The sequence below is a fragment of the Leopardus geoffroyi genome, chromosome A1, assembly GCF_018350155.1.
Source record: "Leopardus geoffroyi isolate Oge1 chromosome A1, O.geoffroyi_Oge1_pat1.0, whole genome shotgun sequence".
Classification (NCBI taxonomy): domain Eukaryota; kingdom Metazoa; phylum Chordata; class Mammalia; order Carnivora; family Felidae; genus Leopardus; species Leopardus geoffroyi.
The window spans coordinates 173,781,132-173,925,310 of NC_059326.1; the positions used below are offsets into that span (position 1 = coordinate 173,781,132).

At 42.0% G+C, this 144,179-nt stretch overlaps 4 protein-coding genes across 7 annotated transcripts in view; 2 read left to right on the plus strand and 2 right to left on the minus strand.

Annotated features, from left to right (window-relative positions):
• Positions 1-14,399: 14,399 nt before the first annotated feature.
• Positions 14,400-93,580, minus strand: FAF2 (Fas associated factor family member 2). 3 transcript variants are annotated; one of them, XR_006718019.1, is made up of 12 exons: positions 93,456-93,580; positions 46,367-46,435; positions 33,589-33,723; positions 31,315-31,391; positions 28,653-28,791; positions 26,982-27,067; positions 26,787-26,878; positions 24,692-24,869; positions 23,541-23,712; positions 22,448-22,591; positions 19,215-19,399; positions 17,578-17,682 (listed from the first exon to the last, which is right to left on the minus strand). XR_006718019.1 is itself a non-coding variant. In XM_045500942.1 (11 exons), the coding sequence occupies exons 1-11, from the start codon at positions 93,516-93,518 to the stop codon at positions 17,500-17,502; spliced, it is 1,338 nt and encodes a 445-aa protein (XP_045356898.1). In that variant the 5' UTR covers positions 93,519-93,580; the 3' UTR covers positions 14,400-17,499. The 3 variants fall into 3 exon arrangements, 2 of the variants coding, with proteins under 2 accessions (XP_045356898.1, XP_045356902.1); XM_045500942.1 differs by lacking the exon at positions 19,215-19,399 and having other exon boundaries at positions 14,400-17,682; XM_045500946.1 differs by lacking the exons at positions 19,215-19,399; positions 93,456-93,580 and adding an exon at positions 92,931-93,028 and having other exon boundaries at positions 14,400-17,682.
• Positions 93,581-114,135: 20,555 nt separating this feature from the next.
• Positions 114,136-134,483, plus strand: CLTB (clathrin light chain B). Of its 2 annotated transcripts, XM_045500948.1 has the most exons (6): positions 114,155-114,547; positions 119,827-119,873; positions 128,202-128,319; positions 128,560-128,671; positions 131,022-131,075; positions 134,032-134,483. In XM_045500948.1, the coding sequence occupies exons 1-6, from the start codon at positions 114,361-114,363 to the stop codon at positions 134,201-134,203; spliced, it is 690 nt and encodes a 229-aa protein (XP_045356904.1). In that variant the 5' UTR covers positions 114,155-114,360; the 3' UTR covers positions 134,204-134,483. The 2 variants fall into 2 exon arrangements, with proteins under 2 accessions (XP_045356905.1, XP_045356904.1); XM_045500949.1 differs by lacking the exon at positions 131,022-131,075 and having other exon boundaries at positions 114,136-114,547.
• A 1,943-nt stretch (positions 134,484-136,426) lies between these two features.
• HIGD2A (HIG1 hypoxia inducible domain family member 2A) lies at positions 136,427-137,336 on the minus strand. Its single transcript, XM_045500951.1, has 2 exons — positions 137,183-137,336; positions 136,427-136,829 (listed from the first exon to the last, which is right to left on the minus strand). Exons 1-2 carry the CDS (start codon positions 137,334-137,336, stop codon positions 136,663-136,665), a joined length of 321 nt encoding a protein of 106 aa, XP_045356907.1. The 3' UTR covers positions 136,427-136,662.
• Positions 137,337-137,379: 43 nt separating this feature from the next.
• Positions 137,380-144,179, plus strand: part of NOP16 (NOP16 nucleolar protein) — a 6,893-nt gene continuing 93 nt past the window's right edge. Inside the window, exons 1-5 of the mRNA XM_045500950.1 lie at positions 137,380-137,727; positions 137,816-137,924; positions 140,834-140,903; positions 142,684-142,790; positions 143,846-144,179. The exon at positions 143,846-144,179 is cut by the window's right edge and continues 93 nt beyond it. Of these exons, the coding sequence (XP_045356906.1) occupies positions 137,621-137,727; positions 137,816-137,924; positions 140,834-140,903; positions 142,684-142,790; positions 143,846-143,989 (537 nt within the window). The 5' untranslated portion in view covers positions 137,380-137,620 and the 3' untranslated portion in view covers positions 143,990-144,179. The remainder of the gene's footprint in view (positions 137,728-137,815; positions 137,925-140,833; positions 140,904-142,683; positions 142,791-143,845) is intronic.

Sequence of the window (144,179 nt, forward strand, 5' to 3'; positions counted from 1 at the left end):
GTTGCTAGACTTTTTTCAATATTTCAAAAAACCTGTGGGGGAAAAAATAAAAATATGAACGTACCAGTTGATGCAAAAAAAATCAAAACAAAAAAACACACCAAAATTCAACAGTTATCATGATAAAAAAAAAAAAAAAAAACTCAGCAAGCTTGAAATAGAGGGTAACCTCAATGGGATAAATAGCATCTACAAAAAACCCAATAGCTAACCATATGTAATGGTGTGAAAGACTAGGTGCTTCCCCCTTGAGGTCAGGACTAGGCAAGGTTATCCACTCTTCACTACTTGTACTCAACATCATACAGAAAGTCCTAGCCAGCACACTGAGATATGGCAAGAAAAAGGAAATAATATTAAGCCTACAGATTGAAAAGAAAATTGTCCCTGTTTGAAGATTTGATAACCTATAAATTATCAAGATCTCATGGAGATTTTTTTTTTTTTATAATTTTTTTTTTTCAACGTTTATTTATTTTTGGGACAGAGAGAGACAGAGCATGAACGGGGGAGGGGCAGAGAGAGAGGGAGACACAGAATCAGAAACAGGCTCCAGGCTCTGAGCCATCAGCCCAGAGCCCGACGCGGGGCTCGAACTCACGGACCGCGAGATCGTGACCTGGCTGAAGTCGGACGCTTAACCGACTGCGCCACCCAGGCGCCCCGGGATCTCATGGAGATTTTAAAAATCCCAAGGAATATACAAAAAAACTAGAAATGAATTCATCAAGTCATAGATTACAAGATGAATATACAAAAATTATATTCTACATAGTAGCAATGAACACATGAAAATCAAAATTTGAAACACAATGGTACTATATAATCACTCAAGAGATATGAAACATATACATCTAACAAAACGTGTTATGAGATTTATATGTTGAAAATTACAAAACACTAGATGAAAGAAATCAAAGATCTACATAAATAGAGAAACATGTCATGTTCTTGGATTAGAAGACTTGGCAGTAGGAAGGATACTATTTCTTCCCATATTAACCTGTGAGTTTAATGTAATTCCTATCAAAATTCTGGCAGTTTGTTTTGAGATAGACATTCTTACTTCAACATGCATATGAAAAGGCAAAGAAATAAGTAGCAAAGACAACCTTGAAAAAACAAGAATAAAGTGAGAAGAATCACTCTACCTGATTTGAAGAGTTACTGAAGAGCCACATTAAAACAATATGGTAGAGGGATAAACAAGTAGATCAATGGGACAGAATAAAGATCCCTGGAACAGACCCTGTACAAGTATGACCAACTAATTTTTGAGCATTCAACGAAGGATAGTCTTTTCAACAAATATTACTGGAATAGCTGAACATCCATAAAAAATAAAAAAGAATCTTGCCTTAAGTCACAACACAAAAATGAACTGAAATGGATCATTGATATAAAGGTAAAACATAAAGCTAGAAAACTTTTAGAAGAAAACAAGTGAAAATCTTCACTACGACCTAGGGCTTGGTGAAGAGATCTTAGACATGACACCAAAAGCAATACATGAAAGGGGGAAAAAAATGATAAATTGGACTTTACCAGAAATTAAATGCTTAATTTACAAGTAACATATCTGAAAAATGACTCATGTCAGATATATAAAGAACTTTTAAAACTCAAGACAATCCAATTAGAACATGAGCAAAAGACATGAAAGGACACATTGAACAAAGAGGATATTTCATTTGTTCAACATCATAAGCTATTAGGGAAATGCAAATTCAACTACAATAAGATCATTACACACCTGTAAAAACAACAAAAATAATAAATCGTGACAATATCAAATTCTGGTAAGGATGCAGGGAAATTGGATTTCTCATACATTGCTCTCATACAGCCACTCTGGAATACAGTTTGGCAAGTTTTTTTTTTTTAATATTTATTTTGACACAATCTATCATAAGTAAATAGAGGTTCCACTCTGCCACAGATGCATCTGTGAAGAGCCCTGTGCCATTCAACTGATGATCATCTAAATAGTGTCCCATCTTTTTATCTCAGTCACAGCACATACCTTCCATGTTATTTCTGTCTATTAATTGCTTCCAAATCCAGATGACCAATCCCTTAAGAAAGCTCAACATGATTGGTTCAGGCATTCCAGGATTTGCACCCCCTTAAATTGCAGGTAAATCATAGGAATAACACTCCAGTGGGTGGCAAATTGGCTACCCTTGAAGAGCTATGCAGCCCCTGCTTGGCCTCTTTGCTCAGCTTCACCATGGCAACCGCCTGGCAGTTTCCTATAAAACTAAACTTACTTACTAAATGACCCAGCACTCCTAGGCATTTATCCCAGAAAAATGAAAACATGTCCACACAAAAGCACGTACACAAATGTTCACAGCTGCTTTCTTCGTAATAGGGGAACAACTTAAATGTCCTTCAATGAGCAAATGGTTGAATTATGACCCATCCAGATCATGGAATACTACTTAGCAATAAAAGAAAGAAACTCAGGGTGCCTGGCTGGCTCAGTTGGTGGAGCTTGTGACTCTTGATCTCAAGGTCATGAGTTCAAGCCCCACATTGGGCGTAGAGCTCACTTAACAAAAGAAACAAACTATTGATACATGCAACAACTTGGATGGATCTCAAGGGAATTATACTGAGTGAAAAAAAGCCAATCACTAAGGTGACATATCTATCCATTTTTATAACATTATCAAAATGACAGCATTAGAGAGATGGAGAATAGATTAGTGGTTGCCGGGGTTAGGGATGGTGGAATAAGGGTGTGTGTGTCTCACTTATAAAAGAGTAGCAGGGGTAAGATCTTTGTGGTAATGCAACAAAGATTGCTTCTTGATTATGGTGTGTTACATGAATTTATACAAATGATAAAACTGGCAACTGCCCCCCCACACACACACACACATACACAAATATGTATATGTAAAACTGGTGAAATCTGTGGATATTACCAATGTCAGTTTGCTGGTTTATATAAGAGGTTATCATTGAGGGAAACTAAGGGTTAAATAAGACCTTTTTGTAATAGTTTTACAACTTCCCATAAATCTATATTTATTTCAAAATAAAAAGTAAAAAAAAAGCCTGTGGGAAATGGATAAATTATGACATTATGAATCAGATTAAAATCCTATCATTTTTGTACTACACATAGAAAATCCTAAAGACTCTACCAAAAACTACTAAAAATAATAAAAGAATTAAGTGACAGGATACAAAATTAACACCCAGAAATTGGTGGCGTTCCTATACGCTAATAATGAAGTAGAAGAAAGAGAAATTATGAAAACAATGCTATTTACAATTGTACCAAAAAGAACAAAATACCTAGGAATAAACTTAACCAAAGAGGTGAAAGAACTATCTCTGAAAACTATAAAACACAAATGAAAGAAATTGAAGATGACAAAAACAAATGGATTGGAAGAATATTATTAAAATCCCCATATTACCCAAAGTAATTTACAGATTCAATGCAATCCCTATCAAAATACCAACAACAATTTTCTTTAACATTCTTTTTTTAATTTTTTAATTTTATTTTAATGTTTATTTATTTTTGAGAAAGAGAGGCAGAGAGAGATGGAGACACAGAATCCAAAACAGGCTCCAGGCTCTGAGCTGTCAGAACAGAGCCTGACGCGGGGCTCAAACTCACAAAACTGTGAGATCATGACCTGAGCCGAAGTCGGACGCCCAACTGAGCCACCCAGGTGCCCCTTCTTCTTCTTCTTCTTCTTTTTTTTTTTTTTTTTGTATTTTAAGAGAGTGAGAGAGTGAGCAGGGAGAGGGGAAGAGGGAGAGAGAAAGAATCTTAAACATGGGACTGGATCCCTCAACCCTGGGATCATGACCTGAGCTGAAATCAATAGTCAGACACTAAACCAACTGAGCCACCCAGGTGCCCCACCAACGGCACTTAAAAAAACAAAACAAAACAAAACAAAAAACTAGAATATTACTAAAATTTGTATGGAACCACAGAAGGCCCTGGATAGCCAAAGCAATCTTGAGAAGGAAGAACAAAGCTGGAGATATCACAAGTCCAGATTTCAAGATATAGTACAAAGCTATAGTAATGAAAACAGTATAGTGCTGGCACAAAAATAGACACATATTTTTCTCAGTGGAACAGAAGACCCCAGAAATAAACCCACAATTATATAGTCAATTAATCTATGACAAAGGAGGCAAGAACATACAATAGGGAAAAGACAGTCTCTTTAATAAATGGACAAACTGGACAGCTACATGCAAAAGAATGAAGTTAGACCACTTTCTAACACCATGTACAAAAATAAACTTGAAATGGATTCAAGAACTAAATATGAAACCTAAAACCACAGGGACACCTGGGTGTCTCAGTTGGTTGAGTGTCTGGCTTTGACTCAGGTCATGATCTCACAGCTTGTGGGTTCAAGACCCACATCGGGCTCTGTGCTGACAGCTCAGAGCCTGGAGCCTGTTCCAGATTCTGTGTCTCCGTCTTTTTCTGACCCTCCCCCCCCCCACCCCATGCTCTCTCTGTCTCTGTCTCTCTCTCCCTCTCAAAAATAAACATTAAAAAAGTTTTTTTTAAATACATAAAACAAAAGAAACCTAAAACCATAAAAAGCTAGAAGAGGAAACAGGCAGTAATTTTTCTGACATCAGCCATAGCAACAGTTTTTTAGATGTCTCCTGAGGCAAGGGAAACCAAAGCAAAAATAAACTATTGAGACCACATCAAAATAAAAAGCTTTTGTCCAGCAAAGGAAACCATCAACAAAATAAAAAGACAACCTACTGAATGGGAGAAGATATTTACAAATGATATATCTGATAAGGGGTTAATATCTAAAATATATAAACAACTTATACAACTCATCACAACAGCAACAACAATAAAACTGAGTAAAAAATGGGCAGAGGACCTGAATAGACATTTTTCCAAAGACGACCTACAGATGACCAACAAACACATGAAAAGATGCTTAACATCACTAATCATCAAGGAAATACGAATCAAAACTACAATGAAGGGGGCGCCTGGGTGGCGCAGTCGGTTAAGCGTCCGACTTCAGCCAGGTCACGATCTCGCGGTCCGTGAGTTCGAGCCCCGCGTCAGGCTGTGGGCTGATGGCTCAGAGCCTGGAGCCTGTTTCTGATTCTGTGTCTCCCTCTCTCTCTGCCCCTCCCCCGTTCATGCTCTGTCTCTCTCTGTCCCAAAAATAAAATAAACGTTGAAAAAAAAAAAAAAACTACAATGAAGTATCACCTTACACCAGTTAGAAAGGCTAAAATCAAAATGACAAGAAACTAGTGTTGGCAAGAATGTGGAGAGAAAGGAACTGTTGGTGGGAATGTAAACTGGTACAGCCACCGTGGGAAACAATATGGATGGACCTAGAGGGTATCAGACTGAGTGAAATAAGTCAGACTGAGAAAGACAAATACCATAGGATTCCGCTCATAAATAGAATCTAAAAAAATGTATTAAAAATTATTAAAAAGCAGACCTATAAATACAGAGAACAAATTGATGGTTGCCATAGGAGGAGGCGGGGCGGGGCGGGGCGGGGGGGTGGTTCAGCAAAATGGGTAAAGGGGAGAGGGAGATACAGTCTTCCAGTTATGCAATGAATAAGTCATAGGAATAACAGGCACAGCATACAGAATACAGTGAATGATATTGTAATAGCAATGTAATGGAACAAGTGGTAGCTACATTTGTAGTGAACATAGCATAATGTATAAACTTGTCAAATCACTAAGTTGTACACCTGAAACTAATGTAACATTATACTCAAACAAAAAAGAAATTTAAAAAATTACAAATCCTATTGTCTTGGAGCACCTGGTTGGTTCAGTTGGTAGAGCATTCGACTCATGATTTCAGGGTTGTGAGTTCAAGCCCCATGTTGGGCGTAGAGCTTAAAGAACAAATACATAAAATATTTTTAAAAATCCTATCCTCTTTGGGTTATAGTTTTGTTATTTGAAGGTGTGGCAGCAGGTGGCGGGGCAGTAGGGTGGTAGGAGGTCATTCTGGTTTCCTCCCTTGTATCAAAAGCTCTGCCTGCCAGCAACTACAGCTATGCCTGGCCCATGGTAGCCATTCTTTGAAGAGTGAATGAATTGGCAGTAAAATGCATCTTTACTTTAATAATAGTTGGTAAAACTGGCAACATCCCTCCAAGGGGTACATGCCACAAGTCCTTGGAGGGAAGAAGGTGGAGCTCCAGGACCAGATGCTTTCTCACCACTTTGGCCTTGGCCTCAGTCAGAATCCTTTGAGCTCAGCCTGTATACTGATGGGAAAAACGTCCTTCTCTGGGCACAGAGTGGGTAACAGCCTAGATACTGTATAAGGGAAGTTTAACTTCCACAGAGTCCTCAGCACCTTGTATGGTGCTTCCCATCTTGTTTGTGCTAAATAAAGTCATTCAACAAAACTGGCTGAGTGTTTCTGCCCAAAGCCACAAACTGTTCTAGGCAGTGACTGGGAACTCCAGTGAATGAGACCAAGTTCCTGCCTCCAGGAAGCTGGCATTCCAGAAGGAGAGCTAGACAATATACAAGTAAACAATAACTTCAAATTAGGGGTGCCTCGGTGGCTCAGTCAATTAAGTGTCTGATTTCAGGTTAGGTCATGATCTTGCAGTTCATGACTTCAAGCCCCACACTGGGCTCTGTGCTGACAGCTCAGAGCCTGGAGCCTGCTTCAGTTTCTGTGTCTCCCTCTCTGCCCCTCCCCTGCTTGCACTCTGTCTCTCTCTCGTTCTCTCACAAAAATTATTTTAAAATTTTAAATTCAAATTATCACAAGGGTCATGAAGAATACAGGGGCAGGGGCACCCTGACATAGGGGTGGTCTCCCAGGGGAGGTGATGTTGAGATGAGACCTGAATGATGAACAGGAGCTAGTCAGGAGAAAAGCATTCCAGAAGGAGGGAACAGAATGTGCAGAAGCTCAGAGGCAGGAAGGAGTTTGGGCAAGAACACAGGATGAAGCTGAGGAGATGAAGTTGAAGAGAAGGGCAGGGGCCAGGTCCCAGAGGGCCTTATAAACCACAGTGTTTCATTTGTTCCTCAGCTCCGAGTTGAGGTATATATTATTTTTGGTTTCCATATGAAGAAGCTGTGGCTCAGTGAGGCCCCAGTCTAAGTCCCAGGCCCAAGTAGAAAGTGGGAGAATCAGGATAGCCTGGTAGTCTTTCCACTCTGCATTCTCTAAGTCAGAGAACCCACTTCTGAAAAATCCTAACAGAGGCCTCCTTCAGCCTGTTTTCCCCTGCCACCTTACAACTTCCTGGATGCAACAGGAGATGGAAGCCCTCTGTCCCTCACACGGGTTCTTGGGAATGACAGCCGCAGAAGAGTCTTGGGTTTTTGTTTTATGAACGGGGAGACTGAAGTCAGACTGATTTCAGCCCTGAAGATAAACCTCCTTTGTCATTTCACTGGAAGATGGGTGATGACAAAGACGTTGAGGTTCCATGTTTGTCTTTCCCTCCCCTCACCTGTCTTCTCCAGTTTCCCTATGACACGGGTTGGAAGCAGTAGAACCATTATCCCAATCTAATCTCACTCTCATCAGCCTCTGCGTGTCCCTCCTTCCTTCTAGCCACCCCCAGGTTCTCATGGTTTACCCAACATGCCATTTTCACCCCTGTGTTGTGCATGCTGTTTCCTCTGCTTAGAAGACTATTCACATTTCATTAAGTGCCCACCATCCTGCCGAGTTATCCCTCATGGGATCCTTTTTCTGATTGATTTCTTTACTGTAAAACTGTTATTACTTCCCTCATAGTTCCTGCTGAAGAACCTGAGACTCAGATAGGGGAGAGGACTTTCCAGAGATTCCGGAGAGTTGGGATCAAGCCCAGGTCCATCTCCCCCTGCAGCCCTTGCCCTTGAGCCACACTATGTTGTCTCAAATGCTTGAACTCCTCTCCTCCTGGTAAGCATGCTCCTTTTCCAAAGCCCAGTTTGAATGTCCCATCCTCAAGTGAGCTTCCCCAGATCCCTCCCTCAAGCCAGAGAAGAACACACTTCTACTCTGCTTCCTCAGCACACCATGCAGACAGCTTTCCCCATATGCCTCACCTGTTACAATCAATCTGGTTGGCTGCCCATGTCTCTGCTTCACTAGACCAAAAGTCATCACATACACCAAATGCCCAGATCCTAGCAATAGGGCAAGGACACAGTAGGCATAAGTGAGGGTTATCTAAACAGGTGATTGAATAAGTGAACAAATGAGCTGCTTGGAGGGAAAGCATATGGGAAGTTGACCCCAGTCCCAGGGCCCAGATGATTACACAGGCCTTGCCCTCTCTTTCCAGTGTCCAGCATAGTGAATTAACTGTTATCTCTCCCATTTCCAATTATTTTTCTGCACGATGATACTTTGAACCACCACCACCCCGGCCTCCACAGTTCTGACAAGCTGGGGCAAACCTGTCGGCCTCCGCTGTTATTTCAACCTCAGATAAAGTCTCTGACAGAGAAGTGCATGCTGGGAAAGCCCTCCTAACAACAGAGGGCTCACTGCTGTTCAGTGCTCAACACAATGGCAGGTTGCTCAGCCAGAAATTAACCACATCTGCTGAGGGTGAATGGATTTATTTTAGCAAATGTATAAACATTTTATGTGATTTTAACCCAAGTATATCCAGGGAAAAAAAAAAAAAAAGCTGGAAGCAACTATGCCAAAATATTAATGTTAATAATTTTGGGTAATGGTACTACAAATAAGGGTTATTTTCTTCTTTATGCTTTTCTGCAATTTTTCAAAAGAAAAGGCTTCCCCCAATCTACTTGCCAATTATGTTTCTCCATCCCAAAGGTGGAAGTCCCAACATCCCATGGATGTCCTCTACCTCTAACAACACCTTTCCACCAACCCACCCTTTCTGAAACCTAGACCTCACCCTTTCTAAGATTTGGCTTTCAATTCTGGGACCTACCACATAGTCTTTCAACACATCAGTTTTTTTGTTTTTTCCCCCCCCTTAAATTAGCTACAGTGGGTTTCCTGTTTGTTACCTGCAAGTAAAGATCTCTAATATAGGCACCAAAAGATAAGAGCTATGTGAGAAGATCCAGGGGTGTGCAGTTTCTGTGTCTAAATTGATTTATATCTACACTCCTTGCCATGCCAGCACCTGTGTTATAATAAGCCAGAGTGTTATATGATTCTGGAAGACCAGAATCACGTGGCATAGGCACTTGGTAGGCTGGCAATCAGAGGAGTTTGAGAAATTGACAGCTTATCTTCTAAACCATTTATCTTGAGTGTTAGTTGTGTTAGTACAGCTTTAGGCAGGAAGTGCATTGGTGTGTTTAGGGAACAATCAAGAGATCTGTGTGGTTAATTAGTATGACCATGCAGGGGAACAGAAAAACAAAGCTGTAAAGAGGCCCCAGAGTTGAAGTCCCCAACTTCTAGGCTGAAGAGCTGGACTTTCATCTGGGACAAAGGGGGTGCAGAGAGATTCTGAATGCCTGCATGTGCCCTCTGTTTTCAGAAAGAAAACTGGCAGCAGTGAAGAAAATAGACTGGCGACAGGTCCTGGCTTTTCATATCTACTCCCACTGTATATTCTGGTCTCAATCTCATATGGACTCTCTGTTTTCCCAGAAAACCACCTAAGTCTTCCTATATTCTAGTCTGCACTCTTTAAAACAGCTATTTCAAATCAAAAGTCTTCTTAGACCTCTGACCCCACCATCTCCCCACAATCTGACAAAGAGTTACCGTCACATGTGGACATTTTCAACTTCTGCCTTCAAATCTACAAATGCACTTTCTGCTCCTATCCTTCTCTTAAGGCCAACCTTTCCACCATCCCAGGGACATCTTTCTCTGTTATCCTTTCCCTATGCACCTTCAACATTTTTCTCTAAAATCTCACTGCTTTTAACACTTACACATAATGAAGTCTCTCCTATGTTAAATAACCTTTCCTCATTCATAACGCTTCTCTGGCTTGTCCTGTTTCCTCCAATACCTTCCACTGACAAATTTCATGAGAGCTGCCTACATTCCATCTTTCCACTTCATTTCCCATTCATTACTTCTGCCTTCTGATACTGTACTCTACTGAAATAGCATCTGTGAAGGTCACCAGGGACTGTTTTGTTCCTAAAATGCTGTTGTCAGAAATCTGGACACCTTATCACCCTCCGTATCTAATCAGCCTTCAGGCCCTCCTTGGTTATTGTGCCTTCTACATACTTCTCATTCCCATCATTAACGCTTCTCTATCCCCACACCATTCCTAATCCAAGACTCCATCATATCACCTCTTAGTCTTGCCCCATCCCATCCAATCTCCCCACAGTGACAGAATCAGCTTTCTGAAACCCAAATCTGATGTGTCTCCCTTGCTTAAAGCCCCTCAATGGCCCTCAAGATAAAGTATGATTCCCTAACCTAATTCACATAATCTGACCCCCAGGTACCAGGTGGGGAACTTTTCTATTTACAAAGATCTTGTAAGACACCAATGAACATGGCAATTAGGAGGTTGCAGCTGACTGTAAGAGATGGTCAGTGGGGATGGAAGTTCAATCAACAGGAGGTTAAGGAAGTGGAGGCTGGTTGTGCAAGCTATCTTGGCAGGAAAGGAGATAGGACTGGGACCTGTGGGTAAGGTAAGATTAAGGTTTTGCAAGGGAGGAGATGCCAAACATTTTTAGATGGAACATGAAGAGAGATTCAAGCGAATGAAAAGAAGATAGTTGTAAAGGTTCTGACAATGATGACACAAATCAGAGACTGAGCCCACACTGCTGGCAGGAGTATAAATAACTTTTCTGGACAATAATTTGGAAATCACACAATCATTTAAAAAAGTAAAATTTCCAACCTTTGATTCAGTAACTTCACTTCTGGGATTCTTCTTCCCTGAGAAAACAAGCATGGGTGTGTACACTTAGCTACAGGGATGATGTTTATCAGTCTGTACTTAGAAAAGCAAAACAGGGGTGCCTGGGTGGCTCGGTCAGTTAAGCGTCCGACTTCGGCTCAGGTCATGATCTCACGGTCCTGCGTCGGGCTCTGTGCTGACCGCTCAGAGCCTGGAGCCTGTTTCGGATTCTGCATCTCCCTCTCTCTCTGCACCACCGCCCCCCCATTCATGCTCTCTTTCTCAAAAATAAATAAATGTTAAAAAAAATTTTTTTTTAAAGAAAAGCAAAACAAACAAAAAAACCAAACCAAAACAAAAAACAACCTAAAATGTCATAAGAGGATTTTGATCAGTTTATGGTACATCCATTCAGTGAAATGAATGCATAGTCATTAAAAATATACAGATAAGATATGAAATGGAGAGAATACAATATTTACAATGCCATCCCATTTTTGTAGAAAAAATGTTTTTATATGCAAAGTCTGGGAAGACATACACTGGAATATTAACAGTAGATACCTCCAGACAATGTGGTATTGTGAAGTTTTATTGTTTATTTGCACTTCCTAAAGTTTATCATGAATAGGAATACCTGAATAAAGAAAACAATTTATAAAATCACATACACACAGCGAGCCCATTTATAGGAGTTTAAGAACAAACAAAACTTCTATGGTGAAAGAAGTCAGAGTAGTGGTTATCTCAGAGATGCTACAGACTGGGAAGACACACGAGAACTTTCTGAGGTAATTAAACATCCTGCATCTCGTTTTTGGTGTACACATAGGCAAAATTTTATCAAGCTGTGGATTTAAGATTTGGGCATTTTACTGTATGCAAATTATATCTCCTTCAAAAGAAAATACACCCACAAGACAGAAGGGAAAGAGGAAGCAGTTAACATCACAGAGCAATTTTGGGGTGAAAAAGGAAGATGATGAAGTTCTGTGACAAGATCTCAATTTTCTCAGGAAGTAGGCTGCTTTGTAATGGGCTGTGAGTGAGGAAGATGCAGGTGGGCTTGTATTGAGAAAGGGGACACAGTGGAACAGTGCCTATGCAGTAGAAATGCGTGGGGAGTTTCCTAGGGCTGGATCATAGGAGTGGGCATCAATACCCAGGGCTCCTCAGTTTACTGTGGTATATGCCAGGACTCTGCAGCTTAAGGAACAAGAGGAGAGAAACCAAATGGTTCAGTTTCACTTCGTTAATTGTGACAGCGCTGGACTGTCATAGAGAGGGGGTAAAAAGCCAACAGAATTCTAGCAGGGAGAACTGGGAGGAGTGGAGAGAGACAGAAAGGCCTTGATGGCAGAGTAGAGATAGCGGAGTGGGAGCACTAAAGGCTGGGGTCAGAAAGGGTTTAGTTTTGAGGTCCTGAGGGTGAAACAGTTCAAAGTGGAAGCCATGCTCAAAGCACAGCACAGCTGGGAGGGACAGGAGCAAAGAAAGCAAACATTTACCAAGCATTCATCTTCCGCCACCAGGCACTTCACAGGTTATCAGGCCTTTTAAGCAGCACCTGAACTTTGCAAGGATGCACCACCATGATGTTTATAGATGAGGAAACGCCCTGAATCAGTCAGTCAGCAAGCAGCAGTTTCAAATCCAGATTGGACTCAAAGCCTCTACTACATTCAGCGGCTACACAAGTCAAATCATGAGCAATAGGACCAGAACTTTAGAGAATCCACATATGTAGATATAAGAGTCACCCAGGTTGCTGGTGGAGAGGAAAAGTATCAGTTGTCAACATCTGGGGGAATGTCCAGTAGCAACCAGAACAGGAAAAAGTAGCCCAAGCAGGTGGCCCATGCTTTGGGAGCATTGTCCTGGAAGACAGTGCATCAGAGTGGCAGAAGAGAAATAGAGATCCATATCCTGGTTCAAAGATTCGAGAGAAAATGAGCAGTATTTGCTTAAGGGTTGTTTGAAGTGGTGTCTTCAAGGGAAAATCAGGTTTCAGCTTAAAGAAACCCGGGAGTTTGGGGCAAGAGTTACCAAGAAGGGCACACAGAAGAGGGGAGGAGTAGGGTTGGGAGAGGGAGGATAGGCTCAGCAGTGTTGGCAGGACCCGAAGTCATGAGGAAAAGACTTTGAGGGCTGGAGGCTCCACTGGGGTAAAAGCACATGGAGTTAGAACTGCAACACCAGAAGCATGGCAAGGAAAAGTGTCAGGCATTACCTGACCATAGGCAAAACTTCAACTTAACCCCTCCGCTTTAACCTCTCCTCCCTTTATCTAGGGTGAATGGTTAGCAGTGGGCAAGCTACAGACTGTTTTGAAAACAGTAATAGGAGCTATTACTTACCAAACACCAATTGTATGCCAGGTTAACTCTGCAGTAGCAATTCACTTAATCATGACTGCAGGGCTACAACCTACCCCCTTTTTACAGATGATCAAACTGAAGCCTAGAGAGTTGAGGTTACTTGGCCAAAATCATGGCCACGGCCAGGATTTCGAACCAGGTGTATCTGGCATCAAAGTTCTAATCTTCCTTTACTCTGTTCGTTGATGGCAAAAATTTTATACATAAGCTTCACAATCGTGAAGTGTTCATTTTTAAAAGTGGATTGACCTAAGGTGAACAAACTCTTCTTGCAGACTTACTAGACTGAGCAGAAGACGTTCTAGTTCAGAGGTACATTAAAAATAAAATGGAAGCCACACATCTTTGGATAAGCAACAGGGCAGATTCTGAAGGTAACAAGAATTCGTAGCTCACAGGAATAAGTTCTTTGCATGAAGTCAGACAGTGGGGAAGAAAAAGGCAAATAATTGAACCTAAAATTTCCTCTCAGAAATTAAAATACAAGGGTGTCTGGCTGGCTAAGTTGGTAGAGTGTGCAGCTCTCGATCTCGGGGTTGTAGGTTCAAGCCCCAAGTTGGGTGTGAAGTTTACTCAAAAAGAAAATTAAAAAAAAAAAAAAAAGAAAGAAAGAAAGAAAGAAATGAGAATACAAGCAACAATACCTTAGGAGGGGAGCTCCAATAATAGTCCAGACTTTGTCAGATCAAAGGTGACTCTTCTTTAGGGACTCATTCACAAGGACGTAGATCTGTTCTAGCAGGAGATGTGACATCCCTTATGAAACTGACAGTTACAACTGCAAAAAAACATTCCTTCAAAACACACTGCCATGGAGAAAGGGAACAATGACACCTGTGTTGGGCCCTTCATATATATTTGATTTAATCTACAAACCCATTCCAAGATAGACAGTGTTAACTTCATTTACAGTTGGGGGAAACTAACGAACTTGTTTGAAGCCACAAAAGGCCAAATTTGAACCCATATCTTATCTGCCCCTCCTACCTATCCACACTAAGTTGCCTCTTTTCACTGGAATGCACTACTGATTTATTTTAACTCCTTGCTTCTCTTTGATTCTCCCTTGCCTCTCAGCAATGCACTATCCTGTTCCCACCCCCATGGTTTCCCAAACTTTCCTTCATGAACACAGAAAATATCTACCACGTCTCTCTTAAACAGAAAGACCCACAACTCATTATGAGATTTTGTTATAAAACATTTAATGTTAACCTACAATACAATGTAAACTTTTATGAAAAAAATTTAAAGTACACTAGATTTCTTCAGTAAATTATCACGTAACTATTCAGGCGCAGTACAAGTTGGGGCACTGCATCCTTTATGGATGGATTTCCTGTTGCTGCGTTCCTCACAAGTCCTAAAAAAGCCAGTTGTAAAGTGGAGCTCCTTGTTCAAGCACCAGATAATACTCCCCTGATTTTGCATTCTGGGGTTATCACTCCTTCCCACAGTCATTTTCTGAAACTTTTTCCTTGGCCTTGGCACCATTAGCAATTTTCATAAAGACTGCTCAGTTGAAGATTATAGGTTCTTCTTTTTTTTTTTTTTTTTTTAAAGAGATAAACATTCTCCTCTGGCCATTTTTTATCCATCATAGTGGAAGCAAGCAAGGACGAAGTATTTGCCGCAGGAAATTCTGCAGAAGTGGAAGGAAAGACCAGAGAGGCCCCACTGAGGCTGCAAAAATTCAACTGACTCCAATTGGAGGTCTTTGCTTGGTGATTTCCCATGGTTATTCAGCTGAATCTACTTCAGTTTGGGGCGTGCAGAACAAAACTTGAAACAGGGGTCTTCGTTAGGTTGACGACTTGCTGTTTGAACAGCTGAAATAACCAAAGGTGATTTGGAAATGAGCAACTGCTTGCAGATCATCAGCTTCTCAGTATTTTCTCCCTTGCAGGTCCCATTGAGTTCTCCGAGGTCCTTGGGAGTAACATACAGATTGTACTGACTTGAAGTGATAAAATGTGCATCCTTCATGGGGAAGGAAGGGAGATGGCACCAGGCAGCAGCCCTAGGGTCAGCAAGGAGACAGGAATGGGGTCTGAGCAAAGCAGGCCTGTTTCAACATGGACTAGGAAGGAACATGTGCTTCAGATAAAACTTCTTCAAACCTAAAGTAAATGAGTAGGCAATCCCAAGAGCTGTACCGACATAGACTTTTTCTTAATATTCTGGCATCTGACCTCCTTCACTGAACAAGTTTTGAAAGGGCAAGAGGCATAAAGTGCACACTGTAGAATAAGATGCAGACTGAATTAAGGAAAAAGATTTACAACTTTCCAAGGAAGCATAAGCAAGACAGTACACCCAACCTAGAGAAGGCCCGTAATACCCTCCTCTCCTGTGTAAGGCTAGGGAAACAGCTATGAATTTGACAGGGAGTGAGGCTCTGAGTTAAGTGGAAAAATTCCTCTTTGCATGGTTGTCAGCAGGAAGCAGACGTCACATAAAGCTAAGTGGAGAATATGGTTTATCCTGGTATTCACTCCAGAAACATTTTATACCAACAGTGATCTTCTACTCATCTGGCCCTGAGGCAGCTAGGAGCAGAATTAAGTTTTCCTATAGATGGTGTTCTAGACACCTGTGCCAAGGCCACTGGGAAATTCCCAGGCTCCCCACCCTGTCCCATGGTGTTTATCCCAACCACTGAGGGTTGCAGAAAATAGAAGCCACATCACTGCTACCTATAAGAGTGGCCCTTAGATTTTAGGTAAGCAAGAGAGAAAGCCTTTGGAGACTGCAAATCTACCAAGTTATGCTTTATTTTGATATGAACCCCCAGCCTCACAGCATGCTAGGAACTACAGTTACTTTGGTAGCTTGCTGTGTTACAAGTCTGCACCAGTCTAGCTGTAGAACACTTTGGAATATTTGCCAGCTCATGCTGGCATCTATTAATACATGGCCTAACCCATGTACCCATTACTAGAAACTCAACCACAGAAGAGACATCCAGAGGTTAAAAAACCCTATTACTTAAACAGAGCAATAGAGGGAGAGGATTAAAAACTGCCTCCAGCAAGTGGCTACATTAGAAACTAAAATGTGCCTTCCAACAACTTGGAAGTTCAGGAGTTTGGTCTTGGCTCCCCTCAAAGTCTCTAGTTCTAACCTTAAACCACCATCATCATCACCACCACCACCACCACCACCACCACCACCACCACCACCATGACCACCACACTCCCACTGAGACAGGCAGGGCACTCTCATGGGGTTCTGCTGGTTCTACCATAGGCCCTGCTAGTCCTTTGGGAAGGCACCAAGCTTGGCAATTCAGGAAAGCTCAGGGATGGGCACGAAGAGCATGCATGTGTCAGAAGAGGAATGAAGAGCTGCTATCCTTTGGTTCAGATCCCATAATAACCACCTGGTACAGATTCCAAGGGAAAGCTGCAGTCATGTGTATAGGTGAGTATACACGGGAGTTCACACCACACGTATGAGTATATCTGTCTATACATAGCCTTTGCAGGGCAATGAATCCAGATTTCCTCCCCAATACTCCAAGTGGGGCGCACAGGTGGCAAGAAAGGACAGCAAGAGTTGGACCAAAAAGAACAACCTCTCTGGGAATGTGAGAGGGACAATGGCAGAAATAAGCACAAACCAGCCCAGGGCACCTTTATTATACTCTTGTGGGCTAAGGAGCCCAGGGCATGAACTCATAGGCTTAAGAATTGGCTCTTTATCAAATAAAGTTAAGGAAAAAAAAAAACAACAACACCTATGTCAGCCTCATTCCTTTGGTCATTACAAAGCAACAGAAAACATTTAAAAGTTATTCATAAATGGTGGGAAGTTCAAGGAACATCTCTGTTCTGTGCCTTCTCTTCCCTCTCTTCTCCGGTGGTGGGAGAAGCAAGTCCTCAAGAGATGCTGCAGTAGCTGGTTGATGGGGAGATTTTTTCACTTTTATTTTCCATAAAAGCAAGAATGAATGAGAACTAGTGAGAATGTCCCCTTCCCCAGCTGGGACAATGACTGGGTTGGAGGTGAAGAGTCTCCTTTTGTTGGAAGGTGCGTGGTGCAGAGGCAGTAGGGAAGGGTGGGCTTGCCGGCGGGAACATTCATTGCTGACCTCGCGCACACACACAGGTGGTGACTCTTTTAGGCAGCATGGTTTCTGATCCTTCCTTAGGATGCAGCAGTCTTTTAAAAAAAATATTGTATTATAATAATAATAATATGAATTTCTCTCTCTTGTTTTTTTGTTTTTGTTTTTCCATTTCTTTTAGGGATTAGGGTAGGAGGGGAGAGGAAAAAAAATGTCATTCATCTGTAAGGTCCTGAACAAAGAGAACCTCTGTGTGGCTGAGTCCGGCCTCCTGCAGCGTGGGGGGGTTGGGCCACTCCTCTGAAGGGATGCAGGGCAGCACCCGCCGGGGAAAGTTGGCTTCAATCTGAAACTTTTCTGGGCTTTCTTTCAAGGAGAATAAGAAGTCGTGGATTACCTGCAGATCATACAGGAAAAGGGTGGTGAGAAAGACAAAGACAGACAACACAACTATGAAATCAAATATCCCTAGCTCTCTCCAGGATGACTCTGAGATATGAAGTAATCACATTACAGTGGAATTCTACTGTGAGGTCCTTCCATTTCACACAGCAAATACGTAGGGCAGTTCTTTGAAGAGATTACGCAGCCAATGCCAGTCCTACTTCTGAACTGATTCATGTTTTTTTTTTTTTGTTTTTTGACAACTTGTTTGCTATAAAGCTAAAAATTTTTTGCTTAGAAATAATCAGAGGGGTGCCTGGGTGACTCAGTCAGTTAAGCGTATGACTCGATTTCAGCTCAGGTCACGAGATCAAGCCCTGCATTGGGCTTTGTGCTGACAGCGTGGAGCCTGCTTGCGGTTCTCTCTCTCCCTCTCTCTCTCTGTCCCTCCCCTGAGCACGCTTCTTGCTCTCAGAATAAATAAATAAGCTTAAAAAAACATAGGCGCCTGGGTGGCTCAGTCGGTTAAAAGTCCAACATTGGCTCAGGTCACAATCTCACAGTTCGTGGGTTCGAGCCCTGCATCCGGCTCTGCGCTAACAGCACAGAGCCTGCTTCAGATCCTCTGTCTCCCTCTCTGCCCCCCGCTGCTGTGCGCACGCACACTCACGTGCTCTCTCTCAAAAATAAACATTAAGAAAAAAATCAGAGAGTTACAGAAACAGAAGTACAGAATTTTTTTCTTTGAACCAGTTGAGAGCGAACTGCCAACCTGACGTCCCATCACCCCCAAAATACTTGTGCATGTCTTATAAATAGGACAATCTCCTACATAACCATAATATAGCCCTCAAAAAAAAAAAAGCCAGGATATTAACTGGCACGTTATTGTTGTAACATAATATATATTTATTATTAAAGTTTTCAAGTTTTGCTAGTTGCCTTTAATAGCAAAATGCATCAAGTTTAGGATTATGTGTTCCATTTCATTGTCACATCTTCTAAGCCTCCTCCTCTAGTCTGGAACAAATCCTCAATCTTTCCTTGACTTTCATGACCTTTCACTTTTTAAAGATAACTGGTCACTTATTTTGCAGAATGTTTTCTCAATTTGTTTGCCTGATGTTTACTCATGATTAGATTCTAGATGTGTTCTTTGGAGGGCGTGTTACAGAAATGCTGCTGCGTTCTACTAAATGCATCCTACGCAGTTGGAGCACAATTCCAATCTGCCCCAGTGCCTATAATGTGCACTTTGATCACTTCATTAAGGTGGTGATTGCCTCTCCACTGTCCAAATTCTTCTTCTCTTTGTAATTAAAGAGATTCTGTGGGGAAGTACTTTGAAACTATAGACATAGTGTTCCTCAAACTTTCAACTTATTTATACTAACACAGAGTCATGATTTCCTACTTTAATAGGTTATAATGTTATAATATTCATTTTAATGTTCAAATTGTTCTAGATGGAGTCAGAATGAGTCCAATCAAGATGGCTTCTGTGTCTTTATGGCAAGTCTCATCATTTTTTGAATAATTCCTTGCCTTCTGGCACAGGGTATTCCAGGCTGATCTTGTGTTTTCCTGCCCCAGCTCTGGAATCAGACATTTCTCCAAGGAGCCCTGGTTCTTCTTAATGGACAATGGTACTTAAAAGCCACGATCCAGGTGTTAGGTATGTTCATTGCTATTGGGGTGTTTCTGCTCCCAAGCACTCTCTGTGTAAAAAACTAGAGAATATGTGAATATACATACATACATTGAAATCTATATTTCTCTCTCTATATGTACACAGAAAACCAGGAGTTTGCTTCCCCCTCCTCATCCAGTTCTGGCTTTAACACCCCACCCCACCACAGGCTACTCAGGCTCTGACTTCTGTGCACTCCTGTCCCCACATGTGGACACTCTCTTAATTTGGTCAAGATCCGACACACTCCATGTGGACCTGTCCTCTGTGAGAATGCCCTCCTCACCCTGCTCTGACTCTGATAAAACAAAAGTAAATTCTTAATGAGAAGTAAGGTGACATCAAGAAAACTCAAATTACTAAAACCTAAAATGTGAGGTACCTATGGAATAAGCCACCTTTATCATCCCCAGTCTCTGGATGCCACACATTAAGAACAGGCACACTGGATCCACTCTGTGGCCCACTTTATCTAGCATGCTACTTCTACCAAAAAAGTCTAAAGGATGTGTTGTGGAGGGCACTGCTAACCTCTTTCTTTCAGGTCAATCCCAAAGATCAGGAACACAACATTCAAGTTACCCTTACTATTTTGAGGGAAGTTACATCTCATAAGTTTGTTCCCTTCTGTGTGCAGCAGTCCTTTCTTCATGTGTTTTAAACTGACCTCTTTAGAGCTTTTAAGAGGCTGCATACTTCATACATAACATACATACTCTAGAATTTAAGGAGTAAATCCATGCTCTTCTCTAAATCCACTCATGATTTTATAAACTCCTCATATTTTAATCTATCAATCTCGATCATTTACAGTTCTTGTCTCTCTTTGCAATTTCCATTAACCCTCACTCTCTTTTTATCTTGAGGTGCATCAGACATGTACCAAATATTACTGTTATGAACCCAACATGGGCTTGAGAAGGGTGAAACAATATTTTGTTTCCTTTTCAATCTGGTTTGAAAATACTTAATCTGGTACAAAATGGGCATTTTCTGTTTACCACTAACAATGGACATCACCTCCAGAGGTCACTTTTAGTTCTAACAGATAGAAAAATGAATCCTGAGTATAATTTGGGTTCTAATAAGTATTTAACAGAAAGTCAGCTGCCACTTTTCTGCCCACTCATGAGACCTGGAGATTTTTCTATAGTTCATCCTTTTTTATCTTAGCATTTTACTATTATCAATAGCTGAGCTTCGTGCAAATGAAGTGTTTCACTGAGCATTCACTTTTTGAGATTATTTACAAAGGGCAAAGCTCGCAGGAAGACCAAAGTCTGCAAGAGCACAAAAACACTATAAATCATTACTCGGTTATATGTTAAAAACTCCATGAATGTTAAAGGCCCATACCACCACCACACTTCTCCTTTACACTTCTTTCCCATCTCTGAGTCTTGTCCCCACCTGTGACCAAGTATTTCTCTCAGTCTGAGGTTTTTGTTGTTTTTTTTAAAATAACTTTTACTGAGCACCTATTTAAGAGTCTTTAAGGATTCAATAGTTAACAAATGGGTTGGTTCCCCTTCTACCAGAAGCCTATTCTGTTCCACAATTCTAACAGATTTTCCTCCAAAACTCTCAAGAGAGTTAATTTTTGTTAGGTTTTTCACATACATAATGCGAGTTTGAGGAGTAGAAGCTCCACAGGGTTCAGGTGTACTATGATGTGAAAGTGAGCATGGTGACAAGCCAAAATCCACATGCAAACCATTGTTAGGAAACACATCAGGGGAAGGGAATGAACATTTAGTGACCACCTACTACATGGTATGTAGTATGTGAGGCTCATTCATATTATCCCAATTTAAAAATCAAAAGTTAGCGATGTGAGCACCTTCCCTCAATATAAATAAATGCATGAATGAGAGATAAACAGGAAAATGAGAGAGCTGCTCACTTTTCTTTCGCCAGGATTCCTCCCAACTTTTTATCCTGCATTAGCGGAGTCTTACATTCCCTACTAGTCATAAGCTCCGTGAATTCCAGAACCATGTCTCACTCATCTGTATAATCCTTAGAGTGTCTAGAACAGTGACTGAGGTATCTTTAGTTTAAAGTTATCGGAGGGCAGACTATACTTCCATTTAACTGATGAGGTATCTGAGGCCCTGTAAAATATTCTGCAATTTGTCCAACGTTCTTTACTTAAACAGGAGAATAATAAATATGCTACCCAGGCTCACTTGACTACAATGCATCCTCATTACTATTACATAGTTTATTCTTGACTACTTCGAGTGATCAAGGAAATGGCAGAATCTACTGTAGTTGGTAAATCTGGAAAGGCAACATACCAACTCTCAATATAAACAGAAACTTCCTTTTGGTTATAAATACCAAAACCAACAGTTAGCATTTGAGTGCTTACTAAGAGCCAGGCACAATGTTGAGCCCTTTATGTATGAACTTAATCCTAACAACAATCCTATTAGAGAGTACCTAGTATTATACCCATTTCATAGATGAAGAAATTGAATCAAGGAAGTACACTGACCAAGAAAACACATCTCTAGTCTTAGAAGCATGAAAATTTGATCCTCATTCTGTGAGACTCTAAGAGTCTCTGCTCTTAACGATTTCCCTACAGAATGACAAACACTATTTACCTTTAGATACCAAATATACAAGGCAGCCCCACAAAGTGAGGTTCCTGTGGACTAAATGAACAGGAATGGAAAGTGACAACTGCATGCAAACTGTACATGCATTTATATTCAGATGTGTAAGGTCAGTGGAGATAGAGTGAGGGGTTCTAGTGGGATTCTGAAGCCAATGTGAGCCAAGCAGCGTGGAAGAGCCTCCCACCTCAAATATACAAGTCTTTTGTGGAGCTTCTTGGTAAGGTACACTTTTTTCTTAGCAGAGCTCAAACACGATGAAAGAAAACATAACAGCTGCTTTGAGTTGGCAGCTAGAACTGAAGGAACCCAATGGTTCATTGCACTCTTCTCTCTGTACACCCCTTCCTTCCCTGTTCATCAGCCCAGCAGATATGCCAACAACACTCTCAAGACTCCTTAAAAGCTTCCAAATCTATAGCCCAGACCCTACATACACTTTACACAACTTAGGCTGTCCTTACTGTTAGAGACTGTGAGAAGTGGAATCGTCTCTCTACTCGAGAATCATTGGGTAATTTGAAAATGATCTTGACACTCTCAGGGTCATCAGGGGAAGGCTCCGGGGGCAGGCACTCCAACTTCCTTTCCTTTTCCTCTTGTAAATTCTGTATAGACACAAAGCAAAATTGAGGCTATGGCTCCAATAGGGAAAACAGAAAACAGCAATACCATCACCACGTAGGTTTACTGTGAGGCCAGAAGAAAAATTAATGACTAATATCTAAGACAAACTTCTTGGGAAAAGTCAGAAACACCCAAATTCAAAGTAGGATTGCATCACATGTATTATTTATTAACTATGTTAGGGCATTTATCTATCCAAAAAAAAGGCTTAAAAAATGGCTAAAAGGGGTGGCTGTGTGGCTCAGTTGGTTAAGCGTCCGACTTCGGCTCAGATCATGATCTCACGGTTCGTGAGTTCGAGCCCCGCGTCAGGCTCTGTGCTGACAGCTCAGAGCTTGGAGCCTGCTTCACATTCTGTGTCTCCCTCTCTCTCTGCCCCTTCCGTGTTCATGCTCTGTCTCTCTCTGTCTCAAAAATAAACAAACATTAAAAAAAAAATTAAAAAAAAAAAAGAAAAAAATGGCTAAAAGACACTGGCTATAATCAAGTGGCAATACATGATGAAAGAAGATCACGAATGAAATGCCAAATTAGCTAACACTGGTGCTAAAAAAATAAAAACTGCTGTGAATTAACAGCATTTGACTGCTTGTTATCCATTTATGCTTACTTTTCATGGAAGAGAGTTGTTTTGCCTTTTACTCACTGTTGTTTCTGTTTTAATAAACAAAAAAAATTTTTAAAACTACTTTTTGTGAAAATGCAGTAAATATAAAAATGACAAGGAGTGGGTAGCTGGCTAGCTCAATCAGTAGAGCATGCAACTCTTGATCATGAGTTCAAGCCCCACAATGCATGTAGAACTTAACTTACTTTAATAAAATGGCAAGGAGAATTAAAACACCCACAAATCCCATCATCTTCTAGTTTTTCTCCTTTCACACTTAAGGCCACTTTGGGAATCACAAGGAGTAAAGACAGGTTCATTACCCGCCGACGTCTCTCCTCTGCCAACTTTTGTTGTTGTACTTCCTCTTCCTTCCGTCGTTTCCGTTCCCGCTCCTCCCGTTTCTTTCTTTCTTTCTCCTGGTCAGCCCTGAGAGAGGCCAGGTAGGCCTCATCCTGCTGTTGTCTCAGCACCTGGGTCTGGTTTCGTTCTTCCCTGTGGCCAAATCATAAGCACAGAAGGAAAAGAGCAATCTGTTTTTTTCTTATATTTTCTTATACTGAAATTTTTTGGGGGTAAAAAGGTGACAATCTTGGTAGATGAGTATTTCATAATACCATAAGGGATTCCAAAGCAGAGCATGGCAGAATCTGAACAAGCCATCTTTTCCCCAGTTTAATTCGGCAAAAAAAGAACTGGCAAGCTTTTCAACTTCACAATTAAAACTATTCTGTTCCTCAATTCTAACAAATCAAACAGTATTATTGTTGAAAAGCAATCATCAAGATCATGTTTTACAAGTAATACCCTTTTGAGTTACTGCATTTTTGTATATACCGCTTTCATAAAACCAAAAACCACATCCGTGGATCTCATAAGACTCAGAAAATGGAGAAATATCTTTGTTCAGAATTCTACTAAGAGAAAATATTGTAACGTTCTGGTGTATTTTCTATTTTCTCTCCCAAAAATTGTATATGTACGTATACATAGGAGTGAGAGAGAGAGAGAGAGAGAGAGAGAGAGAGAGAGTCCATAAAATTATAAGAAAATATACCAGAATATTAAAAGTTGTGGTAGGATTATGGGTGATTTCAAATTTCTTTTTTGTGCTTTTCTGTGTTTTCAAAATTTTCTACAATTAACGTATAATACTTCTGTAATGGAGGGAAGGGTTTTAACAATTCCATGTATTTTATATTTAAGCTCCTTATATCATGGTTCAGCTATTTTAAATGTCATGACATATATATTCTTGAGCCCAGACTCTTGTCTTTATTTGGATTCACATCTCCAGGAACAGATGATCTGATGGGAGAATTATTTAGGTCAAAGTACATAAGTATTTTAACACTAAATAGACAAGGTTTTCAAAGTTGCTTAAGACAGAGAAGTCAGGATCTATGGAGCCCTGGGTCAGCCACCCAAATTTACAGCTGGTTTCTGCTTGTTTCAGAGAGGAACTCCTCTGTACCGTTCAAGGCGTTCTGACACCAGGTAAGTCTGGTTTGCATCCATGATAAACGTCAACTGGTTAATAAGGTCATCGGGCTGAATGAGGCCTTCTAGCCGTCCCACCACAGTCATCCTCCGATCCTTCAGCATAATCATGGCCAGGAATGGATAGGTGTTCTCTCGTAAAGCCTGTGACACTGACACAAAGAAAAGCCAACAGATTAAGGGCAGCCCTCAGGAAGAACCAGATCAGCTCTTAGACTTTCCACCATGAACAAGAGAGAACTGTTTTAATTCCACCTGGGAAAGAAAGGAGGTGTCATTTATTCTCTGCATACCTTTTTTTCCTCCTAGTTTCTTAACCTTTGTTGTTGGTATATTTTCGTGTCCCTATTTCCAGGTAATTTGATTAGAATAGGACAGACTTTTGTGGTGGGGTGGTTGTCATGATGATGCTAGGGAAGACTGCAGAGGTCAAGGACAGTGTCTTTTTGATAGGTAGGAAAGGATCTATAAAGAATCTGGCTACTGCTGAGCATAATTTTTCTCTATGTTGGGTATCAAGCCTAAAGCAAGTAAGACTGCAAATCTCAGTTTTATACTACTGGTGATCAACTCCTATCATTGTCTCTGCCTTTTCTTCCTCTTATTCAATCCCTTCCTTACTCCTTTTTTCATGTTTCCCTACCTTGCCCTCCATTAAAAGAGCTAGTTTTTCTGTTCCAAAGGAGTTTAGAAAGTTGGTCTTCCAAATAACCAATATTTTACCATAACAGAGTTTTACTTATGTTTTTCTTATGGTTTGAAAGAGATTTTATAAGCATCTGTAAAAAAATATCCTTAGACTCTTTCTATTCACTACCCCCACCCCAGAGCCATATTAGAACGGCAAAACGCACCCTGTAGGAATTTATCAGAGGTATAAATACCAGTTAGGGGTAAAGAGTCAGATTCTAAAATGTAGGCAAAACATCTTTGATTCACTGTGCTAGGATCTACTAGCACAGTGCCTGGTCCACTAGAATATACTCAAAAGCTGCTGAACAGAAGCAACAGTAAAGTAACTGTATGTTTCTTCACTGGATACCTTTATATGCTATACTGACTTCTAAAAATACTTATCTCCATCTCCAGGTAAGAGTTACTGTCAACAAAGATCTGAACTTTCTGAATCCCTATCAGTACTCAAGGTACTCAAACAACTAATTCATTGTATAAGAAGCTCTGTTAAAACTGTTGCTGCTGTGGGGCGCCTGGGTGGCGCAGTCGGTTAAGCGTCCGACTTCAGCCAGGTCACGATCTCACGGTTCATGAGTTCTAGCCCCATGTCGGGCTCTGGGCTGATGGCTCAGAGCCTGGAGCCTGTTTCCGATTCTGTGTCTCCCTCTCTCTCTGCCCCTCCCCCGTTCATGCTCTGTCTCTCTCTGTCCCAAAAATAAATAAACGTTGAAAAAAAAAAATTTTTTTTTAAAAAATAAAAACTGTTGCTGCTGAGAGTAAACTCCTCACTAAAAAGCCATTTATATTAAAAGCAAGTTTCTGCACAGGACTGGGTGTTTTTAAAACTAAAACAGGCCCTGGAGCACCTGGGTGGCTCAATTAAGCAGTTAAGTGTTCAACTTCAGCTCAGGTCATGATCTCAAGGTTTGTGAGTTCAACTCCCGCGTCAGGATCTCTGCTGTCAGTGCAGAGTCTGCTTAGGATCGATCCTCTGTCTCCTTCTCTCTCTGGCCCGCCCCTGCTCACGCACGTGCTCTCTCTCTCTCAAAACTAAACAAGAAGACATTTTAAATAAATAAATAAATAATAAATAAATAAATAAATAAATAAATACAGGCCCTGGCAATGGTTACTTGTAAATAAAAGGCTAAGAGTCTGAGAGACGGAGCTTGCTAACTGTATGATCTTTGGTCAGTGGCTTAAACTCTGAGTCTGTTTCCTAAACCATAGATAATACAACCCCCATATCTCAGGATTACTGAGAGGATTAAATAAGATAATGTATACTAGCATTATGTCTACCACAGAATAATCATGCAATAAATGGTATGTTTTTCCAGATTATTCTAAAGATAGCTCAACAATCTCAATGAGGAAAAAGAAAGACAACTTACCCCTGTATCCCTCAGGTTTATTTGTGGAGCATGCCCAGAAGAGCATCCTAGTGTTTATTAGGGAAATAACTTCAGGTGCACAGAGTGTGTTGCTGAGGAGAGGGATGAAAAGGACATGAGAAGAACCTGCTTACTACAAAATATCAGCAAAAAACCACAAAAAAACAAAACAAAAAAACCGATCAATCCACTTACCGACAGAACTCATCAGAGTCCTGGTGATCATCTCCATGAAGATAAACCAAAAGAAAGCGAAGTTCTCGCTTGGCATCATTAAGTGCCTGTAGGAGACAGAAGATCACCAATTATTATGATGACTGTGCCTTGAGCTTTTAATTAGGCTAAGGGAACAAAAGGAGAATGAGGAAAAATGGTGAACAAGAAATCAGATTCCTGGGTTCCTACCTTCACACCCCTGGCATTTTTCCCCCTACAGAAAGTCCACGCTAACAAGCTTTAATGAAAAGGTTTTAGTGTTGTTAGGATTTAAACTGTATTAGGCACATGACAGTAGACAGGCTGACAAAGAAAAGTCCCAACAAATCACAGAAGTCAGCTGTTCCCACAGTCTAAAGGAAGATAAAAACAGAAGAATCTGACCACGTGAAAAGGGAGGTGAGAATTTTGCCACTTTACAGCTACAACATCTCTGTACATAAAAAATACTGCAAAGGTGAGACTGATCCCAAGCCACATACCAAGCAGGCACGAGAGACTGGGGGACCCAAATGCATTCTAAAGAGCACAGGATTTAAAAGATCTTCAAAGACAAGGCTAATGTCCAAGATTCCTGGGTATGCTTTTTCATTTGCTTAATCCTGAGCACATTACAATTCAGTAAAGATTTCCTGAATGACCACTGGTGATCTATCCTCAGGATCATAGCAAAGAGGGTGCAGGAGAGGTACCCATCTCATTCACATCTGCATTTCCAGCATTGAGCACACTGCCTGGGCATATAGTAGGTGCTTAATGCTTGTTGAGTAGGGTAGTAGTAGAGCCCCTGAGGAGACTATAGAGAAAAAGCCAATATGGGAGACTCAAAGCAGGAAGTACGAGAAAAGTATTTTTCTCTTTCACCAGATAGATTCAGGAATTCTGGAGGCTGCAGAATAGAACCACTGTTTGGGCTATGTTCACAGTGTTATTTCTACATTTTTCTCTGGCAAACTAGAGATATGCCTAACACCCATAGAAGTCTTAATTTTCACCCCCTGAGAGATAACAAAGGTCTGTGTGGCTTGGGTTGAAAGAGATGTGCTGCCTTGAGGCTATGCTCTATGCCCTTGTTCAATTCTGTGAGGGATCAAAGATAACTTGGGCTTTGCCTTCAAGGGGATTATTGTCTGCTGTAGGAGATAAAACACAAATATAAGCAACCATAATATAAGGAAAAATGTGAAAATGCTTTAAGTTTCAAAAAAACTATGATAGCACCATAAGAAAGATTACTATTTTAGACTGCAAGGTAGGCCAGGGTAGGGCACATCAATCAGAAAGGATATAAGAAAGGAGTGATATGACCTAGCTGAAGGATGGGCAAGCTTCCATTTACCAAAAATGTGAGGAAGGCATTCCAGGTGGAGGGAAAAGCAAAAGCAAAGGCACAGAGGTAAAAAGTACAGAGTATGTACAGGAAATGGTTTAGCTGGAACCTAGGGTATGCAGAAACAAGTTATATAGGAAAGACCTCCAAAGGAGGTTTGAATTAGATCAAGTAGGGTTGGCTTTTTTTTTTCTATAAGCAGTGAAGAGGTATTTAAGGTTCTTGAGTAAAAGAATGACATGATCAGTGCTGGGCTATGCTTTCCTTTGTGGATATAACCATATCAATAAATTGGCATCTATATGGTTCGTGGCACTGACCTGGCTGTACGTTCCCTGGTAGAAGACAGGGTGTGCCCTCCCATATTTCTCTTCAAAAGAGTGCATAAATGAAACAATGTCCCCAACGGGGTCAGTGACCCGGCTGCGAGGGTCAGGCCGTATAAAACGAAGAGCAAACCTGGGGAGGAAGGAATAAATATCACATGAATCGGCTTACTGTAGTGCATATGGAGTGGGCCAGTTTGTAAAGATTCCTACAACAGAGCCAGAGGCATGGCAGCAAAAGGAGGTGAAGGGTTTGTGAGTGGACCATCAAACCCGAGAGTATAGTCTGGCTCAAAAGGTGCAAAGCAGCAAGTGTTGTTCCATTGCCTGTTCAAGACGAATGCAAACTGCTAGGATTATAAATTCCAACACTGGTCTAAATAAATCCTGCATGCTTTTTGCAGAAAAATTCAGGACTAGAAAAATTGGGAAAGGAAGACACAGTCCAAAAAGATCACAGGTCAGGCTGTGCCCCCAGATTTTCTAGAATGGCACTAATAAGGTAGCCACATGTAGCTATCTAAATTTAAAGTTAACTAAATGAAATACAATTTAAAATTCAGCTCTTCGGTCTCGCCACATTAAGTACTCAGTAGTCATACGTGGTTAGGTGGCTTCCACACTGGACAGTACAGATACAGAACGTTTCCATTATCACAGAAAGTTCCATTATCACAGAAAGCAGCAGTTCTACTGCTCTAGAAAAGAGCTCTGTCTCTTTCTTGTTGTCCTACTTGCCTCTTCCTTTCCTTTCTGTCATCCTGGGATTTTGAATTTTTAGTGCATACTCCCAAGCCATTCAAATTATGGTCAGGCTTCAAACCTGAACTTGTGCTCATGATTTACTTGCTTTTCAAGGGGTCAAGTAAAATCCTGCTTAATGATTTATGGTTGATGGCATCCATGAAGGAAGTTTATAAAACTGATCTAGAGTACACTGATAGATTTGGCACCTGGCAGCTATTGTCAAGTTAAGGGTGATACCACACATCTGTTTCTAAAGAGCCTATCTTATCATAATTATATAGCACCATTTATTTAGCCTTTGGGTTTCCACAGAAGGCAATGGACACAGTTCTGATAAGTCAATGTGCTACATAACATTAAACAAGTTGCTTGGATGATACAGTTGCATTAAAATTAGTCACACATGCCATGCATATTTTTTTCCAAGAAAAGCAAACAATATTCACAGATTTTCAGCACAGAAAAGGCGACTAAACTATGACACTTTTCTTACCCAATCTTGAGCCAATTTCTTAGCCCCTCAAATTCCCCATGTGTATACAATTTCACTTGGAATTTCTCCTGAGTAATCAAATCAAATTCACTTACACAAACATTCCAGAGCAAATTAAAAACAAATGTAAGAAGTTGTATATATGTAAGGGAGTGGTTAAAAATCTTTTAAAAGATTGATGATTTGATAACTTTCTCTGAAATTAAGTATTTAGGACTATCTTATTAAGTTTTCAAATTTTGATGAATGAATGGATAAAGGCTGTAACTTTTTTAACTGTAATATATTCTCATGGCCTACATAATTCAGGACGATCAGCTTTTTTTAAAAAAGATCTCAATTCAGTCTGTTATGATTTTAACGGTTTATATGTGTCCATTCTCAAATAAAACAGGATGCAAAGAGTACCAACTGATTAACTGATAACCAATAAGAACTTTGCTAAAGCAAAAGGAAGCCATTAAGCAGGCAGACTCCTAAAGCACCAAGTAGTCTTATCTGATCCTTGCACTTCTACACCTGCTGGGTCCTCATCTCCAGCCTCTGCTCTCTAGAGCAAAGCTATTCCATGCATCAGGGAAAGCACAGGTTGCCCTGTATGCAAGGCCCAGACCACATATTCCAGCTCCATCGGTTGGCCTAAATGCCCATAAAACATTTTAGTAGTTCCCCATAAAGCCTAGGTGTGGGTTCATTTACTACTTAGTTATAGACCAGATGCCCCACGACTAATGCCAGAAACTTGGGCTCCTTTGACATTTTGTAGGCCTGGCCCCTCTCTGTCTTCCAGTACTGAGCTCTCTGAATGGCACATGAAGGAAGTGAGAAGAAAAGTGAAAGTGTAAAGTAAGGGGGTATATATATGGAAGGGTGCCAGTGCCAGCAACCAATGAGCTGTCAGGACAGAGGGGAATGTACAGGAGTGTCCAGAGAGGTAAAAGTGTTGTGGGAGATGTAGAGAAAAATGGGTAATCTAAGAGCAAGAACATTTTTTGGGATTATGAGTAGTCAGATATAGTTAGATGGTTTAGGGTAAAAGTTACAAGGGGTGTGAAGCTGGTAGATAATGGTGGTTAGAAAGAAAAGGGTGTGAAGATTCACTAGGGAATGTAAAGGTGACAAACATGGTGGGAAGAGGGAGGATAATGATAAACATAGGCAGACTGATCTTGAGAAAGATAGGCAAGACTACTTTACAGGGTTACTTTAAAACAGTTCCATTTCACAACATCTGTCATGTTTGAACAATTTAAAATATTGTCGTACTACAGTATTAGAGTGTTCTGAAAGAGTATTCAATCTGATGATCAATTGGCAAGTCAAAACTGACAAAGCATAAACCTTACTATTCTGGTCTATGTTTCAGCTCCAAAGTCTACCCTATTTCTACTAACATATAAATACAAATGTACATACCTAAATATATCAAGTATTGTGTAATAGGTAAACCGGAATGGAAGCATTATCAAGTAATAACCCCATCCAAGCAGCCCCTGAAATTCCAAAAACAAAGTTAGACACCATTCTCTCAATCATTATCTAATACTCCGCAGATGGCTAGTTCAAATTTTCACTCTTTTTTTGTTCTTTTGCATGATTCCTCCACTGCAATACAGTTCCCTCTTCCTGGTCACATCATCCTTCTTAAAGACTTATTGCCTTTCATCTCATTTCATCTAATACTATCATATTTTTATTTTATCACATAATTTTTGTATTAAATCTGCTTCAGTGCTTCAATTCTGCAACTATTTATATTGTCAAATTTAATTACAAGTTTGCCTCCCTAAATCATAAGTATTCATTCTTTCCTTTTTAAATTTTTTTTTTAACGTTTTTATTTATTTTTGAGACAGAGAGAGACAGAGCATGAACGGGGGAGGGGCAGAGAGAGAGGGAGACACACAATCGGAAGCAGGCCAGGCTCTGAGCCATCAGCCCAGAGCCCGACGCAGGGCTCGAACTCACGGACCGCGAGATCGTGACCTGAGCCGAAGTCAGATGCTTAACCGACTGAGCCACCCAGGTGCCCCAATTCTTTCCTTTTCAAATTTATACATTAAAATATGGTATACAGAAATAACAATAACCACAATTACTACTTTGGACATTTGTATATAAATGAGAAATAATTACATAAACCACAATTATAAGTCTCCATATGACCGTTAATCTTAGTAATAATACTAATTATAATTTTAGCAATGTTGATTATTGCTGTTATTATTAACTATGTAGGGGCTCTATAATTTACAAAACATTTCTTATATGTCACATTGTGTTAACCTGAGACTTTCCCTGTGTCTATGGCCAGGGAGCTCTGGAGCCCCATGGCTGACATAAGAGTCCCAAAATAATGGCGGAAACATTAGACATATACAGAATTTCTTGAGTCATGTAACTGCTCTAGGAACTTGTTTTCTTCCACTTCAGAATACCCCAAAGCAACTACTTAAAAACTCCATTTTTAAAATGTTGTCAAGTATTCCACAAAAAAAGTATGATGGGGCGCCTGGTTGGCTCAGTTGGTAGAGCATGTGACTCTTGATCTCAGGGTTCTGGGTTTGAGCCCAATGGTCAGTGTGGAGACTGCTCAAAAGCAAAGTCTTAAAGTGTGATAACGGAGTAAATTCTAACTGCTGCAAAGTTAAAGTGAGTGCTTTCTTGGAATTCTAAATCCAAGTGTAATTCCAAGAGTAAGAAAGAGAAACTCTAAAAAGTTCTCTAGGGGCGCCTGGGTGGCGCAGTCGGTTAAGCGTCCGACTTCAGCCAGGTCACGATCTCGCGGTCTGTGAGTTCGAGCCCCGCGTCGGGCTCTGGGCTGATGGCTCAGAGCCTGGAGCCTGTTTCCGATTCTGTGTCTCCCTCTCTCTCTGCCCCTCCCCCGTTCATGCTCTGTCTCTCTCTGTCCCAAAAATAAACGTTGAAAAAAAAAAAAAAAAGTTCTCTAGAGTTCATCATCACTATACATATCTGACTTTCCTAATTAGACTGTGAGAACAATTTGAAGGGGGAGGACTGGCTCTTATTCATATCTGGATCCCCAACAGCAAAATACCTGCTACACCGGAGCATTCTTAAATGAACCACTTATCACCTCCCTGCTACTAGCCCTTCAAGATGAATTTTAAAGATATGGCTAAGGCTCCCACAAAGATTCTAAGTAACTTCCCTAGAAGTAGCTTACAATTAAGTAAAATGAAGCAACAAAGAATCCAGTAAACATTTTAACTTAAAATGGAAAGATTTAAGGGTGCCTGGCTCAGGTGCTAGAGCATACAACTCTTGATCTCATGGTTGTGAGTTCGAGCCCCACGCAAGGCGTAGAGATTACTTAAAAAATAAAATATTTTTTTTAAAAAGTGATAAATCTATTGAACATGCAGCCAACATTTTCAGACATGTAAATAAAATTGTGTACTCAAATAAGGTGCACAAACTTCAAATAACAAAGAGCCAAAAATAAAATTAAAAAAAAAAAAAAAAAAAAAAAAAGATAGTTACTGTATCAATTCATTGAAGAATCAAGTGAAGATGATAAACCCAACATATCTACCAAGAAGCCAGATCTACCTAATAGGTTTACATTCTGAATATTTCCTTTGCTCCTATCATACAGAGATCAACATAACCTAGTGAATGGACTTATGAAACAAACAAGGGGGAAATTCCAGCTATAAAATAACTTGCCCTTGGTTGTGGTCTTGAGACAACATAGCTGTAGATCCTGTGGTCAGCTGTATTAACTTGCAAGGGTCGGGATGGAGGTGGGTTGAAAACACTTGGTACACCCTCTTGTTCATTCAATCGGTCCTGTACAGCAGCCTGAGAAGAAAAAAAGAGCAGCAAGAGTTTCAGTGTTGCTCAAATCAACCCAAAAGTAACACCATTGCTTGGTACTTCAAAACAGGTTATATGATGAGTATATCTTCATAGACCTTTAACTTGCTTTACTGGGAGGCAATGTGTGGTGATGGCTCCAGAATTCACAGTGGAGGAGTCCAAGAAATTTATCTGAAAGCTCCATTTGTGCAGTAAACACAACTGCTTTTATTCAGATGGTATGTATTATTTAGAGTGGCTGGGATCCAAGGTGCTTCACTGTGTGAAGGAAAGCCATCCACAGAGAATACAATGTAGGAAGTGCCCCTAGAGCGGTCTGATGGAGCAACTCTGATGAGCAGTGTTTGGTGGAGGGCTTGGCTTTGGAACAGAAACTTAGGTCTGAATCTTAGCTCCACCACTCACAATAGTCACTTGGCTTATGAGCCTCAGTTTCCTCATATGCAAAAAGGAGGAACAGTATTTCTCAGGGTGAATTTGAAAATTTAGTAAGATGTACATACATAAAGATCCTAATATAATCCTGACAGAGGATATTCAGTAAAACGCCTTATTCTCTTATTAACTCTGCCCCAGAAAATGGATACTTGTCCCAGTGTAGTAAAAAATTTCACTGTGTCCAAAAAAAGATCTGGTATTTGGCTCTGGATTCTGAGAGATAATCTATACCTGATAGGGTAGACTGCCACCCCAGAAAGGTCAACCATGGGGTTTAGGGTAGGGACTGTGGGTAATGCAGTATCAGTTGACCTGGAGACTGAGTTCAATCATAGGTAATCAATCAAAAACAATTATACTGTGTAAATAAGACCCAATGAAAACTCTGGACACTGAAGCTGAGGTAAGCTTCCCTGACTGGCAATACTTCATGCATAATGTCACAAATCTTTGCCAGAAGGATAATGCATTCTGACTGCATGAAAGAGGAATACTGAAGCTTTGTGCTTAGAACTCAACATTCTGCCTTATAGATCTCTTCCTTTAGCTGATTTTAATCTATACCCTTTCCCTACAATAAATCGTAACCATGAGTATAATAGCTTTTAGTTAACTCTTCTAGTGAATTATCAAACCTGAGAGTGGTTTTGGGAAACTACAGTTGCTGTAACAAGTGAGGACTTGAGTGTTCTCTCACCGTGATAGTTGGCTTTAAATTTTGCAGTGTGGCTAACACCAGGCAGTTCTCTAAGTTTTCATATTTTCAAGTATAAAGGCACAATTCGATGTGGAAAGAACAGTGTATCAACAAATGATGCTGGGACAACTGGACGCTAACATGCAAAAGAATGAACTTGAACCCTTAAATCATATTATATACACAAATTAACTCAAAACACATCAAAGATGTAAATGTAAGAGCTGAAATTATAAAATTCTTAAAAGAAGACATAGATGAAAATCTTCATGACCCTGGATTAGGCAATTGTTCCTTAGATATGATGGTAAAAGCACAAACAACAAAAGAAAAACATTAGATAAACTGGGACTTCCATCAAAACTGAAAACGTTTGGGGAACCTGGCTGGCTCAGTTGGAAAAGCATGTTGACTCTTGAACTCAGGGCTGGGAGTTCAAGCTCCACATTGGGCATGGAGCTTACTTTAAAAACAAAACAACAAAAAAACTGAAAACTTTTGTGCATCAAAGGACACTATCAAAAGAGTCAAAAGGCAACCCACAGAATAGGAGAAAAGATTTACAAATCATATATCTGATAAGAGTGTAGCATCTAGAATATATTAAGAACCCTTACAACTCATCATCAAAAAGACAATAACCCAATTTAAAAATGGGCAAAGGACTTGAATAGATGCTCTCCAAAGATGATTTACAAACAACCAACAAATGCGTGAAAAGATGCTCTATCATCATTAGCCATTAGAAAAATGCAAACCAAAACCACAAGATACTACTTCACACCCACTAAAAGGCTATCATATGAAAGACAGATATTGGGGTGCCTGGATGGCTCAGTCAGTTAAGCGTCCGACTTCGGCTCAGGTCGTGATCTCACAGTTCGTGAGTTCAAGCCCCGCAATGGGCTCTGTGCTGACAGCTCGGAGCCTGGAGCCTGCTTCGAGTTCTGTGTCTCCCTCTCTCTGTTCCTCCCCACTCATGCTCTCTCTCTCCCTCCTTCAAAAATAAAGAAAAACATTAAAAAAATAAAATTTTAAAAGACAGATATTAACAAATGTTGGTGACATGTAGAGAAATTGGACCCCTTATCCACTACTACTGGAATGTAAAATAGTGTAGCCTCTTTGGAAAGAGTCTGGCAGTTCTTCAAAAGTTTAAACATAGAGTTGTCACAGGAGCCAGCAATTCTACTCCTAGCTATACACCCAAGAGACATGAAAACATACATCTCCACAAAAACTTGCACACTAACGTTCCTTGCAACATTACTGATAATAGATTAAAGTGGGAACAGTCCAAGCGTTTATCAACTAATGAATGAAGATACTGTGGTATATTCATACAAAGGAATATGATTTGACAATAAAAAGGAATGAAGTACTGATACACAATGACGTGGATAAATCTTGAAAACATAATGCTAAGTGAAATAAGCCAGACACAAAAGGACAAATACTGTCTGATGCCTCTTACATCAGGTATCTAAAATAGTCAAATTTTATAAAGATAAAATGTGGAATTGTGGTTACCAGAGGCAGGGAAAGCAGATAATGGGAAATAATCGTTTAATGGGTACAGAGCTTCAATTTGGGAAGATGAAAAAAATTCTGAAAACAGATAGTGATAATGGCTGCACAATAATGTACTTAATGCAACAAAATTGTAATCTTAAAATGATTAAAATGGTAAACTTTTGCAATCCCTATCAATATAACACCAGCATTCTTCAAAGAACTAAAACAATTCTAAAATTTGTATGGATCCAGAAAAACCCTGAATAGGCAAAGCAATCTTGAAAATGAAAACCGAAGCTGGATGCGTCACAATGTCTCACTTCAAGATGTATTACAAAGCTGTAATCATCAAGACAGTATGGTACTGGCAAAAAAACAGACACTCAGATCAACGGAACACAATACAGAACACAGAAATAGATCCACAAACGTATGGCCAACTAATCTTTGACAAACCAGGAAGGAATATCCAATGGAAGAAAGACAGTCAATTCAGCAAGTGGTGCTGGGAAAACTGGATAGCAACATGCAGAAAAATGAACCTAGACTACTTTCTTACAACATACACAAAAATAAACTCAAAATGGATAAAAGCTCTAAATGTAAGATAGGAAGCCATGAAAACCCTAGAGGAGAAAGCAGGCAAAAACTTCTTTGACTTCAGCTGCAGCAACTTCTTACTCAACACCTCTCCAGAGGCAAGGGAAACAAAAGCAAAAATGAACTATTGGGACCTCATCAAAATAAAAAGCGTCTGCACAGCAAAGAAAACAATCAGCAAAACTAAAAGGCAATCGACAGAATGGGAAAAGATATTTGCAAATGACCTGTCAGATAAAGGGTTAGTATCCAAAATCTATAAAGAACTTCTCAAACTCAACACCCAAAAAACCAAATAATCCAGTGAAGAAACTGGCCAAAGAAATGAAGAGACACTTCTCCAAAGAAGACATCCAGATGGCCAACTGACACATGAAATGATGCTCAACATCACTCATCATCAGGGAAATACAAATCAAAACCACAATGAGATACCACCTCACACCTGTCAAAATGGCTAACATTAATAACTCAGGCAACAAACAGATGTTGGCAAGGGTGCGGAGAAAGAGGATCTCTTTGCAACTGCTGGTAGGAATGCAAAATGGTGCAGCCACTCTGGAAAACAGTATGGGGGTTCCTCAAAAAATTAAAAATAGAACTACCCTATGACCCAGCAACTGCACTACTGGGTATTTACCCAAGAGATACAGATGCACTGTTTTGAAGGGGCACATACACCCCAATGTTTATAACAGTGCTATCGACAATAGCCAAAGTATGGAAAGAGCCCAAATGTCCATCAAAAGATGAATGGATAAAGATGTGGTGTGTGTGTGTATGGAGTATACACGGCAATCAATGGAGTATTACACGGCAATCAAAAAGAATGAAATCTTGCCATTTGCAACTACGTGGATGGAAATGGAGGGTATTATGCTAAGGGAAATTAGTCAGAAAAGACAAATATCATATGACTTCACTCATATGAGGACTTTTAGATACAAAACAGATGAACACAACGGAAGCAAAAAGAATATAAAAACAGGGAGGGGGACAAAACGTAAGAGACTCTTAAATATAGAAAACAAGCAGAGGGTTGCTGGAGGGATTGAGAGAGGAGGGGATGGGTAAGGGGCATTAAGGAACCTACTCCTGAAATCACTGTTGCACTATATGCTAACCAACTTGGATATAAATTAAACAACAAACTTAAAAAAAATGGTAAACTTTTATGTTATGTACATTTTACCACAATACAAAAAAAGGCATGCAGTACAGATACATGCTACAACATGGATGAATCTTGACAATATTATCTTAAGAAGCCAGTCACAAAAGACCACATACTATGATTCCATTCATATGGAAGTACAGAAAAGGGAAATCTATAAATGGAAAGTAGATTAGTAGTTGCTTAGGGGCAGGGAGGGATAGAAGCAGCAGGGTAATAGCTAAAGGGCATGGGTTATTTTGCGGGGGCGGGGGGGGGGTTCTCAATATTTTAAAACATTTTTGGGAAAATATTTTAAAACTGATGGGGGTAATGGATGCGCAATAATGTGAATATACTAAAAACTACTGAATTTCACATTTGAAATGGGTGAACTGTTCGGTATATGAATTACATATCAATAATAAAGCTGTTAATTTAAAACCCACAACTAACAGCAATTATTGTCAATTATAAATTAGAATTTGCGAACTTATATCTGCCACTGTAAACCTGCCAATTTCCTAATACCTCTTAAAAGCTTTTCTGATGAGTTTGGTGGTGCTTTTAACACATGAAATTATGTATATGGTAAAATGCAACAACATTTGGAAGATCTGTATTAATTCAGTGAACAATATTTTCCAAATAATGAATGCTTGAAGTAATGAAATCAAGCTACAGTCAAAAATCCTCACAAAGTGCAAGACACATCAACCACTTTTCAGCAGGACCTTGTGGGAAGGGAGTGACAAAGAAAGCACGAGGCCCAGGACAGCAAAGGAGAGACCAGATGTAGTCTTAACACTGATATGAGTCAAGTTAACTGCGAAGTCAACTGCCATGGTGGGAGGATACTCAAGCAGTCCTATGGAGCATTTCACATGCCAAGGAACTGAGAGCCTCGTGTCAACCACCAGCACTACCTTGCTAGATGCGTAAACTGGTGCTCGTGGTTTGGCTTTCTAGAGAAGACAACAATACTTAGAGAAGTAATGGGAGGAGAAAGCAGGTGGCCGACACGAGATAGCTCATCTGATAGCTGCTGCCGCCAGTTCCATTTCTGACTCATGATGGCCTTTAAGGAACATTTTATTTTTGGGAAACAGATATGGGGGAAGTTCAACATGTGAAAGGACTAAACGTATAACTTAAGAAAAAGATGACTGGGGCGCCTGGGTGGCTCAGTCGGTTAAGCGTCCGACTTCAGCTCAGGTCATGATCTCGCGGGTTTGTGAGTTCAAGCCCCGCATCGGGCTATGTGCTGACAGCTCAGAGCCTGGAGCCTGCTTCAGATTCTGTGTCTCCCTCACTCTCTGCCCCTCCCCTGCTCATGCTCTGTCTCTGTCTCAAAAATAAGTAACATTAAAAAAAAAAAGAAAGAAAGAAAAAGATGACTGGATCCAGCATCCTGAAGCCCACCTATCCCCAAATATTCTCTCCAAGTCAGGCTCAAGGCACAAAGCCAAAGAGGTGCTAGAGGAGTAGCCAGGGGGCTTCAAGGATGCCGGGGGAGGTAATGAACTGACTAGATCTTAAAAGTTTTCATCACAAGAATAAAGTCTGTAACTATGTATGTTGACAGATAGTAACCAGACTTACTATGGTGATTATTTTGCAATATATAAAAATAATCATTATGTTATGCAACTGAAACTAATAACATTACATGTCAATTATACTTCAATAAAAACATTTTTTTAAGTTTATTGAGAGAGAGAGAGGATGAGAGAAGCAGAGAGAGAGAGAGGGAGACAGAGAATCCCAAGCAGCCATCCAGGTGCACCAAGAAAAAACATTTTTAATTAAAACAAATAAAAATTAAGACTAGACCTCAAAAAAAGAACTGAAGAAAAGTGATGCCTCTCAGAAAATTGTGTGTGAAAGGGTCTACTAACTACATTAAAAAGACCATTTGTAGCGTGGCCTGGATGGCTCAGCCAGTTAAGCGTCTGACTCTTGACTTCAGCTCAGGTCATAATCTCACATTTAGTGAGCCAAATTTCTTGATAAACACCTAGCTGTCAACAGTGGTTACCTCTCAGAAAGAAGGAATAGAAAGGAGGTGGGGGTTTGGATAGGGATGAAATGTAAGCAACATCGAGCCCCACACATTGGGCTCTGCACTGACAGTGTGGAGCCTGCCTGGGATACTCTTACTCCCTCTCTCTCTGCCCCTTCCCTGCTTGCACAGGTGTGCGTGCATGTGTGTTCTCTCTAAAAATAAACTTAAAAAAAAAAAAAGACCGTAAGAAACTTAAAAAAAAAAAGTGCAAGACAGATCAATAGATTTCAGTGTAAAAGAGAATGAAAAGTTCCTTGGTATGGTTTCAAATTCCATATTACAACTAACCTTTAAGAAACTTATCACACTATCAAAGAACATCCATGGTTATCTGAAAAGGCTATTGAAATACTCTTCCCGTTTCCAACTATATCTTATGTGAAACTGGATGTTCCTCATATACTTCAAAACTACGCATCACGGAGTGCCTTGGGTGGCTCAATCGGTTAAGCGGTCCACTCTTGATTTTAGTTCAGACCATGATGGTTCATGAGTTTGAGCCCGTAACAGGCTCTCCTTGACAGCATGGAGCCTGCTTAGAATTTTCTCTCCTTCTCTCTCTCAAAATAAATAAACTGAAAAAAATTTTTTTAATTTAAAAATAAAATTATGTATCACAAGAGATCAGAGGCAGAAGCAGATAAAAAAATCTAGTTTTTTTCTCTTTATTTTTTACTTATTTTTAATGTTTGTTTATTTTTGAGACAGAGTGCAAGTGGGGGAGGGGCAGAGAGAGAGGGACACACAGAATCTGAAGCAGGCTCCAGGATCTGAGCTGTCAGCACAGAGCTCAAACCCACAGACCATGAGATCATGACCTGAGCCAAAGTTGGACGCTCGACTGACTGAGCCACCCAAGCGTCACAGTTTTTTCTCTATTAAGCCAAACATTAAAGAGATTTGCAAAAATTTATGTTAACATGTAATGAGTTTATTATTTTTAAGATGAACTAAAAAATTTTTGTTTTAATTTGTAATATGTTAATATATCAACTGATATAACCCATATATAAAAAGAAGCTCTATGGAGGTTCCCAATAATTTTTTTTTTTAAGTTTACTTATTTTGAAAGAGAGAGTCACAGAGAGAGCACGTGCACAAGTGGGGGTGGGGCACAGAGGGAGAAAGAACAGAGGATGGAGACGGGCTCTGTGCTGACAGCAGAGAGCCTGATGTGGGGCTCAAACTCACTAACTATGAGATCATGACCTGAGCCCAAGTCAGACACTTGACTGACTGAGCCACCTAGGTGTCCTGATTCCCAATAATTCTTTTTTTTTTTCATGTTTATTTATTTTTGAAAGTCAGAGAGACCATGAGCGGGGGAGGGGCAGAGATAGAGGAAGACACAATCTAGAGAAGGCTCCAGTCTCTGAGCTGCCGTCAGCACAGAGCCCAATGCAGGGCTCGAACCCATGAACCGCGAGATCCTGACCTGAGCTGAAGTTGGATGTCTAACCAACTGAGCCACCCAGGCACCCCCAGGTTCCCAATAATTCTTAAGTATAAAGAGTGACACCACAAAGTCTGAGAACCTCTGGTTTATTTTGGGGAAAATATACATAGAGTTTTAGGCATAAAAGTATGTGGAAACAAATAAAAAATTGTTAATATCACTATGTTGGAGATTTAGGACTAAAAGATTGCAGTAGGAAAGTGATCCGAATGGGATTTTTTTTTTTTCATATTTCATCTTAGGCTTTAAACTTTTTAAAACTAGATTTTAATATAGTTCATGTATTATTTTTATGAGTTACCGAAACAGATTTAAGTGAAAAAAGCTGTAAAGGTGGCATAATCCCACCTGTGTAACAAGAAAATTATACTTCAATTTATGTAGTCATCTAAATGCATATAAAAAGTCTGAAAGGTGGGGCATTGGGTGGTTCAGTCAGTTAAGTGTATGACTTTGGCTTAGGTCATGATCTCACGGTTTGTCGGTTCGAGCCCCACATCAGAATCTGTGCTGACAGCTCAGAGCCTGGAGCCTGCTTCAGATCCTGTCTCTCCCTATCTTTCTCTGCCCTTCCCCAACTTGCGTGCACATGTGTGCGTGCGCGCTCTCTCTCCAGTATATAAAAACATTAAAAAAAACTTAGAAAGTCTGAAAGGCTATACACTAAAACTTAACACCAGCTATCTAAGAAGTGGTGGAATTAAGGAAGAACACTTACTTCCTTTTTTATTGATTTTTTTTTTTTTTACAGCTTTAATTCTTTACGTTTTTTGGAATTCTTTGTGTGGGTATGCACACGTGCAGTTATTTTTGCAAAAAGCTTCTAATATTTTGATAAGTTGTTTCCTATTAAAGGATGGTTGACATTATACCAGGTAACTGAAAATCAATAAAGAAATGCAGTGGGGTGGCTGGGTGGCTCAGATGGTTGAGCATCCAACTCTTGGTTTTGGCTCAGGTCATTATCTCATGGTTCGTGGGTTCAAGCCCCAGGTCAGGCTCTTCACTGTCAGTGCAGACTGCTTAAGATCCTCTGTTTCCCTCTCTCTCTGCTTCCCCTATTCCCCAAAATAAATAAATAAACATTAAAAAAAAAAATAAAGAAAGCAGTGGCAACAGTATTAATACATCAAAGTAGAATTTAAAACAAAAAGCATCATCTGATATTAAAAGATATTATTAAAAAACTCCAACAGCCACTTGTCTTTCTGTGTCAAATAAAGTAGTCAAACTATACAAGAGTAAGGAAGTATTTCCCCGAAAATAGACATAAAATGTATTAATGCTTTTTATCTGCACCATGGACTGCCCTTTCACAGCATGTACAAAAAATAAGCATTTCTTTGATATATTTGTTTTTAACACTGGAAAAGCATATACATATATTTCCAGCACATAGAAGAAGGTCCAGAAGGACATACATTAAAACATCAAACGTGGTTATCTTAAGTGTGATTACCAAGAACTTTCATTTTCAATTTTATCAACTCTTGTGTTTCAAATTCTGGGAAGACATGTATTGTTTTTATAATTAGAAAAAAAAATCATCAGTAAGAAATAAAGAAATCTATGAAACCACATTCAAGTTCATCATGTCCAGTAGTCTCATTAAACAGAAAAGAAATAGCAAATTTTAATTATACATGTAATAAGCTTGACTGAATACAGACACGAACCTTTATCCAATAAAAACCCTTGATAAACATTCCTTGATAAACATCTAGTTGCCAACAGTGGTTACTTCTCAGAAAGAAGGAATAGAAAGGTAGGGGGTTGGACAGGGATGACATGTAAGCAACTTACACGGGGTTTAAGTTTATCCATATTTGTTTCAAAGAAATTTTAAACAAGTAATGCAAAATGTCTGGCTTTCAGGAGCTGGATGGAAGGTACATGGTTGTTCCCCTTATCTCTGTATTTTCTCTAAGTTTAAAACATTTAATTAAAAAAAATATATTTCATAATGTTAATGGAACATTATTAAGCTGTAAGGACCTCGCGGTGCCTGGGTGGCTCAGTCGGTTGAGCGTCCGACTTTGGCTCGGGTCATGATCTTGCGGTTCCTGAGTTTGAGCTCCGTGTTGGACTCTGTGCTGACAGCTCGGAGCCTGGAGCCTGCTTCGGATTCTGTGTCGCCCTCTCTCTCTGCCCCTTTCCCGCTCATGCTCTGTCTCTCAAAAAATAAACGTTAAAGGGGCGCCTGGGTGGCGCAGTCGGTTAAGCGTCCGACTTCAGCCAGGTCACGATCTCGCGGTCTGTGAGTTCGAGCCCCGCGTCGGGCTCTGGGCTGATGGCTCAGAGCCTGGAGCCTGTTTCCGATTCTGTGTCTCCCTCTCTCTCTGCCCCTCCCCCGTTCATGCTCTGTCTCTCTCTGTCCCAAAAATAAATAAACGTTGAAAAAAAAAAATTAAAAAAAAAAAAAATAAATAAACGTTAAAAAAAAAATTTTTTTTTAAATAAAAAAAAAGCTGTAAGGACCTCAATAAATACCTATATGAAATAAAATGAAAGACTGATATGAAAAGGTAAACAAAAAACAAAAGAACGAGCTACTACAAACTCCAAATATGTTCCTAAATAACCCTTGGGTCAAAGAAGAAAATCAAAACTTTAACAATGTATTTTCTTCTGAAAATTCAGAGCCTTCAATGCAAGGAAGAATACAAATAAATTAACCAAGCTATAAAAATCAAATGCTAAGAAAAAGAATATGAATCTACAAAACAGATTTTTCTTAAAAAAATAACAAAGAAAGAAGAAAATAAGAACTGAGAAATACAAGAGCTTTTTATAAACCAAACACATTAAAATAAACCAGTCTCCAGCAAGTCTCATTTTTAAAAAAGAAAATATAATGAAAACAATGAGAGGATAATAGAACAGATACAAAAGAGAGTAGAAAACATGCTACTTTGTATAGCCTATGCTAAAAACCTTGGAAATATCTAAGAAAAAAGCATCTCCTAGGAAAGCTCATCAAGAAACATGTAATGTAGCTAAGAGGTGCCTGGATGGCTCAGTTGGTTAAACATTCAACTCTTGATTTTGGCTCAGGTAATGATCTCACAGTTCATGGGATCAAGCCCCAAGTCAGGCTTCACACTGACAGCATCAAGATTCTCTCCCTCTCACTCTCCCCTTCCCCGCTCACTCTCTCAAAAATAAGGAAACATACATACATACATACATACATACATAAATAAATAAAAAGATGTAACAAAGAAATTGTGAATGATGGGAAAACATGAAAAAGTTAATAGAGAACTGGCAGAAACAAAGTTTCAAGTGCTTTCTTTCAAATCTGCGCTATATATATACCCTTCTCAATTCATTTTATCAAGCCCGTGATCTAATAAAGCCACCTTATGCTTGAAATAAAAATCTAACAAGGATATAGCACAAAATTATCATATAGATCATCATTTCCTCTGCCTAAAATGCAGAAAATCCCCCCAAGATTTTCACATTCATCATCCCTTTTCATTATTTGGGTGTCAGCTCAAATACAACCTCCTCAGAAATGCCTTTCTTTATTATCCTATTTATTTTTTAAATGTTTATTTATTTTTGAGAGAGAGAGAGCAAGCAGGGTAAGGGCAGAGAAAGGACAGAGGATCTAAAGCAGGCTCTGCACTGACAGCAGAAAGCCTAATGTGGAGCCTGAATTAACAAACCGTAAGATCATGACCTGAGCCAAAGTCGGGGGCTCAACCAACCGAGCTACCCAGGTGACCCTTCACCACCTTATTTAAAATAACTTCCCAGATCCTGTTACATTTCGTACACTCATCTTATTCACAGCATTTATTACAAATTGAAATTATCTAGAATTTCATGATATCTAGAATTTCATGGGAGTAGGCTATTAGTCTTGTTCTCTGGTATAATTCCAGAGCTTAAAAGTTTGTTGAATAACTAAATATAACTTAGGAATACATTTTCAGAAATCTAGCACCCAATTCAAATAACATACTATAATTAAAACACAGTAATCTCACCAGAGATCACATGAATATACTAAGGTTGGAAGACAATCAGCAGATATTTATCGAGAGTCTATGATGTGCTGGGATCAGTTTTAGATGCTCTTAGGAAGACAGCAGTTAACAAAACCAAATATATATATTTCTACTTGCATGGAGCTTAAATTCTAGTGATTTGTCTCCAAACAACAACTAACATCACACTCAATAATAAAACATCAGAGGCATTATAGGGTGGACAAGATGTTTGCTATTACCATTATTAACTGACATTGTTAGGACGTTCTAGCAATTCAGTAATCAAGTAAAAGTAACAAAAGATCTATATACTGAAAAAAATCATTGAATTGCAGATGATACAACTACCTAGAAAATCCACAAAAATAAACTACGAAATATGTAATAAGAAAGTTCACATTAAGGTATCTGGTTACAAACCAAATATATAAAAACCAACTTTTTCCAAAGAGCCACTGAGAAAAAAATAAGAGGGAGGGACACTACACAGAAGGATCTGGTCACCATCTTTTATAAAATTTTATAATAAAGCTTTGATCATAATTTTTATCTTCCCCACAAATCTTTTTAAGATTAAAGAGTTGTAAATTAAAAAAATTTTTCTATAAAAAGAAAGGATTTCTGTTGTGGAAAAATACATGTCTTTGGTTCACTGTCAAACTAGGGGGAAAAAATAGGCTCAGAATGAATCATACTATACCTCTATGTTCCAGTTATGCTGTTCCAAGGTATGGCGACATTGATCCATAGATTCTATGCCAGTCAGATCCTGAAAAGAAGGAAAAACCAAAAAGTTACTTAGGGAAAAATCATCAGTAAATATGTAGATATTTTTACCCCTAATACTTATGAATGTTGTGGGGAAACTACACTGAAAAGTACTGAAGGTAAATGCTCCAGTATGGTAAAAACTTCACTGTTCAGAATTTATCCAGTCTGTTATAGCAGGTATTACTGCCATAGAACAAAAACATGGAGTTTCTTACCCTTTAAAACCTCAAGGCTTTCAATTAAGATGATTATTGATTAAAACCAATTTCTCCTCTCAAACTGAAGTTTAAAAACTTAAAGATTTTGGGGCACCTGGGTAGTTCAGTAGGTTAGGCGCCCAACTTCAGCTCATGTCATGATTTCACGGTTCGTGGGTTCGAGTCTCATGTGGGGCTCTGTGCTGACAGCTCAGAGCTTGGAGTCTGCTTCAGATGCTGTGTCTCCGCTCTCTGCCTTTCCCCTGCTCATTCTCACTCTCTCAAAAATACACGTTAAAAAAAAAATTATAAAGATTTCTTCAACCACTAGGTCTAGAAAAATATGTTGAATATTGTTAATGTTCAACAAAAATTGTTAATAATACATAATAATAAAATAATACAAGTTTCCTGCAAAATACCATCCCCCTTTTTTAGATTTTTTACTATCTTTGAGAGAGACAGAGACAGAGTGCAAGCAGGGGAGGGACAGAGAGAGAGGGAGACACAGAAACCAAAGTAGGCTCCAGGCTCTGAGCTGTCAGCACAGAGTCCCATGCAGGGCTTGAACTTATGAGCCGTGAGATCATGACCTGAGCGGAAGTTGGATGCTTAACTGAATGAGTCACCCAGGCATCCCAAATGTCATTTTACCTGCTGTCATATAACCTACCTTATAATACGAACTGTGTGTAAACTATTTTCTTTTAATTAAAAAAAAATTGAGAGAGAGCACACATGAGTGGGGGGGGGGGCACAAAGGGGGGGAGAGAGAGAGAGAGAGAGAGAGAGAGAGAAAATATCCCAAGCAGGCTTCACATTGTCAGCACAGAGTCTGAGGCAGGGCTCGATCCCATGAACTGAGAGATCATGACCTGAGCCAAGGTCAAGAGTCAGACGCTTAACTGAGCCACCCAGGTGCCCCAAAACATTTTATTTAAAAAAGTCTGTTGTGACAGCTGGGTGGCTCAGTCAGTTGGGCGTCCGACTTTGGCTCAGGTCATGATCTCACAGTCTGTGAGTTCGAGCCCCGCACTGGGCTCTGTGCTGACAGCTTAGAGCCTGGAGCCTGCTTCAAATTCTGTGTCTCCCTTTCTCTCTGTTCCTCCCCCACTCATGCTCTCTCTCTCCATCAAAAATAAAAAACATTAAAAAAAATTTTTTTTAATAAAAAAAGTTTGTTACTCATGTTTCCCTATGAAAAGTATTTCCCCTACCCTCTTCTCCTTGGATTATTCTCAGGTTTCACTTTGTTTCTTCTCTGGCTCCTCTTCTACCCCTCTTAAATGGAATTTCCCTATGGATGTGTCCCTGGTTTTTGTCTCTCTATACCTCCCTCCCTGGCAATCTCATATATGTATATGTATATATATATATATTTAAGAGAGAGTGAGTGGGAGAGAAGGGCAGAAGGAAGGAGGGAGGGAGGGAGGAAGAGAGGGAGGGAGGTTGGGGGGGAGCGAGAGAGAGAGAGAGAGAGAGAGAAAGAGAGAGAAAATATTTTAGGATCCATGCTCAGTGGGGAGTCCAACATGGGGCTCAATCTCAGGACCTGAGCTGAAATCAAGTCGGACACTTAACTGACTGAGCCACCCAGATGCCCTGGCAATGTCATTTAATCCTTAGACTTCAACCACCCTTTCTACTCAGATGACTCCTACACAATTTCTGGGCCTGCCATCTCTTCTGAAGTTTAGCAGCACATTTCCAATAGCCTATTCAACATTTTCACCCACATGTGGCATCAGTACCTCAAATGCAACATTTAAAACCACTACATATGTTAATGACACTATCACCCTCCAAAATATATAGGCAAGGATGACATCTGGAACCTCAGCTTCACTTTTGAGTATTCTATTCCCTTGAATTCCACGCTTCATCAGCAATAAAGTTCTGGCCATTTTCTATATACATCTGTAACCACGTTTCCCTTCTCAGAGCCAGCATCTTTAATCAACACTTCAAGTGAACTGTTAAAATAATTTTTCTCTCTCCTTCTAACTATTCTTCCTATCATGTATATGTGTGTGCATGCATGTATGTGTATCACTCCTTGGCTCAAAACTTTTCAGTTGATTGGATAATACATTTCAAAATCTTTAGCTTAACATTCAAGTACTCCTATAATGTGGCCCCAGCCTCTCTTTCTAGATTATTTGCTAACTGTTTCCCTTTTGGTGTCCAATACTTAATAAATCTAACAGTTCATATGTACATCTAATGACCAGAATTTCCACAAAGCTAAATCCTAGACTTTTTTTTGAGGACTAATACAAAAGCCAAATCCATCCACCCATCCTTTCATGTAACAAATGTCTATTGTTACTGTCTATTCTGTGTGTTATTTACTACGTCCAAGAGATACGGAGATGATAATGGAGATGATACAGTCTCTATCCTCAAGAAATTTCTCCTAACAACCAGCAAGCAACAGAAGAAAGACATTGATCTCTATCTCACAAAAATGTGGTAACATGCACTTCTGAATCAGGAGCCTAAGGTTCTTACATTGATTCTGACCCCGTAACCATGGACCAGACACATTTTAACTCTTTAGGATTTAATTCTAAAAGATTTTAGCTCCCTTTATGTGCACCATGAAGGACTTAGTTTGGGCTGGTTGCCCTTTCCAGAGCTTAAAAACAAACAAACAAACAAACAAACAAACACCTAGAAGTCTGGATTAGTTAGGTATGCAATTATTTATTTTTATTAAAAAATTTTTTTTAAAGTTTCTTTATTTGAGAGAGAAATAGATCAAGCAGGGGAGGGGCAGAGAGAGAGAGGTAAAGAGAATCCCAAGTAGATTCTGCACTGTTAGCACAGAGCCTGATAAGGGAGCTTGAACTCAAATTGTGAGTTCATGACCCAAGCCGAAATCAAGAGTCAGAAGCATGGGCTCCTGGGTGGCTCACTCAGTTAAGCGTCAGACTTTGGCTTAGGTCATGATCTCCTGGTTCTGGGGTTTGAGCCCCGCCCTGGGCTCTGTGCTGACAGCTCAGAGCCTGGAGCCTGCTTCAGATTCTGTTTCCATCTCTCTCTGCTCCTCCCCTGCTCGTGCTCTCTCTCTCTCTCAAAAAATAAACGTTTAAAAAAAAAAAAAAAAAAAGAGTCATGCTTAACCGACTGAGGCACCCCTGAAAATTTTCAATGTTTATTTATTTTTGAGAGAGAGAGAGAGAGAGAGAGAGAGAGAGAGAGACAGAATGCAAGCCAGGGAGGGGCAGAGAGAGAGGGAGACAGAATCCGAAGTAGTCTCCAGGCTCTGAGCTGTCAGCACAGAGCCTAATGCAGGGCTTGAATCCACAAATTGCAAGGTCATGACTTGAGCCAAAGTCGGATGCTCAACCGACTGAGCCACCCAGGCACCCCAAAATTGTTTACTTTTTAAAAGTCCCACAACAAATTTTGATTTTTTTTTTTTTTTTAATGTTTAAAGTACCATGGGGCACCTGGGTGGCTCAGTTGGTTAAGCTTGGTCCAAGACTTGATTTTGGCTCAGGTCATGAACTCACAATTTGAGTTCATGTGAGGTTGAGCATGGAGCCTACTTGGGATTCTCTCTTCCTCTCTGTCCCTTTCCCCCACTCACATGCTCTCTCTCTCAAAAAAAAATTTAAAAAATAATTTAAGACTAAGAAAATAATAAAATACTGTGCAAATTTCAAAGCTGAAATTGAAAAGCTCTATTGAGTACCACTGGCTTTGACAGCTCTGACAGTAAGGACTTTAGTTCCTGACCATTCTAGGCCTCTGACCAATTTGGCTACTGCCTTCTGGCTTATAATAGGCTCCTTCTTAACTTCCAATTTCCTCACAGCCTTCTGCAGAAGACTGCAATGTCCAGGGTTCCCTCCTCTTCTGTACATATTCTCTTTAAGAATTAGACTCTACTTCTGCCTTCTTCTCAGGGTGTAATGGCCACTCAATCTTTAAAAACTAAAATTGTTTTCTCTCTTATGTACCTATTATTTTCTACTTTCTACCATGATTATTTATACTCATTCTATTGCCTTATCAGAGGATACAGGCTCCTTGAGAGCACTGTCTGTGATTCATCTATATATAATGCTCCCCTGTACTTAACACACAACACAGTAAGGACTTTATAAGTTATAGAAAAAGTTAGTATAAATTAAACAGACCCTTTTTGTATAAGCTTTAATAACTGTTGCTATAAACTGAAACCTTTACACATTTTCACCAGATCTCAACTGTCTATTAAAACCCTGGGGCTTTAAAATCCCAAACGTTCTGACTACATGTTAAGCTGGCTGTTAAAAACACAAATTTGTAGGGGCGCCTGGGTGGCGCAGTCGGTTAAGCGTCCGACTTCAGCCAGGTCACGATCTCACGGTCCGTGAGTTCGAGCCCCGCGTCAGGCTCTGGGCTGATGGCTCATGATGGCTCAGAGCCTGGAGCCTGTTTCCGATTCTGTGTCTCCCTCTCACTCTCTCTGACCCTCCCCCGTTCATGCTCTGTCTCTCTCTGTCCCAAAAATAAATAAACGTTGAAAAAAAAAAATTAAAAAAACAAAACAAACAAAAAAAAAAAAACACAAATTTGCAGAATCTTCCTGAAAATTAAGAAGTCAGAGATGGAGATTTTTTTTTTTTTTTTTTTTTTTAAGCTCCTGAGCTGATTCTAATGCACAGCCAGACTGGGAAATTCACAGTATTGCACAATTCTACGTAGAACCAGAGACTATATTATGTCATTTATTAACTTTAAAAAAAATTTTTAATGTTTATTTTTGAGAGACAGAGAGACAGAGAGCAAATGAGGGGAGGGGCAGAGAGAGAAAGAGAAACAGAATCTGAAGCACACTCTAGGCTCCACACTGTCAGCACAGAGCCTGACACGGCGCCTGAACCCAGGAACTATGAGATCACGACATGAACCAAAGTTGGCCCCTTAACAGACTGAGCCACCAAGGTGCACCACTTATTAACTTTTTAAAAAAGGAGTTAGAAACATTGCAGGAGAGAATAGAGTAACTGCACATCTTCAATACAGAAACACTTAACCTAATTTACAAGCAAAACTCTTTTGTAAGTGGTGAATCAGGGTAAACTGGATGCCCAAGTGAACAAGCCTGCTTTCAGTCACTACTGTTGAGTATTGGAAACATGCACTAGGACTAAGCAATGCTAGACACACCTAGGACAGGTGTAATTTATTCATCTAGCAACAGATGTTCACCAATCCAGTATTCTAGAAATCCAGATACAATTATAATACCTGGTCTCATTCAGTTTACATCCTACTGGAGGCAGACTTACCAAAGCAAACCACACACACAGAGCAAATAAATGAACAAAATTTTAGGGTAGGGGATTCCTTTGGAATAGGTGTTCAAGGAAGGCCTCTACAAGGAGCAAACATTTCAGCAGAAAGCTGATGAAACATTAGGGCACAGCCATGGAAAAATATGCGGGGAAAGTATCCTAGGCAGCAGGACAACAAATGCAAAAACTCTGAGACAAATGGATATATGACATTATGCATTTGTCAAAACCCAGAGAACTTTATGGCACAATGAATCTTAATGCATGTAAACTTAAAAAAATCGTTTAAAAGGTCAGAAGATCCTAGGATGGAATACAGTCTGTGACAAAAGAATTTAATTGTATTATAAATATATGAAACAACCTCTTTGAAGAGGGTGAAGGGGAGAGTTGCTGACCTAACTGTGGAAATGAGTGGGGTCTGAAAGGCTAAAGGCAAAAGAAACCGCACGTAAGTGCAATCTCTAGCTGATAAAGTTGTTTGCCATGGGGTATGAGTTCTGAAGCCACTAAATCTATATACATATACTGGAACTGAAAAATTAAGTAAACAGATGTGGGGTGGGGGGAGACAGTTTTCTCTGTAATGAGGTGGGAATTACAGATAACCAAGGGGAGAAGGCTAGAATGATCCATGTGGTAATGGATTAGAGTTGGGAGACATCTCATGTTTAGCTTAATATAGAATGGTTACAGAGAGAAGCAGATAACTGAGTATATACACATGTATGTCCCTGTTCCATCAGTTGAGAGGGCCTAGAGGCAACAACACACATTCCAGTAAGTAGCAAGCACACATAATGCTCAGTTGGTTGCTAATACTATTCTCCAAAAAAAGGAACGAGGCTCCTTAGAGAAAGAGATGATCTTAGGACTGGGGCAGGAAATATATAGGATGACCTCAGAGAATTTCATAGTGCCAGAAAGTAAGGAAGTGCTCAAAAGAACCCCACAATGATGGGGGTATATAAAGAGATACAGGAATCAACCCAAATAGCTCCCAGTGGCCAAAGATGATACAATTTGAGTAACAAAATAAAGTAGTAATGGATTATAATCCTGAATACAAACTAAATATCCACGAGTCCATATAAATACATAATTGAATAAATAAATGGGGGAGAGTAGACAAACAGCCTATGCAGAACAACTCGAAATAATTGTGTGGATACTATCCCTTCAAGGAGGTGGAACATAATTCTCTACTCAAGTGTGAGCTGTGTGCAGTAACTTCTTTCCAAAGAGTATGGTATGGAAAAGAACGGGAAAACATTAACTTTATAGTGGGGAAACCCAACAGACACTACCTCAATCAGGTGATCAAGGTCAATGTCAATGGTGATAAATCCTGTTGACAGAATGCATCCTTGATAAGATGTAATAAAAAAGCATTTTACCTTTGTGTTCTTCCTTCCAAAAATCCATAACCCTAGCCTAATCATGAAAAAAACATCAGGCAAATCCCAATCGAGGGACATTCTACAAAATACCTGACCAGTACTCCCGAAAACTCTCAAGGTCATCAAAAACAAGGAAAGTCTAAGAAGCTGTGGCAGCCAAGAGGAGCCCAAGCAATTTGGCTACTAAGTGTAATGTGATATCCTAGATGGGATCCTGGAACAGAAACACATTAGGGGGCACCTGGGTGGCTCAGTCAGTTAAGCATCACACTCTTGGTTTTGGCTCAGGTCATGATCTTGCGACTCTGGTTTCAGGGGTTCGAGCCCTACATCGGGCCCTGCACTGGCAGCACAGAAGTCTGCTTGGGATTCATTCTCTCTCTCTCTCTCTCTCTCTCCCCCCCTCCTTGACTTGTGCTGTATCTGTCTCTCCCAAATTTAATAAATGAACTTAAAGAAAAAAAAAACCTTTAAGAAAACATCAAAAACTAAGGAAATCAGACTGAAGTATGAACTTTAGTTGATAATAACATATCATTGTTGGTTCAATAAGTGTAACAAAGGCATGAAATAATAATGTAAGAATGTTGGTAAGGAACACCCAGTGCAGAAAATATGGGAAGTTTGTGTACTATTTTTAAAACTTTTCTGTAAATCTAAGTAGCAAGTTTACTTGAAAATGTTTAAAAAACAAAAGTAGGGGACACTTCTGAGACAGAATGAACTTAGCAAGTTAGCAGATAATGTCTGAGAAGTAGGCAAGGAAGAGAACATTCATCTAGGGCGGTGCTTCTAAGCCTAACTTGCGTACCAGAAGTACCTGAGAGGAATCTACAGATGCCTAGACCTCTACCCCAAGCAATTTAATCAGACTCTCTGAAAATGTTAACTTAGGCATAAATTTTTTCCTAGGGGAGTGAGAACTTTCAGGTGATTCTACTGTACAGGATTGAGAATCACCAATGAAGAGCTTTAATTCTAAATTCAATGGGAGTGTCATTCTGTCTGTGAGAAGCATTAATTGCAGAGGGAATGAAAGAGAACAAGACACCAGCTAGGAGACTATACAGATGTCTGTGAGAAAGAGAATGGTAGTTTACGATGGTAGCAGTGAAGAGGGAAAGAAGAGGACAGATTTAGGGTATATTGTTAAAGCTAGAGCCAAAAGGACCGAATGATAAATATGTGGGGGTGGAAGAGAAATACTAAGATGAACCCAAGCTTCAGTGGAGGGATGATAGTGTTATTTACTAAGAATGAGGAAAACTGTTGATATAATTTTGTACATCTTTTTGAGAATCATTTACTTCTGGTAAAGCAAAGTGTTTAAAAAAAGATTAGGGGAAAAAGTAGAAACACACTGCCAAAGATGAACGCACTCTATGCTTAGATGTATCATATGGGAATGGACCGCCTGATGACAATGCCAGCCAGCAAGATGGATAGTGATCTATCCAAAGGGTCAAACGCAAAACATGAGGAACTCACTTGCCACCCACTGTCTGAAAACAGTTGCACTCATAGCCTGGATAGGGTTGGCTACCTTTTCTCAGTTTCATATTTTTTTTCTAAACCTAGGATAAATTAGGCAAAGAAAGTTTAAATACTAGAGAAAGATGGGAAAAAGGAAGGTTTCCCTGTGGTCCCAATCACTACCAAGACAACTGGTTTACATTTTAGTATTTCCTTGTAATTCACTGCACTGCAAGAAAAGGATCTGGGATTTTGATTCAACCTCCATTCAAACATTTTAATTATAGATGGAACTGGTTAATGGGCGTTGCTTCTCTTTTCTAAACTGTAAGCATCTTGAGAAGAATCCATTTACTTTTGCTTTCTGATCTTCGTAGGACTCTTCTGGTGTTGTCTTTCCTGACTTGGGAACCAATCCCTCCACTGCTCTCTTTCCACTAATCAGCCCTGCCTCCCACATCACTGCTAACAATCACTGGTTGAGGAGTTTTCTATATTTTCTCTTCTCTGTGAGACACCTCTCTCCTAGATACACAAAATTTTGAGCACTCCTACTTATTTTATCAAGTACTCTCTTATATATTACTCTTCATAACCATTTTAACGGTCATATAATACTGTAATTGGCCAAAACAATTTACATACAGATGTTACAATTGCTTCTGATTTCCCACTATTAAAATAGCACTTTGATGAATATTTCTGTTGCAACGTTTCTCTGTATTCAGAATTTCCCCCTTTAGGATCCAATCAAAATTATGAGCCAAGGAGTATGCATAATTTTTCAAGTTCCTGATACATACTGCCAAAATCTACTTCGGAAGGACTATTTCAATTTAGGGCTGGTTTCAATGTGAATCAAAAGCTAAGTATGTCTCGAGCCAGTATTCATTCTCATTTCAGTGCCAAAGTGAGTTGTGCAAAGCCAGCTTTGTTCGAACAAAGAATATGGCAGTTTTGGCTGGACACTGCATTAGCTTTGTTACCAATTCTTTCGCAGCAATAACATGTTTGGCTACCAGCACTTATGGAAGGTAGGTGAAACAGAGAAGTTAAAGAAATGATGGATTTAATAACCTTAGTCACTGGTTTCCAGTTCCTCCCAAATTAATTTCTTTAGAATTCAACAGGTTATAATTCTTTTCATTTTTAAACTTATTTATTTATTTAGTAGGCTTCACACCCAGTGTGGAGCTTGAACTCACAACCCTGAGATCAAGACTTGAGCTGAGATCAAGAGTCAGATGTCCAACCAACTGAGCTACCCAGGCGCCCCTATAATTCTCTTTTAAAAGGAACTTTTTCTTAATTTTTTTTAAGGCACTCTCTATGCCCAATGTGGGGCTCAAACTCATGACCCTGGGATCAAGAGTCAGTCTCCACTGACTAAGCCAGCCAAGGGCCCCTCTTTTTTAACCCTGCACTCCAAGGAACTTTTTTCTAATGTTTATTTTTTATTTTTACGAGGAAGCACGTGTGTGTAAATGTGGGAAGGGCAGAGAGGGGGAGAGAGGACTGAAGAGGGCTCTGTGCTAACAACAGATAACCTGTTGTGGGGCTCAAATTCATGAACCTCGACATCATGACCTGAGCTGAAGTCAGATGCTTTACGCAGGTGCCTCAGGAACTTCTTTTTAAACACTATATGTTAACTCTAATGGAATTTAAGATTTTTATTTAAAAAAATTTTTTTTAAACATCTGCACAGAGTGCAAGCTGGGGAGGGGCAGAGAAAGGGAGACACAGAATCCAAAGCAGGCTCCAGGCTCTGAGCTGTCAGCACAGAGCCTGACACAGGGCTCGAATTCATGAACTGTGAGATCATGACCTGAGCCAAAGTTGGCTGCTGAACGGACTGAACCACCCTGGTGCTCTGAATTTAAAATTTTTAAAAAGGAACTTTATTTTTTTTAATTTTTTTAACGTTTATTTATTTTTTGAGAGACAGAGAGAGACAGAGCATGAGCAGAGGAGGGGCAGAGAGAGAGAGGGAGTCACAGAATCTGAAGCAGGCCCCAAGCTCTAAGCTGTCAGCACAGAGCCCCATGCAGGCCTCGAACTCACAAGCCGTGAGATCATGATCTGAACTGAAGTCAAACGCTCAACCGACTGAGCCACCCAGGTGCCCCAAAAGGAACTTTCTTTTGAGAAGAGAACTGCATCCCAAAGACACAGTGCAGTGCCTTAGCAAACAGTTAATAAACTGTGGAAACTGTCTAAACGAATAAATGAATGAATCCTGTTCTTACACCAACAATCAACTTTTATCTCTCTAGTTTTTTGTTGTTGTTGTTTTTTTTAAAGATTTTATTTTCAAGCAACCTCTACACCCAATGCAGGGCTTGAACTCACAATGCCGAGATCAAGAGTCACATGCTCCCCCAACTGAGCCAGCCATGCACCCCATCTCTCTCTAGCTTTTAAATACTGTTCCTCTCATTATCATTTACTCCTACTTTGTGTCAGGATGCTAGCCACCTTTACTTCATCTTCCTCAACAATCCTGAGATAGATATTGCCACCATACCCATCATGAGTTGAGAATACGAAGACTCTTTGAAAAGAATTATGTGGGGGCGCCTGGGTGGCTCACTTGGTTGGGCGTCTGACTTAGGCTCAGGTCTTGATCTCGCAGTTCGTGAGTTCGAGCCCTGCATCAGGCTCTGTGCTGACAACTCAGAGCCTGGAGCCTACTGCAGACAGTGTCTCCCTCTCTCTACCCCTCCCCTGCTTGTGCTCTCTCTCTGCCTCTGAAAAATAAACATTAAAAAATTTTTTTCTTAATGTTTAAAAAAAAATTATGTGGAAGCATTCCCACACTAAGGCAGGTACATCATAAGTACTCAAAGGTTAGCTAAATCTGCTAACCTTTATTTCCTAGTTGGCTTGCTTTCCAGTACTCCGGTTTACATTAAGATCTACTAACATCTGAGGTGACTTGAGATGGCATTGGACAAAATCGCTGCTGTGGCTACAAAGATTAATTTTAGTACCTGGATATTAACATTGGGACCTTCTCCCTCTAATCTCCCAGGGCCACTGTCTAATGTCAAAGCTATTACAAATCCCCTCCTGGGTAGGTCCATCCAGGTCTGTCTTACTGAGATATCCCCTTGCTCCAAGATGATCTTTCCCTCCTTCCTCCTCCCCTCAAAGCTAACTCCCCTTCCATTAATTGCTCTCCTAAGGATTTAGGATAATGCTACATTTAGTTACAACTATTTACACAACAGTATAATTGACTTGTAGCATTAGTAAGAGAAAGGCAGTATGTATCTCTAGGGCAAAAAATATCCTGAACCCCAATCAATCTCTAACTAGTAAGATGCATAGAGGAAATTGGAGGAAAGTGTGCAAACTATTTCTATATCCTTCTCCTATTCCATCTTTGGTCTAACTTCCTCCTCTCCCAAGTCAGAAGACAACAAACAGGATGTCAACACCACCTGGCAACTCACTTCTGAAATACTGTGATCCATGACTTAACTTTTAAGTATGATTCAAGGAAGGTATCACAAACAATAGATGATGTAGTGTTTTAACTAGATGTCTCATTCAACTATTTGGATAGGGATTAGGTAACACTCAAGATTACCCAAGAGTAATCACTGGAGTGCTTTCCTAAGAAGTATTTCTCTTCCCACACCTCATCTGTTTATACTAACACTGTAGGAGGTTGATGTGAAATCTCAGTTGAAATTTAAGTGCTCTCTTTCCTCAACAAGATATTAGCCAACCAGCTCCAACAGTACATTAAAAAAATTATTCACCACGACCAAGCGGGATTTATACCTGGGATGCAGGGCTGGTTCAATATCCACAAAACAATTAACGTGATTCATCACATCAATAAAAGAAAGGACAAGAACCATATGATCTCAATAGATGCAGAGAAAGCATTTGACAAAATACAGCATCCTTTCTTGATAAAAACCCTCAAGAAAGTAGGAATAGAAGGAGCATACTTCAAGATCATAAAAACCATATATGAATGACCCAACGCTAATTTATCATCCTCAATGGTGAAAAACTGACAGCTTTCTCCCTAAGGTCAGGAACAAGACAGGGATGTCCACTCTCACCACTGTTATTCAACATAGTATTGGAAGTCTTAGCCTCTGCAATCAGGCAACACAAAGAAATGAAAGGCATCCAAATCGGCCAGGAAGAGGTCAAACTTTCACTCTTTGCAAATGACATGACACTCTATATGGAAAACCCAAAAAATTCCACCTAAAAACTGCTAGAATTGATTCATGAATTCAGCAAAGTTGCAGGATATGAAATCAAGGCACAGAAATTGGTTGCATTCCTATACACCGACAATGAAGCAACAGAAAGAGAAATCAAGGTTCCGATCCCATTTACAGTTGCACAAAAACCCATAAAATACCTAGGAATAAATCTAACCAAAGAGGTGAAAAATCGATACACTGAAAATTACAGAAAGCTTATGAAAGAAATTAAAGAAGACAAAAAAATGGAAAAAGATTCCATGCTCCTGGATGGGAAGAACAAATAATGTTACAATGTCCATACTACCCAAAGCAATCTACATATTCAATGCAATCCCTATCAAAATAACACCATCATTCTTCACAGAGCTAGAACAAAGAATCCTAATATTTGTATAGAACCAGAAAAGACCCTGAATAGCCAAAGCGATCTCGAAAGAGAAAACCAAAGCAGGAGGCATCATAATCCCAGACTTCAAGCTATTCTACAAAGCTGTAATCATCAAGACAGTAATGGGACTGGCACAAGAACAGACACTCAGATCAACACAATACAGGACACAGAAATGGACCCACAAATGTATGGCCAACTAATCTTTGACAAAGCAGGAAAGAATATCCAGTGGAATAAAGACAGTCTCTTCAGCAAGTGGTGCTGGGAAAACTGGACAGTGACAGGCAGAAGAATGAACCTGGACCACTTTATGACACCATATACAAAAATAAACTCAAAATGGATGAAAGACCTCAATGTAAGACAGAAACCCTTCAAAATCCTTGAGGAGAAAGCAGGCAAAAACCTCTCTGATCTTGCCCGCAGCAACTTCTTACTCAACACGTCTCCGGGGGCAAGGGAAACAAAAGCAAAAATGAACTACTGGGACCTCATCAAAATAAAAAGTTTCTGCACAGCGAAGGAAACAATCAGCAAAACTAAAAGGCAACCGATAGAATGGGAGAAGATATTTGCAAATGATATATCAGATAAAGGGCTAGTATCCAAAATCTATAAAGAACTTCTCAAACTCAACACCCAAAAAAACAAATAATCCAGTGAAGAAATGGGCAAAAGACATGAATAGACACTTCTCCAAAGAAGACATCCAGATGGCCAACCAACACATGAAAAAATACTCAACATCACTCATCATCAGGGAAATACAAATCAAAACCACATGAGATACCACCTTACACCCGTCAGAATGGCTAACATTAACAACTCAGGCAGCAACAGATGTTGGTGAGGATGCGGAGAAAGAGGATCTCTTTTTTTTTTTTTTTTTTTAATTCTTTAACATTTATTTATTTTTAAGAGACAGAGAGAGGCAGAGCAGGAGTGGAGGAGGGGCAGAGAGAGAGAGAAGGGAGACAGAATCCGAAGCAGACTCCAGTCTCTGAGCTGTCAGCACAGAGCCCGACGCGGGGCTCGAACTCACGGACCGCGAGATCATGACCTGGGCCGAAGTTGGACACTCAACCGACTGAGCCACCCAGGTGCCCCAATCTCTTTTGCATTGTTGGTGGCAATGCAAGCTGGTACAGCCACTCTGGAAAACAGTATGGGGGTTCCTCAAAAAACTAAAAATAGAACTACCCTACAACCCAGCAGTTGTACTACTAGGCATTTATCCATGGGATACAGATGTGCTGGTTTGTTTTTTTTTTTAATTTTTTTTTTTTCAACGTTTATTTATTTTTGGGACAGAGAGAGACAGAGCATGAATGGGGGAGGGGCAGAGAGAGAGGGAGACACAGAATCGGAAACAGGCTCCAGGCTCTGAGCCATCAGCCCAGAGCCCGATGCGGGGCTCGAACCCACGGACCGCGAGATCGTGACCTGGCTGAAGTCGGACGCTTAACCGACTGCGCCACCCAGGCGCCCCCAGATGTGCTGTTTTGAAGGGACACATGCACCCCCATGTTTATAGCAGCGCTATCAACAATAGCCAAAGTATGGAAAGAGCCCAAATGTCCATCGATGGATGAATGGATAAAGAAGAGGTGGTATATATATACAATGGAGTATTACTCAACAATCAAAAAGAATGAAATCTTGGGGCGCCTGGGTGGCGCAGTCGGTTAAGCGGCCGACTTCAGCCAGGTCACGATCTCGCGGTCCGTGAGTTCGAGCCCCGCGTCGGGCTCTGGGCTGATGGCTCAGAGCCTGGAGCCTGTTTCCGATTCTGTGTCTCCCTCTCTCTCTGCCCCTCCCCTGTTCATGCTCTGTCTCTCTCTGTCCCAAAAATAAATAAACGTTGAAAAAAAAAAATTTAAAAAAAAAAAAAAAAAAAAAAAAAGAATGAAATCTTGCCATTTGCAACTACATGGATGGAACTGGAGGGTATTATGCTAAGTGAAATTAGGCAGAGAAAGACAAAAATCATATGACTTCACTCACATGAGGATTTTAAGAGACAAAACAGATGAACATAAGGGAAGGGAAACAAAAATAATATAAAAACAGGGTAGGGAGCAAAACAGATGGGACTCCTAAAAATGGAGAACAAACTGAGGGTTACTGGAGGGGTTGTGGGAGGGAGGATGGGCTAAATGGGTAAGGGGCACTAAGGAATCTACTGCTGAAATCATTGCTGCACTATATGCTAACTAATTTGGATGTAAATTTTAAAAAAGAAAAAAGAAAATTAAAAAGAAAAAAAGAAATTTAAGTGCTCTCTAAATTCCAATTGGATTGTTAGCTCTAGCTTGTTTGGCTTAGATTATTTATTTGTTTAAAAAATTTTTAATGTTTTATTTTATTTTTGAGAGAGAGCTAGCGAGCATGAGTGGGGGAGGGGCAGAGAGAGAGGGAGACACAGAATCTGAAGCAGGGCTCAAACCCACAAAATGCGAGATTGTGACCTGAGCAGAAGTCGGATGCTCAACTGAGCCCCGAGGTGTTCCTTTTTTTTTTTTTTAATTTTATTTGTTTATTTTGAGACAGAGAGCACAAGTGGGGGAGGAACAAGAGAGAGACAGGGGAGCCCAAGAGACGGAGAGAGAGGGAGAGAGAGGGAGAGAGAGGGAGAGAGAGGGAGAGAGAGGGAGAGAGAGGGAGAGAGAGGGAGAGAGAGAGAATCCCAAGCAGGCTCTGCACTGTCTGCTCAGAGCCCGATGTGGGGCTCGAACTCAGAAACCATGAGATCAAGATCATGACCTGAGCCAAAATCAAGAGTCAGATGCTTAACCGACTAAGCCACCCAGGCACCCCTGAATATTTTAACTTGTTTTCAGTTATTCCCAGAGAGAAACTTGGCAAAAACCAGGGATCTTTGTTCCCTCCTTCCTACTACACAGATACCTCTGCTTTATGCAGTAATAATACGCCTTCTCTGGTAGTGGCAGGAGAAATGGAATTTGAAGTCCCTTCACACCCAGCAATCACACTCACCCAGCCTCTGATCTATACCTGAAACTCTTATACTCAAATCTTTATTATTCACATTTAATTATTAAGCTCCCAAATTAAATAACAGCAGCTTCCATTTACTAAGCACCCACTACTATGTAATAGGCACTATAAGTAATAAAGCCTTCATTTTCCCCACTGAGAAAGCCAAGGATTCAAAAGGATAGGTAACCTAAGAATATCCTTGTCTAGGAATAACAACAAATGGTGGAGCTGAGACTGAAACCTAGAATAACTACATCCAAAGTCCAGGCTGCTTCCTACGCCACAATGCCTCCCATTTTTATTTGATTAATTCATACTATAAAACAAATTTTCAGGGGCACCTGGGTGGCTCAGTCGGGTAAGTGTCCAACTCTTGATTCTGGGTCAGGTCATGATCTCACACTTCATGAGATCAAGCTCCATGTTAGGTTCTGGGCAGACAGCACAGAGCCTACTTGCAATTCTCTCTTCCTCTCTCTGCCCCTACCCTGCTGGTGCTCTGTTTCTCTTAAGATAAACTTAAAAAAAAAAACAAAAAAACAAAAAAAAACAAGTTTTCAATAAATCCTCAATTCAGAAAATTTCAGCAAAAGTTTTGAGAATGTCTGGAATGCTTTAAGTTTATTGATTGGGAGAGAGAACGCAAGCAGGAGAGGGGCAGAGAGAGAGAGAGAGAGAGAGAGAGAGAGAGAGAGAGAACCCAAGCAGGCTCCACACTGTCAGCATGGAGCCCAAGGTGGGGCTCGATCTCCCAAACTGCAAGATCATGACCTGAGCCAAAATCAAAAATTGGATGCTCAACCAACAGAGCCAACCAGGCACCCCTAAAACCTGTTTTGTTTTTGATTTGAGAGAGAGAGAGAGGCAGAGTCACACCAACTGAGCAAGCTAAGTGTCCCTGGTCACTTCTTTCTTAATTATACTTATTGGTAGCTACATATCAGCCCATAGATGTATATAAAAGTGTTCTCATTTATGCGTAGTGTCAACAATTTATTGGTATAGTTTTGCTCTACAAACAAAGGGTTTGATGTCAAATAAGCCTGGAAACGTTACATACCAAAATCCCCTTTTTGAGTATTCCCAATATATCTTTTAAATTTCTTGCTTTTAGGTAAAAAGAAAATTTAACTTCACAACTTCACAACTCCACAAAGGGAAAGATCTATTTTAGAAGAACACTATTAATATCCAATGAAGAGCTTTCCTGTAGAACTGGCTTGGGAATCACAGATTAGAGGCCACCACTGGATGTCAAACTAAATGGTCCGTGTAAATCAAGAGATAATCCTACCCCCTAAACAGATTCTTAAATATTTGAGAACTGACTGGACACAATGACAGTACACAGGATGCTTTATGTGCAAATATTTGAATCTACATTAAAGTAGCATTTGAATGAGCATTTCCAAAAAACAATCAATAGTCTTAATCCAAGCAATTAAGAATAGGTAGAATAAGCAGTTGACCTTTGTTGGAAAGTTAGAGGGTACCAACATCTTCAATAACCCTTCACTCTAATTCTACCACTAACTAGCTTGATGACTTTAGACATCTTTCTGAGATTCAGTTTCCTTATTTGTAAAATGTAAATAAAAAATGATTAACTCATTGGGTTGGAAAGATTAAGTATACAATGCTCAATTCAGCTATTATAAAGAAACATGAAGAAAACATTAAAAATGCAAATGTCGTAAAACTTAGTTTCATGTGGACAAGTAAAAGACATTTGTACATCAAATGAGATTATTGTGTGGATTTTTTTTTCCTTTCATTCTGTTAAGGTGGTATATTACACTTGAACCACTTTTGCATTCCAGGAACAAATCCCACTCGGTCATGGCATATAATCCTTTTAACATGCTGCTAAATTCAGGGGCACCTGAGTGGCTCAGTCAGTTGAGCATCTGACTCTTGATTTCAGCTCAGGTCATGATTTCACGATTCCTGGGATCAAGCCCCACAGCAAGCTCTGTGCTGACAGTGCAGCCTGCTTGGGATTCTCTCTCTGCCTCTCCTCTGCTTGCGCTCTCTCATTCCCAAAATAAATAAATAAACTTAAAAAAAAATGCTGCTAATTTCAGTTTGCTGGTATTTTGTTGAAGATTTGTGCATTAATGTTCATAAAGAATAATGGACTCTAGTCTTGTGTCTTTCTTTGCTGGCTTTGGTAACAAGTTAATTCTGGCCTCAGAATCAGTAAAATGTTCCCTCTTTTTCAATTTTTTGGAAAAATTTGAGAAAAATTGGAATTGGTTCTTTATACAGTTGATAGAATTCACCAGTGAAGCCATCAGGTCCAAGGCTTTTCTTTGTCAGGAGTTTTTTTATTATAGATTCAATCTCCTTACTAGTTATAGATATATTCAGATTTTCTATTTCTTTGTGATTTAGTCCCCAGGAGATCTTATGTTTCTAGGAATTTGTCCACCTCATCTAGGTTACCCAATTTGTTGGCACACAACTGTTCATAATACGTTTATCAATTTTATTTCTGTAGGGTTGGTAATAATGTCTCCATTTTCATTTCTGATTTTAGTAACTTGGATCTTCTTTTTTTTCTTAGTCACTGAGCTAAAAGTTTGTAAATATTGTTGATCTTTTCAAAAGAACCAACTTTTGAGGGTGCCTGGGTGGCTCAGTTGGTTAAGCATCTGACTTTGACTCAGGTCATGATCCCACGGTCTGTGAGTTCAAGCCTGGGATCAGGCTCTGTGCTGACAGTTCAGAGCCCGGAGCCTGCTTTGGATTCTGTCTCTCTCTCTCTCTCTATCCTCCCCTCCCCCACTCATGCTCTGGGTCTCTCAAAAATAAACAAACATGAAAAATTTTTTGAAAAAGGGGGTGCCTGGGTGGCTCAGTTGGTTGGGTGTCTGACTTCGGCCCAGGTCATGATCTCACCGACCATGGGTTCGAGCCCCGCATCAGGCTCTGTGCTGACAGCTCGGAGACTGGAGCATGCTTCAGATTCTGTGTCTTCCTCTTTCTCTGCCGCTCCCCTGCTCAAGCTCTGTCTCTGTCTCTCTCAAATAAACATTAAAAAACATTTTTTTTTTATTAAAAAAAAAAAAGAACCAACTTTTGATTTCACTGATTTTCTCTATTGTTTTTCTATTCTCTATTTCATTTATCCAGGCTCTAGTCCTTATCATTTCCTTTCTTCTCCTAGCTCTGGGTTTAGTTTGTTCCTTTTCTAATTCTCTAAGTTATAAAGTTAGGTTGTTGATTTGAGAGCTTTCTTGTTTTTTTAGTGTATAGCTAAAAACTCTCCCCATTAGCACCTCTTGCTGTATCCCTAAGTTTTGGTATGTTGTGTGTTTATTTTCATTTGTCTCTATGTATTTTCTAATTCCCCTTGTGATCACTTCTTTGATCTACTGGTTAAGAGTGTGTTGTTTACACAAATTTGTGAACTTTCATTTTACTGGTTATTTTTCTAACTTCACCCAGTTGTGGTTGGAGAAGATACTCTGTATGATATATATCATTTTAAGTCTACTGGGACATAACTTATGTACAGAAAACCCTAAAGATTCCCCTCCCACCGACACAAAAAAACCTGTTAGAACTATCAAATGAATTCAACAAAGTAGCAGGACATAAAATCAATACACAGATTTCAGTTGGGTTTCTTTACACTACAATGAGCAATCTAAAAAGGAAATTAAGAAATAATTATATTTACAATAATATTAAAAAGAATAAAATATTAGAAATTTACTTAACCAAGGAGGTGAGAGACTTGTACAATGAAAACTATACAATGCTGGTGAAAGAAATTTAAAAAAAGATTTACATAAATGAACGGACATTAAGTTCATGGATTGGAAGACAATAGTGTTCAAATGTCAATACAGGGGTGCCTGGGTGGCTCAGTTGGTTAAGCATCCGACTCTTGATTTTGGCTCAAGTCATGATCTCACAGTCATTGAGATCAAGCCCCTAGTTGGGCTCCACAATGACTGTGAAGCCTGCCTAAGATTCTCTCCCGCTCTCCTGACCCTCCCCTGTGCACTTTCCCTCTCTCTAAAAAAGTCAACACTACTAAAGTGATCTACAGATTTAAAGAAATACCTACCAAAATTCCAATGACTTTCTTTTTTGGTGGCAGAAATAGAAAAAACAATCCTAAAATTCACATGGAATCTCAAGGGACCCCAAAGAGCCAAAAGTCTTGGGGGAAAAAAAAAAAAAAAAAAAAAGGAACAAAATTAGAGGATTCTCATCTCCTGATTTCAAAAGCTACAATAATCAAAACAGTGTGGTACTGGCACAGAGACAGACATATAGAGAGCCCAGAATTAAAACCTTACATGTGTGGCCAAATAATTTTTTAATAGTGATTTTATTTATTTATTTATTCATTGTAAATGTTTATTTTTGAGAAGGGGAGAAAGAGAGAGGGAGAGCTTAAGTGGGGAGGGGTAGAAAGAGGAGGGGGACAGAAGATCCAAAGCAGGCTCAGCTCTGACAGCAGGGAGCCCAATGCAGGGCTCAATCTCATGAGCCGTGAAATCATGATCCAAGCCAAAGTTGGGATGCTCAACCAACTGAGCCACCCAGGCGTCCCAATAAAGATTTTATTTTTAAGTAATCTCTATACCCAATGTGGGGCTCAAATTCACAATCCCAAGATCAAGAAGATCAAGAGTTGCATCCTCTACCCATTGAGCCACCCAGGCACTCTTGGTCAGATGATTTCTGACATGGCTGCCAAGACCATTCAGTGAGGAAAGAACAGTCTTTTCAGCAAATGGTACTGGAATACTGGATATCTGCATGCAAAAGAATGAAGCTGTATCCTTAACTCTGAAGATGAAGATGTATTTATATCTGTCTCCAGTTCCTGACACACAGCTCCTAAAACTCTTGTAAGTTCCGAAATGGTAAGAGTACTAGGAACATCTTCCATTCTAATGGTCTTTGACCCTGGTTCCTGGCAGAGATCCTAAATCCCATGGAATTTCCTGGATGACAGCAGCATCTTTTGTTCTAACGAGGTGATCTCAGTGGGCTCCTGGATTGGTGCTGCTCACCACACAGACCAAGCCATGATTAGAAGCTTGAAATTTTCAACCCCACTCCCCATTCTCCAAGATAAGAGAGTGAAGCTGGAAATGGAATGAACAATTCATCATGCCTACATGATGAGCCTCCATAAAAACCTCAACAGAATGAGGTTCAGAGAGCTTCTGAGTTGGTGAACACATTAACACATTGGGAAGGCAATATATCCCAACTCTACAGACACAGAGCTCCTCAACTTAGGACCCTTCCAGACCTTGCCCTATGTATCTCTTCATCTGGCTAATCTTCTGTATCCTTTATTATACCCTTTGTAAGAAACCAGTAAACGAAAGTGTTTCCCGGAGTTCTGAGTACCATTCTAACAAATTATTAAACCCAAAGAGGAGATCATGGGAACCCCAATTATAGCTGGTCAGTATAGGTGACAGTCTGGGAGACTTGTGATTGGCATCTTAAAAGGGGCAGTCTTGTGGGACTGAGTCATTAACTTGTAGGATCTGATGCTAATTCCAGGTAGATAGTGTCAGAATTGAATTGAACTGAATCTAGAATTGCTTGATATCTGGAAACTCCATACATCTGATGTTAGAAGTGTGGTAAGTGTGGTAACAGTGTGAGAATTAAGAAGAAACATAGGAGTGTGTTTTCCTCTCTCATTTACCCAACACCAAATACAAAAATTAACTCAAAATGGATCCAAGACCTAAAATGAAATTCTTATAGAAAACAGGATGAAAGCTTCCCAACACTGGATTTGAAAATGATTTCTTGGATAGGATACCAAAGACACAGGCTACAAAAGATAGACAAACTGGACTTCATAAAAAAGTTAAAAATTTGTGCATCAAAAGATATTACTGATAGAGGCAACACACACAATGGGTAGAAATATTTGCAAATCATGTATTTAATAAGGGATGATATCCAGAATAAACAGAGAATTCTTAAAACTCAACAACAAAAAAACAACCTGATTCAAAAATGGGCAAAAAACTTGAACAGACATTTCTCAAAAAAGATATGCAAGTGACCAATAAACACACACAAAAAAAACATCAACATCAAAATGCAAATCAAAACGATGAGCTACCACTTCACACCTAACAGGATGGGTGCTATTAAAAAAACCAGAGGGGCACCTGGGTGGCTCAGCAGGTAAAGCATCCAACTTCAGCTCAGGTCATGATGTCACAGTTGAGTTTAAGCCCCACGTCAGGTGCTGTGCTCATAGGCCAGAGCCTGCTTTGGATCCTCTGTTTGCCCCTCTCTCTTTCAAAAATAAATAAATATTAAAAAAAAAACAAAAACAGAAAATAACAAGTGCTGGTGAGGATAGAAATTAGAACCCTTGTGCACTGTTAGTGGTAATGTAAAATGGTAAAAACCACTGTGGAAAACAGCATGTGTTCCTCAAAAAACTTAAATTATCATATGATACAGCAATTCCATTTCTGGGTATACACCAAAATAACAGAAAGCACAGTCTCGAAGAGATACTTGTACACTCATGTTCACAGCAACATTATTCAGAGTAACTAAAAGGTGGAAATAATCCAAGCGTCCATTGACAGATGAGTGGATAAGCAAAATGTGGCATATACAATCAATGGAATATTATTAAGCCTTCCAAAGGAAGGAAATCCTGCAATATCCTACATCATGGATGAACTCTGAATACACTACACTAAGGGAAACAGACAGTCACAAAAAGACAAATACTGTATGGTTCTACTTATATGAAGTATCTGGAGTAGTCAAACTCATACAGACAGAACCGCGGTTGCCCGAAGCTACAGGAAGGGGAAAAAAAGTGGAGTTACTGTTTAATGGATACAGCAGTCCCCTCTTATTTGTGGTTTTCAGTTACCAGTAGTCAACTGCCATCTGGAAGCAAATAATCTTCCTTTTGATGTGTCATCAGAAGGTTAACAGTAGTCTATTGAAACATCACAATGCCTACATCATTCACCTCACTTCATCTCATCACATACATACTTTATCATCTCACATCATTGTAAGAGTACAGTATAGTAAGATATTTTGAAAGAGATCACATTCACAAAACTTTTATTATAACACAGTTATAACTGTTCTACTTTATTAATCTCTTATGTTCCTAATTTATAAATTAAATTTTACTACAGGTATGTATATACAGGAAAAAAATAGTATATATATTTGGTGCTACCTGCAGTTTCAGGTTTCCACTGGGGTCTTGGAATGTATTCCTCATGAATAAGAGGATATACAGTAGTTTATATAGTTACTGTATAGTTTCAGTTTTACAAGATAAAAAGATTTATGGAAAAGGATACTGGTGATGGATATGCAATACTATATTATATATTATAAATTTGCCATATATTATAAATTTATTTAACATGGTAAATTTTATGTGTATTTTGCCACAATAAAAATGGGGGATAAAAAGACATTTGTAAAGTGTTGTGAGATGAGCTTGAACTTGTTTAAAAGGTTCTGAAGTACTGTCATCAGATTACTTTATTTTCTGGAAAAAAATAAATTACTTTTCAATAAATTCTTATTCTATGATGTATTCTTTAACACAATTCCACTTAAAAACAAACAAAAAACAATTTGACCTTATTCAACCTTTCTGAAAGTGCATGCATTACTCAGAAGCAAGCAGAAAAGTTGGTTAGGGAGATGTGAGGGTATTATTTTTCTCTTCACAAGAAACATTACAAGGCATCAAACTTGACCAATCCTCCAAAAGTCATCTGAGAGTCTGGCCTTCCCTGTTTCCTCCCCATGCTCTGGCCGACAAAATCTGTGACTATGCAAATGTTTCAAAATAGCTTGAAATCACATTTCTAGAACTTGCCATGCATAAAATGTGTGTGTATGTACACATAATCCAATGTCAAGTCACAAAATGTTAATTTATCACTTCAATTTCAAAACATAGAATGTTCTAAGATTTAGATACAACTCTTAAGCACCTATGAGCCAAGCACTATAATATGTGCTTTGTACTGATTCTTACAACCTTGTACAGTTAGAAATATTAGAGTCACGCTGCAGATAATGGAAACTAAAGTCCAGGATTAACTGTCATACAGATCTCAAATGGCCAACCTCCTAATATGGAGCTCTTTCCCCTGTACCATGCTGCATAGATGAGAATGTGGATAACTGGATTTTTTGTTTTCCCATTTCTCCTAAAAACTGGGATGTTTAATGCTGTTGGGAAATACTTTAACAAAGAGAAAAAAAACAAACATCAAGAACTACAACAGGGGCACTTGTGTGACTCAGTCAGTTGAGCATCCAATTCAGTTTCAGCTCACATCATGATTCAGCTCATGGTTCATAGGTTCAAGCCCTGAAATGGGCTCTGCGCTGATAGCTTGGGGCCTGCTTGCAATTCTCTCTCCCTGTCTCTCTGCACCCCCTCCTCAAAATAAACTTAAAAAAAAAAAAAAAAGAGCTACAACAAAAACCCTCTGGTTAAGAGAGATTTCTGGTAAATCACTCAATTCATTCAACAAATATTAATTCAGCATCTATCATGCATCAAGTACATCAAAGAAATCACAGTCCCAATCCCCAATAACTTTGTGGAGTAAAAAGACACATACATAACTGTATAATTATGACAATGACCATACACTAGTGGTAAACAAATCCTGAAGTCTTTCAGGGGCCTCAGGGAAGATACAAAGTTCTGAGCTGAAAATTAGCAGAAGAAAGTATTTGAGGACAAGGGGGGATTATATATAGAGGCACAGAAACATGAGAAAGAATGTTACATTAAGGGAACTAGAAAGTCCAGAAAGTATTAATGGAATAGAAAGGGAAGGGATACGGGGCACCTGGCTGGCTCAGTTCATACACATGCAACTAGAGCATACAACTCTTGATCTCGGGGTTGTAGGTTCAAGCCCCACTTTGGGTGTAGAGATTACTTAAAAATAAAATATTTAAAAAAAGAGGGAGTGAGGTAGAATTATGGGATTGGACACTGAAGTACGGTTCAGATCATGAGATGCAAAGATTTCGTGCAGTTCTAATCAATGCAAAGCAAATAAATTTTAAGAGAGTGACATGAAATGTTTGTTAGAAAGATTATTCGGAGGAGTGCCTGGGTGGCTCAGTTGGTTAAGCGACCCACTTCGGCTCAGGTCATGATCTCATGGTTTGTGAGTTCAAGGCCCACCCCCCGCCCCTCCCTCGGGCTCTGTGCTGACAGCTCAGAGCCTGGAGCCTGCTTCGGGTACTATGTCTCCCTTTGTCTCTGCCCCTCGCCTACTCGAGCTCTGTTTCTCTCTGTCTCTCTCAAAAATAAATAAAGATTGAAAAAAAAAAGAAGGGGGGGACGCCTGGCTAGCTCAGTCGGTTGGGTGTCCGACTTCGGCTCAGGTCATGATCTCACGGTCCGTGAGTTCGAGCCCGCGTCAGGCTCTGTGCTATCAGTTCGAAGCCTGGAGCCTGCTTCGGATTCTGTGTCTCCCTCTCTCTCTGCCCCTCCCCCACTCACGCTCTGTCTCTATCAAATAAATGAATAAACATTAAAAAAAATTTTTTTTTAAAAAAAGAAAAGAAAGATTATTCTGGAAAAACTAGGGAAACTGAAATTGAAGAGGAGAGAGACTTGAAATTAAGGCCACCAGTATAATGTTACTGAAATAGTCCAAAAGAAAAATAAAGTGTTAAACTAGGGGAGAGGCAAGGCAGATAGAGTAGAGGGTTAAGAGGAGTGGATATTTTGTTGGACATTTTTTTTAGTACTTCATTCCTTTTATTTATTTATTTTTTCTGAAGCATAGCTGACACACAATGTTACGTTAGTTTGTGTGTAACATAGTGATTCAGTAAGTCTATACATTATCCTATGCTCACCACAAGTGTAGCTACCATCCATCACCATACAACTATACAACATACGCTATACAACACTGTTACAATTCTAATGACTATATTCCCTATGCTGTACCTTTCATCCTCATATTTCTTTAACTCCAAAAGGAACTTACAAACACTAAAATACTTAAAAAAAAATCTCCAGATACTTAGCATAAAGAGATTTTTCTCTTCAAAATATATCCCAAGACAGAAAATTTTTGAAATTTCTTTGGTGGGAAAAACCAAAGCCAACAAGCACCTCAGTGATTACAATAATTTCCGCTATTTATCACTTCTCACACACACTGTGGTTTAAAAACACACATACACAACTGGAAGCAGTTAACAACACACCTTCAATTTTATTACTTTACTATATTTTGCTGTTCATTTTAAGCAAAAATATTGGAGAAATGACAAGAGCTCCTGAATATGCGAAATGACTCTCAAATGGCCAAAAGAATATTGACAACATTAATCTTTATCAATATCCACCTCAAAGATTTTCTTCCAAAAGAATATCTGCAGTATAGGTAATCCTCCATTCAGAGTAATATGATTTTATACTACTCTGCCAATAACACTAATATTCCTCAAATCACTTAGAGGAGTGCACAAACACTGATGCCCAGCCCATTCTGAAGAAATAACCCCAAACTTGAACACTTGAACCAATCTGTTCACAAATACCTGCACTTGTCACATAAAGATGTACTTAAAAAAAAAAAAAAAGAGCCAGTAAGCACTAAAGCAGTTTGTCAAAAAGCTTCCAAGAAAATTTAACTGTGTTCTTGTACAGGAAGATTCAACATAAAGATGTCAATCACACATCCCCATATTCATTTATGAACTTAATAAAATTTTGAGTTTTGAAAAGTTGATTATAAGGTTCTTCACGAAAAGCAAATAAGCAAGAAAATCTGGGAAAACCCTGAAAAAGAACAATGAGGGACACTAGCCCTCCAGATTAAAATATATTATAAGTCTCTGTATTATGAGTAGTACTGGCACACGTAAGACCAATGGAAAAAAGAAAATCCAGAAACAACACACCCAACTACATATAAAAATTTAGTACCGATAGGGGCGCCTGGGTGGCACCGTCGGTTAAGCGTCCGACTTCAGCCAGGTCACGATCTCGCGGTCCGTGAGATCTGATGGCTCAGAGCCTGGAGCCTGTTTCCGATTCTGTGTCTCCCTCTCTCTCTGCCCCTCCCCCGTTCATGCTCTCTCTCTGTCCCAAAAATAAGTAAACGTTGAAAAAAAAAAAATTAAAAAAAAAAAAAAATTTAGTACCGATAAAGGCAGCGTCTCAAACAGAAAGGAAAATAGTTAAAAAAAATTTTTTTAACATTTATTTATTTTTGAGAGACAGAGAGAGAAAGAACACAAGCAGGGGAGAGGCAGAGAGAGAGGGAGACACAGAATCCGAAGCAGGCTCCAGGCTCCAAGCTGTAAGCACAGAGCCTGATGTGGGGCTTGAACTCATAAACCATGAGATCATGACCTGAGCTGAAGTCAGACGCTTAACCGACTGAGCCACCCAGGGATGCAGGAAAAATAGTTTTTTAAAAAAACAGACATTATTGGGGCACCTAGGTGGCTCAGTTGGTTGAGCGTCTGATGCTTGATTTCAGTTTAGGTCATGATCTCATGGTTCATGGGAATGAACCCTGCACTGGGCTCCACGCTAAGTGTGGAGTCTGCCTACAAATCTCTCACCCTCAGCCCTTACGCACCCCCCCAAATTAAACCAACAAATGAACAAAAATAAACATGTTTCAGGGGTGCCTGGGTGGCTCAGTTGGTTCAACATCCCACTCTCGATTTTGGCTCAGGTCATGAACTCACAGTTCATGGGACTGAACCCTGCGGCAGGCTCCACACTGACAGCGTGGGGCCTGCTTGGGATTCTTTCTCTCCTTCTCTCTCTGCCTCTTTCTTGCTCCATGTGCACACCCTCTCCTCAAAATAAATGAATAACTTAAAAAAAAAAAAAAAAGGACATCATTTCTTAGAACAGTTCCAGGTTTACAGAAATATTGAAAGTACAGCCCTTCCCCTCAAAAAACCTTCTGTATGGCAATAAAACACCATATGCAAAGGAAAGACCTAGGAATAATATTTACAAGTTATTTCATGGACAAAGGTTAACATTCCTAATATATAGTTTTTAAAAATAGAGAAGGGGCAGGGACACCTAGGCGGCTCAGTCAGTTAAGTGTCCGACTCCGGCTCAGGTCATGCTCTGGCTTGTGGGTTCGAGCCCCATGACGGGTTCTGTGCTGACCACTTACTCAGAGCCTGGAGCCTGCTTCAAATTCTGTGTTTCCTTCTCTCTCTGCCTCTCCCCCACTTGCACTCTGTCTCACTCTGTCTCTCAAAAACAAAATAAATGTAAAAAAAAAAATTTTTTTTATAAAAAAAAATAGAGATGGGCGCCTGGGTGGCTTAGTCGGTTAAGCGGCTGACTTTGGCTCAGATTATGATCTCACAGTTTGTGAGTTTGAGCCCTACACTGGACTCTGTACTGACAGTTCAGAGCCTGGAGCTTGCTTCAGATTCTGTGTCTCCCTCTCTCTCTGTCCCTCCCCCGATCACGTTCTCTTTCTCTCAAAAGTAAACACATCATAAATACATCAATAGAAATAGAGAATAAAAAGAACAACAAACTAACAGAAAATTAAATTAAAACTATACTGAGTTTGCCTCATACACTGTTAGTAGGAGCACAAAATGGTCCAATCTTCATGGAGGAAAATTTGGCAATATCTAACAGTTACATATGCATATACATAAGCATTTAACCCTCTGACCCAGAAATCTTTCTAGGAATCTATCCCAGAAACACACTAGCAAAAAATATTAAGTCATGAATAAGGCTACTTACTGCCTTATTTGTAACAGTAAAAGATGAGAAATAACCCAGATGTCCATCACCAAGGAGCTATCCATACAATAGAGCTAGCACACAGCTATGAACAAAAGAGAAAAAATTCCTTATAATGCTATGCAAGACCATCAGGAGGTATTAGATATAAAAATAAGATAGAGGGGCGCCTGGGTGGCTCAGTCGGTTGAGCGTCCGACTTCGCTCAGGTCATGATCTCACGGTCCGTGAGTTCGAGCCCCGCATCAGGCTCTGTGCTGACAGCTCAGAGCCTGGAGCCTGCTTCAGATTCTGTGTCTCCCTCTCTCTCTGGCCCTCCCCCCATTCATGCTCTGTCTCTCTCTGTCTCAAAAATAAATAAATGTTAAAAAAAAAAAAAAATTAAAAAAAAAATAAGATAGAAAAAAGTATGTAATGTATATTACTGTTTATCTTTTTTAAAAGGGGGAGCTATATATATATATACATGTATATATATATACACACACACAGTACATTAAACAATGGAAAGATAAAGTTTTTAAAAGATTTTAAGTTTATCCTTCCTCTCTCTCTGCTCCTCTCCTGCTCATGTTCTGTCTCCTTCTAAAAAACAAAAAAAAACAAAAAAAAAACAAAATTAAAAAAAAATTTTAAGTTTATCTGTAGCAGAAAGGAACAAAGTATAAGAAAGGAATAGAAGTTCAATTTCTTTATAAAACATATTCATAAATATATCTATGTTTACATTATATATTTATAATATATATTCATAACTATTTCCAAGACAATTTTTTTTTTTTAAGCAGCAGCAAGGGTGCCTGGGTGGCTCAGTCAGTTAAGTGTCTGACTCTTCAAAACAAAACAAAAAACGTCCAACTTGATTTCAGCTCAGGTCACGATCTCAGTTTAAGTGCGAGCCCCACATCGGGCTCCACACGGTGTGGAGACTGCCTGGGATTCTCTCTCCCTCCCTCTCTCTCTGCCCCTCCCCTGGTCACGCTCACACTCTCTCAAAATAAATAAATAAACTTAAAAAAACTTTTTTTAATTAAAAAAAAAATGAAAGGCAGCAGCAATCCCTAAACATTAGAAGCTAAAATCAAATAAATGTACCTAGTTGGTGGCATAACAATATAGATAAACTATCCCAAATGACTTTAAAACACTAAACTGACAATACATCCTGTAAAAACAGGGACTTAAATTATTTTACATAATCATATTGTTGTTGCTAGTATGAGTATAGCTATTTTGAGAAAGTTAAGTGCTGATTATGTCATAAAGCAAAGGAATAATCATGTTGTCTCATTAAGATGTTTCTGGCATGAAGAAAGAAGACAGAGAGGTAAGGTGTAGGGCTGAATTTGAATTGGTAGCCCTCAATATGATCTGGAAATATCAAATTGTTTTATTATGAAATAAATAAATACAAATATACTTGTGTGTCTGTGTATATATGTATTCTTAGTTCTGTCAACTAAAAAGTTCTAGACCAACCCAATAGCAATAAGCAGTCATAACTGTAAGACCTATAGCATCTAAATATTATTTCTTCCCCACCAAAAATGAGCTTTTTTAGAGAACTGGCTAATTCTAGATCTAGGCATAAATTCCAAAACCTACTCAAGAGGAGTTTGAAACATCTTATGTCAGAAAGCCAAACAACTATCAAAAATTACTGGGACCATGGCAATAAGACAAAATTACTTAGGAACAAAAATATGAGGCTCTTACAAACTCAAAAGGAAAATCTCTTCTGTGCCTCTGAAAAAATAAATTGTGTAAATAATAGGATTTAGAAAAAGTCATCAGGGGACGTCTGAGTGGCTCAGTCGGTTGAGTGTCCAACTCTTGATTTGGGCTCGGGTCAAGATCCCAGGGCAGGTGGGATAGAGCCCAGGCCATGATCCCAGGATGGGGGGGCTCAAGTGGGGAGCCTGCTTGGGTTATATTCTTTCTCTCTCTTTCTGCCCCTCTCCCCTGATTGAATTCTCTCTTAAAAAAAAAAAAAGTCATCAGGAATCAAACTAAAGAAATTCACAATTGTCAAAGATGGCACAATCTGAGCCTCAATAAGCACAATGGCAGTAAGTTACAATACATTAAATATATTTAAATTCAAGAGTTCATACCAATACTCAATTTTTTAAAAACCTCACTGGTTACTTTTGGAGGATGCTAGGAAATCAACTCATTATTTAAAAACTACTAAATAACTGAAAACATCAAATGCTTATCCTGATTTTACTATACATATACTATATAACTCAGTGTAACTAAACAGATGAGGGAATATATCTTTATACAGGAATCCCTATTAATAAATAAAGAAGAAATGAGAGAATTAGAATGTCTTCATTTTGTATGTCAAAAGGCTAAGTAAAAGCTAATGAAATATATTAACATTAAGCTTGTGGAAAATGTGTTTAAGGATACTAACACTGGTCCCAACCTGTCTGTGGTTTCGGGTTGTTATCTGTCTTATAAAGCCAAGTAGAGGGTCTGTCTTCTGGGAATACAAAGTCATCTTCTCCTTTGAAAAAGCCTCCTACACAGCTGGCTTTGGCATCTTCTGGGAATAGGGAGGCAAACTAAGGCCTCATAAGTCTGGGTTTTCAGCCAAGGTAGAGAGAGAAGACAGTGCTCATAACCAGAAAGTCCAGAGCTGGATGGATGTAGTACCTCCAAGACTCATTACCATTTACCCAGCCTGGGCTTTATGATAGTCATAGAAGGGGATTCATTAACAATAAAATAATAAGTTTCAAGAAAAGAAAAAGGATACTAACACTGTAAGCTAAATTTGAATTTAAGTTTATTCATTTATTCCGAGAGAAAAGAGAGAGAGAGAGCAGGTACATGTGAGGGCGGGACAGAGAGAGGGAGAGAAAGAATCCCAAGCAGGCTCCTCGCTAACATTAAGGACTCAAGGCTCGAATCCAAGAACAGCAAGATCATGACCTGAGCCAAAACCAAGAGCTGAACGCTCAACCAACTAAGCCACCCAGGTGCCCCTAAATTTGAATTTTTAAGTGAAGAAATTCTACAAAGTTTTATTGTCAACACTTTTAATTCTCAAATTGCAGGTTTAATTCTGTACATTTGAATAATAAAAGACAAGTCTTCTGTATGTAAAATCTTTTCTATATCCTCTTTGAAAGGACTTTTACTCCTTCAAGTATATTTTGGGTTACTTGGCAAGTGTTTCTTATCTACTAACTTCCAAGTTTTAAAAGGGACAACAGTTTTGCAAATTCTCAAGTCCACCCTTCATTAAATACTCCCCAGAAAAATAAACAGAAATAGAAGAGAACATGTGAAAAATTGAACATTCTCCAGGATTGGGTGGAAGCCTGCCCCTTTTATGTCCTGGGATAGGACAGAACATGATCAGAGCCCATTTGGGCTGGGAGAGGTTTGGGCAGTTAGAAAGAAGCTCTCCCTCCTCTGAGTGCTGAGGGTGTGCTGGCCACTGTAAGACTGAAGTCACTGGCTGGCATTGACCCTGAGCCTTGGGACTACTTTTCCAGCTTCTGGAGGTGATGTGTGGCACTGAGGGGCCTGGGTCCACACAGTACCTATGCATCAGGCATTTTACATGCATTGTCTCATTTAATCCTTTTAAGAACTCAAAATACCCTTTCATGATAAGAACTTAAACTAGGAACAGAAGGGATCTTCCTCACACTAATAAAGTACATGTGAAAAAAACTCACAGCTAAAATGATAATGTGAAAGACAATGCTTTCCCCTTAAGATAAAGAACAAGAAGATAAGAATGTCTGCTCTAGGGGCGTCTGGGTGGCTCAGTCGGTTGGGTGTCTGACTCAGTTTCGGCTCAGGTCATGATCTCACAGTTGGTGGGTTCAAGCCCCACGTCAGGCTCTGTGCTGATGGTGCAGAGCCTGCTTGGGATTCTTTCTCTCTGGCTCTCTCTGCCCCTCCCACACACTCTCTCTCTTAAAATAAACTAAAAAAAAAATAATAATAAAGAATGTCTGCTCTTGTCACTTATATTCAACATTTTACAGGGAAATTAAGCAAGAAAAAAAAAAGGGGGGGGGGCATCCAGACTGTAAAGAAAGAAGTAAACCTTTTTTCACAGATAATATGATCTTGTATATAAGAAATCCCAAGAAATCTACAAAAAAAAATAATAGAATAATGAGTTCAATAAGGTTGCAGGATACAAGATCAACATATAAAAATCAATTCTACTTCTATACACTAGCAATGAACAATCTAAAAATAAAACAGTTCCTTTCACAGAACCATCAAAAACAGTAAAATATTTAGGAATAAATTTAAGAAAAAAAGTGCAAGACTTGTACACAAAAAACTATAAAACATCACTGAGAAAGACTAAAGAAAAAAAAAAAGACTCCCCCTGGTCATGGATTAGAAGACTTAAGGGGCACCTGGGTGGCTCAGTCGGTTAAGCCTCCGACTTCAAGTCAGGTCATGATCTCATGGCTGGTGAGTCTGAGCCCCATGTTGGGCTCTGTGTTGACAACTCAAGAGTCTGGAGCATGTTTCAGATTCTGCCTCCATCTCTCTCTGCCCCTCCCCCATTCACGCTGTCTCTCTCTCAAATACAAATAAAAACATTTTTTTAAAGCCTTAATTTTTTGGGGGGCGCCTGGGTGGCGCAGTCGGTTAAGCGTCCGACTTCAGCCAGGTCACGATCTCGCAGTCCGTGAGTTCGAGCCCCGCGTCAGGCTCTGGGCTGATGGCTCAGAGCCTGGAGCCTGTTTCCGATTCTGTGTCTCCCTCTCTCTCTGCCCCTCCCCCGTTCATGCTCTGTCTCTCTCTGTCCCAAAAATAAGTAAACGTTGAAAAAAAAATTTTTTTTTAAATAAAGCCTTAATTTTTTTTTAAGATGGCAATAATCTCCATATTTATCTACAGACTAAACAGCAATCCCTATCAAAATTCAGCTGTCTTTTTTTTTTTTTTGCAGAAATTGACAAGGTGATTCTAACAATTTGGAAATTAAAGAGACCCAGAATAGCCAAAATAAATCTGAAAAAGAACAAAGTTGGAGGACTCACATTTCCTAATTTCGTACTTACAACTACAACAGTCAAGACAGTGTGGTACTAGTATAAGAATACAGATCAAAGCAATAGAAATGAAAGTCCAGAAATAAATCCGTAATTATGGCTGACTGATTTTTCAACAGGGGTTCCAAGGTCATTCAACAGGAAAAGAATAGTCTTTTAAATAAATGGTGCCAGAAAAACTGAACACCCACATGCAACAGAATGAAATAGAACCCTTACCTCACGTCTGTTAACTAAAAACAGATCAGACCTTATATATGTAAAACACCAAAAGATACAGATAGGACACCAAATGGACAAGCAACAAAAGGTAAAACAAATAAATCAGGTTCCATCAAAATTTAAAACTTCAATAAACACCATCAAGAAAGTGAAGACAACCCACAGGATGGAGAGTATTTTTGCCAATGATATATCTGATAAAAGACTTGTATCAGAATATATAAAGAACTCTTACAACCCAAAAGCCATGTAACCCAATTTAAAAAACGGGCAAAGAATCTGAATAGATATTTCTCCAAGACGACTGACATATGACCAATAAGCACATGAAAAATGCTCATCATGTTAGTCATTAGGGAAATGCAAATCAAAATAACGAGATACTACTTCACACTTACCAAGATGGCTACAAAGATGGATGATTAACAAATGTTAGTGAGGGGGCGCCTGGGTGGCTCTTTCTGTTGAGCGTCCAACTTCGGCTCAGGCCATGATCTCACGGCTCATGAGTTCGAGCCCCACATTGGGCTCTGTGCTGACAGCTCAGCTCTGTGCTGACAGCTCGGAGCCTGGAGCCTGCTCCAGATTCTGTGTCTCCCTCTCTCTCTGCCCCTAACCCACTCGCGTTCTGTCTCTCTCTCAAAAATGAATAAACATTAAAAAAAATTTTTTAATAAAAAAAAATAAAAAAGAAAAAACAAATGCTAGTGAGGATGTGGAGAAACTGGAACCCTCACACAATACTGGTGAGGAAAATGGTGTAGCTGCTTAGGAAAAACTGTTTGGCAATTTCTCAAAAAGTTAAACAGAGTTACCATGTGACCCAGATATTCTACTATTAGGAGAAATGAAAACATGTCCACACAAATATTTGTATATATTCATAGCAGCATTAGCAGTAATAGCTAAAATGTAGAAGCAAGCCAAATGCCCATTGAACGCATAAAATGCAGTTTATTCACACAATGGACTATTATTCAGCCATAAAAAGGAATGAAGTACCAATACAGGCCACAACATTGATGAACCTTGTGACTGCTAATGGGCACAGGTTTCTTTTGGGGATGATAAAAATGTTGTAAATAGTGGTAATGGTTGCACAACTCTGTAAATATACTAATTGTATATTTTAAAACGGTTAATTTATGGTATGTGAATTATAGCTCAATAAAACTGTTATAAAACAAAAAGATCCCAAAAGACCAAACTAGAAAACTATTAGTAATGATCATAAAACATTAAGAAGTTAGATAAAAGATGGGGCGCCTGGGTGGCGCAGTCGGTTAAGCGTCCGACTTCAGCCAGGTCACGATCTCGCAGTCCGTGAGTTCGAGCCCCGCGTCAGGCTCTGGGCTGATGGCTCAGAGCCTGGAGCCTGTTTCCGATTCTGTGTCTCCCTCTCTCTCTGACCCTCCCCTGTTCATGCTCTGTCTCTCTCTGTCCCAAAAATAAATAAACGTTGAAAAAAAAATATAAAAAAAAAAAAGAAATTAGATAAAAGATCCAAAATCTTAAGATAAATGTACAGAATTCAATAGCATTTCTATTAGTAACCATTTAGAAATAAAGAAATGTTCTATTCATAAGGGACCAAAACTATAAAATACCTAGGAATAAATTTAATAAGGAACATATAAAATTTATTTTATTTTTTTTAAATATCAAATTGGTTTCCATACAACACCCAGTGCTCATCCCAACAGGTGCCCTCCTCAATACCCATCACCCACCCTCCCCTCCCTCCCACCCCCCATCAACCCTCAGTTTGTTCTCAGTGTTTAAGGGTCTCTTATGTTTTGGCTCCCTCCCTCTCTAACCTTGTTTTTTTTTTTTCCTTCCCATCCCCCATGGTCTTCTGTTAAGTTTCTCAGGATCCATCTAAGAGTGAAAACATATGGTATCTGTCTTTCTCTGTATGACTTACTTCACTTAGCATAACACTCTCCAGTTCCATCCACGTTGCTACAAAAGGCCATATTTCATTCTTTCTCATTGCCATGTAGTATTCCATTGTGTATATAAACCACAATTTCTTTATCCATTCATCAGTTGATGGACATTTAGGCTCTTTCCATAATTTGGCTATTGTTGAAAGTGCTGCTATAAACATTGGGGTACAAGTGCCCCTAGGCATCAGCACTCCTGTATCCCTTGGGTAAATTCCTAGCAGTGCTATTGCTGGGTCACAGAGTAGATCTATTTTTAATTTTTTGAGGAACCTCCACACTGTTTTCCAGAGTGGCTGCACCAGTTTGCATTCCCACCAACAGTGCAAGAGGGTTCCTGTTTCTCCATATCCTCTCCAGCATCTATAGTCTCCTGATTTGTTCATAAGGAACATATAAAATTTAGATAAAGAAAGTTACAAAAAATATTTTATTTTTAAGTTTACTTATTTATTTGGGGGGAAGGGGGTGGAGAATCCCAAGCAGGTTCTGCACTATCAGCACAGAGCCCAATGTGTGGCTTGATCTCACAAACTGTGAGATCATGACCTGAGCCGAGATCAAGAGCCAGACACTTAACCAACTGAGCCACCCAGGCACCCCACAAAAAATATTTTAAAGGATATGTGATACATCTGAATAAAGAGATGTACATGTTTCTGAATGTCAACCAGTCCCAAATTAATATGCATATATTATGCACTTCCAATAATCCCACAACTGCACAAAACGATTTTTAATTATTTTTGTATACATCATCTATAATCATATAAATTGTTGTATATAAAATCATTTTTGTATACAAAAAAGCTTGCAAACACCACCAATAATTTTTTTAAAAATAGGGAAGGAGTCCTATCTTTCAGATATTAAAACTTAATATACAGCCTATTGTTATTAATTCAGTAGTGGTACCAGCAGACAGGTTGGTGAAACAGAATACAGTATGATAAAAAGGACTGGGGGAAGGGATGGATTATTCAGCTAACCTATAATCTCTTCTAGAAGAAAGTGAGCAATTTAACAAATGAAAGTGAAAAGATAACAAAATCAGAGATAAAGGATAGATATCATGAAAAATATTTGCTATACATATACATGACCAATATCCCTTTTTATATAAAGAACTACAAATCAATAATAAAATGTCAAATAATCCAACAGCAAATGAACAAAGGATAGACAGGCAATTTACACAATAACTGTAAATAGCCATTAGAAGCTTAATCAGGAGTTTATGGAACAATGGAATTCAATAGTAAAATAAGCACTTTTATTCTGCAACCAACTTGGCCAGAAAGCAAACTCCCCATACCTGGAGACACCTGCTAGCTCTTAAAAAAATAGAGGCTCATAAGTCAGTTCTTGTCTCCAATGTTCCTTATTCTTTCTTATTAGAAATAGGTTAAAACAAGTGTTTGCATTAGCTATTCAAACTTGACTGAAAAACAAAATCAAAAATTACAAACACCACTATCACTACAAATGCAAATTAAAACGAGAAGCTTAAAAATTTTAACTGAATCCACAAAACTTCAAAAAGATACTATCCAGTGCTGGCAGTGGTGTGGGGAAACAGGTCCTCTCACATCCTCTTGGTCAGAGTGTGAACTGCCAAAACTCCCTAGAAAATAATCTACCGATAGCTATTAAAATGTACAAAGTACGTTTTGACCAAGTAACACATTTTTAGGATTCTGTTCTACAGAAATAAAAGCCCTACTATATCAGCAACATCCCCTACACCCATAACTACCTCTCTGACCACTTCCTTCACCTTCATGTTCTCACTGAAACTTGGCTTTTCTCTGAAGATACTTCTTCCTCTGAAGCCTTCTCTCTCCCATTTTCTCTCTCATATCTGTAGGCATGGAAGTGAGATGCCTACATTTACTCATTCCCACTTTTGGAGATTCTTCTCTTTCTCCTTAAAAAGTCCACTTTTGGGGTGCCTGGGTGGCTCAGTTGGTTAAGTGACCAACTCTTTATTTCAGCTCAGGTCATGATCTCATGGTTTGGGAGTTCGAGCCTCAAGTCAGGCTCTGTGCTGACAGCATGGAACCTGCCTGGGATTCAGTCTCCCTTTCTCTCAGCCCCTCCCTCCCTCCCTCTCTCCCTCTCTCTCTCTCTCTCAATAAATAACTTTTAAAAAGTCCACTTTTATGTAGAAGAGGTTAAGAGAATTATCATGAGTGATGATGTCCTGAATTAGAATCATAGTTTTGACTTCCTTTGCTGTGTTTGCTTTCTTAAAACTACCACATAGCAATTGTTATTGGCCCTATTCATTTACCTATAGTTGAAAACAAATCAACACTTAGGGCTGGAGAGGCAGTGCCAGGTGGTAGGAAAGAAGAGAAAGAATCCAGAATTCTAGATTCAAATCTAAGCTTGTCACTACTAACCTTAGGTAAATTACCTACAGATCTTAGTTTACTCACCAATACCAGAACCTACACCATTTATTTTCTGAAAGGAATCAATGACACAATGAATCTAGAGCACTCTGGATAGAGTATGGTAGACCCCAGAACAACATGGATGGTGGGGGACAAAGCTCTATGCAGTTGAAAATCGAGACCTTTGGACTCCCCTAAATTTAACTACTAATAGCCTACTGTTGAAAAGAAACCTTATTGATAGCACAGCTGATTAACACATATTTTGTAGGTTTATATGCATTATATAATCTATATTCTTACAATAAAGTAAGCTAGGGGAAAGCAAATGTTAAGAAAATGATAGAAAATACATTTACAATACTGTACTGTATTTATTAAAAATAATCCACTTATAAGTTCAAATCCATGTTGTTCAAGAGTCAACTGTAAATGCTCAATAGATGTTTAAGTGACATTACTAACAAAAACACCTTCAAATCTCAAATTTTCTTATGTATTCTTGCTCTACAGATAATCTAAACAGTTTCAGGGCTTTAAATATTATCTACATGTAGATGATTTCCAAATTTGTATTGCTAGCCTAGATCATTCTCTTGCACTAAGTACTAATATATCCAGTTAGACGTCTTCACTTAGATGTCTAATACAAACCTCAAACTTTACATAACCAAAACTGAGGTACTGAACTCGCCCCACACCCAAATGTGCTCCTCCCATAGCCTTCCTTATCCCAGTTAATGACTCTTCCATTTCTAGTTACTTAGGTCAAAAATCTGAGATATCCTTAATTTCTCCCTCTCTCACTTAATATACAATCCCTTAGAAAATCATCCATTTTACCTTCAAAATATATTCCGAATCCAATTACTCCTCATGACTTCCTACTTCATCCTGGTCCAAGCAGTTATGCATCACTGCAAAAATCTCCTAATTGGTCTCCTTACTCCTCCCTTCTTTTTTAAAAAAAAATTTTAATGTTTTTATTTATTTTTGAAGGAGAGAGAGAGAGAGAGACAGAGCATAAGTGGGGGGAGAAACAGAGAGAGAGAGGGAGACACGGAATCCGCAGTAGGCCCCTGGCTCTGAACTGTCAGCACAGAGCCTGATGCAGGGCTCAAACCCACGAACTGTGAGATCATGACCTGAGCCAAAGTCGGACACCTAACCGACTGAGCCACCCAGGCACCCTATTACTCCTCCCTTCTCTTCCTTCAGGCTAACCTCAAGAAAACAGCTAGGGTAACCCTAATAAATCATAAATCCTGTCGTCACTACCTCTCATGCCTCACAAATCCTCTCATGTCTACCCAACTTGCTTCAGAGTTAAAGCCAAAATCCTTACAGTAGCCTCAAGGCCATCTGTGAACTAGCCCTGCCTTCAACTCTCTGACCCTAACTCCTACGATTTTCTTTCTTCTTCTTTTTTTTTTTAGAGAGATAGCACACAAGTGGGGAGAGGGCTAGAGGGGAAGGGAGGGAAGGAAAGAGGGGAAGAGAGAGAGAGAGAATACCCTAAACAGACCCCATGCTCAGCACAGTGTCTGATGCCACGAGCCTGGGATCATGACCTGAGCTGAAATCGACAGCCAGACGTTCAACTGAGCCACCTAGGCACCCCTCTCCTACTACTTTCTTTTTCCTTCTCTCAGCCACACTAGCCTCCTGGCCATTCCTGGACAAGGTCTCTTGAGGCCATGCCTTAGGACTCTTGTATGCCCTATTCCCTCTATCTGGAATCCAAATCCACATTTGTTTAGTACTTCCTCCAGATTTTCACACAATTAACACACTCCCAGTGAGGTCATCCCTTGATAATCCTTTTTTTTTTTTTAATTTTTTTAATGTTTATTTATTATTGAGAGATAGGCAGAGTGTGAGCAGGGGAGGGGACAATGAGAGGGAGAGACACAGAATCCGAAGCAGGCTCCAGGCTCTGAGCTATAAGCACAGAACCTGACTCGGGGCTCGAACTCACAAACTGTGAGATCATGACCTGAGCCGAAGTCGGTCGCCTAACCAACTGAACCACGCAGGTGCCCTGATAATCCTATTTAAAATTAAAACCCGGGGCACCTGGCTGGTTCATTTGGTTAAGCATCAGACTCTTGATACAGGCTCAGGAGTGATCTAAAGGTTGAGATCGTGCTGTGCTGAGTGTGGAGCCTGCCTATTCTCTACCTCTTCCTCTGCCCTCCCCCTCTCAAAATAAATAAACTTAAAAAAAATTAAATTAAATGCCCTCCTCAAAATTCCCTATTTATTTCCCTCCACAGCATTTATAGCCACCTAACATACTATATATTTTATTTACTTTAACTCTTCTGTCTCCTCAACTAGAATGTGAGCTCCACAAGGGTAGGAATTATATTTAATTGTTGTATCCTGTGCCTAGATATTTAATCTAATTATATTTAACTGTTGTATACGTGCCTAGAACTATACTAATAAAAGTTGACTGAGAATTTTATATACAAGGATATTCACTGTAGCATTAGTTGTATGAAACCAACCTGACTGTCCCCCAATGTTTTAAAACCCACAAAGTATAGGGGCGCCTGGGTGGCTCAGTCGGTTGGGCGTCCGAATTCAGCTCAGGTCATGATGTCACACTCTGTGAGTTCGAGCCCCGCATCGGGCTCTGTGCTGACAGCTCAGAGCCTGGAGCCTGCTTCAGATTCTGTGTCTCCCCCTCTCTCTGCCCCTCCCCTGCTCATGCTCTGTCTCAAAAATAAAGACATTAAAAAAAAATTTTTTTTAAACCCACAAAGTATTAACCTTAATAATGTTTAACATTCAAGTGCTTAATACTTGCTTTAGATATATTAACATTTAATTACTGAAATAACCCCTATGAGGTAATACAGTAAGGGCACAGACAAGGAAACTAAGGCAGAAAGGTTAAGTAATTTGCCCAAGATCACAAAGCTAATACCTGGAGAAGCAGGATTCAAATTCAGATTGTCTTACTTCACAGCCAGTCTTCATGACAACCTACTATGCTGTGCTTTCAAAATTATAATACGATCCTACCTCTATTAAGGCAAAGACAGCAGACTCTCTTAACCAACGAGAATAGGTCACTTAAGGGTGGCTCAGTCGGTTAAGCGTCCAATTCGGCTCAGGTCATGATCTCAGTTTGTGGATTCAAGCCCCACACCCAGCCCTGTGCTGACAGCTTGGAGCCTGGAACCTGCTTCAGATTCTGTGTCTCCCTCTCTCTCTGTCCCTCCCCTACTCATGCTGTTTCTATCTCTCTCAAAAAATAAACATTAAAAAAATTTTTAAGTCATTTAAAGTGGGGAATAAAAATATTCCACACATTATTTTATTTCATTTAAAACATAAAGCACACACATTCATGCAGCAATCTTTTGACGAAAGCCTACCCTTTTCTTTAGGAAATGGGTCCACTGGGGTGCCAGGATGGCTCAGTCGGTTATGCATCCAGCTTCGGCTCAGGTCATGATCTCATGGTTCGTGGGTTTGAGCCCCACATCCGGCTCTGTGCTGACAGCTCAGAGCCTGGAACCTGCTTCAGATTCTGGGTCTCCCTCTCTCTCTGCCCCTCCCCTGCTTGTGTTCTGTCTCTCTCTCTCAAAAATAAACATTTAAAAACAAAAAAGGGAAATGGGTCCACTGGCATTCTTTGGAGTCTATCTAGCATAAATCATATCCATAGACACGGATTTAATTTCTTGGAGTGCAAGAACTCCAAACACTTGCCAAGCAGAAAGGGCACAATACTGAATCTCAGTGATTTTTCCCAGAGTTATCTTTATAGCTGTTTTGCCCTCACCTAACTGAACAGCTGTTTTTCAGCAACTTGACCCTATAGACCTTCCCCAAAGCATTTACTTGTCAGATAAAGTTTTCAGATAAAAACTCTTGCACTGATATTTTATTGGTTTCTGTATCATATTTTTATGACAAATATAACCAGCACACAATGGTACGGAAGCAAACACAACTGTTAAGAGTACAACTCAACTGATGAAAGCAGAAATATTTGGGACATATTACAGAGAACATATTAGGAAATGGAAGCCATCTATTCCAACTAAACAGTCAAGGATAAGTTAGCGTATGCACTAAGCATGTATATCTGTATATGGAGAATAAAAAAGTATACAAAGACACACAACAAACTGGGAATGAGGAGGGGGAATGAGATGAGATTTAATTACCCTTTTAAACAATTTTACATTGCTGACTTGCAAAAAGTATGCACTATTTGGGAGATTTTTTTTAAAGTAAAAAACAAAAATCAATGTGAATTGGGGAACAGTATCCCTATTTTACAGATGAGGAAAGATTTAAAAAAGTAGGAACATGCCCTAGGTCACAGAACTCATCAGAAGCTAAACTGAACAGCTAGTTCAGGTTTGCCCAAGTTTCCAAGCTCATGGCTTTCCTACAATACCAAATTCCCTGGCAAAAAGTTCAAACAGCTCACTCTATGATTTTTTAAAAATACATGAACAAAGAGCATCATATTACTCTTTTTCCTTTAGGTAATAAAGAGTCAGATGAAGCCAATGAGAGATTTTCAAAATGAATTATAAGCTTGATTCTACAGCCCAGAGTTCAGGCTTAACTTTCTATAATTTAAAAGAACAAAGATCAACCCTAATATTAATTTAAAAGGACAGAAATTTCTTATTCCTGTACAAAAGCAGAAAAGGATAATTTCTTCTTCCACTGGCCATGCATATAGCTCCTTTAATCCCTTCTCTCTGTCCAGGTCATCTTTCTCCAGGTGTTCAAACAGCAACCTAGAAGTAGTAAACCAAGGCACTAGAGGAGTCTGTTATATTTGGAATCTGTCCAGGTCATCTTTCTCCAGGTGTTCAAACAGCAACCTAGAAGCAGTAAACCAAGGCACTAGAGGAGTCTGTTATATTTGGAAATTTAGGGAAGTGGATTTCAATACCAGTAACTTTACCCATACCTGCATTAACTCTTACTAAAAAAAAAAAAATAATGTTTATTTTATTTTTGAGAAAGACAGAGAGAGAGAGAGAGAGAGACAGAGCATGAGCAGAATCTGAAGCAGTCTCCAGGCTCCAAGCTGTCAGCACAGAGCCTGACGCTGGGCTCGAACTCACAAACCATGAGATCATGACCTGAGCCGAAGCGCTTAACCGAACGAACAAGCCACGCAGGTGCCCCTGCATTAACTCTTCTTAAAACCTATTCTCTTCCATTTGGAACAGCTTGAAACAAATGTGTGCTTTATTCATAGTCAATTGGCTCCAAAATAAACAGGAGAAAAGGATAACTAGAAAAATCTAAGAAAACATCAAACAGACTGAGAAGCATGATAAATACACCCTAGGGAGTTCAGTCAAAACACATGTCACAAAAAAAGTGAAATAGAGGAAACCTAAGATTTCTAAAATATTTTACTTTTGCTAATTTCAATATATCAAATGAAACAACATACTGAGAACTAGTTCCCAGCAGTACCACCCTTTTCTGTCCTAACTCCTATGGATATTCCAAGCACACGCTCCATACTGTTAGTGAAGCAAACCTGAAACCTAGTATTAGCCCATTCTCTAGTTGAAAAAACCTGCGATGGCTCCCTATGTATACAGATTAAAATTTAATTCTGCACAGCTTTGAAAGGCCTCCAAAATCTGGCTTGAATTCACCTTTCCAATCTTAGTTTTCACTTCCAGATTTCTAAATCCATCACAGCAACACTCCACACTATTCCATCTTCATGCATTGCTCAAGCCATTTCCTCAGCTTTGAGCATCTTTCTGCCTACCACCTGTTGAAATTCTATTCCTCCTTCAAAATTAGCAAAGTACAGTGGAAAGAGCCCAGCCTTGAAGTCCAGACCCAGACCAATTAGATTTCTAATTCCATCTCCACTATTTAATAGCTTAATGAACTTAAGCAAATACTTCAATAGATGTGTTTCCTCACCGAGGAGCAGCCATATCATCTATGGCACTTTACAAGAATTAAGCACAATAGTTATAAACTATCTCGCACCATGCCTAAGGCATAATACAAAAAATGCTTAACTACTAAGTCATCCTCCTCTCTTCTCTCCCTCCCACCTCCATCAGTGTTCCTAACCTTCCCCTAATTCCCACAGCACTTTGTTTACACCATATTGCACTATGAGCACTAATATACTGCAGGATACTCATTGTTCATGTATGTGTATATATATGTATATGTATATGTGAATGTGTATATGTGTATATATACACACACACACACAGCTCCTCCAATAGGTTATACAAAAGGTGGTAACGGGTACGGATTTCTAAATTTCCATTTACAAAACAAATGGGGGTTAATTCCTTACAGAGTTATTAAGAGATTTTAAAAAGTTAAGGTATGTTAAATACCTAGTATAATGCTTGGCACCTAGTTAAGTTTCAAAGAATGTTTAATGGCAATTGAATGATGAACCTGATCCAGGAACTGTTTAAGGAACACATAAATGCAAAATGCATTTGCCTTAGTAAATCCAATTTCATAAAGCAATCTTTTTTTTTTTTTTTTTAAGTAAGTTCTACACCCAACATGGGGCTTGAACTCATGACCCTGAGATCAGGAATTGCAGGCTCTACTGACTGGGCCAGTCAGGGACCCCTCATAAAGCAATTTTAATATAGCTTTAATCTACTACTCACCTCTTACTGATTTAAATGTCCAATGAAGACAAAATGGAGGTACCTATGTACTTTACCTCAGAAATACTACCACACATTCATGTCTTGCCACTATGAGACTAAGTACATCATGACATGTAACTCAAATCACCTCATAACACTTAATCCGGGAGCTTACCCCTAAAGCGTTGTAAGGGATAAGTTACATGGTTACCTTCCTACCCTCTACTAGGAAGAGGAAGCTGGTTGTCTGATATTTATTCATTCTAATGTATATTGTCCTCAATTTCTTTACTCAAATCTCCAATCAAATGTCAACTATTTTTTTTTAATTTTTTTTAACGTTTATTTATTTTTGAGACAGAGAGAGACAGAGCATGAACAGGGAAGGAGCAGAGAGAGAGGGAGACACAGAATCTGAAACAGGCTCCAGGCTCTGAGCTGTCAGCACAGAGCTGGACGCGGGGCTCGAACTCACAGACCGTGAGATCATGACCTGAGCCGAAGTTGGACGCTTAACCGACCAAGCCACCCAGGTACCCCAAATGTCAACTATTTCTACAATAGTAGTTTTCCATTATACACTTCCAACCCACTGCTCAATTTAAAGAAAACCCACTTCAAAATTAATTATAGTGAAATCTAATCAAAGAAATTACAAAAAAGTAGTAACTTTTTTTTTTTTTTAAAGACTTAATATCACAGCATTTGCATTCCACTCTCGGCTGTACACAGGTGGTACAGCACACAAGAGATCAGAAACGGTTTTGGAAAGAGGGATCTGGCTTTAAATCTGACACCACCACTTACTGGCAGTGTAACCGAAGTATGTTACTTCTTAAACCCCATGGCTCATCTGCGATACAGGGATTGTTAACAGCATGAATCTCACAGGGTTGTTGTCTTAAATGAGATCATGCATGCTATGCATGTGTTTAGCACAGTACTTACAACATCATGAGTACTCAATAAATTGTATTTGAACTAGCTGTGCATAAGCACTAAGGTTCTTGGTAAATATTGCTGAATTAATGAATGTTTAATCCATTTTCTATTCGGGAATAAGTGTACCACTAATTTTAATTCTATCCTAAATTAAATAATGATTAATAGGAGCAATACCATTTAGCAACATTTCAGCTTACAAAGCCCTTCATATATCCATAAACTCATTTGATCTCCACAACATCCGTAGGGGGTAGACATTTTTAACAGAAGTATTTTAGAAACAAGGAAACTGATATCCATTATAATGGTAATAAAGAGACAAGGTTACCCACCCTGGTGGGTACCCACCCAGATTCTCCAGGTCAGAGACAAGTGCTTAGTGCCAAAAGTTCTTAACACGACAACCACTAAAAGGAGGCAGATTTCTGCAAATTACCACCCACCTCAAGCACAGTCAATAACCGAGTCCAGGAATAAGCCCAGGGTAATAAACCAAGTCAGAAGCCACTGATGACACTTACAATGTTGCATTGTTTCCTTACGTGGTGTCCTCCCACACCTTTAGGGCACGGGGGCCAGGTCTGCCCCCTCCCCCACCACAGCGCCCAGTACAGGACCAGGCACCCAAGAGGCCATCAATAAATATTTGCAGAAATAGCATGGGATGCTGGTAGGTTTTCCAGAGACCCGAAACGAGGCCAACTCCTTGGTGGGGATTAAGCATCTCGGTAGATCTAGAGTCGATGGGCGGAGAAGGTCCGACGGGTAGCCGGACTGGGAAAGATAGTTGAGGACAGGTGCCGCTAAGGGAAACCAGGGAAGCTGACCCGCTGAAGGGAGAGGAGAGGGCCGCAGCCCTGGCTGGAAGGCCGGGGACCGACAGAGGTTCGGGGCCGGGAGCAGCAGGGCAGTTGGCGTCTGGGGGGAGGGGGCCGCCGCTGGTCTGAGAAGAATCTCGGGCCCAATCTGAGGAGGTTTCTGGGCTCCTCTAGGGGCCCATTCCCCAGCCCGTGGCGGCATGTGCTGCACCGAGTACTCGCTGCTACCTGAAACTGCAGCAGCTTCTCTGTCTGCTCCTGGGTTAGATCCCGCTCCTCAGGCGCCGCCATTTTGCCGCCGCCTCTACGCTTCTGACCCGTCCGCACCGTCACCCGCCGGAAGTGACCTCAGTAGCAACCACGTCCGCTCTGAACGGGCCGCCGGCGCGCAACTGCGCCTGCGCTTACTGGCGCAGCGTGAGGGTACCCGTGGTGACAGTTCCTGCCGTCAGAGGGCGCCACTCTCGGGTCAATACCGAACGCTTCCGGAAATTGCCGAGGGACTGTCGGTACCAGTCGCCCTTACGATTTAGGCGGCGAACAGACCTGCCAAACGGAGACCCAAAGACTACTGAATAGATCGCAAAGAGCCGAGAGGTACCGTACGAGTGCTCCTCGAGAAGCTGCGGAAATTCCCGAACGCCAGTTGGCCGATTTCGCCTGCTTCTTAACCATCTTCCCACAGTCTCCAATATTCCTGAATATTTTTTAGGAGATTGTGCCGTTCGGAAATATCGGCTGTTTGATGTCTGATTGCTTCCTTTACATTTCCAAAAGCTCCTGAACATCTCTCGGGAGATTCCAAAAGTCTCTGGAATAGAGTGGTTGGGAATTTTCTGAAGCCGACTTGAGCTGGAAGTTGGGAAAAGCCTCAGCCACGTGAAAATCGTGGCTTCAAATTCGCTTCCTAGGATTGTTTGGATTTGGCTACCTGGGTCTTTGTTAATGGCGCTATCGCCAACCAGATGGCGACCCTGCTACCTGTCTCAGGCCCACTGGCCTGTCTTCCCTGTGATGAACAGAGGGAAGATCCTGGACTGGGATCGGGATACTTCGGCTCAGGATCTAGGGCCCACCTGGCAAAGTGCTGGACGTCCTTGGGCAAACCACCCCCCTTCTGGGCTCCATTCTGCCATTGGTGGAATGAGGTTCTCCCAAAGCCACTGACATAGCTAGCCTCAGCTCATTCTCCTTGGAGGCCGTCCCTCACCCTTTCCACTGTCTTATTTCTACTCTCCAATATCTGACTTCCTCTTCACTTTCCTTGCCCCTTCAAACTGCCACCTCTCTTTAGGCCTCTCTCTTTCATTTCCACCTTTTTCCTCCTGCCATCTGCCTCTGTTCACCCTCCAGAAGGCCTCCAGAAGGCAGAGGGGTCTGGGTCTGGTGTATGCTTTTCCACAGACTACCTGTGTGCCTAGGAAGTCACTCTACTGCACTGTGGAATCCCACGCCTACACACTTCTCAGAGTTGATCAGGCAAGACAGGACAGGAGGTGCTTTCAAAGCTGAAGTTTTGTGAGGAGTACTTTAAGGGACAGAAGGGCACTATCTACTTCTTTCAAACCTGTATCTTGTAGGTCTTAACCAGGTCTACACAAACTGCCTAATAATACTTCGGAATTTTTCTTAGACCTTTAGGGTAAATTTGGAAACAGACAGATGTGACTTGACATCAACTCAAAGCTCAAAGGAGACCTGGTATTATTCAACATCTCCTATAATGTTGGATCCAGCCAGACCAGATGAGGGATTGCAAAATCATACACTCTCCAGAGTTGTTGCGAAATTCTGACTTAAAATATAGTCCTTCAACAGACAAACTTTGTAGTTATATTAAACACCATTGAATGTTCTTCACTTCTTAAAAAAAAAAAAACCCATATATATATATATATATATATATATATATATATACATACATATATATATACATACATTTCTTGATCTACCTTTCTGTTTTCTTTGAATTAAGACATGGTTACAAGAAATATTTTACTTTTTTTTTTAACTCCACCAGTAAGAATTTGCCTCAGTGTAGGGAATACAATATGGCAAGCTGGAGAGTCCATTCCCTGTCCTAAGGTGGTTTCTGCTTTGTAGCTGTAGCTGAGGGCTTCCATGTAAGGCCAGTATTGCTAGAACTTGCCATTTCTTTTTATAGGTAATACCTTTATTTTATTTTTTTAGGTAAGCTCTACACCCAACTAGGTAGGGGCTTGAACTCATGACCATGAGACCTAGAGTCACATGCTCTGATTATTGAGCCTGTCTGTCTCCCAAGAGCTTACCATTTTTAAAAGAGCACCTACAAATTTGGAGCTGCATATGAAATCTCCCCATTTTAAAAAGGTAATAACTTACTCAGATTTTAAGAAAACTACCATGTCAACTATAATTGCAAGCCACATTCCAGCCTATGAACTGCCATTCTGCCCCTCTGACCTAGATAGAATCCTGATGGTCTCTGTTTGCCATGGGAGAATGTGGCCTTGGAAGAAACCTAAGATTTTTTTGATAAGTTCAAGGGGAAAAGTATGGAAAGTGTAATTAATTAATGGCTTGTCCTCTCCTTTAAGAACAGTTTTTCCCCCTGAACTTTATTCTTTTAGAGCAGTGCTGTCCAATCAAAATATAATGTGAGCCACATGTGTAATTTGAAATACTTTATTAGCCATATTTAACACAAGTGAAATTATTTTTAGTAATGTATTTAAGCCAGTACATGCAAAATATTCTTTTTTTTTTTTTTTTTTTTGTATTAAGTCTGCAAAATCTGATGTGTATTTTACACTAACCCCACATCTCTATTTGGACTAGTCACATTTCAAGTATTCAGTTGCCACATGTGGATAGTGACTACTGTATTGGATAGTGAAGTTTTAGAACATTCTAAAGATCTTTTTAATAGATTTATTAATTATATTAGTCTACAGATTTTTAGGAATTCACCCAACAAATATTTATTGAGTGCTTATTCTGAGCCAGACTCTGGACTGGATGCTACAATGATAAAGAGGGCGTGGCTGCTGCCCTCTAAGAACACACAGTTTATTGGTAAAGTAAACAAATTTCATCACTCCCTGGAAGGATGTGTGTGTGTAGGCATGTGTGTGTGTGTGTATGGGTGTGATAGGTCTTTGAATCCCAGTTCTATGCCTATAACACTAGGATTTGTGACTGAGAGCTATTTTAGAGAATTTAATGAATATATTTGTTTCTCTAATACTAATAATAGGGCTTTGTTTATTCCTTACCATTTTGTTCCTGACAAAGGACAAAATCTGTCCTGCCAAGTCATGGAAATCCTAGAACAAGCCTTCAATTTCTGAGTGCCTGGAACATAACATATTTTCTATCAGTTGGGGACACAGCATCTTGATTGCTGAGTAAAGCAGACCATTGATGTCAGCAACAGTTTTTTGTTTGCTTGGCCTCCTGCCCCACCAAATTAATGAGAAAAGTAAAACCTGCTCCCAGGCTTCTACTAGGAGTATTTGGACTGACAAAACAAATCAGGCTTGGAGGCAAAGTTTTGGCTTACATAAGTCACCAAGCACATCTCATGCTCTTCAGGGAGGCCTGAGTACAAACTGATGCCACCATTAACTGTGTGACTTTGGCAAGTTAACCTCCCTAAACCTCAGTTTGCTTATCTCTCAGCTGTAAACAAATAGTTCTTACCTCATCAGGTCATGGCAAGTATTAATTCAAAGGAGACATGTAAAGTCTATGACCTAATCATATCTACCTTGCATACTTGACAAGAGGATGGGATGGAATAATGGATTAAGAAAAGGCTTTGCCAAGGCACCCGAGTGGCTTAGTCACTTAAGCATCTGTCTCTTGATATCACCTCTGGTCTTGATCTTGGGGTCATGAGTTCAACCTCCATGTTGGGCTCCACTTTGGGTGTAAAGCCTACAAAATAAATTAATAAAAAATTTAAAAAATAAGGAAAGGCTTTTGTCAACGCTGAAGTTCTTTGCAGAAGTTAGCACTGTAGATTGATTCAACATGTGTTTGTTACTGTCTTACAGTTGTTAGTTCTTGGGATGACCTGACATCAGTAATCTCCTAGTCTAGCAAGAAATTAACTGCAATATCAAGTAGAAAGTGACAGAGACCCAAAAGTATGTAGTTGGTGGTAGACTGCATCAATGACATAGGTCCCCATCTCATCTCTCACCTGGGTCACTGTAATTACCTAGTAACTGGTCTCCTTGATTTTACTCTTATCCCTCTCCAGTTCAGTCTCATCACAGTTGCCAGAAAATCTTTTTTAAAAACTAAATCAGATCCTAACATTACCCAACTCAAAACCCGCTATTGGCTTCCCATTGTCCTTGGAATGGAATCCAAACTCCTTAATGTAGCCTACAAGGCCCTACCCAACTGGCCCCTACTGGTTCTCTGACCCCATTACTGGGAACTCATTACTTTCAAACCTCCACTTCATTATTCTCATTTATACCTCAGGGACTTTGCATTTGTAGTGCCCTCTGCCTGGAACACTCTCCTTGGGTCCTTATGTGGCTGGCCCCTTTTGACGTTTAGATCTCAGTACATGTGTGCTATATCCTCAATGAAGACCTAAACATATTATGTTTTCTTCAAAGCACTTATCACTAGATGCTGTTATCTTGTTTACCTGTTTATTTTTGTATTTCCCTACTCTGCATTCCATGAGGATAACAGAGGCCAAGTTGGCTTCAGCCACCAATCAGTCCTCAGTGATGAGAACTGTGCTGGGCACAAAGTACAGGGTCTGTAAATATTTGGCCCAGGCCACATCCTTAGAGCAGGGCCTAATGGACTGGGGTGGGGGTGGGAGGTTTATGAGAGTAAAGCCATGGAAACTAAATGGGAAATTAAGCTACTGCCTGTAGGATATAGAGGGATGATCTTTAATTAGAGCATCTCAAATCAAAAGATACAAGAAGGACCACATCAGTTTTGGGTGATGGGGGAAAAGAGTGCTGATGACAGGTGATCTTTAAAGCAGAGATATTTTATTGCTCATTTTAAAGCCCCATGCCCATAAAAAATTACATGATTTGTGAACTGTGAATGAGTTCAAGCAACACCTCAGTTGGCAGAATGGGAAAGGGAGGAAAAGCAGGACACCTATTTACAGATGGTTTAAATAACCCAGATGCATTTAAATTGTTCCCACAATCTTAGGCTCTGATTCAGAAAGGAGGAGCATGTTTCTCAGAGGACAGAGTGTGGGTTCCACTGAACCGGGTGCTGCAGTTACCATCTGGACACCTTGGGGTCCTGATGGCTGTGAACCTAGAGATGGTGGAGCTACCATACTGGCCAGGTAATGCCTCTGATTACAATGAGGGGCCAGTGTTGCTGTTACACACAATGGAGTCAGGAGGAGTATGTCCAGTGCCCAGGGGATTCACTAGAACATCTCATGGTAGGTACTTCCATACCCAGTGATAATAGTAAGTAAGCAATTGTAACAGCTACAACTTGACAAGGGAAAGGCACCTAAAGGCTCAGACCCTTCAGAAATGAAAGTCTGGATTAGTCCACTGGAGAGCAATCCGGCCAGCTGAAGTATAAGCCAAGAGTGAGGGAATCTAGAATGAGTAATGGAGGAAAAAGATGCTATGATTATCACTTACAGGCTTGAGACCAGCTGCAGCTTCAGAGAACTGTAGCTTATCTCCCTAACGTACTTGCCTTCAGTCTTTACAGAGACTCTGGCTGTAAAAGAGGGACTTTTGTAAGTGATTGGATTTGCACCGTCTTGGAAGGAGTGAAGGCATTTTGTCCCCACAATGGCAGAGAACCCATATTGTAGTATGGAACTGGACATGATGAGGGGAAGGAGCAGCACTGAGCAGTACAAGGAGAGTTACTGTGTCGAACTTCTTAGGTTTTACCTCAGAACTTTGAACTCTCATCTATCTCCAAGGCTCTTGGCCTTTTGTTTCTCTTTAGCCACTTCTGTGGTAACCAACGCTATGTGGATTCTATCTAGCCAACACCCTGGTGACCATCTTACCCAGACACAATCCCACAGCACCTCACCTCACACATGCACCACAAGCATCCTGCCTCCTATCCAAAGCCTGCCTATTCCTAGTGAAGCATGAAACACCATAGGCCAGCACAATGCCCATACATGCATAACTCAGAAGTGCAAAGGAATGGAGCAAAACCCTGACAAATAAGATATGGGATCCACCAAATAAAAGCCCATTTCTGGGGAGCCTGGGTGGCTCAGTTGGTTAAGCGTCCAACTTCAGCTCAGGTCATGATCTTGCGGTTCATGAGTTCAAGCCCTGCGTCAGGCTCTGCGCTAACAGCTCAGAATCTGGATCCTGCTTTGGATTCTGTGTCTCCCTCTCTCTCTGTTCCTCCCCCACTTGCACTCTGTCTCGCTGTCTCTCTCTCTCTCTCTAAAATAAAGAAAGAATAAAAAAAAAATTTTAAGGCCCATTTCCTGCCCTATGTTGAGCTATTCTGAGACGCAATCGTTCATATGCTTTCTCTGAGGACAAACCCCATGAATGGAACAACACACTTGCTACCAAGCAGCAGCCAGGCCCTTGTATTTGCCCTCCATCTTTCCCTGCCCCACTCCCCTGTTCTGTCATGCCATGCCGTGTTCCCTGGGATTGCACTGCCTGGTAAAGTACAAACAAGTAAGCTTTTGATTCAGGGAGGCCATGTTTTCTATGCAACCTGGGCTATGAGACTATGTATCAAGTTGGTGGCTCAACTACAGAGAAAAGAACAATTTCAAGTGAATTTAAATCACAGTAATTTGCCTATATATTCCTTATAGGTTGGGTTCTGAGAACAGAAAGAATAGTGAAGAAACCTTAAATGATACTCAGTAATTACAGTGTCGATAATAATATATTTTTTAAGATTTTATTTTTTTAAGTAATCTCCACACCCAGCATGGGGCTCAAACTCACAACCCTAAGATCAAGAACTGCATGCTCTACCAAATGAGATAGTGAGGCACCCCTCAGTAATAATATTGATGTTATTATTTAAAAGATTTTTCAGTGAAAGGGAAAATACATCTAAATTAGAAGAGATTAAGAGAAAATATTAAATTTGAGTTAGAAATTATTTGGGGTGCCTGGATGGCTCAGTAGGTAGAGTGTGTGACTCTTGATCTCAGAGTTGTGGGTTGGAGCACATTGGGTGCAGAGATTACTTAAAAATAAAATCTTCAGAAGTACCTGGGTGGCTCAGTCAGTTAAGCATCCAAATCTTGATTTTGGCTCAGGTCATGATCTTGTGGTTCATGAGTTCGAGCCCCATATCGGGCTCTGCACTGACAGTGAAGAGCCTGCTTGAAATTCTCTCTCTCTCTCTCTCTCTCTCTCTCTCCCTCTCTCTCTCTCTCCACCTCTCCCCTGTACTCTCTCTCTCTTTCTCAAAATAAATAAATAAACTTAAAAAAATAAAAAAATAAAATCTCTAGGGGCACCTGGCTGGCTCAGTTGTTTGAGCATCCAGTTCTTGATTTCAGCTCAGGTCATGATCCCAAGATCGTGGGATTGAGCCCCACATTGGGCTCTGTGCTGAGCATGGAGCCTGCTTAAGATTCTCTTTCATTCTTTCCTTCTGCCCCTCTCCTTCCCTCTCTCTCTCTCTCTCAAAAAAAAAAATGTAAATTAAATAAAATAAATAAAATCTTAAAAAAAAAGAAATATTAGTAAGAACACAATGCATTTTTCTCTTTAAAAAAGAAAATGTATTTCCTAGTTCTGTTGACCAAAGAGGTCTATAAGAAGTACTTAACTACTGATGGGCCCAGACAATGGTTTCTGCATATCATTTCCCACTAGAAGTTTGTAGAACCCTTTGAAGAAATGACTGATTCAAGTCTGGGACAGGAAATTTACAGAATGAGCCAGGAATACCTTGCTGTACCAAAAAGCAAAGAAGGTATCAAATTATTACAAGGGCCCAAAGATGGGAAAATTTAAGCATCAAAAGGTCCAGGTATCAGATATGTTTATTATCTTTATTGTCTTGAGAGTTTCTTAAATGAACACACATGTCAAAATTTATCAACTTGGAAACTTTACATATGTGAAGTTTATTGCATGTCAATCATACCTAAATAAAGGTATCTACTTAAAAAGTATAATGCCTACAATAAGTTGGAACACATCAAATATCTATAAATACAGGAGTTCATTGTGATCCCCCCCCCCCAAAAATAAGCAACCAACCCAACAACAACAGCAACTCACAACGAAATAGCTCATTAATCACTTTTGGAGACTATCAGCATATCAACTCATTTTTTTTTCTGAAAGCTGGCAATTAAGAGAAGTAATCAAGCATTTACTTGTCCTCTATGAACTCTACCTCTAGGTAACCAAACTGATAATGAGTGAAAGTTCTTTAAAAATTTCCAGCTAATGACAAAATTTTCCAGGTGAAAATTTCCACCTTACACCTGTCATAATAGCTAAAATTAAAAAAAAAATACACACCAACAAGAAATACAAGTGTTGGTGAGAATGTGGAGAAAAAAGAACTCTCTTGCACTGTTGGTGGGAATCCAACCTGGTGCATCCACTGTGGAAAATAGTATGCAGTTTCCTCAAAAAGTTAAAAATAAAACTATCCTACAATCCAGTTGCTGCTGTTGTTGGATTGTTTTTTGTTGTGGGTTTTTTTTTTTTTTGGTATCATAATGAACCCCTATATTTATACATATTCAATATGCTTCAATTCATTGTAGGCATTATACTTTTTAAGTACATACCTTTATTTAGGTATAACTGACAGGCACTAAACTTCACATGTGTAAACCCAGTAATCACACTGCTGGGTATCTACCTTCAAAATACAAAAACATTAATTCAAAGTGATACATACACCCCTATGTTTATAGCAGCATTATTTACAATAGCCAAATTATGGAAGCAGCCCAAGTGTCCATCGGCAGATGAATGGATAAAGAAGATGTGGCATATATATATGCCATTATATATGCATATATATACTCAGTCATAAAATGGAATATTACTCAGCTATTAAAAAGAGTGAAATCTTGTCATGTGCAATGACATGGATGCATCTAGACAGTGTAATGCTAAGCAAAATAAGTCAGTCAGAGAAAGACACCACATGATTCCACTCCTATGTGGAATTTAAGAAACAAAATAAATGAGCAAAGGGAAAAAAGAGAGAGCGGGAGAGACAAACCAAGAAATAGACTCTCAACTATAGAGAACAAACGGATGGTTACCAGAGGGGAGGTGGGTGGGGGGATGGGTAAAAGAGATGACAGGGTTTAAAGAGTGTACACATCATGATCAGCACTGGGTGAGGTATGGAATTGTTGAATCACTATATTATACACGTGAAACTAATCTAACGCTGTATGTTAACTACACTGGAATTAAAATAAAACCTTAATAAAAATTTTCCAGCTAGTACAGAGATACTGAGAGAAATAAGACTGCCACAATTTTTAAACCTCAAATAAAATAATTGACTTAGATGAAGATCACAAAGGTTGCTAAAACCTGAGGTGAAAAGCTGATCTGGAACTTTATTATTGATGGATCAGGCTGACAACACCTAAATCTGCTGATCAATTTTTTTTTTAACATTTATTTGTTACTGAGAGAGAGAGACACAGAGCATGAGCAGGGGAGGGGCCGAGAGATGGAGAGACACAGAATCTGAAGCAGGCTCCAGGCTCTGATATGTCAGCACAGGGCCCGACGTGGGGCTCGAACCCACAAACTGTGAGCTTATGACCTGAGACGAAGTCGGACACTTAACCGACTGAGCCACCCAGGCGCCCCAATTTTAATGTCACTAAGGGCAACTAAACATGACATGATGCAAGTGAATTTCCCAACATTATAGATGAAATAGCCTTAAAAAAAAATTCATGGCGAATCTGATCAAGCCTCTAAATCAGGGTTTCAACTTGGGCATTAGTGACATTTTAAGTTGGATAATTCTATTTTTGTGAAGGCTGTTCTGTGCATTGTAAGATGTCTAGCACACTCCTGGCTTCTACCCATGATGTTAGTAGCACCTATGCAAGTTGTGACAATAAGAAAGGTCTCTGGATATTGCCATATGGTCCCTCGGTTGGGGGGAGTGGAAATTGACCTCAGTTGAAGTGGGACTATATTTGGGGGCAGTAAAGAAGCTGAAAGTCAGGAGAATAAGAAAGGCAGTTGCAAATCTTAGAGAAGAAAATGTCAACTCAGTGCTCAGGTATAAGGAGAGAGTTCCAGCACAGGCAGATGCTTTAGTTGGACATCCTTGCAGCCTTCATGTGGCCTTTGAGGGCCTGAATTTTCTAGGGAGAAACAGACAATTCAGAAACAAAGACAGATGCCATAGGAAAATTGTGAAATTCCAAGATCAGCAACTGTGGTGGAGAAATTCACCTTCTCTGCCCCCCTGGGATCCTGTGCCCCATCTAGCACCAGCCAGGATGCACCAAGGGTGCCAGGATCTCAGAATGCTCTCTCCATCTTTGGGAATGTGTGTTTCATTGTCAACCAGAAAGTCTTCCACTAACCCCTTTGGAGAAGAAAACTTTGCTCAAAAAAATGTCTCTGTCTAGTTTCAGCAACTCCATTAACTCCCACAGAAGCACATCCTCTAATGACAATTAACTCTTCCTTTAATAAGCAATGATATTGGGGCGCCTGGGTGGCGCAGTCGGTTAAGCGTCCGACTTCAGCCAGGTCACGATCTCACGGTCCGGGAGTTCGAGCCCCGCGTCAGGCTCTGGGCTGATGGCTCAGAGCCTGGAGCCTGTTTCCGATTCTGTGTCTCCCTCTCTCTCTGCCCCTCCCCCGTTCATGCTCTGTCTCTCTCTGTCCCAAAAATAAATAAACGTTGGAAAAAAAAATTAAAAAAAAATAAGCAATGATATTAATCCTCTATGGACACATTTGTTTTTTTCTTTTTAAAAAAAAAAAAAAGACTTAAGAGATGTCTACTTTTCTACACTGACCATGAAGGAGTTGTAGGATTCAAAATTACTCTCCCACTGTAAATAACTTGAAAACTGGACAAAATATGTGCTAGCATTGTTTTTAGATATTGACAAGAGAGCACAGAACTGTGATCCCTGGAAGAAGAGAAACAAACAAGTTAAGCCCTATGATTTTCACACTTTCTACCTAAAGGAATTTCTAAACTGCTGAGTAGGAAAGGGGAACTCAAACAGAGCCCGTTGGTCTCAAGAGTCAAGGGGACAGAGATAAGAGTTTGGGGAGGTTGAAGTAGCTAGGATTTATAGGGCACAGTACTGGAAAGGAGGGAGATAGGTAGAGAAAGTATTCCAGAAATATGCAGAGAAGTTGGCCTTGAATCTTTAGCTAAATAACAATCTGCTTGTGATGATGTGATCTTATATATAAAAAACCCTAAAGTTACACACACACACACACACACACACACACACACACACACACACTGTTAGAACTAATAAATGAATTCAACAAAGTAGCAGGATACAAAGTCAACACACAAGTTTCAGTTGTATTTCTTTACACTAACAATGAACAATCCGAAAAAGATATTAAGAAAACAGTTCCACTTATAATAGCATCAAAAAGAATAAAATACCTGGGAATTAACTTAACCAAGAAAGTGAAAGACTTGTACAATGAAAAATAAAAAACATTGCTGTGGCGCCTGGGTGTCTCAGTTGGTTAAGCATCCAACTCTTGATTTAAGCTCAGGTCATGATCTCAAGGCTTCGTGGGATATTTGCTGATATTAATATTGTTAAAATTTTTTTAAATTTTGAGAGAGACCGAAACAGCCTGAGTGGGGCAGGGGCAGAGAGAGAGAATCCCAAGCAGGCTCTGCGCTGCCAGCACAGAACCCTACGCGGGGCTCGAACTCAGGAAACCTCGAGATCATGACCTGGGCTGAAACCAAGCGTCGGACACTTAACTGACTGAGCCACCCTCTCACGCTGATTTGAAGCCTGGCAACTTGGGCCCAATTTACAGGGCACTAAGTATATAATTGGAAAAGAAAAGAGTGAAGGTGCCTCATTTCAAAACTGAATTCCAAGATCTAAGTCAGACAAAATCAACCCACATTTCTGCTAAGGGTTTATTCAAAGAGGTGAGCTACTGCTCTCTGGCAGCTAGCCAGCCAAGTTGGCCTATTGCCCTGGGTACTGAACACAGCTTTGTTTCTGGATTTAGGGTCAGGCTTATTTTCCAATTGTTAGGCACGACTGTGAGTGCGTGGGAGACTGTGGACTCCAAGGTGCCTTTGCCAGGTAGCCAAGCCATTTAAACCAGTGAATCTGTGTTCACCTAGTCCTTCCACCTTTGCCTCATCTCTGCAGGTGCTCTACAGGTTTGCACTAATTCACAGCTCTGCACCTTCCTCCTTCCCTTCCGGGGTGACCGGACAACTCCTGGTGGTCATTGCTTCCCAGGAGAAGTGAGGATAAAGTTGGAAAAACTCAACCAGATCTAGAGCAGAGTGCCAAAACACAGTTGGGGGAGGCTTCAGCGAGCCAGAAAGGGAAAATCACTTTAAACATAAAGTCACATTTAATGGATGGCGAAAGATACCAGGCAAGCACTGATCATAAGCAAGCTGGAATGGCTATATTAATATCAGACCAAACAGATTTCAGAATAAGGAGTATTACCAACAACAAGAAAGATCTTATCATCACAGTAAAGGATTAAATTTATGAGAAGATCTTACAATCCGAACTGTATATGTACCTAATAACAGTCTCAAAATACCGAGAAAGCAAAAATTGGTAGAACTGAAAGGAGGAAAAGACAAATCCACAATTACCGTTGACCATTCCTTCTCTCTCAGTAATCAATAGAACAACTATAAAGCAAATCAGTAGGGATACAGAAGACAAACACTACCCACCACCTTGACTTAAATAATATAAAATACTGCACCTCAAAAGTGCAGAACACATATTTTTTTAAAGCACACATGATAGGGGCGCCTGGGTGGCTCAGTCGGTTGAGCGGCCGACTTCAGCTCAGGTCATGATCTTGCGGTCCGTGAGTTCGAGCCCCACGTCGGGCTCTGTGCTGACAGCTCAGAGCCTGGAGCCTGTTTCAGATTCTGTGTCTCCCTCTCTCTGACCCTCCCCTGTTCATGCTCTGTCTCTCCCTGTCTCAAAAATAAATAAAAACGTTAAAAAAAATTAAAAAAAAAAAAAGCACACATGATAGACTCTGTGCTGGGTCATAAAACAAGCCTCATAAAACCTCAAATTATTAAAATTATGTAAAATATATGCACTGTAAAGCTCTCAAATATTTGTAAATTAAACAACACACTTCTAAATGACTAAGTCAAAGAAAAATTCATCATGGAAATTAAAACTCACTTTCACTTAAATTAAAATTAAAATATTTCAATTAAAATACATATATCTAAGTTTGTGAGATGCACCTGCAGTTTGACAGTTTTAGCATTCATGTTTGAGTCTACGATCCATTTCAAGATAATTTACGTGTGCAATGTGAGATGAGGATTGAAGTTCATTTTTTTCTATATGATATCCACTTGTTCAAGTTTTATAGGTCACCAATAAGAAAACAGTCCAGAGGCGCCTGGGTGGCTCAGTCAGTTAAGCAACTGACTTCAGGTCATGATCTCGCATTCCGTGGGTTTGAGCCCCGTGTCGTGCTCTGTGCTGCCAGCTCAGAGCCTGGAGTCCACTTTGAATTCTGTGTCTCCCTCTCTCTCTGCTCCTCCCCCACTTGCAGTCTGTCTCTCTCTCAAAAATAAATAAACATTAAAAAATATTTTTTTAAAAAAAAACTGTGTAAATTATATGTCACTTCTCAAACTTTCACCTATTCATTCATTATAGCATCTATCGATTTTTGCATGATTCAGGTATTGTGATAGTTGCCAAATGATAATTTTCTAGCATTGTCATTCCTTATACATTTATTAGTTGGCTTTCTACTACAAAGAAAATGTTTGTTTGTTTCAGTCTACATGGGTTCACAGACTCTTATTTTATCCCATGGACTGTGATACTTTGCTATCATTATTTCTTTTAGTGCTCAAATGGTCCAAGATTGGATCAGTGGGAGCCTCTTCAAGCTGGCTCCTGGTTTTTATCTCCTCATCATCTTTCTTACTTTCTTAAGTAACTAAAGAATAATGGCTTATTCTTAAGCCTAGAACAAGCCATTTCTAGGGGTGTCTGGATGGCTCAGTCGGTAAGCGTCTGACTTCAGCTCAGGTCATTATCTCATGGTTCGTGAGTTCAAGCCCCGCATTGGGCTCTAGGCTGACAGCTCAGAGCCTGGAGTCAGCTTTGGATTCTGTGTCTCCCTCTCTCTCTGCTCCTCCCCCACTCACACTCTGTCTCTCTCTCAAAAGTAAATAAACATTAAAAAAAAAAAAAGAATAAGCCATTTCTAGGGATGCTTGGATGGCTCAATTGGTTAAACATACAACTCTTGATTTTAGCTTAGGTCATGATCTCACAGTTCGTGAGTTCAAGCTCCGCATCAGGCTCCACACTGACAATGCGGAGTCTGCTTGGGATTCTCTCTCTCCTTCTCTCTCTGCCTCTCCCATGCTCCCTTTCTCTCTCAGAATAAATAAACTTAAAAAATATTTATTTTTTTAAAAAAAGAAGCCATCTCAACAAGTACTCCTGGTACCTTTGAGTGGAAGATGAAGAAACCAAGATTTGTGTGCCAGGTTTGATCATCATAATGGCTACAATTTCTTCTCCTCCTCCACCTTCATCTTTATCTTCTTTTTTACACAACCACAGAACTATTATAACATCAAAAAAGTTTCTCCCCAAATTCCTCAATGTCAGCTGTTTGCTAGTGGGTATTCAAATTTTCCCGATTGTCCCATGAGTATCTTTTTATTGTGCGTTTGCTCACTTAGGATCCAAACAAGGTCAACACATTGCAAATATGTACAGCACATGTACAAATGTGGAGGTGATAACAAAGTACAATAATGAAATTTTAATTGTTTAACGTAGTAAATGCCACGGGGCCCACCCCCCAGACTCAATACTTATCAGCATTTGGCCAAACTTGTTTCATCCATACCCCTTCCACTGTCCTGTGTTTTAATTCTTTTAAAGCAAAGTTCACATGTCTTATCAATCCATCCATAAGTACTTCTCTAAAAGAGAAGGAATTCTTTTCTCTCTTTCAGTAGAACCACAATATGGTTATTACAGCTTAAAAAAATTTAACAATATCAATATCAGCAAATATCCAGTCAATAGTCAAATTTTCATGATTGCCTTATAAATTTTTTTGCAGTTGGCTTGTTAGAATCAGGATCCAAACAATGCCTCCACATTGCATTTATTTATGCTTAAGTCTGTTTGAAAAATCAATTTTATGAGGTCAAATTTATAACTGATAAAGTACATCCGGGTTAAATGTACAACTCCCTGAGTTTTGACAGATATGTATACCTATGTAACTACCAGCACACTCCAGATATGAAACATCCGTTACCCTAAAAAATGCTCTTGTGCCCCTTCTCAGTCAATTTACAACCCCTTGCCCAGGCAGCTACTGCTTTCTGTTACCACAGATTACTTTTTAAAAATATATTTATTTATTTATTTTTGGCAGAGCGCAAGTAGGGGAGGTGGATTTTTGGACGCTCAACTGACTGAGCCACACAGGCACCCCAAAATTTGCATAGTCTTAATTTACTTATCCACAGGATCTTTATTAATTATAAAAGGAAAAATAGTTTTGCAGTGGAGAAACCTGACAGATACTACCTTAATCAAATGATCAATGTTAATATCACCAGTACCTGGACAAAAGCACATAATGTGCTTCCTGATATGATGCACTGAGAAGTCAGCATCACATCCACGCTAATCCTGCCAAAAATGTTGAAGCTGACTCTAACCATGAAGAAACATAAGACAACTCAAGTTGAAGGACCAAATAACTGGCTAGTAATCTTCAAGACATCAGTGTCATGAAAGGCAAAGAGAGGAACTGTTCCAGATTAAAATAGATCAAACAGATAACAATGCAATGCATAATCTGAGATTTTCTTTTCCTCTATTATCGAGGCATTTGGTAAAATCTAAGTTATGTCAATTAGATAATGGTATTATATCAATATTAATATCTGGATTTTTATAATTATAATGTGGTTATGTAAATAGATGTCCTTATTTTTAGGAAAACAATGAAATATTTAGGGATAAAGGGGGCATCAGCTCTGCGATTTACTCTCCAATAGTAGGGGGAAGCAAAAAGGATAAAGGCAATGTGATGAAATGTTATCATTTGGGGAATCTTGATGAGAGGCAGGTGGGAATTATTTACAACTTTCCGTAAGTCTGAAATTATGTCAAAGTAAAAAGTTGGAAAAAGGGGGGAAAAAAAGCCTTGAAAGTCAAACCAACCAATCCAAACAAAACAAAAAAATTATTCGTGGGAATGTAAAATGCTGCAACTGCTATGGAAACCATTATGGCAGTTCCTTAAAAAATTAAAATTGGCGTACCTGGCTGGCTCAGTCAGCAGAGGATGTGATTCTTGATCTATTCTTATGTTCACTTGAAAATTTCTCTTAAAAAAGTTTTAAGAATTTCTCCACTTTAGACTTCATAAATTGAAATTTAGATTCTGTGAGATTGTCTCATATGTTTACTCAACTTTATTGATTTCTTTTGACTTTTATTGAGTTTCACAATTGAGTGGAGAATTAGAAAAGTAGGGCTGACTTAAAAAGTCTACAAAGATGTGCATGGGGGCATCAAGGTACCGGGAATCTCTGGCACATAAAAATGCTACATGGTTCAAAATATGACTTTAGATATTATACATGGAAAATCCGATAGACTCCACCAAAAGTCTGCTAGAGTTGATACATGAATTCGGCAAAGTCGCAGGATACAAAATCAATGTACAGAAATCAGTTGCATTCTTATACACTAAAAAGGAAGCAACAGAAAGACAAATAAAGAAACTGATCCCATTCACAATTGCACCAAGAAGCATAAAATACCTAGGAATAAATCTAACCAAAGATGTAAAGGATCTGTATGCTGAAAACTATAGAAAGCTTACAAAGGAAATTGAAGAAGATTTAAAGAAATGGAAAGACATTCCCTGCTCATGGATTGGAAGAATAAATATTGTCAAAATGTCAATACTACCCAAAGCTATCTACACATTCAATGCAATCCCAATCAAAATTGCACCAGCATTCTTCTCGAAACTAGAACAAGCAATCCTAAAATTCATATGGAACCACAAAAGGCCCCGAATAGCCAAAGGAATTTTGAAGAAGAAGACCAAAGCAGGAGGCATCACAATCCCAGACTTTAGCCTCTACTACAAAGCTGTCATCATCAAGACAGCATGGTATTGGCACAAAAACAGACACATAGACCAATGGAATAGAATAGAAACCCCAGAACTAGACCCACAAACGTATGGTCAACTCATCTTTGACAAAGCAGGAAAGAACATCCAATGGAAAAAAGACAGCCTCTTTAACAAATGGTGCTGGGAGAACTGGACAGCAACATGCAGAAGATTGAAACTAGACCACTTTCTCACACCATTCACAAAAATAAACTCAAAATGGATAAAGGACCTGAATGTGAGACAGGAAACCATCAAAACCTTAGAGGAGAAAGCAGGAAAAGACCTCTCTGACCTCAGCCGTAGTAATCTCTTACTCGACACATCCCCAAAGGCAAGGGAATTAAAAGCAAAAGTGAATTACTGGGACCTTATGAAGATAAAAAGCTTCTGCAAAGCAAAGGAAACAACCAACAAAACTAAAAGGCAACCAACGGAATGGGAAAAGATATTTGCAAATGACATATCGGACAAAGGGCTAGTATCCAGAATCTATAAAGAGCTCACCAAACTCCACACCCGAAAAACAAATAACCCAGTGAAGAAATGGGCAGAAAACATGAATAGACACTTCTCTAAAGAAGACATCCGGATGGCCAACAGGCACATGAAAAGATGTTCAGCGTCGCTCCTTATCAGGGAAATACAAATCAAAACCACACTCAGGTATCACCTCACGCCAGTCAGAGTGGCCAAAATGAACAAATCAGGAGACTCTAGATGCTGGAGAGGATGTGGAGAAATGGGAACCCTCTTGCACTGTTGGTGGGAATGCAAATTGGTGCAGCCGCTCTGGAAAGCAGTGTGGAGGTTCCTCAGAAAATTAAAAATAGACCTACCCTATGACCCAGCAATAGCACTGCTAGGAATTTATCCAAGGGATACAGGAGTACTGATGCATAGGGGCACTTGTACCCCAATGTTCATAGCAGCACTCTCAACAATAGCCAAATTATGGAAAGAGCCTAAATGTCCATCAACTGATGAATGGATAAAGAAATTGTGGTTTATATACACAATGGAATACTACGTGGCAATGAGAAAAAATGAAATATGGCCTTTTGTAGCAACGTGGATGGAACTGGAGAGTGTGATGCTAAGTGAAATAAGCCATACAGAGAAAGACAGATACCATATGGTTTCACTCTTATGTGGATCCTGAGAAACGTAACAGGAACCCATGGGGGAGGGGGAGGAAAAAAGAAAAAAAAAAAAAAAAGAGGTTAGAGTGGGAGAGAGCCAAAGCATAAGAGACTGTTAAAAACTGAGAACAAACTGAGGGTTGATGGGGGGTGGGAGGGAGGAGAGGGTGGGTGATGGGTATTGAGGAGGGCACCTTTTGGGATGAGCACTGGGTGTTTTATGGAAACCAATTTGACAATAAATTTCATATATTATAAAAAAAAAAAAACAAAATATGACTTTAGTAATGATTTTTGGGACGCTTGTTTGGCTCAGTAGGTTAAGCGTCTGTTTTCAGCTCAGGTCATGATCTCACAGTTCATGGGACCGAGCCCCGGGGTGCGTAGGCTGCTTGGGATTCTCTCTCTCCCTCTCTCTCTGCCCCTCCTCCCCGCTCTCAAAATACATAAACTTTTTTTTAAGAAAGAAAGGGAAAAAAGTCTTAAAAATAATGATTTTTAGGGGCGCCTGGGTGGCTCAGTTGGTTGAGCAGCCGACTTTGGCTCAGGTCACGATCTCGCAGTCGGTGAGTTCGAGCTCCGCATCGGGCTCTGTGCTGACAGCTCGGAGCCTGGAGCCTGTTTCGGATTCTGTGTCTCCCTCTCTCTGACCCTCCCCCGTTCATGCTCTGTCTCTCTCTGTCTCAAAAATAAATAAACGTTAAAAAAAATTTTTTTTTTAAATAATGATTTTTAATATTAATGTAGAACAAGGAAGGGTAAGGTACAAGATTATTCTGTTGCAGAATAATCTAGACCAGTAACTCGTGTAACTGTAAGCATGGAGCTAAAGGCTGCTGGCGGCTAAATTAGGAGGGTCAAGAAGGAAGGAGGAAGCTCTGCATTGGATTTTGCACATGAATATGCTATGTAGTGTTGCCTACATTACTGACTGAGGTCTCTAGGAATCAAATAAGAATAGTCGGCTGAGGTCACAATGGACACAATGTTCATAGCTCTTCTCTAGCCACAAAACCTGCAGTGGACATTTATGGCTGGTTTGTTAAACTATCAAACTTTCTAGGTCTTCACAGCACCTGAGCCTGGGGTTAGGGGAACAAGAGACATATGACGGCAGAGTACTGTGCTTGGATTGGGTTGTGCAGGAACTTAAGTTTTTTTCTTTTTTACACTCCTTATAAACAACTATATTCTCATTATACGATTGAGGCCTACATCGAAATATTACTGAGCGAGAGAGAAATTCCCCTTCACCCTAACTCTGCTTCTACCCGCCACCCATTAGGGAACCACTACTCACAGTTTAGGGCGCGTCTTTTCTTTCTGTTTTCCAGTTCATAGTTGACTTTCAAGTGTCAAATCAGAAAGAGAAAAATCCCAATGTCCAAATCTGATGGTGGTTCTCTGAGTCTCCCAGGGAGAGTTTTAAAGGTGTTTATATGTTTAATGTTTAAATGTCAGAGCACCTCACATGTGATGCTGTGATGGGCCATTTATCATCTATTGGTCTCATAGACTGTAATCTCTCCTTGGCCAAAGCTGGCTTTTTTCTGCCACATTTTGGTGCCCTGGTGCTTGGCCAAGTGCTGGCAGGGAGGAGGCAGAGACTGTTTATTCAGGGTGGAGGGTTGGACCAGTGGCAGGACGCCTGGATAAATTAGGTCTGCCGTTCTTAGGCAGTTTCACACTTAAGGGACATTTAAGGGACCCAGCCTGTAAAGTAGAGGCCCAGTCAGGTCATCCAAACTCTGGCAGTCTGAGCTGAAGCCGCCTTAAATGAAGAGAGATGCATAAGATATGTACTTTAGCAACAAGGCTTAGTGGGGAATGCTCTGGACTTGCAGGAAGGATGCATGAGGCGGTGGGACGTAGGGTCTACCTCTCCAAGCCTCCTTTTCCTCCTCTTATAGAGCGGGACTCTCATAATAATGGGATTCATAATATCTGCCCAGTTTAGGCGAAGAATCCGCAGAATGACTCAGGAGGAAGGTCTGCGCAGCCACTACCCCCCCCCCCCCCCGCCCCGGTGCTCCCCAGGCCGGGGTTGCCTGCCTGAGATGAATAAATAGGTCTTTCTCAGACCAGTTCATACTGAAGAACATTTAAGGGGCCAGGTCCCTAAGTAGGGGCCCAGCCGGGCGACGCAAACTCTGGCGGTCGGAGCTGTTCATACCCCGGCCGCTTTGCCCCGTCCGCTTGCCTCTAGACCGGCCGGGCGCTGTGCCTCGTCTTGGTGTCCCCGCAAAGAGCAATGCCAGCCGGGAGCGGGAGCGCTGCCGGGGCCTCCTGGCCCCTGGGGCTGCGCCACCGTCCTGCTGCCGCCCTCCTGTGGCCGCTGCGAGGCGACCTCCGGCCGCGCTGCGGGCCCCCTCCCACGGCCGGTGACATCACCGCATTCCCGTCCCGGCTCCTCCCGCCTGAAGCTGCAGTGACAGGCGAGCCGGGCCCGGTGGCGGAGAGGAAGTGCGGGGCCGCCGCGCCGCGCCGAGCCAGTCCCAGCCGAGGCCGGCTCCCGGGCGGCTCGGGTGACAGTGTCGCGGCCGCCGGGCGCAGCGCCGGGCACGCGCCGGGCAGAGCCGAGCGCCAGGCGGACGCTTCAGCAGAGACGCGGGGAAAATGGCTGATGACTTTGGCTTCTTCTCGTCGTCGGAGAGCGGGGCGCCCGAGGCGGCGGAGGAGGACCCGGCGGCTGCCTTCCTGGCCCAGCAGGAGAGTGAGATCGCGGGCATAGAGAATGACGAGGGCTTCGGGGCACCTGCCGGCAGCCATGCGGCCCTCTCCCAGCTAGGACCTGCGAGTGGGGGTGAGTCAGTACAGGGGCCTGGGAACTGGGGGCTCCTGGGGCTCGCACCCGGGTACCTGGCCGCGCAGACCCGGCCTCAGGGCCCTGCGGTGGAGAGAAAAGGGCCTGCTGTGGCCAGCCAGGAGCAGGCCTAGGGCTGAGAGGGACCTGGTAGATATGGGGAGGAATCTTGTTGGATTCTGAGGCCCTGCCTGGCGGCTGTGGACCTGGTGGCTCCACGGACAGGAATTTGTCATGACATTTCATCCCAGGGCCAGCTCCACCACTGCCTGGCTCTGGAATCCAACATAACCTGGCCCTGAGAGTCCCTTCTGAGCCCCCCCCCCCCCCCCTTGGCTGGTTGTCCCAGACTCCCAGCTAAGCCCTGCAGGTGTGGGCAGAACCACAGACCTCCCAGCTCCTCAGTCCTAGCTCTTGCCTACAGCTGGCAAAAGCAGAGGATGCTCAGTGCACCAAGAACTCACAAACCTCTCCTGGGGACCACCTGCCATCCTGCAGCCACTGGGTTAGTCACTTTACTTACATTTAGTCATTTCCTATGCATTATTAAACCCATTTCAGAGATGGCAAAACTGAGGCTCAAAAGGTACACTACTGAAACAACTAGTAAGTGGCAGTGAGGATTTAAACCTGTTTCTGTCAGACTCTAAGCCCTCTCCACCCGACCACACTGTCTTCCATATGCCTGGCTCTGAGTTAGACACCAAGGTGGGGGTAGGGGCACAAAGGGCTTCAGTCAGATGTGGTGCTAGCCTCCTGGGGGTTTCTAACTGTCTATTAATGGTTTTCCATGGTGGTCCAGGGCTACTGTGGTTAGCTTTAGAATCAGGGTCCAGGGTCTGGTCCCTTTGATAGCGTGTTTATCAATGATACTCCTGTTCTGGTTCTGGCTGGAAAGAACAGTTTCTTAAAATATTTAGCTAAAAAGTAGATACCTTCATGGGTGCCTCCAAAACAGCCTGTGCTTCTTGTTAATGTTTTCATTTTGGTTGGGGTTTATGGGCCTGTTGGAATTAGTGGTAGCTTACATAATTTAAAAAAAAATGTTCCTTATCGTCATATTTGTTTTTATTCAACCTTTACTGAGTGCCTACTGTGTGCCAGGACCACTGGGGATATAGAAATGAATAGGACAGTTTCTGTGGCTGTAGGAGCTTGAAGCATCTCAGTACCCCATTGATAAAAGAAATGAAACAAGCCTTTTGTAACATCTAAGAAACTGGAGGCCCAGAGAGCCTGAGTGTCTTGCCCAAAGTCTCACAGCCATGAGTGACAGATCTGAGACTTGATCCTAACCCTCCCAACTTTGGGCCCCACACTCTTTCAAATGATGTGGCCGTCACCCTAGGAGGTAATGGGATGGAGGGGTGGCTTTGTGACCCAACCAGGCCAAGAGTGGAGTCTTCTCAAACAGCAGCTCCTAGCACCTCATTATGGATGCTCACACATTCCAGGGAACTCCTAGGAAATGCCTGCCTATAGTCATGCACCAGTATTCATTAGTCCACACCTCCTCCTTGAAACCACCAGTTTTTTCAATCTGGCTTGGCCTGCGGGAGGCCCTGCTGAGAAGAGCTGTTATCAGAACCCTCTGAGAGAGAAGGGCAGGTAGAAACTAGGCTAAGGACAGCTAGAGGCATCTGGGAGTTGAGCAGGTTGTGGCCTATCCCAGGACAGTGGGGCTCCAGGGGCTTACAGCCTGGATGAGAGGTTCCCTTTGTGGCAGGAGTGGGGTACAGATTGACCCCAGACTGGAGGTAGCAGGGAGAAAAGCAGAGACATGGCCCTCTGAAGGCCTTCCAGACTCATACTTGCTGAAGCTGCAAATGTTCAGCTGCCCTCCTAAGTGGGACCTGAAAATCAGGGAGGTAATATGGGATGATGGCTCAGTAGGTGGCCAGACAGCATGGAGTTGATCTGACCTTCCTAGGCCTAGATGGTGCTGAGCAAGTAATCTTTCCTAACCAGCGATAGTGCCAGAAGCCAGGATAGGATGGAGAAAAAGTGCCTTGGCCTGTTGGGAGCTGGAGGAAGCTGGCTTCCGGAGCTGCCACCAATCAACACTTCTGTGGCTGTTCTCTTAGATGTTGCCACTGTGCTGACTGCCCTGCCGTTGGACTCCCTGTTACCCCTGGGGAAAGAGGTATCCGATATAGGCCTGCGCCTCAGCCACATTGAGCCTCTCCTCTGGGGCTGGATCTGTGGCCAGCCTGAGCAATGGACACTTTGTTTCCATTCATCAGCCTTGGGTAGGGCCCCAGAAGGTTTACATTTTCACACCCAGATTTCTGAGCCCTGGCCTGGCTCTGCCCCTGACTTGCCCAGTCAGTTCCTGGCAAGCCTGTTTCCCCTGCTGGGCCTCAGTAAGCTCCCAGGAATGTTCTGGACCCTGTCTGCCCTTGTTCCAAAAGGGGTCAGGAATCTGAGGGAAGCAACACCCACAGGGTTATCTGTGGGACTCATATCTGCTGCGCTTCTAGGCTGCAGGCCTCTGAATATGGACATATGATTATAAATGTGCAATAATCAGAAAGCATTGTGGGAACAGATACTCAATTCTGTGTGTGGGTGTGTGTGGATTCTCGAAGAGCCTGAAATTTCATCTCCAGAGGAGCAGTCAGGGGACTGAGAAACTGAGGCAGAGACTTTTGAAAGGCCAAGGTAGGCACAAGGACTGTGGACCAGGGACCTGAGACTGGTCTGGTCAGAGTGGGGTGGGGCCTCCAGAAAGGCCAAGTGTACAGACTGACATAATCATGAATGTACCCTGATAGCATTAGGCCCTGGTAGAGGAGACGTCCCAGGAGAAGCCCCTTCACAGAAGATGCTGCCACTAAAACTCCATCAGCTCCCTGCTGACTGAGGGATGAGGCCACCTATATAGGAGAAGCCCTAGCTGAATGGGTAGGAATGACAGCTGACATAGTTGGTCAGAAGCAATCACTGTTTGAAAGTAGTCAATTATAATGTATATCAACCAGGGATTATTTCCATAAGATTAAGTATCCCTCCCTTCAGTCCCCAGGCTGAAATCACTGTGGTTCCTGCTTACAGCTCTATCTGGCTGGTAAAGGGGTACTTGTCTGTCTGTGGGAAGCTGGTGTGGCCTCCTGTGGCTCTTTGGCAGGAGGCATCACAGTTTCTGACATGCCTTAGGCAGACCTTGCACGTAGCAGTGGGCCCAAAAGAGCCATTCACCTTCCATTTAGCTGGCACTCGCTGCTCAACTGTTCACCCATTCTGTGCAGGAACCCTTAGGAGGTGAACACGATACAGAGACTGGCTTGAGAAGGGAGTGCATGACCCTTGGAAGGTCACAAATAACTGCATAAGAGTGTGGGGGATGCTATACAATATTCTGCGATATCCCAGAGCTGGAACCTTCCATCAGTGTCTAGGGAAGTAGGGGAAGTGATAGAGGGCTTCCCAAAGGAGGTGACCTGTGAGGTGGGCCTTGGAGAATGGCTCCAGAGAGCATTCTTTAGAGAGAGAAGCAGGAAGAAAGGCATGGGGTGCACACTACTGTGTTTGGAGAAGGAGGAAACCAGAATAGGTTTTGTGAGAGGGACTGGTGGGAAGTGAGGCAGGGAAGTAAGTGGGCAGGGCCAGAGTGTAGAGGTTCTCACGTACTATGGTCTGAGGTTTGACGTACTCATTCAACAAATATTTACTGAGCCTCTAGTATGTGCCAGGCACGGTTTTATTTTATTTTATTTATTATTTTTTTTAGTGTTTATTTATTTTTGAGACAGAGACAGAGCCTGAGCAGGGGAGGGGCAGAGAGAGAGGGAGACATAGATTCTGAAGCAAGCTTCAGACTCCGAGCTGTCAGCACAGAGCCCGATGTGGGGCTTGAATTCACAAACCCGCGAGATCATGACCTGAGCCGAAGTTGGACGCTTAACCGACCGAGTCACCCAGGCGCCCCGCCACGCACTGTGTTAGATGCTGGGCCCCAGCAGTGGACAAAACAAAGTCCCTGCCCTCACGAGGGTCCATTCAAGTGGGGAAGGTGCATAATAGGTACATGCACAAAAAAGCCTATCAGGCTGAGGGGTAAGTAGAGAAATACTGCAGGGGCAGGAGGGAGCGGTGCCAGAGGGGTAAACGTCCGGGGTGGTCAGGAAAGGCCTCTAATAAGACAACATTTGGGCAGAGGCTGAAGAGAGAGTAAGGGAACAGCCTGTGTGGCTATGGGTAGGAAGCCCTTCCAGGCAGAGGGAACAGTCCCAAAGGCAGGAGCAGGCCCTACGGGCCACTGTAGTTCATGAGAGGTGGATATTTTTCTGGTTTTTATTATATTTTTATTCAGAAGAGTGACATAGGTAAGTGTATGCTTTACAAAACATCAACCCTGGCAGATGGTTTGAAAGAGGGTTGGGAGAGTGTGACACTGGAGTCAGGGAGGCCTGTGAGTGGACAAAAACCATCCATTCTTTTTCTGATATGTTTTATTCGTGTTTATTTACCACACGTCTCTGAACTCTTACTGTGCCCACCTCTGGAGAAGACAGTGGGGAGGAGAAAGGACACAAGTATGGCCCTCTAGGTGTTTGCCACTAACAGGGCAGATAGAGCGGACAGGGGGCAGAGGGCAGAGGGCAAATTTGAGGGTCACTGTTGCAGCAAAAGCCACAGGAATTTGTGACTAATCAGTTGTCAGGGAAAGGGACCAGGAGGAGTCATTGTTGAGGGCAAAAGAAAATCCTTTTGGGAGGAGCGGAAGGAGGAAAAATAGGCCAGGTGCTGCCTGGTGGGGGCTGCAGTTCCTGCTCTTCCAGGTGGAGCAGTTGCTCAAGGCATCGCAGGGACAGGCAGGGACGCGCTGGGCCCCTCTTCCTTAGCTCTCACAGACACCGCCCTGAGCCTACAGCACCTCTATCTCCTCACCAGGCACAGGCTCCACAGGCAATCAGGCCATTCCTAGCCATGGTCGAGGGTGAAGTAATCTCAGGTAGGTGAGGGGCTATTACTGGCTGGGTGGCTCTTGGCAATCATAAGCCTCTCTGGGCCTCAGTTTGAGTATCTGTAAAATGGGTTGATAACGTCATCACAAAGTTGTGGTGACAATCAAATGTGATAACGGCTGTGAGAAGGATTTGTGAACAGTCATGGATGGAGCCCAACTTATTTATGCATCCAGTATGTCTACGTGGGGAGGGGGTGTTAATACACACATGGGCATAGGCAGAGGATGGCTCAGGGAGCTAACGTAGAACCATTCTGTGCTTGCTTTAAGCTGAGCTATGAATAACGCCATTTCTTTGTTCTCTTTCTAGCTGGTTCTGAGGACATGGGGACCACCATCAATGGAGATGTGTTTCAGGTAAGCAAGATTCTGTGTTAGTCGTGGTAGGGACCAACAGCCTGGGTCTCAAAAACTTATGGCCCCATCATCAGAAGGATTAAGGCTGCAAGTTATTCTGGTCATTATGTCTGATGCATTGGGATGGGGAATATAGATGAGGGTTTTGACATGTTTTCTTTCTTTCTTTCTCCCTTCCTTCCTCCCTCCCTCCCTTCCTCCCTTTCCCCCTTCCCATTGTGTAGGGGAAGGGAGTGAAGAATAAGAACCACTAGAGACAGGGATTGATGGTGCATGGCCTCAGGTTGCCCATGGTGATGTCCATCAGGGAGAGAGAGATAAAGTGGCCCACAGTGGCACGATGCACACTGGGCCCTGCACACATGTGTACCATGGATGGGAGGCTGAACTGACCATCTCTAACATGTCTGAGCATTTTAAGTGGGCAGATCTTTGATCCACTCTTTCTACTTCTTAGAATTCTCCCTAAGGAGGGGTGCCTGGGTGGCTCAGTCAGTTAAGCATCTGACTTCGGCTCAGGTCATGATCTCACGGTCTGTGGGTTCGAGCCCCATGTCGGGCTCTGTGCTGACGGCTCAGACCCTGGAGCCTGTTTCAGATTCTGTGTCTCCCTGTCTCTCTGCCCCTCTCCCGCTCACACTCTGCCTCTCTCTCTCTCAAAAAATAAATAAACATTAAAAAAATTAAAAAAAAAATTTCCCTAAGGAAAGAATTGGACAAGGACTCCCATACTCCCAGATGTTTGCACAATTATTTATTTTTTTAATGTTTATTTATTTTTTGAGAGAGAAAGACAGAGAACAGAGACAGAGACAGAGCATGAGCGAGGGAGGGGCAGAGAAGGAGGAAGACACAGAATCCAACACAGAGCCCGACATGGGGTTTGAACCCACGAACTGTGAGATCATGACCTGAGCCAAAGTCGGATGCTTAACTGACTGAGCTACCCAGGCGCCCCTGCAGGACTGTTTATAAGAGCAGACAAACTATATGGTGAGCATAGCATAACATATACATAAGTTGAATTCCTAAATTGTACACCTGAAACTAATGTAACATTGTATGTCAACTACACTCAAATAAAAAGTTAAAAAAAAACAAAAAAAACAAAAAAACAAAACTGGAAACAACCTAAGTGTCCAGCATCAAAGGACTGAGTAGGTAAACTGGAAAACCATGCTGTTGTTTAAAAGAGCAATCAGAGCTTTCTGTATTGACATGAAAAGAGGCCCACAATATATTAAGTAGAAAAGCCCATTGCAGAATAATATGCACAGTATGGTCCAGGTTTTTATTGTAGAAATCTGTCTGCACAGAATATCTGAAAGGATGTGTACCAACTGTTAACAATGCTTAACAGTGGTTAGCCCCAAGGTTGGGCGTGAGATAAGAAAAAGGCTTTCACTTTCACTGGATTGTTTTAAAATTCCTCATAGTAGTCTTATAACACACACACACACACACACACACACACACACCGCCTTTTTCTAGTTAGACTGCCCTCTGTACTTGCCTACTGCCTCCCCTCATTTGTACACAAATCGGTTTAAGAGTCCGTAGACTGGGAGAACTTGGACCACAAATGGCATCCCCAGGACCCCCACAGTTGCAACAGTCCCTCCCCACCCATGCTTAGTTGAGGTGAAGTCTTTGCTGGATGAGGCTTAATTCTCACTGGCTGGGTCAAAGAGCCTTGACCCCTGGGGCTGCAGCTTCAGGATCTCCTGAGCCCCACCCTATTGAAGAGCTGGCCTCCCAAATCCTCTGTGGGGAATAAACAATACTTTTTTATGTAAGAGGGATGGGCTGGTACCTTACACAAGGAACCTAGCCAAGTCCCATTTCTGGAAAATTACTCAACTATCGGTGAGCTAGAAAAGTCAGGCTCTAGGACTTTAGGAACTTTGTGTCCCTTCCGGCCCGAGAGCTCCAAGTAAGCAGCATTTATTCCTGTACAGTTTGGTAGGTCATAGAGTTCAGGCGGCCCCTGTCCTGGGCACACTTAAAAGGACTTCACTTGACCCAAAAAGTCTGTGTCCTAAAGTGGACCTGGAGCTGGAGATATACTTAGGACCACAGAAATACTTAGAACACTATGAGCAAGATAATTTTCCCTTTCGGGGTGCCTCGGTGGCTCAGTTGGTTAAGCGTCTGACTTTGGCTCAAGTCATGATCTTGCGGTCCATGAGTTCAAGCCCCGCGACAGGCTCTGTGCTGACAGCTCAGAGCCTGAAGCCTGCTTCGGATTCTGTGTCTCCCTCTCTCTCTGCCCCTCCCCCACTCACACTCTGTCTGTCTCTCTCCTTCAAAAATAAATAAACATTAAAAAAAATTTTTTTTTTTAAATAAAGAAATGCCAATGCTTAGGGGCACCTGGGTGGGTCATTCAGTTAAGCGTCTGACTTTGGCTCAGGTCATGATCTCACAGTTTGTGGGTTCGAGCCCTGCATTGGGCTCTGTGTTGACAGCTCAGAGCCTGGAGCCTGCTTCAGATTCTGTGTCTCCCTCTCACTCTGCCCCTCCCCCACTCATGCTCTGTCTCTCAAAAGTAAATAAACATTGAAAGAAAATTAAATTAAATAAAAAAAAAAAGATAATTTTCCCTTTCTATAGGTTAGGATCTTCTCCTTTCCTGGCCCCCCAGACTTACTTTCTATTCCCCATAGGGAACCCCGGGGCTCCTTCCCTGTCTCAATGGGAACTCTTATTCTCACTGCTAATAATCCAGGTGTGTTTATGTGTAAATCATTTCACTCCATGCCATTCTAGAACCATTACGGAGAGGGGAGGGGTCATGGATGAGATGAGTCACTCAGGAACCTAGTGGCAAAACTGTTCTCCTAGATCTCCTGCCCCGAGCTGGTGCCCTTTGTCCCACCCCCTTGTGCTGGAACTGGCTGGCTGCAGCCCCCGAATCTTAGGTAGAAAGCCCATGCATACTTTTTTAGGATTGAGCATAGACCAGGGTCTGGTTTGTGCTGTGGAAGGAGGATGGAGGGAAGCCTTGCTTGTACATGCCCAACACTTTCAAGTGTCCTGGACAGAGCTTTCTTAATACATTTCTTATTCTTTCCTGGCAGCCTCCGGACCACAAGGGGGTCCAGCTATAAACCTGGTCTTCAAGGCATAAGGATAAGTCTGCCCACACCTATTCCAGTTCCATCTAGCACCGCCAGGGACAGGATAGAAGGCCCCTGCAGGACTCCCCCCTCCTGCACAAACTCTCTCTCCCCCCACTCACTGCCATCATCCCCCTTTGAGCTACTTAGAGGAATCAACGGCTCAGCTTAGCTTAGCTTTAGATGGACAATCCCAAAGACGGATATGCTTCATCCTCCTGTCTCCAGAGTCACAGCACATCCTCGGCCAGCCTGACCCGGGGAGGCTCTCATGGTGATGTCCAGCAGAGAGGTCTCTCAGGAGAGGGGCGCTGGGCAACTGGACCAAGATAAGCCTGGCCCTGACTGTGGCTTCCTGCTTTTTGGTCCTGGCCATTCCTGCCCCCTTCTCTGTTGAGCTTGGGGGTGCTCAGAGCATTCCTGCAGCCACTGGGGAGCCCACCTGAGCTGCCAGCCTGCAGCTGACCCGATTTCCTCTCTGGGACACTTAAGTGGTTAAAGAGGAGCCCTGCTGTGGCTCCCAACCTCGCTGCTCACTGGCAGGGGTTGGGAAAATAAGTCCACAGAGCAGCCAGAGAAGAGGAGCTAGTAAACGACTTCCCAGGACTCAGTGTGCTGGCAGCACTGTGGTGCTCTTCCTGGACATGGTGCAACATGGGCCGCATGCACAGGGCCTGCTAGGCCCCAGCAGTGAGCCACACAGCCCTGCTGGCCCCCACACATGCACATCCTCTCCAGGTTACAAGGGGCCCACGGCAGTTATCCCATGTGGGCCCTGCTTCACACTCCGAGTGGGATGTCGCCACTCCCATTCATTATCTATTTATATTTTTAAGAAAGTTTATTTATTTTGAGAGAGAGTGTGTGTGTGCATGCGAGCAGAGGGGGAGCAGAGAAGGAAGGAGAGGCTTCTCCCAAACAGGCTCCTCCCAAACAGGCTCCACGCTGTCAATGCAGAGCCCAATGTGGGGCTTGGACCTGTGAACTATGAGATCATGACCTGAGGCAAGATCGAGAGTCGGATGTTTAACTGACTGAGCCATCCAGGTGCCCTTCGGGGTGACGTTTGTAAAGGCAAATCCACCAGCTGTTGTCCTCCTCAAAGAAGCTCGCTTGTAATGGAGGACAGAGACCCGGAGAGGAGTGATGCTAGTGCAGGATGGTAAGGCTCAGATACAGGGGTGGTATGAAGAGCTAGGAATCCAAGGGGCACCTGGGTGGCTCAGTCGGTTAAGCGTCTGACTTTGGTTCAGTTCATGATCTCAAGGTTCCTGAGTTCGGGCCTCCATCAGGCTCTGTGCTGACAGCTCAGAGCCTGGAGCTCGCTTCGGATTCTGTGTCTCCCTCTCTCTCTGCCCCTCTCCTGCTCACTCTCTGTCTCTGTCTCTCTCTCAAAAAATAAATAATTTTTAAAAATTAAAAAAAAACAAAGCGAGGAATTTGAGTTCTTAACAGTGTGTCAGGCATCACCCAAGAGCTTTACATGTAAGCTCATTTCATCCTCCCGACACCCCTATGATGTAGGTTCTGTCATTATTCCCATTTTACAGACCAAGAGGAGGACGCACCGAGAGGTTTAATAGCTTGCTCTAGTTAGACAGCTGGGAAAAGCTGGGACTTGAACCAGGCCACGGACTGCACTGAATCAGGGAGTACAATAGGGAGGGGATGCTGGAAGTGGGTTTCCAGGCTGCCCGGGGGCATGTGGTGGTCTTGGCTGATAGGAAAGTGTGTGCAAAGTACAGAGGGTGAGGCAGTCTGTGTGGGCCTTGCCAGGAGCCTGGGGACTGCTGCAGAGAGGTGTGTGGGTATGAGAGAGATGGGGGATGGGCCGGGGGGGGGTCACTTGGAGGAGTGGGCATAGTCTCTAATCTTGGGCAAGTAGACTTATCTGAGAGACCGAGTAAGCGTGTCACAAATCACGTGACACAGAAGTGACTTTGGTCCCTGCTGCTACGTGGCCAGTAAGTTCACACCCAGGAATTCAGTTGGAATCTCAGCTCCACCAGTTCCCAGCTGGGTGACCCTGGGACTCTAGAGCTAGAATTTCTCTACCTGTAAAACACCGATCATAAAATCCATCGTGTAGTGTTGTAAAGATCAAAGAGAACTGTTTAATTGTGATTTCTCTGTAAGTTTTAAAGCACTATAACCTGGGAATCTTAATTTCAGGGCAGGTTTTATGGAGATGGTGGGCCTGAAGGACACCAGTGTTACACAATTCCTGCTCAAGAGACCCTTCTCCAGCCCACACACCCCACCCTTTCTCCTCCCATGCCTGGCAGCATCAATGTACCCAGAGTTTCCCAAAGGCACTGGCCCCACAAGGTCCTTAACGCTGTTGGCTCTGGTCTGAAATGACCTTTCCATGTCTCTTCCCATCCTGCTATACCCCCAGGCTAAAATGGCTGTGTCCTCTCTTGACCCCTCTCTTTACCCGACCTGTGTTATAGTGCATAGCCCAGCCATGGTCCTCATTTGTGAGGGACTCTCCATGCCAGACTCCCTAAGGGAATGGGTTGTCTTATTCATCCCTGTCCCCAAGCCCAAGCATATGATAATTCATTCAATGAATGTTCTAGAAATCCTGCAGCGGGCCTTCCCTGTTTTAGGTACTCTACAGAGGTAGGCTTGGGACTCACTTACTTGATTGGGGCAGGTGGGAGACAGATTGTAAACACGTAAACAAACAAGTCATTTCAGATAGCAAGTAGTGCCATGAGGACAATGAAACCCGGCACCTGAATAAACACATATACACAAAAGTAACTGCAGTTGTCTGCAGATGGGACATTCTAGAAGATTGGGCAGGAGGCCTGGTGGCCTGGCCTCAGGACAGTCTTGTTCCAAAGGGGGCAGGGTGGGGCTCACTCAGCATTAGTGATCAACTTGTGTTCTCCAGATTAGGGCCCTTGGGTGTGGTGAGAGACTGTCTAAATTGAAGTGTAATGCTGTGCTGGAAAGAGGAATAGGGCAGTGTTCCAACTGTCCCACCCAAGGCTGGGCCTGAGCCCAGGGAGGTGCCAGGTTACATACCCTGCTCTGGGCCTGCCCTTCCCTCTCCCCCCAGACAGCTGGAGACTGCATCCCTCCTGTTCCCCGCTGTGTGCTCCTTCACCCTGGCTGCCCACACCCCTTTGGGCAAGCGTTTACCCAGCACTTCCTCTGATCTGGGCACATCAGGCTCCAGGGATATTTATCCATGCAGCCACTGCTTATTGAGCACTGATGTGTGCCAAGGACAGTGGGGAGCACTCCTGGACAGAGGGCGCCCCAGACACTGTCTTGTGGGGAGAAGACATTAAACACCAAAGTTCCTGACAGTTTTGATGAGTGCTTGAAGGAAGAGCACAGGGAGCGATGGAAGGATGGAACAGGGAACCAGAGGCTATAAATAAGGTCCAGCTTTGCCCACCAGGACCTCCTGGTTCAGCGGGGAGACTCTTGTGCAGAAGGTGAAGGCCGTGATAGAGCACAGAGAAGAAGGGGTGTGAAATCTGCCAAGGGGGTGGATATCCCAGAGCTGGTGACTTCAGAGCTGGAAACTCGTGGGATGGAACAAGATTTCATCAGCTGGAGAAGGGAGGGGAGACAATTGCAGCTAAAGCAGGAGACAGAGGCGGGGCTGCAGGAGTGTGTGGGGTGTGTGAAGACTGGAATGTGTAGGACCAGCAGAGTGCCAGAAGAGGAGGCAGGACATGGGGCTGGACTGGAAAAGGTTTCTGGCTTTGCGAGACCAGAGGGGAACCACATCCTTGCTGGGCTGAGCTCTCAGCCCCAGCACTTGGGAGTCCCTAGCTCAGGCAGGCAGCACAGGGAAGTGGGCAGAGCCCTGGCCTGGGAGTCAGAAGCCTGGATGCCTGCCACTACAGCATGCCATCTTTCCTGGCCTCAATTTCCTCCCCTATAAAATGAGAATGAATAATTATGATAATTATGATAATTCTACCATTCATTGAGCCATCACCCCATGCCAGGCACTCTTCTTCTTCTTCTTCTTTTAAGTTTATTTATTTATTTTGAGAGAGACAGAGAGAGTGCAAGTGAGGGAGGTGCAGAGAGAGAAGAAGAGCGGGGGAATCCCAAGCAGGCTCGGCACAGTCAGTGCGCAGAGCCCAATGCAGGGCTCGAACTCACAAAACCATGAGATCATGACCTGAACTGAGATCAAGAGTCAGGCACTCAACTGACTGAGCCACCCAGGCGCTCCCAGGCACTCTTCTAAATGTCTTACAAATACTGTCACGTCAAAGGCTCACAACAGCTCTTAGAAGTAGTTTTATTATTATTCTCATTTTCAGATGAAAAAACAGGCCCAGCAAGGCTTATACCACTGTGCAGTCTTAGCCATGGCCATCCTGCCTATCTCAGCGCTGCCTGTTCACTTAGCAGATGCTAATTGAGTATCTTCTGTGTGTCAGGCACTGTGCTGGGCACAGAGGACAGGGTGATGAGCAGGCTAGGCAAGGACCCTACTGTCACGAAGGTGTCATTCTGATGGAGACAAGCAAACATAAAGCAGACAATGGACAAGCAAACATAAAGTGAGATTTTTTTCAGACTGTGTAAGTGCTAGTGGGTGAATAAGATTGTAATAGAGAGAGACTTTAATAATAGTAACACAAGGGACTCACTGTGCCAAGAAGTGTTCAAAATCTTTTCCATTTTTTAATATATATTCTTAAAATATTTACTGATTTGAGAGAGAGAGAAAGAGAGGGCAAACGCAGGGGAGGGGCAGAAAGAGAGGGAGAGAGAGAATCCCAAGCAGGCTCCACACTGTTTTCTTAGAGCCTGATGCAGGGCTTGATCTCACGAACCATGAGATCATGACCTGAGCTGAAATCAAGAGTTGGACACTCAACCGATTGAGCCACCTAGGTTCCTCCAAATCCTTTACATTTTAAAACTGATTTCAACCTTACATCAGTGTTAAGGTGGATAGTCTTACTGAGCCTGCTTCATGATGAGGAAAGTGAGGCACAGGGAGGCTGAGTAACTTTCCCAGGGTCCCCCAGTGGGAAGATTGCTGGCAAAGGGCACAGCAAGTATAGAGGCAGGGTCTAGTCATAGTCACCAGAGGCAGCAGGTGGGAGATTGTTGGGGACTGCTGGGAAATCCAGATGCAGGGGGTGTCTTGGCAGTCAGGCAGCAGAGACAAAGGGGCAGGTGCACGAGCTGTGCACGCTGCTGTGTATTTGTGCCCTAGGAGGCTAACGGTCCAGCAGACGGCTATGCGGCAATTGCCCAGGCTGACAGACTGACTCAGGAACCTGAGAGCATCCGCAAGTGGAGAGAGGAGCAGAGGAAACGGCTGCAGGAGCTGGGTAAGGGCCAGGCTGAGGTTTGGAGCAGCTCCAGCTGGGTTGACTGTTTGGGATATGGTGGGGGGTGGGGAATCCTTAGGATAGAGGACCCCCTTCCCCCTGCACTGCCTTAATATGGGTATTGGGTGAGGTTGGGCCCTGAGGCTGCCTGCCAAGGGCCAAGGGGAGAAGCAGCCAGGGCAGCTGTGCTCTCACGTTCTTACAAGAAAGCTGCCACTTATTCTCCTGTTGGGATCACAGATGCTGCCTCCAAGGTGACAGAACAGGAGTGGCGGGAGAAAGCCAAAAAGGACCTGGAGGAGTGGAACCAGCGCCAGAGTGAACAAGTCGAGAAGAACAAGATCAACAACCGGTGAGAGGAGCTATGGGGACATGAGGGCAGCTATAGAAATCTGAGGAGGCTGTGGGGATCTGAGGGGACTATAGGGACATGAGGGGACTGTGGGGACATAAGGGGGCTGTGGGGACATGAGGGGACTATGGGGACATGAAGGGATTGTGGGGACATGAGGGGACTGTGGAGACATGAAGGGACTGTGGGGACACGGGTCTGTGAGGACACGAGGGGACTATGGGTACATGAGGGGACTGTGGGGAGATGAGGGGGCTGTGGGGAGATGAGGGGCTGTGGGGACACGAGGGGACTGTGGGGACACGAGGGGACTGTGGGGACATGCGGGGACCGTGGGGACACAAGGGGACCGTGGGTACACGAGGGGGCTGTGAGGACACGAGGGGGCTGTGGGGACACGAGGGGGCTATGAGGACCTGAGGGGACTGTGGGGACACGAGGGGGCTGTGGGGACACGAGGGGACTGTGGGGACACAAGGGGACCATGGGTATATGGGGCTGTGGGGACACGAGGGGACTGTGGGGACATGAGGGGGCTGTGAGGACACGAGGGGGCTGTGGGAACACGAGGGGACTGTGGGGACACGAGGGTGCTATGGGGACATGAGGGGGCTGTGAGGACCTGAGGGGACTGTGGGGACATGAGGGGGCTGTGGGGACACAAGGGGGCTGTGAGGACATGAGGGGGCTGCGGGGACATGAGAGGATTTATGGAGACAGGAGGGGGCTGTGGGGACATGAAGCCAGCCACGGGGACAGTGAGACAAGTTATGGGATGGGAACTGTCTTGAGGATGGCGATTTAGTGGCAAGAACATAGAGGAAGTAGAAGCAGAAACCTTCAGGGCTGCTTCCTCAGCTGCCTGTGGAGTTCAGAGTCCTTCAGAGGTGGTACACTGGTGAACTGTCATCTTACCACAACAGAGAGAAGCAAGTTCTGCAGTCAGCAGAAGAGGTCCCAGGACCCTGGCATGGGAGCCAGACTGTCTGGGGCCCAGCAGTTAGCGTCACAGGGAGCACAGGCCTGGCTGGGAGTGAAGAACCAACCTGGGTAGAGGATTTTACTGCCTGTAGAAATGGCAACACTTCAACCCAGAGAGGCTAAAGAATAAAAGGAAGTTAGTGGCTTGTGTAACTGAAAAGGCTGGGGTGGGACTCCAGGTACACTAGGCTCAGGGGCTCAGACAAAGTGGACTGGTGCTCACTTTTACTGTCTCTCCATGCGGCATTCCTCTCTTGTCCTGGGATGGGGCAGAAAGATGGCCACCAGAAGCTCCAGGCTTCTGCCATTCTCTTGGCAACTTCAGTGAAAATAGCATCTTGCTCCCAATAGCTCAGCTGAAATCCTGAACCTGACCCTCATTGGTTTGGTGTAGGTCCTGTGCCCATTCCAGGCCCAGTGACTGTGCCGGGGGAGGGACCCTGATAGTCCAGCGATAGTGTGCATGGGGTCAGTCTCACCCAAACCACAGGGACTGAAGTGGGGCCAGCCTGATCCTGCAAAAGACAATCAGGGGCCCTTCCTGGAAGGGGCGGATGGATGCTGGGCAGGCAGGCAGTGGATGCCCACCAGAGGGTACCTGCATGGACATGGTCTCAGACCACTTCTGAGACTCTGGCCAGCAGCTCTGCCTTTGAGGCTGTGTCCTTCAAGGTACTTGGCCTGCCCAGAAAGGAAAGGCTGGCTCTGGGAAGCTGCCGCACTTCTGTTCAAGAAGCTGCTGCACGCCAGGCTCTGGGTTGGGCCCTGGGGAAACAGAGCTGAGGACCCTGTCGGTATCCTGGAAGAGCTCAGAGGAGACAAGCACACATGTGCAGGTGAACTCAACAGTAGAGCTCTCTGCAAGAAGGCCATGGAAGCAAGGGCTGTGGGTGGAGGAGAGACCTCTGTGTCTGAGGACCTGGGCTTGGGAGGATGACTAGAAGTTCATGAGGGAAAAGAGGGCAGTGTTGGGGGAGGGTATTCTAGATCAGGGAACAGCATAGTATGAAAGAAAGGATGTTGTGTCTCAGGCACCGGGGAGTCAGGGAGTGGTAGGAGGGAAGACAGGAAGGAGGGGTCACGGGTGGAGGGCCTCCAATAACAGGGCTGGATAGACGGGGTGGTGAGGAGCCACCGAAGATTTGTGAACAGGACAAGTAATACGATCGGCGCAGTTTTAGAAGAGGCACTCAGGCCGGTGGAGGATCCCCGCTCTCCTCTCCGGGTTGTGGATAGTTGCCAAGCGTTACAGAACTGTGCTTCCTAACACGCTCCAACTGGAGGTACTAACGCTGTCTCCCTTTCTCTTTAACCCTCTGCCTGTCTGTCTTGCCATCTGTCTTCCCCCACCTAACCCTTCTCTCTCAAGGATCGCTGACAAAGCATTCTACCAGCAGCCAGATGCTGATATCATCGGCTATGTGTACGTGTCTTCTTTGCTCCTCTGTCAGGGACTGGGAGAGGGCGAGGGACCCCTTGTGGGGCTGGCATGGTTTCTTGAGTCTCCTGCTTGTGGGGTATAAATGAGGTGGGGGTGGCAATGACCAGAGCAGGTGGCACTCCAGGGCTAGTGCAGGCACAGACCTTCTCCTCTATCCCTGCGGCAAATGTTTATTGAGTATCTATTCTGCCTGGAGGCAGCTTTGCTAAATCTGAGCAGAGAAAGAATGCACGGGCCATCCCAGCGGGGACAGGCAAATGGTGGGAGGGGCAAATGCAAACAGTCAAACTCCCTCCCTCTGAGAGGCCTCTTAGGGCTGGGAGGTGGGGTGGAGTCTTCTGTTGAACCAAACATGGACTGTCAGAAGCATAAAGAAGAGATGCTCCCAGGAACACTCCCATTCTCTCCTCCTGCCCCCAAGTGCACTGCTCCTCCTCAAAACTTCAGCCCAAGTTTGGCTACAAGACCCTGCCTAGACCACCCAGGGCCCCTCTCACATGTTCCCCTTTGGAGTCTAGTTAGGACTGTGATTAATCTAGACCTGAGATGGCAGAGGCTTCCTCTCATGTCACCCCCAAATGATTGGTAGTGACAGCTTGGAAGATGTGTTGGGGATGTTGAAGCTGAAGGAGAAGCAGTGATGAATGTGTGATGTCTGCCCCGTGCGTGTGTGCCAGTATTTGCTGTTCCTCACTCTGGGTTCACCCTCGGCAGGCCTCTGATGCTGTCTGGGCTAACACTTCTCTCACAGAGCACAGGACCCACCTGAGAAACAACCTGTTTTTCAGCCAGTTTTTACTGGGACTCGCCCAGTGCCAGTCTCTGTTCGAACAGGAATAAGGCACAGCCTGTCCCCCCAAGTTGCTCATGGTCAGGAGGGTGTTGTCATAAGGGCGGTATGGAAGGGCACACTGAACTCCAGGAGCCACTGTCTGCTGGGGGAGCGGCTTCAGAGATGCGGGACCTTCAGTATGAGAAGGAAGGGATGTGTTAGAAGAGGACAAGGGCAGCCTCGTTGAGTGGAGTGCTGGGGCTGTGGGGATGGATGGGTGGGAGCTGAGGATGGGAGGTCAGCTTGGGGCTAGTTGCAAAATGCCTGTTGTGCCAGATGTATAAGCTGGGACTTGATCCTAAAAGCAGGATCCATAGGTTTCAAACAGAAGAGTGGGATGACAGGGGCATGGGTGCTGGGGAATATACAAGTGGTTGAGTGTTCTTTTTGCGCTTGAGGAAATAGCGCCGGGGGCTCCTGAAGAGAGGAAGAGTCTAGATCAGTGTTTCTCAGACTTTTCTGTGCCTATGAATCACTGAGGGATCTGTTGGAGGGAGATTCCAATTCAGTAGGACTGAGGTGAGGCCATGACTCTGCATTTCTAACAAGCCCCATGGTGATGCCAATGCTGCTGGACCATGCACCACACTTTGAACAGCAAGGTTAGAGGAGAGCTTCTTGACCTAGAAGGGACAGCTCCTAAGACAGCACGCCTTAGCCCCACTGGTCATCCAACTTCATATAGCCTTTTTCCAAGCCTGCACACACTCACCACTTTGTTAGATTCTCAGGCCAGTGAGACAGATCAGCAAGGTGGAGGCTGATTCTCACTTTATAGGTAAGGAAATGAGTACATGGAAGGAAAGGAAGATCACTAGGGAGGGGCCACGTCACCTCATCCAGGGCCAGCTCATTCTTGGCACAGCCTGTAGGCATCACCTAAGAGCTCCCTGCCTGACATGTGCAGAACTGATCCTGCTTGAGATACAGAAGGGGCCATGAGGGGAATGGGGATTTCCAGGGACCCTTGCTGGCCAAATAAGACATAGACCCAGCCCTCTCCACTGGAGATCAGTTATTGTCCTTTTCTTAGATTCCCACATTTGGGTTTTGTCCACTGCACTGTATTTACTGTACTTTGTTTCTCCACTGTTCCTTAATCAGTGGCTTCTAGAACTGTCCACCAGAACTTCTGATGAAGAAACCATCAGTTTTCATCCTAACTTGATTCCAACCAAAAGCAAAGACTCCAATGGAGTATTCCCCAGGCTGTGGTTCCATGGAGATAAGTCATTCTGGGCTAAAAAGAGCTCTGTAGTCAAATATGCTTGGAATGTGGTAGATTCTATCTGCATCTTATACTCCACCTTAGAGGTTCAGGATAAACATCAGTACATTCAAGGCTTTGAAAGTCTCACTTTTAAGATCCTCTTTAACTACATTTTCTATGTGTATTTGACCAGAATGCTTTTCTGGGGGAATACTTATTGGGTCCATAGAACATAGAGGCAATGCTGAACCAGTTAATAAGGTGGTTAGTCAATGTCCTACCTCTGTCAAGGTTTTGGAAATGTTTAAAATAGCTGAGTTACTACACTGGTGCCTCCAAGGTTCTTTAGTTGTTGGGATTCCCAACAACTTTTATTTTATTTTATTTTTATATTTTATTTTATTTTGAGAGAGAATGAGTGAGTAGGGGAGAGGCAGAGAGAGAAAGAATCCCAAGCAGTCTCCGCACTGTCAGCACAGAGCCTGATGCAGGGCTCCAACTCACGAACCGGGAGATCATGACCTGAGCTGAAATCAAGAGTCAGACGCTTAACTGACTGAGCCACTCAGGCGCCCCAGTTGGGAACTCTTGCTGAGGACGTGAGGGCTGCACTCAGACCTGAATGAAAAGAAGCTACAAGCCACGAGCAGGTATAGGGGAAAGCATTCCAGAAGAGGTGACAGCCAAGTACAAAGGCCCTGAGGCAGGACCAAAGTAGGCTTCCTTTGATGCCAAGGCTGTTTCTGGGGACCTGAGGGCATAGGACACAGGGCTAACTCTGGACAGAGGACCCAAGAGTAGGCTGGGCAAAGCAGCTTACTCAATGGGAGCTGAGCATCACTGATTCAGGGGAAAGACAGACAGCAATGAAATCTCTGTCTTTTCTCCACCTGCAGGGCATCTGAGGAGGCTTTCGTGAAGGAATCCAAGGAGGAGACCCCAGGCACAGAATGGGAGAAGGTGGCTCAGCTGTGTGATTTCAACCCCAAGAGCAGCAAGCAGTGCAAAGATGTGTCCCGCCTGCGTTCAGTGCTCATGTCCCTGAAGCAGACGCCGCTGTCCCGCTAGGTGCCTGTTACAAGCATGGCCACAAAGCATGGGCTGGGCCTGGGCACAGGAGGAGCAGCTGCTTCAGCCAGGGGGGGCAGCACCTCCAGCAGCTGCCACACACAGCCTATTCCGTTCCTCCCCATCTCCCGGGGCTGGGAAGGGAACCCTCACCCCCCTCACCCCATTTCCTCCTAGCCCTGTGGCCCAGCCCTTCACACCTCCTCTCAGTCCACAAAATTGTGACTGTCCCTCCTGACGTATTTTTTTTTTTTTCTTGGCTTAAAGGGTGTGTTGTTAACTCTTTTTACACTTATTTATTATCATTCTCATTTCTCCGGAAGCCATAACTGGTGTCAGGGCTCAGTTTGTGCTTAGAACTTTCCCAGCTTCATGGCCTTGAGACAAGGTGAGGCTATTCCAGAACCCCTCCCGGCTGGAAGTGGGTGTCCCAACTTGTATATGTCTGCTGCCTCCCTCTCCAGGAGGAAAGACAACCTCTAATGGAATGCTTTTGCAACCTTGATCCTTGCTGATTCTTGAACAAGCCTGCGAGATAGGGATTCTCTTGTTGTCTTGTTATAGCCATGGACACCAAGGCTCCCAGAAAGTAAGAAGCTTCAAGTGGGAGGGAAGAGGCAAGACCAGAAGTTCCTGGTGGTAGCTCCCTCTAAACCTGGGTGAGAGGCTGGTAAAGGTGGCTGCTGCCAGACTCCTTTCCTTGGGTTTGGCCAGTACCCTCTAGATGGGGAAGGCTCACTGCTCTCTCTCCTTCAGCTGTGCCCCTCTGTAGATCTGGGATAAATAATCAGTGACCATACATTCTTCCTCTTCAGCAGAGGTTGCAAACAAGCTATGCTTAAGCCATTGTGACCTGCACAATGTTTAAAAAGATTTGAGTAACTACCAACTGTATTAGTTTCCTAGAGTTGCCATTACAAAGTACTGCAGTGTCTGGCTTAGAACACACATTTATTGTCTCACCATTCTGGATGTCCAAAGTCCAAAATCAAGGTGTCAGCAGGGCCATGGTCCATCGGAAGGCACTAGGGAAGGATCTGTGCAGGCTTCTCTCCCAGCTTCTGGCAGCCTCAGGTATTCTTTGACTTGTAGGTGCATCACTACAGCCCTGAGTTCATCTTCGTATCATCTATGCATTGTCTTTCTGTCCAAATTTCTCCTTTCATAACAATGTCAATCAGAATGGATTAAGGCCTACTGCAATGACCTCAGTTCAACTTAATTATCAGTAAAGACCCTATTTCCAAATAAGATCACATTCTGAGATACTGGGTTAGGGCTTCAACATATCTTTTTTAGGGGAACACAATACCACCAACCACTAAAAATAGTGGCCTTCATCTTTAAAAGTGCCATAGTCCTCACTACTCCACATTGATTCCTTGAATCTTGAGGCAAGGGTCACCACAACATATAGCTTTAAATTTATAATCTCTGCCTTACAACTGAGAGACCATGATGGGAACAAGAAACTTAGTAGGCCCTAGTCATACACTCCTCCATTTTGCAATTTAGATTGTGTTATGGGGCTCAAAAAACGGGTATGTCTTCTATACTCCCTCTTTTCCCTTCCGGTAGCTTGCAGATGGTGATGAAATTGAAGTCATACATGTTAGGAACTTGGGTCCAAATCAACAGGTTGGATCTGACCACAGTCCAGGAATACTTGTGTGAGATTTTACATGAATGCAAAACTCATAGGTTGCCTCTCTTCTAGAGTTTGCTCAGGTCCCCAGCCTACTTTCTTCCTTAACCCTGAAACAGTAGGTACACAAACCAGTGACAAGCTTTGTGACTATGTTCTTACCACTCTACCAGGCTACTTCTCTGAGCCTCAGTTTCCTTTTCTGTAAGATGCATCAAGAATCAAGCCGGGATGGTATAGATCAGTGGAGCCCTAGGTGCTCTCAGGTGAGAGTGGGGTGGGGAGTAAAGTGGAGAGCAGAGCCCTCTGCCTTGGACAGGGCCACAGCTGTTGGCCTAGTCTGAAGGAAGGTTTTCTGTTGTAAGTTTGAAAATTGACAGAAAGATCAGTTTTTTTCAAATAACATCACTCTAAGGAATCTCTACTTTTAGCAAGTTCCTCAGGTGATCGTTACCAGGAAAGTTCAGGAACGATTAAACTATTAAGATTTCTAAGGGCCCTTGGAGTCCTTAGACAATTTTGTCCTAAAACCAAAGACCAAAAACTTTGGAGGGTTAGAAGGAATGAATTCACCAAACTACAAGTGGATCAATTTATTAAGTAGGAGGTGGAGAAAGTGAGGCACAAATAGAAGTATGCAACACCCAAACTGAACCGAATCTGAGATTCCTGAAAAAACATGTGTCGGTCACACAATTGGCCACTGCCTCCGACTTGTCAGGGAAGATGAGGGAATAAGTCAGGTGACAGGACAGGTGGTTGTTCCTGGGGCTGGGAATGATCTCTGCGGAACTTTCAAGGCCAAGTCTCAGGCTCAGGATCGAGACCTCATAGCAGATGCAGCCAGACCCAGCAAGATGGCTGCGACCGTGAAGCCCTGGGCAGCGATCCGGGTGCGCATCATGAGCTGAGAGCGGTGGCTCTGACCCCGGTGGAAGCAGTAGAGGCCGTAGGTTAGGGCGGCCGCCGTGCCCAGGCAGCCTGAGGAAGGGACAAAGCAAGTACGGAGTGGCAGGTTTCGACCCCGTAGGCCTCTCCCCGCTTTGGATCCCCTACCAGAGGGTGGAGAGCTCAAAAGAGAGACCGAGGGAAGGCGGGTGGAGCCGAGTGGGAGGATTTGGTCGAGGTAGGGTCCTCCTAGTTATAGGGCTCGCCCCACCTCAGCGCCAATCCCGCCCAGCTCCAATCAGATTCACCCCTCACCGCCCGGCCACTTGGCCACAACTCTGGTCCACTCTCACTCAGGTCCCCCTTGGCTTTCCTGGTCCTCCCCTAATTCATTCCCTCAGACATCACTATCCTCTCGGTCTACAGTTCCTACAACACCTGCTTACCTATGGGTACCATCGGGTTCTCGCGGGTCTTGCGAAGGAATTTTTCCTTGAAGCTTTCTGGAGTGCTGTAGACACTGGGACTAAAGCCCTCAATGACCGGGGGCTGTGATGGCTCAAAGGGTGCCTCCGGAGTCACAGGGCCAGGAACCGCCATGTCCCCGCGACAGCTGTAGGAGAAAATAGGGACGCTAAACCCCGCCTCCTGATGAGGTCATGAAAAGGGCGGGGGAAAGGACTTTGCTGAGCATTGTACGCAGGCGCTAACCGCTCATTGCATTCTGGGAGTCGTGGTAAACTGCACGATATCGCTAAGGGAAGAACTACGTTTCCCAAAAGGCCTACACAGCCCTGGCGCGCATATGCCGGAAATAGTCTGCTGCACGAGGTGCTGCGAGTGAGAGGAGCCCAGTTGTAGTTGCCGGTGCCGTGGTCACTGCAATGCCCAAGGCCAAGGGGAAGACCAGGAGACAGAAGTTCGGTTACAATGTTAACCGGAAGCGTCTGAACCGAAATGCTCGACGGAAAGCAGCGCCGCGGATCGAGTGGTGAGGGGCCCGGGGTTTAGGAGGCGGGGGACCTCTGGTGAGACGGCCTGCGAGATGACGGTTCCGTGATCTCTTTCTTTGCCCGTAGCTCCCACATCCGACATGCCTGGGACCACGCTAAATCCGTGCGGCAGAACCTGGCCGAGATGGGTTTGGCTATGGACCCCAACAAGGCTGTGCCCCTTCGTAAGAGAAAGGTACTCACATGGCAGAGTCCCGGCCCTTGACCCCTCAGAACTTCATCTTGTCTATTCCCACGTTCACGCTTTTCTGGGTTTGCGACCTTCCCACAGCCAACTCGGGCAGCCTGCACTGACTGTGGATGAACGTCTCTTTACCGCTACGCTCAGACTCCTCAGCACACGTTGGACCAGGGTTGGAGCTTCCCCCTTTTCTTCTCCATTCATTTTTTCCCTCCGAAATTAACCTGTTTGGGTCCCTCGTCATCTCAGGGGTGTTTTCCAGAATTTATCTTTTTCTGCCTTAACTTTCCTAGTAAGGGCTCCCCCAGATTTTGGGATCTTTACTTCTTCCTTACACCTTCCCTAGTCATCCTGGTCTGAGGCTCCCTTATTAGTTTCTCCCAAATAGGTCTTTTTCTGGACCACCCTTTCAAAAATGGCACACTTTTTTACCCAGTAGTTTCTTCCCTGCTTTAATTCATAGCACTTGTAAACACTTGATATTTTATATATTTGTTTATTGTCTGTGCCTCTTTACCCCAGCATAATCTCCTTGGAGACAACTTTGTGTTTTGTTCACTATTAAACCCCCAGTGGTTCTTAGGATGTGACTAGTGCTCAATAGTTAACCTAATGAATGGGCTTGCTGATTGGATCTGTCCCATTGCTTTTATTTTTATTTTTTTATGAATATAAATTTTTATGAATTTAAATTTTTTTATGAATATAAAAATTTTGTGTGAATATAATTGTCAAATTGGGTCAAATACAACACCCATTGCTCATCCCAACAGGTGCCCTCTTCAATGCCCATCACCCATTTTCCCTATCCCCCACCTCCCCATCCCCTTAGTTTGTTCTCTGTATTTAATAGTCTCTTGTGGCTAGTCTCCCTTCCTCTGTTGGTGTCTACTTTTTTCCCCTTCCCTTCTCCCATGGTCTTCTGTTCAATTTCTCAAGATCCACATATGCATGAAAACATAAGATATCTGTCCTTCTCTGACTGACTTATTTCACTCAGCATAATACCTTCCAGTTCCATCCACATTGCTGCAAATGGCACAATTTCATTCTTTCTCATTGCCAACTAGTATTCCATTGAATATATAAACCACATCTTCTTTATCCATTCATCAGTTGATGAACATTTAGGCTCTTTCCATAATTTGGCTATTGTTGAAAGTGCTGCTATAAACATTGGGGTACATGTGCCCCTATGCATCAGCACTCCTGTGTCCCTTGGGTAAATTCCTAGCAGTGCTATTGCTGGGTCATAGGTTAGCTCTATTTTTAATTTTTTGAGGAACCTCCACACTGTTTCCAGAGCGGCTGCACCAGTTTGCATTCCCACCAACAGTGCAAGAGGGTTCCCGTTTTCCCACATCCTCACCAGCATCTGTAGTTTCCCGATTTGTTCATTTTAGCCACTCTGACCGGTGTGAGGTGGTATCTCAGTGTGGCTTTGATTTGTATTTCCCTGATGCTGAGTGACGTTGAGCATCTTTTCATGTGTCTGTTGACCATCTGGATGTCTTCTTTGGAAAAGTGTCTATTCATGTCTTCTGCCCATTTCTTCACTGGATTATTTGGTTTTTGGGTGTTGAGTTTGGTAAGTTCTTCATAGATACTAGCCCTTTGTCCAATGTCATTTGCAAATATCTTTCCCCCATTCTATCGGTTGTCTTTTAGTTATGTTGCTTGTTTCCTTTGCAGTGTAGAGGCGCTTTATCCTTATGAGGTCCCAATAGTTCATTTTTGCTTTTAATTCCCTTGCCTTTGGAAATGTGTCGAGTAAGAAATTGCTGCGGCTGAGGTCAAAGAGGTTGTTGGCCTGCTTTCTCCTCCAGGGTTTTGATGGTTTCCTGTCTCACATTTAGGTCTATTTTGAGTTTATTTTTGTGTATGGTGTAAAGAAGGTGGTCTAGTTTCATTCTTCTGCATGTTGCTGTCCAGTTCTCCCAGCAACATTTGCTAAAGAGACTGTCTTTTTTCCACTGGATGCTCTTTCCTGCTTTGTCAAACATTAGTTGGCCATACATTTGTGGGTCCATTCTGGGTTCTCTATTCTATTCCATTGGTCTATGTGTCTATTTTTGTGCCAATACCATACTGTCTTGATTACAGCTTTGTAGTAGAGGCTAAAGTCTGGGATTATGATGCCTCCTGCTTTGGTTTTTCTTCAATATTACTTGGGCTGTATGGGGTCTTTTGTGGTTCCATACAAATTTTAGGATTGTTTGTTCTAGCTTTGAGAAGAATGCCAGTGCAATTTTCATTGGGACTGCATTGAATGTGTAGATTGCTTTGGGTAGTATTGACATTTTAACAATATTTATTCCTCCAATCCATGAGCATGGAATGTTTTTCCATTTCTTTGTGTCTTCTTCAATTTCCTTCATAAGCTTTCTTTAGTTTTTAGCATATAGGTCTTTTACATCTTTAGTTAGGTTTATTCTGAGGTATTTTATGGTTCTTTGTCCCATTGCTTTCAGACTGGTTTCTTTTTATTCCTTCATGCCAGAGTAAAATGGCACTACTGTTTCTTGATCAAATGTGAGGCTGTTGCTAAGCACTGTCAGGTTGCTCCTCTTCATAGAAAAGAAGTCATCTGCTCCTCAGTGTAAATTATGAAGAGCTTTCATATGCATTGTTTCACTTGATTAGCACAGATGAGGTGAGGTAGGCAAAGGATATTATGCTGATTTTATAGGTAGGCACAGAAAGATTAATTGCTTGCTTGAATCCCTTTGGGAACCATAAAGCCTCTGGGGCAATGGTTCTCTCTGTCATTTCTTCCTGCCTGAACTTGTGTAGGGATTTTTATGGGTAGTGCAGTTGTGTGAGGAGGGCAGAAACCTCTAGAATTTTCCCTCATCTGGGATCCTTCCTTTGTATACTGGTCTCACAACTTCTGTTCTCATCAGGTGAAGGCCATGGACATCGATGTAGAGGAAAGGCCTAAGGAGCTTGTGCGAAAACCCTATGTGCTAAATGGTGAGTGCTGGTCACATTCCTCTAGGTCACTATCAGGGCTAAAAAGGGCCTCAGATGTCTTCATTTTACAGATGGAGAAACTGAGATTCAGAGGGAAGAAGGGAACTGGTCCAGGGTTTACAAAGTTAATACTGCGTCTCTAACTGGGACATTTTCAGTCTACTTACTAAGCTCCAGTGTGTGAAGTGAGGTCAGAGATGTTCAGGGAGGATGTAGCCAGGTGCCTTAAGAGAATAGAAAAGAAACCATTAAGTCTCAGGCACAGGTTCAGCTTGTCATGAATTTAAGGACAAACAGATTTTTATAGAGATTCCACCATCTCATTTAATCTTTTCATTGACAAGTCAATTTCATGTATATTAAGGCTATAGAGGCTGAATATTAAAATAGAGCAGAGTAAAATCTGCAGGGAAGCAGATATACTCTGAAATTCTCCACCCATCCTTCTTCTTACCTGTCCAAGATTTTTAACAGTTCTCCTGAAGGTAAAAGGGTTTTATGAGACTGATGCGCTACCTACTGTGCTAACAAGGCACCTTTAAGGTAAAAGGGTTTTAAATGGCCAGACATTACATAGAGAATTCTTGAGTTCCTATTATTAGTTCATCGGTGATTCTCATAAGAATTAGTACACAGGATTGCATAAATAAAACCAGGTGTACTTACTGTAGTCAGAGTTAATCTTAAAAAGTTTTACTTCTCATTCTCTAAAAAATTTTTTTAAATTATGGTAAAAAACATACTACATAAAGTTTACTATCTTAATCATTTTTCATTGTATAGCTCAGTAATGTTAAGTATGTTTATGTTGTCATGTAGCAGATCTCCAGAACTTTTTCATCTTCAAAACTGAAACTCTACCCATTAAATAACTAATCCCCTTGTTCCTGTCTCCTCACCCCGACCTTGCCCCTGGCAACCAAGTCAAAGATATTCTTGACCATAAGCAATTTAGCATTTAACCCTTGGATAACATTTGACCACCTTCTTTCTGTGAGCTATTTTTCACATTGAGAAATGGGGAGTGTTTGCCTAACGATTTTATTTTATTTTTTTTTAAGTTTTTAAATTTATTTTGAAAGAAAGGAGAGGGAATCAGCAGGGGAGGGACTGAGAGAATGGGGGACAGAGGATCTGAAGTGGGTTCTGTGCTGACAGCAGCAAGCCCAATGCCAGGCTTGAACTCATGAACCATGAGGCCATGACTTGAGCCCAAGTCGGATGCCTAACCGACAGAGCCACCCAGGCCCCCTTGCTTAGCTGTTTTAAAAGTGAAGCCACAATTGCCTCCACAGCTTGGCTTTTTACCTTACATAGAGCAGTGAGGTTCCAGTGAGACCCAGCCTCAGGCCCTGGTTCCTGCGGCGTTAGTTCTCATTCACACCTTTCCATTTCACATTATTGTTGTAACACTTAAAGAAAAGAAATTCTCAGGAAATTTTAGAGATGGAAGGGAGTCCCAACCTCTGGTAGGCAATGTATCTTCATTTCTGTCCCCAGGACCTGGTACTAAGTAGAGATTATTAGTTTGGTACCTGTCTCTTACCAAGCTTAGACCCAAAGAGATAAGACTTGCCTTTTAGGTAGTTGTAAAACTGATAGATGGTTGTGTCATAGGCACAGCCTGAGATCCAAGGGGCTGAGGAGTACCGAATTGGGGATGAAGAGGCAAAGCCCATCTGATGGCCATGGTTTGGGATTAGGTGAAAGAGTGACTGGGCAACCAAAAAGTACAGGAGGCAAAACCTCTTTTCCTGTTTCTTGGTTTCTCTCACCCCAGACCTGGAGGCAGAAGCCAGCCTCCCAGAAAAGAAAGGAAATACGCTGTCCCGAGACCTCATTGACTATGTACATTACATGGTGGAGAATCATGGCGAGGACTATAAGGTGAGTGGTTTGGGTCCCACGGGAAGAACCACTTGAGTCTGTTGGGAAGGTACCCTGGACAGTTTGGGGTCTGATCTTCTTGACTCTTGCCTGAGACTGAGTTGAAACAAAGAAAGGAAAGAGAGACTTTAGGAAATTGATCTCATTGACAGATGCTTATAGCTGGGATAGACTGACTGGCCTGTGATTCATATCCCACTCACAGATATGCTGTTTTGTTTGCATGGTATTTTTAAGAACTTGAACTAGTTGCTATTTTAATTATGGGAGGTTTCAAATAAAAATTCACGTTTTTGACTTCTCTTAAAAATTGAAAAATCCAGGGGCGCCTGGGTGGCGCAGTCGGTTAAGCGTCCGATTTCAGCCAGGTCACGATCTCGCGGTCCGTGAGTTCGAGCCCCGCGTCTGGCTCTGGGCTGATGGCTCAGAGCCTGGAGCCTGTTTCCGATTCTGTGTCTCCCTCTCTCTCTGCCCCTCCCCCGTTCATGCTCTGTCTCTCTCTGTCCCCAAAAAAATAAATAAACGTTGAAAAAAAAAATTAAAAAAAAAAAAAAAATTGAAAAATCCAGGGGCGCCTGGGTGGCGCAGTCGGTTAAGCGTCCGACTTCAGCCAGGTCACGATCTCGCGGTCCGTGAGTTCGAGCCCCGCGTCTGGCTCTGGGCTGATGGCTCAGAGCCTGGAGCCTGTTTCCGATTCTGTGTCTCCCTCTCTCTCTGCCCCTCCCCCGTTCATGCTCTGTCTCTCTCTGTCCCAAAAATAAATAAACGTTGAAAAAAAAAAAATTAAAAAAAAAAAAAATGGAAAAATCTGGCTGCATTGGACTCTGGTGCCCAAGTGGGATCAATGGCTGTGGATGGAGCATTAGCTATTCCTCTGGCCCTAGCTCCTGCCTGGTCCCTGAGGGCATTTGCACCCATTTCCCCACATATACCATGGTTTTTGAGGTGAGGAACCTGAACCTCGGGGATATGAGGTGGCTTGCCCAACTCAGGCAGAACTAGGGGTTGAACTGTGCCTGTCCAGCCCTCCTCAAGTGGCCCTTCTCCTTTCTTAGGCTATGGCTCGGGATGAGAAGAATTACTATCAAGATACCCCGAAACAGATTCGGAATAAGATCAACGTCTATAAGCGTTTTTACCCAGTGGAGTGGCAAGCCTTCATTGATTCTTTGCAGAAGAATAAGATGGAAGTTGAGTGAGTGGCTTATGCCTGCCCCAGGCTGAGGCCTCCTCCTGGACCAAAGAAACTGGAAGTCAGGGTTTAAGGCAAGAAGGGGCATGTGGCTAGATGAGGCTGGCCAAACCCCATGGAATCAAAAGGTCACACACGCACACACACACGCACATACACGCTCCCCTCTCTGGGGAAGGAACAGTCTCCATGAGGTT

Coding starts and splice junctions, on each gene's coding strand:
- FAF2 (XM_045500942.1), bottom strand. CDS start 93,518: ATGGCGGCGCCTGAGGAGCGGGATCTAACCCAGGAGCAGACAGAGAAG. Junction 31,392..33,588: donor TCTCAAGACCACAACCAAGG/GCAAGTTATTTT, acceptor TTGGAATTTCAG/GGGCTGCTTGGATGGGGTTA. Junction 22,592..23,540: donor CAGAGGAGAGACGTCGGCGG/GTAATGAACCTG, acceptor GTGTCTATACAG/AATTTACAAGAGGAAAAGGA.
- CLTB (XM_045500948.1), top strand. CDS start 114,361: ATGGCTGATGACTTTGGCTTCTTCTCGTCGTCGGAGAGCGGGGCGCCC. Junction 114,548..119,826: donor GCTAGGACCTGCGAGTGGGG/GTGAGTCAGTAC, acceptor TTCTCTTTCTAG/CTGGTTCTGAGGACATGGGG. Junction 128,320..128,559: donor GAAACGGCTGCAGGAGCTGG/GTAAGGGCCAGG, acceptor TTGGGATCACAG/ATGCTGCCTCCAAGGTGACA.
- HIGD2A (XM_045500951.1), bottom strand. CDS start 137,336: ATGGCGGTTCCTGGCCCTGTGACTCCGGAGGCACCCTTTGAGCCATCA. Junction 136,830..137,182: donor GAACCCGATGGTACCCATAG/GTAAGCAGGTGT, acceptor TCCCTTCCTCAG/GCTGCCTGGGCACGGCGGCC.